Here is a 144,179-nt window from a genome sequence, read left to right on the forward strand (position 1 = left end):
TTTTTTAAAAAAACGCATTATTTTTTACTTTTTGCTATAATAAATATCCCCCAAAAATAGATCTAAAAAAATAATTTTTTACCTCAGTTTAGGCTGATATGCATTCTTCTACATATTTTTGGTAAAAAAATAAATAAAATCGCAATAAGCGTTTATTTGATTCGTTTGCGCAAAATTTATAGCGTCTACAAAAGAGGGGATAGTTTTATGGCATTTTTTTTAATTTTTTTTATTAGTAATGGTGGTGACCTGCGAGTTTTTTCGGGACTGCGACATTATGGCGGACACATCGGACATTTTTTACACTATTTTGGGACCATTGTCATTTATACAGCGATCGATGCATTGATTACTGTGTAAATGGCACTGGCAGTGAAGGGGTTAACCACTAGGGGGCAGTAAAGGGGTTAAGTGTGTCCTAGGGAGTGATGGGCTTTAAAGAGGAAGTAAAACCTGATGAGTTTACTTCCTCTTTCATTCCCTGTAAAGGCAAAGCATAATGGACTACTATGCATCGCATAGTAGTCCATTATGTGTCACTTACTTGACACAAGGAGCCAGCGAAGTCACCGCTGTCCCCTGTAGTTCCGAGCGTCCATCTTCTTGGTGGGTCTCCGTGGGTCTCGCTGCTCCGGCCCTGTGATTCGCCCAAGCAGCGATGACGTCACTCCCGCGCATGCGCACGGGAGCCGTGACTCGCAGCATTGCCGTCATCGACGATGCCCCGCTCAGTGCGCATGCGCGCCGTAGATAGCGGTGCCTGTCTTCGGGCAAATATCTCCTAAACCGTATAGGTTTGGGAGATATTTCTTGGACCTACAGGTAAGCCTTAATCTAGGCTTACCTGTAGGTCAAAGTGGTTTGTAAGGGTTTACAACCACTTTAACACACAGGACAGTGATCACAGCTCTTGATGAGAGAGAGCAGCGATCACTGTCCTGTCACTAGGCAGAACGGCGAAATGCTTTGCTTACAAAAGCATCTTCCCGTTCTTCCTCTCAAGTCCGTGGGACCGACGGTCACGGAGGGCACCATCGGCGCGCACCTTCTTAAAGGGGACGTACCTGTACGCCCTTCTGCCTATCAGCGCCATTCTGACGAAGTACGTCGGCGCACACTGGTCGGCAAGCGGTTAAAGCAGTTATAAACCCCGGGAACAAAACAAAACAAAGGCATAATGAGCTACTAGCGCATTCTAAAAAATACTTACCTTAGAATGGCGGCGCCCGCACACCGCTGAGACGGCTGACATCTTCCCCGGCATTTCTTTCGGATCCGCGGGCATCGATGCTGTGAGTGGCCGGAGCGCGGCTATGATGTCACGCCATTTACGGCACGGGCTCTGAATGTCCGGCACAGTAAGCCGGATCTTCAGTGGGCAAACACTATTGATGTCATTAGTTGCATGCACTCTGAATATCTCCTAAACTGTGCAAGTTTAGGAGATATTCAAAGTACCTTCAGGTAAAAAATAAGACTTTACTACAATTGAACGTGTATCTCAAACCCAGAAACAAAAATTGCAGCTTAGAGGTCCTTAGATGTGGTGGCTAGAACTATAGGCAAAACGTTTTTTTCCCATTTTGGATACAATAAGGGCTCATTTACATTAGCAGTTGAGGGGGCGGGGGGGGCACAGTGGTAGAAGCCAGTGGTGTGCACATGCCACTTGTTGCACCACTGCCAGCCGAGTGCGACTCATTCAGACCAATGGGGCCTCCCTGCAACCGCGCACAGCGTATTTTGTTGGTTGTGTCAGACGTCAGGCATTTAGGAGGTTAAAACAGGCGGTAAGGAGGAGATATATAAAGAAGACAGCAGAGGGCGCCAACTAAGTGCAGTATATAGGAAAACACTTTATTAAAAATCACAAGTAGCATCTCATAAGTTTTATAAGGATGAGAGCATGTATTCCACCCAGTGCGGTTTGCTGTTGAGCATCAGTGTGTCTTCAGGAGCCAGGAAGCAGATGCCTCAGTCAGGAGCTATGTATAATATATATATTATTATATAAAAAAAGCTTCATTATCTCATATATTTTTATATATATAATTTTTTTTTTTTTCTCACTTCAACCTTAAACACTTGGGTTCACGAGCTTCTTTTTTCTCTTCCTTCTTTCCTAACATATATATATATCTGAAATACTTGGGTGTGGGTATTTCCCACATATACAGATGAGGGGTATTACAATAGATTCATGCCCTACAGATACCCACTGATTATATTTTAAAATATATATCCCTAATTCTATATATATATATATATATATATATATATATATATATATATATATATATATATATGTATATATATATGGAATTCCACTACAGGTGCGACCCGCCACACTATCCGGCCTCTAACGTCTGCACTCACTCCTTATGTCTATGGGGGGTGAGGTATCAGTGTGACCTCTCGCAAGCTACGACGTTGGACCCCAATTTTCCCTCCTGGCACTTGACGACATTTTGGAACTAGGGACACCCTAGATGTGTGAAGGGAATTTGAGGCAGTCGTTTTAAGGGGGAACTCCACTGAAATGATTTCTCTCTATCTCGTTGGATGTGCATCATCGGGTAAATCATAATAAAATATTAGGTACTCCTATTAACATTTGATGGATATACTTATTATGTTTTTGTTTTATAACAGACCATTTCTCTGAAGAAGACCTCTTGAGTGGGTTGAAACGCGTTAGAACTATACCTTCACTGTTGTTATAGTTGTACAGTGTCAGTAATAGTCGTGTCTGTTTCTGCACATCCACTGTTATTATTGTATTTTTTATACAGTCTTTATTGATTGCTCTTTTGGAGCCTTTCAACTGTTCGGGTGGAGCTCATGTTTTTACCTATGTGTCATATTGTTATTGTTCTATGGCAATAAATATTAAACATTCTTTTATTATTCTGTCATACATTTATTGTTTTGCTGCCTAAAAAACACTTTTGTGGGGGAAGTTTGTTCTATTTTTTCATATCCGTTTGGGGTGAGCAGCACTCTCCTAGCCCTTCGGGCAATGTGTTCTCTTTTTTAGTGTCAGCAAGTGTAAATGTGCCCCAAAGGGAGGGTTAGTCAGTTTTTTTAATGTCCTATTGGGGAGATTTCCTTTCACTTCCTGTCCCAGGAACCATGGCTATAGGTTTCGGAGCATAACTGCTCCTTTTTGAACGCCTCCTCGGACTTTGTACAACTTTCCCGTGGACTTTTGTACAAAGGGCGTAGTCCACAAGTTTGTATTGCATACACACGGCAGGACTTTTTAGGCAACAAACACGAACGTAGTGACGTTTCAACGTATTGATGACACTTCAAAAGAGGACGTTTAATTACTCCAGCGCCACCATTGGTCAACTTCTGTATTGTAGTCTGATCTTTTGCATTGGTTCTGAGCATGCGTGTTTGTACCTTGTCTGATGGTTTTGCGTACACACGGTCGGACTTTGCTCCATCGGACTTTGCTCCATCGGACTTATGTTGTCAAAAAGTTTGTCCGTTCGCACAGCCAACAAAAGTCCGATGAAAACAGAAAAAGTTTGTCCGATGGAGCGTACACACGGTCGGATGTTGCTCCAAAACAGCTCATTTGCATGTTTGTTGTCAAAAAGTCAGATCGTGTGTACGGGCCTTTAGTCAGTTTTTTTAGTGTCCTATTAGGAAGATTTCCCTTCACTTCCTGTCCCATAGAACGGAAAACACCTGGGAGCCAGAAATCTTGCTGATTGATAGGGGATCAAATACTTATTTCACTCATTAAAATACAAATCAATGTATAACTTTTTTTTAAATGCGTTTTTCTGGATATTTTTGTTGTTATTCTCTCTCTCACTGGTAAAATAAACCGACCACTAAAATTATAGACAGATCATTTGTTTGTCAGTGGGCAAACGTACAAAATCAGCAGGGGATCAAATACTTTTTCCCTCACTGTAGCAAGACTTAATATTAATATTGGACACCCATTACTCCCCATGCAATTGACTTTTATCATTTTGCTCTGATCCCCGATGACCTCCATGAACGAGACTGAGCACACTCCATGTGAAAGGTGGTATAGTTTTATTATGCAGTGGGCGTTTAATCATTAGTTAGCCTTTTACATATGACATACATATTAAAAAGGGAAAAAATAAAAACAAAAAAGAAATTCCACTTTGTGGCAAGTCAGTGCACTTTTGCGTTTTTTTTTTTATAACACCATTTGGGGTTTTTTCCTTTTTTTTTTTGTACTGTGTCATTGAGCGCCTGGTAGTGTCTGTAAAAAAAAGGAAGAGTCTGTCTGCTAAACACATCACATCCTATAGGATAAAAGAGAATAAAAACCATTCTACAAATTATAATAATTAAAATCACATTTACAGATAAAAGAAAGCATGAGGACAATAAATATCATTCTTTAATATATTATATATATTATGTTTTTTTTTTTTTCATGAATTTGCCTCATCTGCTTATAAGAAACAAGTGCAGCTGTAAGGGGTTGTAGGTTGGGGGGGGGGGCTCTTTAGGAGTGCAAAGAAAAGGGAGAGGGGCTATGGAGTGCAGGGAGGTGGCGGGCATGGTGCGGCCTGGTAGTGCAATAGACTGAGGCCTTCTGAAGTTGCATCAAACTGAGCTACAGAGGCGGTTTTAATTAAGACGGGTATCTAAAAACAAACATTTGACAGGTTCTCTTTAAAGGCTTACAAAAAAAAAAACCCAGAGCTGATATTACCGTTATGAGCAGCCACTTTTAGCGGAGTTACCCACAGGCATTCTCCTTCAACTGGAATCACAATTGAGCATCCATGGGACAAAAAAAACAAACAAGAACTGGAATACTGACCTTAGCTGGGGAAAACGCTGCGCTCCCAGCAGTGCTGACCACAGGTCTCTTAAGCAATTAGTCATGTGACCTCTGATCAGAGTTCAGATTTAAGCCAAAATAAGCTCAACCTCCGCTCCAAGATAGACAACTCAGAAAACCCGCTGCTCTAGCTGGAAGGTCTTTGTAAACGTCCAACAATGTACAATATTCAGAGAAGAGCCGGGTACTACGGTAATAGCAAATGGTCATCCTTTTTTAAACATGGTGGATAACAGCCATAAGAAATTCCAATGCGCTTTGGCTGCTTAGGCCTTAAGCTGACGAAACGCGCTGGAATTTCTTATGGCTTTTTTTCCCACCATGTTTAATTAAAGACAACCGTTTGCTGATATTACTGTAGTACCCGGCTCTTTTCTGAAGATTTTACATTGTTGGAGGTTTATAAAGACCTTCCAGCTAGAGCAGCCGGTTTTCTGAGTGGTCTATCTTGGAACAGAGGTTGAGCTTGTTTTGGCTTAAATCTGAATTCTGATCCTCCCTTGTGTTGTGCTGGTTTTTTTTTTCTTTTCTGCAGAAATCAGATTGGCTGATTATGCCCCTCAGCGGAGATCATATGACCAAGTCCATGCAGTAAGGCACCCAGGAAAAGTAGATATTTTAGCTCTTCTACCTTTCCCAGCGAATACAGGGCTGCACTAAAACCCTATTGGAACCCATAGAAATGACTAGTGTGGGGGAGGGGAGGGGGCAAATTTTGGGAACTTGGGTCTACACTGGTGTCTTCATCCACTCCCACCAGTGCTGGATGGACTTTGGATGCTGTGGGATGTTTTGGGAGCACCCCAAACCAATAAGTGATTGCCAATCACCTGCCCCTTACCCGGCACTGAAATGCCCTACAATGCTAAAGACTAATGATAACACCCCCTCTTAAAGCCAACCTTCACACAATATAGGAGAAAAAAGTCCACCCAAAAGTCAATCGGTTAAAAACCCCATTGAAACCCATGGAAATAACTGGTGTGTGTGTGTAGGGGGGGGGGGGGGGGGGGGTTAAGAGCTATGAACTTGGGTCTACACTGGGCTTTCACTCGCTCCCACCAATGCTGGATGGACTTTGAATGCTGTGGAATGTTTTGGGTAGGGGGGCAGAGCTGGAAACTTAGGTGCCTTCACTCATTCCCAAAGTTGGATGGGCTTTTGTTTCTCAGGGATGTTTTGTGTCTACCACCACCCAGAACCAATTTTAGGTGCTCGTCAGTCACCTGTACCCCTACCTGGCACTGAAATGCACTACAATGCTAGGGTGACACCCTTTTGAAGCCAACCTTCACACAATATAGGAGAAAAAAGTCCAAACGAAAGTTAACCCAGTTGGAACCCATAGAAATGACTGGTGGTGGGGGGTAGAGCTAGGAACTTGGGTTTACACTGGTGTCTTCACCCACTCCCACCAATGCTAGATAGGCTTTGAATGCCGTGTGATGTTTTGGGTGTACCTCCACTCAGCACCCGATTTTAGGTGCAACTCAGTCACCTGTAGCCCTACCCAGCACTAAAATGCACAACAATCCTAGAGACTAATGATGACACCCCCTTAATGCCAACCCTTACACACTACAGGAGAAAAAAGTCCATCCAAAACCTCTTTCTAAGTGTTTGATGGAACCCTCCATAGTCATCCAAGACCCTGAGGAAGAGGTCTTCCTCCATCTGCTGCCATGACTGTACCCAGCTGAGCCAGGCCTTTCATGCGAGCTACTATTATCACAGGATGAGAAGTGATATCTTCATTCTGCAAGATGATGCAGTATTTCTGTGCCCTGCACTTCACACAATTTGGTGACAGGCTCAGGCTAGTGTGGAGGTATCATCTAGATGACTACCCTTAGCTGACACCGCCAGCACATCCCTGGCATATTCCGTACATTACATTTTTATCTTGTCATTTTAAAGCTATCCAATGGATCACGCTTAATCAAAACTGCCAGTGTAGCTTAGTCTTGTGTGGTGTGAGGGTATATATCCAATCAGATGGGCCCTCACACTATATAGTCATAGGTATAATGTAAGTTGGCCAATCCATGCATTCCAAGCAAACGTGGGCGTGGCCCCACCTCGCCAAAATCTTTTACGGATTAAAAAGAGGGAAGATCCCATAACTTTCGGAAGCCAGTCCGTAAACCCAGTAGTCATCAAGTGTGACTTCCTTTCTACCTGAGTCAGTGGGAGTAAAGTGAATCACGCGCTTCAAAGGCGCAATTGTTTGCCGTTGGGGGGGGGGGGGGGGTGTACCTGTGGCTTTCAGTAAGGAGAGGAGCGCCCCCTCCAGTCCCCTCTACCCCAGGAACCTGCAAGAGAGCTGGGGCATCCGTATATGTAAACAGGACACTCGTAGTCCGAAATTAGAATCGACAAAAAAAAAAAAAAAACGCACGCGTTGACCGCAATTAAAGCTGGCGGAAGGAACGTGTGTTCAGCTAAGACAAAGACAAAATAATAATAGAAAATAATTAAAAGCACCACGAAAATGATACAAAACGAAGAAATAAAAAGGCTGCCGGGTCTTGTTCTGTTGTCAGTGCATCAAACCCCACCTACAAAGACAGAAAGTCGTAAGTGAGTCGTGACCGATTTGAAGATGAGGTCGGTCTGGTAAAAAAAAAAAAAAAAAAAAAAAAAAAGTTCACCAAGTGCTTAGCGGACACTCACGCTACTGGCGTATCCTCCGCGTGAGGACAGCCATGGTAAAAGCTAAACGACCGACAGAAGCGATGCCGCTAAAAGCTGTAAATCCACAGTCACCGCACACAATGCAGCTTGCAGTTGAGGACTACCTTAGTTACATAGAGTCCTACAAAGTTCCTGAATCACCCTAGAGAAAAAAAAAAAACGATTAGTTGCAAAGTGCTCGACTTGAAGTGAATATAAAGGACGATAGCAGGAGGAATGGCTTTACAAGAAAACACTTAACAAAAAAGAAAACATGGATTATATAACAAGCAAGGGTGGGGGAATAAAATGGCGACTTCAAATGGAATGTTCTGAAATGAGGTGGACCAAAAAAAAACAGAGACAGTGGTTCGTTCATCGGGACAGAGAGAGAACTGTAAAGTGAGGTCCGAACCAGAAAGTTCAGGTTGAGGATTGAGCCGGTTGTCAGCCTGAGTTGTGTGCAGTTGAAAAAACAAGGTATTTGTTAGGTTCTGTGCAAAAAACACCTGTAAGAACGGACGTGCAAGGAGAAGAGAGGTCTCGTGGTCAAGAGAGGAAGGGGGGCGGCTGAGTTTTACCTGAAAAAAAGGCGATCGATAGCAGCAATAAGCAAATGTTAGTGTGTTAACATGATTCAGCAGCCCCGGTGGATGAGAGGTGGAAAGAGGATGAAGGAGGTATTTCAGTCGTTGCTTAGCCCGATTTAGTGTGACGTCACCTGTTTGAGTGTGGAATGGTATGGTCCAAAAAGGTGATGGAAGGTTTCAGAGCGAAGGAGGAGACAGGGCAGTAAAGAAAATGGCCTCTCCCTTGCTCCTATAGGAGTGCTCACAATGTACATGGTGGAATGTAGAAGTGGACCTCAAAAGAATGGCATAGTGGAATGGATCCAGCCAAAGCCAAAAATGGCCTGGACGCTGGGAAGAGATGGAATGACCATTGGATGGTATAGTTCTTCAAGGTGTACCTGTCACCTTTACAGAGCAGAGGCCGTGTTGCGGGCTGGGGGGCTGCACCTTTTTCTTGGGAATGCCACCTACTGGCCTACAAAACGACTTCGCTCTGGTTAGTTGATGGGTCCACTTACACACATACAAACACGAATATATTGTACAAATGAAAAAAAAAAATTCAGAAAAATAAATTAATAAAAGAAGAAATCCTTATCTCAATAAATATGTGATTGACGTCCGTCCCGCCGCTGGGCGGAGTTCGTTCTATCAGTAGAGCGCAGTAAGCGCATAGACAGCGTCCTTCCGATTGCCCAGCGGGATAAAATATGGCTCCTGCTCAGTGAGCAAGTTCAGTGTCTGCGACTGTCTTGGGAAGGGGGGCATGGGGGAGGGGGCAGAGGGACCTCGCTGTCTTCTCTCAGTCTGTAGAGTGAGAGGTCGAGGTCCGGGCCCGAGGGTTCTGGTCAATTCTGCTGCAATATTAAATTCTCCAGTTCATCGGCTGAGCGCAGAAGGAAGGCAGCCGACTCTCGGTACCCGGCGATCAGCTGTCGCACTGCTCCGATCTCGGTGGGGCTGAGCTGGGCGCACGGCATTGCCCGGTTGGAGGAGTTGGAGTGGGTGCTGCCAGAAGCCACAGACTTCATGCTGAGATCAGTTGGACCTGTTTCAAGGGACAGAACAATGTCAAAGCTGGAGCAATTATCAGCTGTAGAAGGATAAAAATAAAATGGTACATAGTGTACAACCTCAGTGGCCACATTATTCAAGTGGAACTAAACCCTCCTATCCTATACAGCAAAGGCAGCTGCCATTTTACCTTCTGTTTGATCTACATTTGCCACGGTGCTGCACATGTGATCAGTTATGACACCAACCATTTGATGGCTTGACAGTTTAACTGAGAACAGAAGCAATTGTGACAGGTATTATCCATGGCATTGCTTGAATGTAACGGTTTTGGAAAATTATTAAACCTATTGGTTTAGTTCCACTTTAAGTACACAAAAATAGTACACATATACCATCAACCCTACAAAAACACCTAATTACCCTCAATATAATAATGTCAACCTGATGATTATTGCATGTGGGTATAACTTACCATTGCAGTGGTTTCCAGTTTGGAGTGAGGTGGGAGGCGCCAGGTTGCCTCCAATGGACCCGTAACCACGATAAGTGTAGTGGAGACTTCCATTCACATAGACGGGATCCTGGGCATAGTTGGTTGCCGGCAGAGTGTAGGTGGATTGTGAGAGGCTGGAAGTCTTCTCTAAGGAAACATTCTCTTCCTGGGGGGGATAGAAGGGCACAATGTGACTAGGCGCCATATTGAGTTGTACAGCCAGTGTTAGGAGGGAAGGAATGAAGAGAGAAGAAGAGAGGAGAGGAGAAAAGAAAAGATGAGAGAAGAGGATAAAACAGAAGAGAGAAGAGGGAAAAGAGAAGACAAAAGAGAAAAGTTAAGAGAAGAGAACAGTGTTGGGAGGGAAGGAATGAAGAGAGAAGAGGAGAGGAGTAGAGAAGAGACGAGACAGTGTTGGGAGGGAAGGAATGAATAAAGAAGAGGAGAGAAGAAAAAAGAGAGGAGAGGAGTGGAGAGAGAAAAGTGAAGAGAAGAGAAAAGTGAAGAGAACAGCCAGTGTTGGGAGGGAAGGAATGAAGAGAGAAGAGGAGAGGAGTAGAGACGAGCAGTGTTGGGAGGGAAGGAAGGAATAAAGAAGAGGGGAGAAGAAAAAAGAGAAGAGAGGAGTGGAGAGAGAAAAGTGAAGAGAAGAGAAAAGTGAAGAGAACAGCCAGTGTTGGGAGGGAAGGAATGAAGAGAGAAGAGGAGAGGAGTAGAGAAGAGAAGAGACGAGCAGTGTTGGGAGGGAAGGAAGGAATAAAGAAGAGGGGAGAAGAAAAAAGAGAAGAGAGGAGTGGAGAGAGAAAAGTGAAGAGAAGAGAAAAGTGAAGAGAACAGCCAGTGTTGCGAGGGAAGGAATGAAGAGAGAAGAGGAGAGGAGTAGAGAAGAGAAGAGACAAGCAGTGCTGGGAGGGAAGGAAGGAATAAAGAAGAGGAGAGAAGAAAAAAGAGAGGAGAGGAGTGGAGAGAGAAAAGTGAAGAGAAGAGAAAAGTGAAGAGAACAGCCAGTGTTTTGCGAGGGAAGGAATGAAGAGAGAAGAGGAGAGGAGTAGAGAAGAGAAGAGACGAGCAGTGTTGGGAGGGAAGGAAGGAATAAAGAAGAGGGGAGAAGAAAAAAGAGAAGAGAGGAGTGGAGAGAGAAAAGTGAAGAGAAGAGAAAAGTGAAGAGAACAGCCAGTGTTGGGAGGGAAGGAATGAAGAGAGAAGAGGAGAGGAGTAGAGAAGAGAAGAGACGAGCAGTGTTGGGAGGGAAGGAAGGAATAAAGAAGAGGGGAGAAGAAAAAAGAGAAGAGAGGAGTGGAGAGAGAAAAGTGAAGAGAAGAGAAAAGTGAAGAGAACAGCCAGTGTTGCGAGGGAAGGAATGAAGAGAGAAGAGGAGAGGAGTAGAGAAGAGAAGAGACAAGCAGTGTTGGGAGGGAAGGAAGGAATAAAGAAGAGGGGAGAAGAAAAAAGAGAAGAGAGGAGTGGAGAGAGAAGAGAAGAGTGAAGAGAAAAGTAAAGAGAGGAGCGGAGAGTGTGATGCTTTAACACAAAGTATAGGCAAACAGCAAGGAGCTTGAACATGAGCCTGGTGTTTATTCAGCAGCATCCACCTTACAACTACCACAGCTCCCCGCCCCCCAGATCACATGACTAAAACTGTTAACTGTTTAATAACATGCATAAGGAACTAGGAATAACAATTGAACTTGAAGTATAACATAAAGCATACACATCATTACATCTTCCCTCTCAAGTATGAAACATTTAATATGAGACAAAGTGCCTCCATAATTTTGGTTTACTAGCCCGACCATAGCGAGAGAAAGTAAGCGCTGGCTCATCATCCGTAGGATTGGTGTCCAGCTGAGAGTCTCTCCCGGCACTTGCTGATAGTTTATGCTTTCCTCGGTATCCTCAGTAGACTCAATATCCGTGTTTAGGAATTCTGTGCCATCATGGGCTCGTTCCTTATTCTCCATTGTCATCCGGTTCCTCTAATGATGTATCCGTGGCAGTGTCTGGACGAAGATGGCACCTGTTTTGTCTCAGTTTCTGTCCTCGCTTGGTCTCTCGATTATCTATGATTTTGGTGAATTGGCTTCTTTGATCATTCGAGCAGGTTCCCGTGTAGTCTCAGTGACTCTGTCGCACAGCTTGTCCAGCAGAGAGTGGACGAAGGGATTTTGTAGATTTATAAAAATACAGTTTTTGCCTTTTTCGTGTTCATGATCCTCTGAGCTGTTACTCCATCCCGTGGAATAGACTGAGGCTGCGATTTCTGTGGTCCTTGGTGTTCTACCCTTTAGCAGCTGTGCAGGTGAGCATAAACCATGGGGGTCTTCAAACTACGGCCCTCCAGTTGTTCAGGAACTACAATTCCCATCATGCCCTAGTCATGTCTGTGAATGTCAGAGTTTTACAATGCCTCATGGGATGTGAAGTTTCACAACAGCTGAAGGGCCGTAGTTTGTGGATCCCTGGCATAAACCTTCAATAGGTGCTGCACGATAGTTTACCAGTCCTGGGTACACATCCTGCATCCCTCCCAACTGTCCCTGACTAGGAGGGACTGTCCCTGATTTGGAGCAATGTCCCTCTGTCCCTCATTCCTCCTCGTTTGTCCCTCATTTTGGTCTGATCTGTATAGATGTATATAAAATGCACTTTTTATCTATCAAAAAGTGTTTCCCAGTGCTAAACCTTTCATCTGATTTCTAAAATGTAAATTCCAAATGCCAATATGAGGGAAATAGTAGTGGTTGAAAAAAAAGCACTTGTGGGTTTAACCAATCCTGTTTTTTTGTACAATTCTCCTTTAAGGGGGCATGGCAAGAGGTGTGTCCTATACCTGCATACTTTTGCTGATAGGTGTCCCTCATTCCCATCTCAAAAAGTTGGGAGGTATGCGATCCTACAAGGATGATTGTGCTTTCGGTATAATGGATTTGGTTATACCAGTGTTTCTCAATTCCAGTCCTCATGGCCCACTAACAGGTCATGTTTTCAGGCTTTCCATTATTTTGCACAGGTGATTTGATCAGTTTCACTGCCTTAGTAATTACCCCAGCTGTTTCATCTGAGGGAAATCCTGAAAACATGACCTGTTAGTGGGCCATGAGGACTGGAATTGAGAAACACTGGGTTATACCAACATACGTCTCTGCTAGACCATTGGCCTGTGTGGGTGATAGGGGCTGGTGGAACTCAGAACACGAGAATTGTGGGCCATTATCAGACACAAGTTCTTCACACACTCCATGTCTTCAAAGTATTGTTTTGAAGGCCCATATCACTGTTGATGCTTTTCAATTTCTCAGCTGCATTAGCTTAAAGTATTTGCTGTAGTACTCTACTACTATCAGGTAATGGTTGTCCTCCAAATGAAAAATATCTGTAGCCAGTCTCTGCCATGCCCGTGAAGGAGCGTTCCACGGTGTAAGAGGTTCTTTAGCATTGTGTCTACAATGTTAAAACATCACATGGTACCAGAAGTCCTTCCCTGGATTTGGTATCAGGGACTGTATCTAAATCTGATAACAGTGGAGGGAGCTGGTAGAGCTTGTGTTTGCAGGACCAGATGCAGACAAATAGACTGATCAGCAGAAAGCAGCTCGCTTTCTGATATGTGTGGGACAAAAAAGGATGTGATGTGTGTAGGGTTGCCACCTGCCCGGGATTCACCCGGACAGTTCAGGTTTGGAATCACGCATCCGGGATTCAGACTGCCTGAAACCTGGACAAATTATTCAAACTGGACTATGGCTTCCCAGCAGGGTTGCAGTTGTCTAAGCTGAGAGTGTCTGTTACACTCTCTTTCATGCTGCCCAAAGCCAGCACTAACACCCCCCGCCCCCCCAAACACACACACAGATGAGAGAGGAGAGAGGGCTTGATCTGCACCTCTTCCTCTGGCCCCTACCCCTCTGTGTCTGCCCACAGTCCAATCCCCAACGCTGTGCCTCAGAAAAGGATAACGAGGGACGGAAATTTGAAGTCCAGCAGCCTCAGATACATCTGGATGAGAGGTGCTGACTGCCAAGGGGTGAGTGAGCTCACCATCCATGCCTGTCTGTGACTGAAGTCTCCCCCTTCTCCCTCCTGCCTCTGAGTGAGTACACTAAGGTAAATCAGGGTACTCAGTGCACCCCTTAAATCAGAGTTCCCCTTTCCACCAGAGGCCACAGTGTTCCCCCTTACATCAGAGTCCTCTTTGTACATCAGAGTTCTCAGTGTTCCTCCATAAATCAGGGTTCCCAGAACATCCCTTATGTCAGAGTCCCCAGAGTTCTCCCTTACACCAGAGTCTGCAGAGTCCCCCCTTACAGTGAAAGGGAACTCTGCGAGTTCAGATGTAAAGGGGAACTCTGTGGACTATGATGCAAAGGGGGACTCTTGTTATTAACTTCATATGATTAGAAATGATATTTATTAGCAAAATAGATGTATAAAAAAAAAATTGCTGTGCACCGCTAAAGTGTTTGGGTTTGAATTGAAGAAAAAGTGGTGACCCTAGATGTGTGCTGAGCCTGACAAGCAAGTGTGGAGATCACTGCAGAGGACAAAAAGAAACCAGAAGTACTGTGTGCAAAGTGTGAAGCATAGTGCAACCCGAGGAGAAACTCCACAGTGCAAAGGAGAGGAAGCAGTGTGGAGGTGAGTCTGTGGATGAATAGGTGACACAGCTGCGCTTGCTTGCCAAAGACTGTGCTCTCTATGATGCTGGAGATATGATAAAAGACCGCATTCTGGTGGGCAGTAAGTTTAAAGAGGAAGTAAACCCTGATGGGTGTTACTTCCTCTTTGTCTCCTTGCAAAGGTAAAGCATAATGGGCTACTATGCATCGCATAGTAGCTCATTATGTGTCACTTACCTGACACAGGAGCCAGCAATGTCACCGCTGTCCCCTGTAGCATGAAGCGTCCATCTTCTTCCGGGTATCGCTGCTCCGGCCACTCACAGGGCCGGAACAGTACTGACGTGACTCCCGCGCATGTGCACGGGAGCCACCACTAACGGCATATCGCCGTTAGCAGCGGCATGCTCAGTGCGCCTGCGCGCCGCTGTCTACGGTGCATGCAGTGTAGACAGCGGTGCCTGTCTTTTTGTAAATATCTCCTAAACCATGTAGGTTTAGGGGATATTTCTTGGACCTACAGGTAAGCCTTAATCTAGGCTTACCTGTAGGTCAAAGTGGTTTGTAAGGGTTTACAACCACTTTAAGGAAGATCAGGGAAAGCTGCTGCAGAAAGAAGACTTAAATCTTGAGAAAGTCATAAGGATTGCCAGAGCATATGACATGTCAAGAAAGGACATGCAGGTACTGGAAGGAACTAGGGTTGCCATCTCATCCCTTTAAACCCGAACACATATTAATTACCGTATATACTCGAGTATAAGCCGAGATTTTCAGCCCCTTTTTTTAGGCTGAAAGTGCCCACCTCGGCTTATACTCGAGTCACCGCCGTCTGCCTACCCGATCAGCGTGTCGTGCAGACAGACGGCGGCCATTCCACTATTCAAAAGCCGCGCCTCCCTGTCTGTGATAGGCGGAACACTCAATTTCCCAGCAGTCAGTGGTCCGCCTATCACGGACATCCGCTCATCCTCATACTACGGACGAGGATGAGAGGATGTCCGTGATAGGCGGACCACTGACTGCTGGGAAATTGAGTGTTCCGCCTATCACAGACGGAGGCGCGGCTTTTGAACAGTGGAATGGCCGCCGTCTGTCACAGACGAGGAGGAGAGGTGCGGCGATCCTGGCATGGCCGCCGTATGTTTTTTGGCACACAGAGGCTGCAGAAGGACACAGAGGCTGCAGAAGGACACAGAGGCTGCAGAAGGACAAAGAGGCTGCAGATTGGCACACGGAGGCATGCACAGGACACAGGTAGGCTGCAATGGACACAGGGATGGTCACAGGGATGGACACAGGGATGGACACAGGGATGGACACAGGGAGGTATACAGCTGCAGATGGGCATTGTTGACCCTCTTTTCCACTCTTTTAAGCTGTAACAGTAGCTGCTGCATGTCTCACCCTCGGCTTATACACGAGTCAATACGTTTTCCCATTTTTTTTGTGGTAAATTAGGGGCCTCGGCTTATATTCGGATCGACCTATACTCGAGTATATACGGTAAACAGGTTTTGAGGCTCTTAATCAGCCACAGAACCTGTGTAATTTATATGTGTTCAGAACCTGTGTAATTAATATGTGTTCAGAACCTGTGTAATTTATATGTGTTCAGAACCTGTGTAATTAATATGTGTTTAGAACCTGTGTAATTTATATGTGTTCAGAACCTGTGTAATTAATATGTGTTCAGAACCTGTGTAATTAATATGTGTTCAGAACCTGTGTAATTAATATGTGTTTGGGTTTAAAGGGATGAGGTGACAACCCTAGCAGGGACAAAGCTCCAGATGAATGCTAAATAAAATCACAGCAGCAGATATGGGCAAGAAAGAACACACCTTTTAAATATTTATATAGGAGAAGCGACTGTCAGCTGCTTTACTGAAAGCCACACAGGGAGATCAGTGCCTGTCCCGCCCCGCACCAATCATCTGTGAGGCTCCCCTCCCCCCCCCTATGCTGAGGACGCAGGTATCGGGTCAAGCATCTGGGCATTTGTACTTGTGCAAATGCTCGGTATCGGCCCCGATACTAGTATCGTGATCGGTGCAACCCTAATTGTAACTGCACTAAAATTACACCCAACTGAGCAGAAACAAATTTCTATGAAATGCAGAGCAGGCAGATTCCACAGAGCTCCCTTGCATGTGCTGTGGGTGGGTCTGCTTCCTGAATCTGTGCCCCTCCCTCTCTCTATGATGTATCACCAATCTGATTCACACGTCTAAGCCAAGCATTGATCATACTGTGAGAAAGCTTTCCGTTTGTGAGAGGCAGAATGAGGCTTGCAGTGGGTGTGGTTGGGAACACCTCTTTTGCTTTACAAACTGATAAGAAACGGTGTTCTCAGATCACTGACAACACACATCTAATGCACAGCTGGACAGTTTTTTTCCAATACTTCCAGGTACAAGGGGTGGTACATTACCTGAGCGGACTGATAAACTTCTAGTCTCATCCTTTTGGCGGCTTTTCTTGATTCGCTCTCGCAGGCTGCCGCCAGAATGTTCTCCGCCATGGCTGAGGTTAGATGAGGCGGAGTCGGCCTGGCCTGGAAACACAAATGGCATTGAGTATAAGAGACAAGTGAGCGATATCACACACAAAACAGACCCCTAATATGAACTATACCTGCCTACAACACATCTCATCAGGAAGATGCACCGCACTTGTGGTTTTAATTTCCACTAGAGACATGTTCTCATAATAATATGGCGTCTGTATGACTGTGGTGGGGGCATTAGATTGTCAGCTCCTTTGAGACATGACCTACCATGATATGGTTTGCAGGACTAGCTAGTGCTCCATATGACATCATGAGCCTGACATTCAAAGAGCACATTCACAATTCCTCCCAATGACACCAACAATGGAGCACTAATTCTCCCACTGACAACAACAATGGGGCACTATTCCTCCCGCTGACCCCAAAAGTGGTGCAATAATTCTCCCACTGACACCAACAATGGTGTCTCTCTCTCCGTCAGAGACTCTTTACCTAGATCGGAGTTGCAGTGTTTCGGACTGACACGATCGCCGCGATGCGCACCCCTGGGGGCGCGCAACATCATATGACGTTTGGTCAGGATATCGCAACCACTTTGCCGACATCATATTGCTATATGGCGGGCAGCAAGTGGTTAAATGTTTTTTAGTAATATGCATATATTTTATGTATGAGAAAGGTGGCTGTCATGACGTTATATTTTTAATTTCTACTTTCCATGTAGTAGAAAAGTTAAAAAATGAATAGATCATGGCCATGATTTGATTATGCTGTGTCTTCCTTTCATTGTTTTGCCTGGCCACAGGGGGGCGTTGTGTGCACTCTGCAGTAGGCTGTCTGGCTCTGGTGCCCTAGTCAATTGCCCCCCCCCCCCAAGAAAATAGTGAACAGGCTGTGCTGATGCCGACCCCCCATCAGCCATTGATGACAGGCTCTGTGAAGGGACACAGGCAGAGCTGCAGCTGCAGGGGAGTTTTACCCCTCTTTCTCCTCCTTGAGTCGAGCAGCTGGGAAACTAACAATAGAGGATTATGGGACATGTAGTCCTGGATACTAGCAGGCCCAGGACGATTCCCTGAGAGTGCCCTGCAGCCCCCAACATGCTGAGCGGGAGGAGGGCAGAGGAGAAGAGGAACCATGAGGCTGTCGTGTGGAGGGAGCCAGAGAGAACATTCCAGTCATGATTTTACTATATATCCCCCAAGGTGAGAACTTAACTCCAGGTGTGGGGGGGGGGGGCAGGGATGCAGGCTTCCATAGAGCTACAGGACTTTATCACTGGCTGCTCCTACCCTGTCCTCCCCTCCACCTGGCTGTTCCCACTCTGTCCTCCCCTCCACCTGGCTGCTCCTACCCTGTCCTCCCCTCCTCCTGGCTACTTCTACCCTGTCCTCCCCTCCACCTGGCTACTTTTTCAAGACACTGTGTATTTATATGTATGTATGTGTGTGTGTGTGTGTGTGTGTGTGTCTCTGTGTGTGTGTGTATATATACAATTGCATTTTATATTTGCCCCCCCCTACTTTTGTTCCTGTCCCCCCCCATGTGTCCCCCTTAAATATGTAAGCTGGAGACGCCACTGTCTCTAACCGTGCCCCTGCATCGCCGCATTTCTGCATCTAAAAGAAGACTGCCATTACTGTGCAGGCCTCACTCTGGGACAATAGGGACACTGTCACTGGCCACTGGCAAGTGAAAATCCGCATCTGATAACAGGCGACGGTGGCAAGTGACACACTCGGGGCTCCCACTGATTCTGCATTATGGTGAGTTGAACTATTTCATTTTATATTACAATGTAATAATAGAAATAATGTGCTTCAATCATCCTGACACCATATTAACCATGGTGCCGTGATGATTGAAGCACCAACACCACCCATTTCCCCTACAAATTGCCTGCAAAACTTTTGGCAGTGCCCCTCCCGAGATTAGACTCTGGATCTGCCCCTGGTTCTGACAGTAGGCAGACTTCCTCTCTGTCAGAATACACTGCAGTCTATAGCTTGCAGTGGTGTTTGAGTGAAGAATATCTGACAGGGCGGATGTACAGAAGTCGATCGGTATACATCTGTACAACCACAGTGCCCATACATGGACTGAAATTAGTCAGGTTCCTGGTGAGCCAAATTTTGATACATGTATGGGCAACTTAAAGTATCAGTAAAGGCAAAAAATTTTTTTTTAACTTGGTTAAGAGTGGAGAGAGATTAGAACCCCTGTCAGTTTTTACTGCTGTATATGTGCCCCGTTAGGGAGATTCATCCTCTCTATTTTACCATTATTATTGAAAGTGAAAGTAAAAGAAAATCACAAAATTTGGGTTGTCCCCAGAAAAGTAATAGAGGGGAAATCTTCCAATGGGGACACTAGTTCTGGTGACCTGGGGGCTTCCATTAATTTGCAGGGATTTCTTCTCATTTCCTCTTTTGGCTATGGGACAGGAAGTGAAGGGAAATCTCACCAGAGGGAAAAAAATAAACTGACCGGGGTTATAATCCTCCCATACTCTAAGCAAAATGAAAAAGAAAAAAGTTTTGCGTATAGTTCTACTTTAACTCCCACCAACAACCAAGCATGAGGTTTACTTTACTCCTACTGGCCCCTAGACCTAACCCTAACCTCTTGCCGCTCATGTAATGCATATGTGCAGGATCGAGGCCAGCTCCCGATCATGTGACCACCATAACAGCCAATCACAGTGGTCATGTGATCGGACAGTTCCCCAAAAAAGACCCTGTTGAAGGAAGTGTTAAAGGAATACCAGGGATGGGTGGGATGGGGTTAAAGTGGTTGTAAAGCCAGTGATCCCAATCTCTGCCAGTCCCTCTATAATAATAAGATATACTACAGTGTGTGTGTTTTTTTTTTTTCATTTGACAGCTAAATACCTTTTTTCACATCGCCAATGTGCGGTCACGTGACCTCCCCCAGCTCTCCTTTACTGATCAAAGTACTACAGTGGGAGGGGTAGAGATTTCCCTCTGATGTCAGCCGGGAGGTCATGTGACTGTACATCGTCAATGTAAAATGTAAAAAAAAAAAAGGTATTTAGCTGTTGAATTTTCCAAAAACACACACACTGTATAGAGAGAGGGGAGACTGCGGGATGATGGAGGCAAGTAAACGGGCCATGGTGTCATGGGTCAGCAGCCATAATTACACAGGCAGGATCAACCAGGTATATTACAACATAGAATTGGGAAAAAATGAAACTGCACAAGCACTATGTGGTTTAACATGCCTTAAAGGAACAGGATCTTTTTTTTTTTTTTTTTTTAGGGTTACAACCTCTTTAAGTTATACCAAAGTTATTGCCAAATAAATAGGCCCATAGTGGAAATGTACATATTGCCCTGGTCTATGGGTGTATACAGGTGCAAGAGATATATATATTTTGCTCTATATCCTGCTCTGTACATTGGCTCAGCATTCACAAAGTCACACAGATTATGGGAGATACAATCACTCGAGTCCATAACAAAGACACACAGAGAATTGTACGCCTGGTAACTCACACAGACCCTGAGAGCATCCGGTCTCACCATCTCCATGCCGTTCTTCTTCATGCGCCGGCAGGACTTCAGGTAGGTGCGGATTCGCTTTCTAGCTCGTTCTTGGAATTCTGGGAACTGGCGGCTGCACGACTCGATGATGGCCTGTATCTTTTCCTTGGGTTGCTTGGAGATGGGGACCATGCGGTCCAGGTTCTCATCCACAAAGAGGCGCACAAACATCTGGTGGTCAGTAGATGGAGAAAATGGCATTTATTAAGACAGCTGACACCAGTGGGCATTCCATTTTTACAGAAGAACATTACCAAGTGCTAGAAGTTTCTATAATGGCCACAGAAATAACACTAATGACATTTTAAAACAATTACAAGCCTTTGTGAAAAATAAGATTTTTGTACTCACAATAAAACCCTTTTCTTGGAGTCTGCTGAGGAAAAAAGGAAGACTTTAACCTTCTGGTTATACTGCCACCTACAGGATGGCAAACATTTTTTAGGCTAGCCCAGGATAGCCACTTCTACTACCGCCCAACCTCAGTACTAAGAACCTGATAATAAACACTGAGAAGGGACCTCTGTCTCTCAATGGACTACAAGAAAAGGTTCAGTTGAGTCTTTGCAGATGACGCCAAGCTATGCAGTGGAATAACGTCCTTACAGGATGTCTACAATTTACAAGCCGACCTCAGTGCTCTGTCTAATTGGACGACTATGTGGCAGATGAGGTTTTATGTTGATAAATGTAAAGTTATGCACTTGGGGGCTAAGAATATACATCATACATACGAGGGGGAGTACAACTGGGGAAATCCATAGTGGAGAAGGATCTGGGGGTTTTGGTAGATCATAAGCCTAATAATAGCATGCAATGCCAAGCTGCGATTTCCAAAGTGAGCAAAGTCCTTTCTTGTATTACGAGAGGTATGGACTCCAGAGAGAGAGAGAGATCATCTGTACAAATCATTAGTAAGACCTCATCTGGAATAGGCAGTTCAGTTTTGGGCAGCAGTTCACAAAAAAGGATATCAGGGAACTGGAGAAAGTGCAGAGAAGGGCAACCAAACTGATAAGGGGCATGGAGGAGCTCAGCTATGAGGAAACATTAGAGGAACTGAATTTATTCACTCTTGAGAAGAGGAGATTAAGGAGGGATATGATCAACATAAGGGGTCCATATAGTGAACTTGGTGTTGAGTTATTCACTTTATGGTCAACACAGAGGACAAAGGGGCACTCTTTACGCCTAGAGGAAAAGAGAGATTTTGGCTCCAAATACGGAAAGGTTTCTTAACAGTAAGAGCTATGAAAATGTGGAATAGACTCCCTCCAGAGGTGGTTCTGGCCAGCTCAGTAGATTGCTTTAAGAGAGGCCTGGATTCTTTCCTTAAGTGTACATAATATAACTGGGTACTGACATTTATAGGTAAAGATGATCCAGGGAAAATCCAACTGTAAGGGGATCAGAAAGGATTTTTTTCACGGTTATATATACATATATATATATTCCCATAGACACCCTCCTAAACCTTGTGGACGGCCTTCCCAGAAGAGTTGAAGCTGTTATAGCTCAAAGGGTGGGCAACTCATTTATTGAACCCTACTGGCTAAGGCTGGGATGCCATTAAAGTTCATGTGCGTGTAAAGGCAGGTGTCCCAATACTTTTGGTAATATAGTGTATGTCTCTTATGAGTCCAAACAACTGTTTAAGAAGGTCAGAGTGAATCAGGCTACCATCTGCTACAAGATGCAGCAGGGCTAATAATGGGGCTAATAATGGGGCTGAGCATTTTTGCGATCACCCAAGTTACAGACGAGAGGCCAAAGGCCAGGGCCAGAAAATCATAGTGTAGGGGCCCCACAGCGATGCAAAAGAAGCACTGGCAAGGTGGGGGCATATAAGTAAGCATCTTTAATATCTACAGAAAAAGTCTCCATGGTGAAGGGATGCAATGACAGATTTGGTATCCTGCAATCCAAGATGGGGAAAAACTCTGCATTTGGGTTTGGGGACAGCAAGCAGGATTCTGAGTTTAACCTCTCGAATAATTTTGCTATGAGAAATGGAGGAATGACAGAAGACTGAAGAAGGCCTGATGGAGATCTGCTAGTCTGTGCGGAGCCACAAGAAGGTTGGAGATGGGAAACCAAGAAGGGTGGAGGGAGCTAAATTCCAGTTTGGAGCCCTGGGACTCCACCTCCCGCAACCAGGAGTCTGAGATACAAGCTGTCCTTGTGAACACAGAGGTCAGTCCAAGTCCTCCCCACTCTGAAAATTGGGGGAGCACCTCCATGCCGAGGAAGACGTGTGTGAGGATTTGGCAGTAATGGAGTGTCAGACCTTGCAGGTGGATAGATAGCCAAGCTTGGAGGGTCCAACCGAGGAAGTTGAGGGACTGGAGAAACAAAGGGGACATCTCTTAACAGCAAGAGAAGAAGGCGGCTCTGTAGTCTGTTCCTTAAACTTCTTCTGCTGATGGACACCAGTAGCATCCTTGCTAGTATCAAGAGCTGGTCCGAAGAGACAGCTAGCTCCTTTCACAAAGTGACATCTACCACTTTAAGGAATGCGGTAAAATACTGCTGAGCGTTTTCCCAATTTTTTTTTGCAATTCACTAAAAAACTAAAATACCGCATGCGCTATTTTATGAAGTGATGCAGTATTTTAGTAGTGAAAGCATGTGATATTTTTTTTTTTTGGAAAATCTGTTTATTGAGTTTTAAACCATTGAACAAAAAACAAACAAAAAACAAACAACAAACATTGGTCACGACTAGAGTGGACTTCGGTATCTACAAAGACATGAGAAGAGGCAAACAGTTACGTGCATCATAACAGTGGGCCAGAGACCTCATAATGGTTCCCGCAGGTGGCATTTGTGGGCAGGATGATGTCAGTGGGCCCAGAGCATCCATCACCAAAATACAATTACATTCACAATGGCATGTTCCTATTTTTGGAGGAAAATATCAGGTTAAGAAGGGTGCAAGTCAGAGGCTGTGGAGGGATCTGCCAGCCATTTGGACCAAACCTTATCATATTTGCGGGGGCAACCCCTATTAGAGTAACAATCCTTGTACAGGGGCAGGCTACTGTTAACTAGTTGTTTCCACAAAGATAGAGGAGGAGGAGTGGGCTTACGCCAGCTAAGGGCTATGGCTTTGCGGGCATAAAAGAGGAGCAGTCCGACCAGAGTGCGGCTAGCCACAGTGGGAACTAGTTCCTCCACCAGGCCCAGTATACATATTGCCATGGAGGGTTGGAGCGATATGGTGGTGACCTGTGAGATGACCTGTAGTATCTCTTTCCAATAGTCAACAATGGGTGGGCAGGTCCAAAAAATGTGGGTGAAATCCCCTGGTATCTCTCCACATCGCCAGCAGCCGGGGGGGGAGGCGGGGTTCATTTTGTGCAGCCTATGCGGGGTGAAATATGCACGGTGGACCATTTTAAATTGTATTAGGCGGTCTCTCAGGGAGACCAGGGATCTAAAAGGGAAGTCCCATACGTCGTCCCAGTCATCATTATCAAAGTCAGGTATGTCGTGTAGCCACTTGTTCCTAAGTTTTTCCAGAGAGGGGAGGGAAGTCAGCACCAAATGAGAGTAGAGGCGAGAGGTGGGCTTTTGTGCGCATCCAGACCTGAGGAGGTCCTCCAGGGTGGATTGGATGATCTGGATCGGGGGGTTGGAGAATTGATGACTGAAGGCGTGGGAAAGTTGAAGGTATCTAAAAAAATAACTCTGAGGAGTGTTGAAGTCGGAGATCAGTTTAGGAAATGGGGCCAGAGATTGATTGGAGATCACCTGGACCACCTTTTTAATGTTGAATTTAGTCCAAGCGTGTGGCTCAGGCAAATTGTAAAAATGCTCTAAGGTGGGGTTTAACCACAGGGGGGCAGCCGGGGAAATTGCATTTTTAGGATACTTCTCAAGTTGAAGTCCCACCCTCCAAGCACGAAGCGTAGTGCGCATGGAGGGGGTCAACTGGTACGGGGCTTTTGGGCCACGAAAAAGTAAAAATTGTAGCGCCTCCAACGACTTCACCACGGCCGCCTCGACCAAGGTGGCGGGGTTTGTCGTATCTGGAGTGAGCCACCAGGCCGCAGTGACTAGTTGGGTGGCCAGGAAATATTTATGTAGGTCAGGACACGCCAGCCCCCCCTGGGAGGTTGGGCGTACCAGTGTGGACCAACTGTATCTGGGGGACTGGGTCCCCCAGACAAAGGAGGCGAAGAGACTATGTAGTCTTGTGAAAAAGGACTTAGGAATCCAATGTGGAGATTGGCGAAGCAAGTAGGTAAATTTGGGCAGGATTTTCATTTTTAACAGATTTATCCGGCCTAGCAGTGATAAGGGTAAGGACTCCCACGCCCTCAGTCGCAGTCGCGTCTCGTGGACTACTGGGGACAGATTGAGGGGCAAGAAGTCCGAAGCCTGCCTCGAGACCACCACCCCAAGGTATTTGAAGCTATCTACCCACTGTAAAGGTATATTGGGGGCGGCGGCGGTGCGTGCAGCGGGATCTATAGGAAACAGAAGTGACTTGGACCAATTAACTCTAAGACCCGTAACAGTGGAGAATGAGTTTAGAATCTGCAACGCCCCTGTGAGTGAGGAGTCTGCATCGTTGAGGAAGAGCAGGAGGTCGTCCGCATACAGGGCAACCCTCTCCTCCAGCCAGCCAACGCGCAGGCCCCTAATGTGTGGGGAGGTGCGTAGAGCCTCCGCCAGGGGTTCCATGGCAATGGCGAAAAGGGCCGGAGAGAGAGGGCAGCCCTGCCGCGTGCCTCTGGAGAGAGGGAAGGGCTGTGACAGACCCCCCCCCAACCTAATGGCCGACGTGGGGTGGCGGTAAAGTGTCTGTAACCACCCAATAAAAAGCAAGGGGAATCCCATTCTGCGGAGAACCTCCCACAGAAAGGGCCACTCCACAGTGTCAAAGGCCTTTTCTATATCTAGGGAGGCCACCACCCGGGAACCCTCGTTGAGGTGTTGAGCATGAATGTTGGTAAATAAACGTCGTAGATTGACATCTGTAGCTCTGTTAGCCATAAAACCAGTTTGGTCAGTCTCTATTACAGATGGCAATAGGGGCTGCAATCTCATAGTGAGCAGTTTGGTAAGAATTTTGAAATCCGTGTTAAGTAGGGCTATAGGCCTATAGGAGGCGCATGATGTTGGGTCCTTAGGGGCTTTGTGAATCAGTATTATGTGTGCATGACTCATGGAGTTGGGGAGAGCGCCATCTGTCAGACAGTGAGAGTAGAGCTGGGCCAGTTTGGGGGCAAGTAGGTCCCCGTGAGTTTTATAGAATTCTATGGGGAGTCCGTCCGGGCCTGGGGATTTACCAGCAGGAAACGACCTGATGACCTTCAGGACCTCCTCCGGGGTAATCGGTCTCACCAAAGTTTCCCTCTCGGTGTCTGAGAGCCAGCCAAGTGCCAGGGGGTCCAGCCAAGGTGCTAGGTCCTGTGGCCTGAAGTCTGAGGGCAGTACTGAGGTGTAGAGGGAGCTATAGTATTGCCGAAATACATCCAATATGTCAGGAAGGGAAGAGACCGAGTCGCCCGAAGGAGACGTTATATTGGGTACCACCGTCAGGGGTAGGTCATGCTGTGCTAACATCGCCAGGAGACGACCGTTCCGGTCCCCCTGTTCAAAAAAACTTTGCTTGTTACGATAGAGATCCAGTCTGGTAAGTTCTGCTAGATGTAGATGTAGTTCCCGTCTTGTCGCGTTAAGGGCGTCAAAGCTAGCGTCAGTGGGGTCAGCCGCATAGGCCTCAGTCTGGGTATTTACCGCGTTCTGTAGCTCAGTTGTGGTGGCGGCTTGTTCCCTACGGATACCAGCTATTGAGGATATATACTGACCTCTAGTGAAAGCCTTGAAGGCATCCCAGGTAATCTGTGGGGAGGAGGAACCTGAATTCAATTCCCAGTAGTCTGTAAGGAGAGGCGGGATAGTGACAGTCAAGTCAGTGTGGGAGAGCCAATGGGTTCCCAGGCGCCAGAGGGCAGAGGACCGGGAGGCAGGGGAGCGGAGAGTAAGGAGGAGAGGACAGTGGTCTGACAACCCACTAGGTAGGTATGTAGCGTCCAGCACGTCTGACATCAGGAGCGGATTGGCAAAAGCTAGGTCAATACGTGAGGATGTTTTGTAGGTGGCGGAAAAGCAGGAGTAGGCCCTGGTCGAGGGGTGTTTCCACCTCCAGACCTCGGCCACCCCCATTGCCTGCGCCCATGAGGACAGGTCCGGGGAGTGTTGTCTAGGGGGGACCGGCCTGTCCAAACCTGGAGCTAGAATGGCATTAAAATCACCCATAAGTAACAACCGGGCGGGGCAGTACGGGGTAACCCGTTCTAGGATAGTATACAGGGTGGATGTGGAGAAGGGAGGGGGAATGTATACATTTACCACAATATATCTCGTGCCCCAAACAGTGAAAACCACTATCACGTATTTGCCCTGGGGGTCGGTGTGAATCTGTTCCACAACGCATGGAAAGGATTTACTGACCAACACCGAGACCCCTCTGGCATAGGTGGAGTAAGAGGCATGGAAGGCTCTCTGGATCCACGGCTTCCTCAGAGCCAGTAGCCTGCTGCCCACAAGGTGCGTCTCCTGGAGCAGAATCATGTGGGGGGAATGTATTTTAAGGTATTTGAACAATACTGCTCTCTTAAATTTGGAATTGAGCCCCCGGACATTCCAGGATAAGATATTAAAAGTTGACATGTCACGTGTGGCCATCAGGTGATTCTATTACGATAATAAGGAGACGTGAATTGTGGTTGGCAGCAGGCGCCAAGAGCCGCGCAGAGCCAGAGAGCCCCCAATAGGAAGAGTCACGACCAAATAATAACCATACAAACAAAAAAACACATACATTAAGCAAAAACAACAATACCCTTGGTGACAGCATAGTGTCAACCCTGCCCTTATCCGACGGTCTCCCTGGGAACGTAGGAGCCATCAGATTGGGCCTATACCCAGAACTAACAATACAACCCTTTAAACTTTTCGTGGCAGCAGTTCAATACTGCGCGCGGGAACTTGCAGAAGTTCCCGGGGGGGGGTCAGCTGGTGCAAGTTGGCAACAACACTCCGAGCTAAGTTCAGTTCATCGGAGTGCCCCCAACTCTTGGTGACCCAAGAAACAGATAAAATTGGGGGGAGGGGGGGGGGTCCGGTGATTGTTCCTCTCACCGGATGGGGAACACCAGGACTCCTGAGCTTATGAACCAACCTGACCGTGGGGGTTCAAAATAAATCACTTGTCAAGGTACTAATGAGGTGACTCCATTATTGACAGGAGTTCGCAGTATGAAACAATAGGTAAAGATGTAGGAGGTTCAAGCATCCGTCATCCGTATGGGAAAAAGGGTATTCAATGCAATGTAGTCAGCCAGTCGTCGGCATCTGCTGGGTTGTCGAAGAATCGGACTGTGCCATCGTGTTGAACTCGCAGGCGGCTAGGGTAAAGCATGCCATATTTTATGTTCCTATCTCTGAGTCGCTTGCGGACGTCGTTAAAGGTTTTCCTCTTCCGCTGCAAATCTGCCGAAAAGTCAGGGAAAAGAAGCACAGAGGCGTTACCATATTTGAGATTGGGATGCTTGCGGGCTTCGGAGAGAATCTTATCCCTGTCTCTGTAATTAAGGAAGCGGACCAAGAAAGGTCTGGGGATGTTTCCTGGAATGGCGCGGCCAGTGGGCACCCGATGGGCTCGTTCAACCACATACGTAGGAGGGACATCTGTAAGGCCCAAGAGGTTTTTAAAGAATTCCTCCGCGAACTCGGCTGGGTGATCCCCCTCCTCTCTCTCAGGCAGTCCCAGGACTCTGACATTGTTGCGCCTGAGCCTGTTCTCCGCGTCATCAGACTTTGCGACAAGAGACTGTACTGTGCGCTGCAGCTCAGCAATGGAGGAGGCGTGAGTGGCAGTAAGGTCTTCGGTGGCGGATATTCTGCTCTCAGTTTCAGTCATTCTTCCTCTTATCTTGTCAAGGTCGTTCCTAATAAGATTGCACTCCTCAGCAAGGTGATCGATGCGGACCAGCAGTGAGGTCTTGCTCTGCTCGATCGCAGCAAGAATCGTGGCCGTACTGTCTTGTGAGGGCGGGGCTGACTCTCCCGCAGTCGGGGCCTCCCCAGGACCCATCTCCAAGTCCGCTAACAGGGACCGGAGTCTTCCAATCAGGATGGGGTCCGCCTGCGGTGGATAGAGCTGCGGCTGTAGGGGCAAAGACTTGACCTCAGCGGCCTTGGAGTCCCTCCTCCCCTTTTTAGAAGCGGGGGACATCTGGTGAGGCTCCGGAGGGGGCCCCAGCAGGGGAGCAGTATGTGCCCAAAGCGCTATCTAGGCAGCAGCAAGGGGTGGCCCAGGGGGTAGCAGATGAATAGTCAGGGAGAGCAGTCCCAGCAGACCACAACCGCCCTCCGTCTCACACCTCAGACACCCAGGGGGAAGAGCAGTAGGAATGGTGGGCAGAGAGTGCGGTGAAGAGAGGCCCAGAGGAGGGGGGCCCAGTCCGACAGGCTGCAGAACCACCCAGCACCCTCCCCAGCCCACACAGACCGTCCCCACCGGGTAGCACACCGCTGCAGAGAGGTGGAAGTAGGATGAAGGCAGTGGGGGCCGCAGGATCCACAGTCTCTGGGTACCTGCACAGGAAAGAGCGGCGGTCGGCAGGCTCCACTAGGCCGCACCAGGCTGCGGCCGCCACGGGCGCTCTCCGCGACCCAGCCGGCCACCGGAGCACACCAAGCCAGCGGTGGAGCAAGTAGGAGGATGGGGGAGTATAGCCAGGGTGGACGGATCCCCCCCGCCGCACAGTCCGGCCGGCTGCGGCGCACCTCCGGGCGCGACCGCTCAGGAAACAGCGGCGGCCAGCAGGCCTCGGTAGGCCGCACTAGGCCGCGGCCGCCGCGATCGCTCCCCGCGGCCCAGATGGACCAAAAAATGTAGCAGGCAATCGGGGGGGGCAGGCCGGAGGATGGGAAGCAGGTCCTTGCATCAGATGTAGCCCCCTACCGCACGGCCAGGCGGGGAGCAGCTCCACTCGACCGGGCCCTGGTGTCCAAGATGGCGGCGACCCTGGAGTATGCAGCGCCGCTTCTCTCTCTCCACCACCACGGAATCGCTCAGTCAGAGGTGGACAGAGCTCCGCGGAGGGCAGGAGAGCACTCTGACAAGGTAGCTGGTCGTGGATTTGCAGACGGATGGATGGATGGCAAAGGATTGAGCCAGGATGCTCGGAGCCCCTCTAAAACACGTCCACTCTCTGTTACATCCGGACACGCCCCCAAAGCATGTGATATTTAACGTCGGTGGTAGCCAGCGTCCTTAACGCACAAGTAACTGTCACGGTTAAGGAGACCACGGGCGCTAAACGAACACGACTCTTCTGCTGTCAGTGGGGTCTGGTATGGATTGGGGGGACATGAGGCTTCCAGCAAACATTACAGCCAATATATACGATGCAGACATTTGCTCTACACATTCAATCAACAAGGAATCAACCTCACCAGTGATTAGATCTCTTTTAAAGGATTTTGACCAGTAAGACTTGGTTTGACAAAGTAAGGCCACGGCCAGAATCGGGTGCCAGGCAGGACTCCATAGTCAGGACAGAGCTTCAGAAATAGCTTATCAGTTGGGTCATTAAAGGTAGATGCTTCCTCCACTGGTATGGTAGTAGAGGTCGGACGATATTTTTAATTAATCGGCATCGGCCGATTGAGCTGATAAAAAGGCCGATTTAGAACTAGAACTACAGCGGGACTTGGAAATGACTTCTGTAATAGAAGTCAGTGCAAGTTGCCTGAGTCTTCATAGAAGGGACTTGTCTCCTCTCTGGGCAGTCTGCCAAGAAAAGAGCAAAAAGATACAATGTTTACACTTGAATGAATGAACTCATCTCAGTGTGTAGAAGTTCTCAGTTTAACCATTTAAAGACTAAATCTTTTCTGACACTTGTTGCTTACAAGTAAAAGTCCTGTATTTTCTGACAGAAAATCACTTAGACCCCCAAAAAATTATATATATATTTTTAGCAGTGATCCTAGGGAATAAAATAGCGGTTGTTGCAACATTTTATGTCACACGGCATTTGCACAGAGTCTTTCAAATTTTTTTGGGGGAAAAAAAATACACTAAATGATTTAAAAAAAAAAAAACGAAAAAAACTAAAACGGTAAAGTTAGCCCATTTTTTTTTTCGTCCAAAAGTTTTGACTACCTGTTTTTATTTTATAGGCTGCTTTCACACTGGAGCGGGGAGGCGTTGATGGTAAAATGCTGCTAGTTTTAGCAGCGCTTTACCATCATTTTAGCGGTACTATTCGGCTGCTAGTGGGGCACATATAACCCAGCTAGCGGCCGAAGAAGAGGTTAAATGCGCCCGTGAAGCACTGCTGCCAAATCGCATTGCATGCGCTTCGGCAGTGGTGCCCATTTATATCAATGGGCAGGAGTGGTGGAGGAGCGTTATACACCACTCCAAATGTGCTGCTTGCGGGACTTTTTTTTTTTTTTTTGAACATCCTGCCAGCGCATCGCCTCAGTGTGAAAGCGCTCTGTCTTTCATACAGACTGCAGGGGAGCCGTTTTGCAGGCACTTTACAGGTGCTATTTTTAGCCCAAAAGCGCCTAAAGAAACGCCCCAGTGGGAAAGGTGTCTGTTAGGTTTTATGAGATGAAGGGGGATAAAAAATAAAATAAAATAAAAAAAATCGGCCTAACATATTGGCCCAAAAAAATGGGCATCATATATCGGCCGCCATGATTTCTAAATATCGGCATCGGCCAGAGAAAAACCCATATCGGTCGACCTCTATATGGTAGTTGCCTTGCTAAGAGAGGACACTGCCAGATCCACAGTGGGAACAGACCACTTCTGTACAGAGTCCTCATAAAACAGATACAAGTCTAGCTCCTCCTCCTGTAGGCGGCAGCATAACCCGAAGGTTTGAGACTTCCTGTGTCCCTCAATTGATGAGAAAGACTTTATTTTCCTTTTACTTGGTATGAGACACTTGTGGTCCTTGTACACCAAAGCGTGATGATATGCTAAACAGATAAGCTCATGGGTCGAATTCCGAACAAATTCTTTTTTATTGAAAATTGCATATATAAATTTCCGCTCAGAATTTCGCACCATTAGAGGGGCCGCAGCAACGCCCGATTTTTCTGCAGCCATCGAATCTGAGTGATCGGGCACGTTGGAAATTTTTTGGAAAAAACGAACAAATTTCTTTAAATTAATGATGGGAGAAGCGTGCGAGAAATTGAATCAAAAAAGAAATGCGCATGAGCTGTGACCTGGAAAGAAAAGACGATTCTCAGCCACGACTTTCTTTTCTGTAGCAACATGAGGTGAAATTGAAGGCTTGGTTGGTCGAATTTTGAAATCAATTGTGGCGCCATTGGATTACAAATGTACGACATTTCTGATTTTCGAAAGAAAAAGTGTTCGGAATTTGATCCATGCATTAGTCTGCTGCTTCTCTCTTCTCTTGCAGCTAAGACAAAGCCAAACTTATGTCCCATAAAATAAAAGAAGTGCCGCAATCCCACGCAGCCAGCCTAGTGTAGACTTGATAACGGCCTCAGCCCACAAGTCTCCGCCAAAGTCGCATCCACTGACATGTTTTGCTCCGTCCACCAGAGCTTAATCATAGGCCCTATGGTGGGCGGAGTAAACATGTCAGGGGGTGTGCCTTTGGTGGAGACCCGTGGGCTGAGGCCCTTTTTCAAGTCTTCACTAGATTGGCTGGATGGGAGTGCGGCGCTTCTTTCATTTCTACATGCATCACTTTGGATGAGCACCTTTGGCAGCCGGCACCTCTCTGGTGACTGCGGGTGTTTGGTTTCCGGCGTTCATGATCTAGCACCGAGCCTATGTCTTGTAACTCACATTAAAAGCTTTCAGACGTTCAGGGTCCAGCCCCTCCGTGTCTGTGATGCGGTCATTATCTTCGTGGTCGTCGTCATCATCGTCATCCACAGCCGCAGCTCTGCCCGCCGATAGGTCCTCTGCACAGCCGCTAACTTCTGTCACTTCTGTCTTAATGGAGTCGTAACTTCCTGAGCTGTACGGAGGGGACTGACAACAATAGAAAGAGAGTGGGATCAGTATACCTTTCCCAATACATGTGGGAACTTCACCCTTCCAATGCTGATAGTATTAGTAAATAGATAGGAAATTATATCATAATTACTTGTTTTAAACTTTTTTTTTTTTATATTTCAGTTACTTCCTGGTTTCCTGCCAAGGCAAATGATTTCATACATTCCAGGAGTCTTCAGGAGGAAAGGAGGGGGGGGGGGCTTTCTCTCCTGCATGCATAATTGATCTAAGGGCAGGAAGTAAATACTACATGAATCATTTGCCCTTATTCAAGATGGCCACTGCCAAAAAATGCTGGGGGGGGCGGGGGGGGGTTGTTTTTCAAAGAGATTTCTCACCAAAATAAAGCATGGAGACATGGGTGGATGGGGGAGTTTGCTTTGAATATTAAAATCACATTAAATTTTGGTGTTGGTTTGTGGTGCTCAGATGCACTGAAGATCCATTTAGGCATAACTCCCAACATTTTGAGATGGGAATGAGGGACACTTACTAGCAAATGTGTGCAGGCATTTTTTTACCACTACTATTCCTTTACATTGGCTTTTAAAATTTACAAATGCAGCAATTTAGAAATCAGATGAAAGGTTTAGCGCTGGGAAACACTTTTTGATAGATAAAAAGTGCATTTTATATACATCTATATAGATCAGACCAAAATGAGGGACAAATGAGGAGGAAAGAGGGACATTCGGGAGCTATGCTTTAGGTAATGAGAAATAATGATGTGTGGAGGAGCAGGTTTTCCTGTATTTTCAGACGGATCAGTGGTGCCATTTTATTGGTAATATACCCAGCCAGGTCCATAAGCCATCAGCAGCTGATCTGCTATAGGGCGGTCAGCAAGTGGCTAGGGAAAACAGATCACTTCCATAGGTATATTATCAATCTCTAGAGGCTAATATACACTATCTCACAAAAGTGAGTACACCCCTCACATTTTTGTAAATATTTTCTTCTATCTTTTCATGTGACAACACTGAAGAAATGACACTTGTCTACAATGTAAAGTAGTGAGTGTACAGCTTGTATAACAGTGTAAATTTGCTGTCCCCTCAGAATAACACAACACACAGCCATTAATGTCAAAAAAGCTGGCAACAAAAGTGAGTACACCCCTAAGTGAAAATGTCCAAATTGGGCCCAAAGTGTCAATATTTTGTGTGGCCACCATTATTTTCCAGCACTGCCTTAACCCTCTTGGGCATGGAGTTCACCAGAGCTTCACAGGTTGGCACTGGAGTCCTCTTCCCCTCCTCCATGACGAGCTGGTGGATGTTAGCGATCTTGCGCTCCTCCACTTTCCATTTGAGGATGTCCGACAGATGCTCAATAGGGTTTAGGTCTGGAGACATGCTTGACCAGTCCTTCACCTTTACCCTCAGCTTCTTTAGCAAGGCAGTGGTCATCTTGGAGGTGTGTTTGGGGTAGTTATCATGTTGGAATACTGCCCTGCGCCCCAGTCTCTGAAGGGAGGGGATCATGCTCTGCTTCAGTATGTCACAGTACATGTTGGCATTCATGGTTCCCTCAATGAACTGTAGCTCCCCAGTGCCAGTTCCGATGTTTTTTGAACTCTCTAAAATCGTGGGAATTTTGACCACAAAACAAAAAGCAGAACGCTGTTAGACACACTTAAGTGCTAGGCATGTTTACCACTTCTGGGTTTATTTATTTCAATGGGCAGAATAAATTAAAATTCTGGGCAATGAAATAAACACCCAAAAACTCCAACAATTGCTAGACCCTGCTAAAAGGCCCCTTCCACATCAGCGGACCCCATCGGGTCTGCCTGTTTGTTTTTCAGAGAAACCCGATTAGACCACCCATTGTTCTGTATGGAGCGGCGGATGTCAGTGGACACACCCGCCGGCATCCAAACCAATCCGCAAAAAAAACCCCAGGAGGACGGGGATATGTTCACCATCCATCCGGCGGATTGGATAGGATGACAGTCGGATGGAAACGGCAGATGACCGACCCATAGAGAACAGTGTGCTGTGTCCGCTTCACTATACCTGTCATCCTCCTGCTCAGCGGGGATCAGAGGAGAGCTGAGCAGGGAGATCCGCTTGGCGGAGTCCACGTCCCCCCACCCCGTATGAAAGGGGCCAAACTCACCTTGAAAGAATGCAACTTAGGTGAGTTTATAATGCTGATTTTCTCCTGTCAGGATAAACAGCATTTACAGGAAACCGGCGTGCATGAGCCCTTAACCACTTAAGGACAGAGCCTCTTTTTAAGATGTGTTGTTTACAAGTTAAAAACTGTTTTTTTTGCTAGAAAAATACCCAGAACCCCCAAACATTATACATTTTTTTTATTTTCGAACACCCTAGAGCAGGGATCTGCAATTAGTGGACCTCCAGCTGTTGCAAAACTACAAGTCCCATCACGCCTCTGCCTCTGGCTGTCATGCTTTTGTCTGTCAGAGTCTTATTATGCCTCATGGGATTTGTAGTTCTGCAACAGCTGGGAGGTCCACTAATTGCATATCCCTGCCCTAGAGAATAAAGGCGGCGGTCGTTGCAATACTTTCTGTCACACCGTATTTGCGCAGCAGTCTTAAAGCACACTTTTTTTGGGAAAAAATACACTTTTTTGAATTAAAAAATAAGACAACAGTAAAGTTAGCCCAATTATTTTTTTTTTATATTGTGAAAGATAATGTTACGCCAAGTAAATTGATACCCAACACGTCACGCTTCAAAATTGCGCCGCTTGTGGAATGGCGACAAACATTTACACTTAAAAATCTCCATGGAGGACGTTAAGAAAAATTCTACAGGTTGCAAGTTTTGAGTTACAGAGGAGGTCTAGGGCTAGAATTATTGGTCTCGCTCTGCCGATCGCGGCGATACCTCATGTGTGTGGTTTGAAAAGCGTTTTCATATGCGGGGGCGCTACTCGCGTATGCGTTCGCTTCTGCACGTGAGGTCGGCGGGACAAGGTATTTATTTTACCTTTTATTTTTACACTGTTCTTTAAAAAAAAAAAAAAAATTGGATCACTTTTATTCCTATTACAAGGGATGTAAACATCCCTTGTAATTGAAAAAAAGCATGACAGGACCTCTTTAATATGAGATCTGGGGGGGCAAAAATACCTCAGATCTCATATTTACACTTAAATGCAATAACAATAAAAATAAAAAATGTTGTAATTTAAAAAATAAAAAAAATAAATGGCCCTTTAAGAGCTATGGGCGGAAGTGACGTTTTGACGACGCTTCCGCCCTGCATTGTTATGGAGAAGGGTGGGGGTCATTGTCTCCATACCAAGCAAGGAGCAACATCCAATCGCTCCGCCGCTGCTGACGGGTCCAGTAAGCGGCAGAGGGTACCGGAGTGAGGCGGGAGGGGGCCCTCTCCTGCTGCCGATAAAAGTGATCTGGTGGCAAATACACCGCAGAGACAACTCTTATCGGAAAGTGAACCGCCAGCCGAAGAAGAGGATACCGGGGTTATAACACTAGCTGCTGCCATAACAACGATATTCCTCTTGAAACCTTAGGACGTATATCGGCTGTCCATAGGTGGTCAAAGTGGTTGTAAACCCCTTCACATACCCAGTGAAGTGATTGGCCCCGGTGATACACAGAGATTAAACAAATCCTCCTGCATAAATTGTACCTGTTTATCTGCAGCCCTCTCTTCTCTATATCTGTTCAAAGTCCAGAATTTATAAAGCTTGTTTGGGAGTTCAGAAAAAAAAGGGGGGCGGGGAGCTGAAGTTACACTCTGCAGAGCTCACTGAGAGCTGATTGGGAGGGAAGGGACACACCCCCCCTACACACAGCACACAGGAACAGAGCTGAGGCTTCCAATCACAGGCTGCGTGCTGGAGATATCTCCCGTCGCCTTTTATCTCTTGGTGTCAGGAAAACCTGCCAGAAGAGATTAATGCAGATAGCAGTTGACAATCTTGAATGACCTGCACAATTGACTCCCATAACTAACCCCCCCCCCCCAAATAAAGACAAGCTGCCTGCCTGTCACATTGACCCTCTACCTTCATTTCCCAAAAACCTGAGCAGTGCATCACTGCACCAGGAAGACAAATAGCAGCTTTAGAAGCAATGGCTTTCTTTGAACTAATCCATAATTTAAAGCCTGCATGAGTGCCCCCATAGAAAGTGGCATCGTATGGGGGGTACTCAGGGGGCTGGTCGGGAGGGGGGGGGAGGAGCACCAGCAGCTGACCCCAGAAAAGGAGGATTGGGGCTGCTCTGCACAAAAACCATTACACAGAGCAGGCAAGTAAGTATAACATGTTTATTTACACAGATGTGTAAATAAAGATGTTCTCTTCAGTTTCTTCCTCCCTAGTGATCCCTCAGACTGTACATTGTAACGCTGAAGCAAGTCAATCCAGCCCATACCTCCTTTTCAATTTTTGATGTCCAGAGTATCCCATGAAGGAGTGTCTCCTAATTCCCCCACAACTAAGGTAACCACTTGACATCCTGTCCATAGTAATATGACGCCTGCAGGAGGGATCTCCCATCCTGGGTGGGTGTCATATGACGTCCTGGGCTTCCCAGCCATCTAGGGGGGCGTGCGCATGCCATGTCGCTCGGGAGCCAGTGCTCATGCCCGGTGGCTGCGATGTCCGCCTGGCACCTGCGATTGACTGATAACAGAGCAGGACCGTGGATCTGTGTGTGTAAACACAAAGAACCACGTCCTATCAGGGGAGAGGAGACCGATCGTGTGTTCCCAGTACAGAGGAATACCGATCGGTCTCCTCCCCTTGTGAGTCCCCTCCCCCTTCAGTTAGAATCACTCCCTAGGCAACACATTTAACCCCTTTATCGCCCCTTAGTGTTAACCCCTTCCCTGCCAGTGACATTTATACAGTAATCAGTGCATTTTTATAGCAAACAAATGGTCCCAAAATAGTGTCAAAAGTGTCCGCCACAAAAAAAAAATCGCAGATCGCCACCATTACTAGTAAAAAAATAAAAACGCCATAAAACTATTCCCCTATTTTGTAGGCGCTATAACTTTTGCGCAAACCAATCAATATACGCTTATTGCGATTTTTTTTTTACCAAAAATATGTAGAAGAATGCGATACGGCCTACACTGAGGAAAAAAAAAATTGGGATATTTATTATAGCAAAAAGTAAAAAATATTGTGTTTTTTTCAAACTTGTTGCTTTTTCTTTTTTTGTTTATAGCTAACAAAATAAAAAACGCAGAGGTGATCAAATACCACCAAAAGACAGCTCAATATATGCTTATTGCGATTTTTTTTTTTTTACCAAAAATATCTAGAAGAATACACATCGGCCTAAACTGAGGGAAATTATTTTTAAAAACAAAATTGGGATATTTATTATAGCAAAAAGTAAAAAATATGGTGTTTTTTTCCAAACTTGTCGCTCTTTTTTGTTTATAGCGCAAAAAATAAAAAGCGCAGAGTCGATCAAATAACACCAAAAGAAAACTCTATTTGTGGGGAAAAAAAAAGATAAAAATGTCATTTGGGTACAGCGTTGCATAACCGCGCAATTGTCATTCAAAATGCGACAGCGCTGAAAACTGAAAAATCGGCCTGGGCAGGAAGGGGGTGAAAATGCCCGGTATTGAAGGGGTTGAAGGGCACCTACCTCAGAGGTGGCTTTCAGGGCGTATTTGCCGCGGCTTCGCAGGGCCTCGGCGTCGGACGGATACAGCGGGACCCCCGGGGAAGGCCGGACTTTGTCACTGAGGTTGATGGGCAGCTCTTCGGACGTGGCGCTCAGTTCCAGGGCAGGGGCGGCGGGGTTCCCATTCATGTCCGGTAGCGTGCAGTTGAGGGCGGAGCTTGTGGGGGCGGTGGACGGATTGGCTACAGAAAAGGGGTTCCCGTTGCAGCTCTCCGAGGAAGACTCATCTGAAAGGGACAAAGCCAGACAATTAACAATGGTTCAGATCCACAGATACAGATTTCCCTTTGAAGGGACCCATTCATACCCGGGCTTATACACTGAGCTGGGAGGTCAGAGGTCACCTACAGTAGAAGTTATGCACACTCAGGAGCTTGGAGGCAGCAATCAATCAAACTATGTAATGTGACTATGTTATGTCTGTCTACATAACCCATTTCCTTTGCATCCAATCAGGCAGCTGCTTGTACACTAACCCGCGTTCCTTTTCCCCTTTATGGTGCTGCATTACGCTCTATGCTCCCGCCACTGACCACATTTACTGTTTGCCCTGCAGCTCACAGGAGCCTTCCGAGGAGAAGCAGGAAAAGCTGCAAGTCTGTCATCACGGGGTCCCTGTGCTTCTCTGTGCAATGCAGGCCAATCACGGCTGGTGGGAGGGGCCAGCTGGAGGGTGCTGCACATAGCTTCCTGAATACATCACAGCATAGGGACAGTCAGAGCTAGATGATGTTGGGCGTCCTCCATACCGGAAATGAGGCTGGCTCTATCTGAATGGTTGGCTTGCAGTAGCTTTTCATGCACAATATGAGAAGCTCACAGTGTGCAAAGAAATCAGTTTAAGCCAGGGGGTGTCCATTTCATCACGGGGTGCATCTGCATTATGTTTCCTATCAAAGGGCCGGTTGTATCTGTAGGGCTAGATGTCCAGAGAACCCCCCCCACCCCACCCTTCCTTACATCAGATGTCCAGAGCACCCTACCCCCCCACCCCACCTTCCTTACATCAGATGTCCAGAGCACCCCCCCCCCACCCCACTTTCCTTACATCAGATGTCCAGAGCACCCCCCACCCCACCTTCCTTACATCAGATGTCCAGAGTACCCCACCCCACCTTCCTTACATCAGATGTCCAGAGTACCCCACCCCACCTTCCTTACATCAGATGTCCAGAGTACCCCACCCCACCTTCCTTACATCAGATGCCCAGAGCACCCTACCCCCCCACCCCACCCTTCCTTACATCAGATGTCCAGAGCACCCTACCCCCCCACCCCCCCTTCCTTACATCAGATGTCCAGAGCACCCCCCCACCCCACTTTCCTTACATCAGATGTCCAGAGCGCCCCCCACCCCACCTTCCTTACATCAGATGTCCAGAGTACCCCACCCCACCTTCCTTACATCAGATGTCCAGAGCACCCCCCACCCCACCTTCCTTACATCAGATGTCCAGAGCACACCCCCACTCCACCTTCCTTACATCAGATGTCCAGAGCACACCCCCACTCCACCTTCCTTACATCAGGTGTCCTGAGCACCCCCCCTTCCTTACAACAGAAGTCAAGAGCATTCCTCACACTCCCTTACATCACAGTCCATCCCCCTTACCTTGTGCTGCTGCTAGGATGGAGCTAGGAAGCAGGAAGTGCAGGGTCTGCAGGAGGATCATAGGAGGGTTGGAGTCAGTTAAGGGGAGGGGGAGAAGAAAGGGGCTGCACAAAGAGGCACACAATCTGTAGGAAGAGTTCTATCCTCCTCACTGCTGAGACGGGGCAGAGACAAAGGGGTGCTGCGGCTGCACAGTGAGGCACAGGATCTTTAAGATGAGTTCTGTACTCACTGGTGAGACAAGGGCGGAGACAAAGGGTGCTGCGGCTGCAGGGAGAGGCACAGGATCTGTAAGAGGGGGTTCTGTCCTCATCACTGCTGAGACGAGGGCAGAGACAAAGGGGAGCTGCGGCTGCACAGAGAGGCACAGGATCTGTAAGAGGAGTTCTGTCCTCCTCACAGCTAAGACAGGGGCCGAGACAAAGGGGTGATGTGGCTGCACAGAGAGGCACAGGGTCTGTAAGAGGAGTTCTGTCCTCCTCACAGCTAAGACAGGGGCAGAGACAAAGGGGTGATGTGGCTGCACAGGGAGGCACAGGATATGTAAGAGGAGATATATCCTCCTCACTGCTGAGATGGGGGCAGAGACAAAGGGGTGCTGCATCTGCACAGACAGGCACAGGATCTGTAGAAGTTCTGTCCTCTCTGCTGCTGACTGCTGAGACGGGGATGGGGGGGGGGGGGGGGGGTCAGAGACTAGCCTCTCTGTGGCTGCACGGAGAAACATAGGATCTGGTAGAGGAGTTCTGTATTCTCTGCTGCCAACTTCTGAGACAAGGTGGGGGCAGGGACGAATGCGGAGTCTGCAGTTGCAGGAGAGGTGCAAAGGCCACATGAAATGGCCTGGGGGGCTGGATTCGGCCCGCGGGCCTTGTGTTTGACACATGTGGTGTAAACTATTTGAGCACATGAGAGGAGACGGTACAACTGTGCAAGGCTTCACTCGTCTATGGTTCCCGTAACCAGGAGCTCCGATGTCTGTTAGGCATTCTCAGGAGCTGGGAGACAGCGCGGCAGGAAATCCTTTGCTGCAAAAATAATTTAAAAACAGAATATTCAGAGTTCGGCACTAACCCAGCCAAGACAGGTTCCCTTTAAGTAGTCATTGCACCCACCGCTTCTCTGCAGAGGCTGCTGTGAGCTGCAGTGAGCGTGGCTGCCGGTTACATTTTATTTCCACTAATGCAAATTCCATGTGCCAGAAGAGTCAGCCAAGTCTGGAAAGAACTCAATGTCAATGCGGAAATGAAGCTCATGGGAAGGAGAGTGGAAGGTCCTCATAACGGGGCGGCTCACCAAAAGTCTCCAAACCATAGAAGAGACCGCTTTACCATTGTAGCCTGAAATATCAGTTTTGGGGGACTGACTCTTTAAGCCGATGACGATGGAAGACGCAGTAACGAGTTCTTTTGGGTAATGAGATCGATCTGCAGATGGAGGGACCTGATCTGCCCGGAGACGGGAGTTCTCATCAGATTAGGGCTGCCTCCTTTACAGCAAAGCCTCATTCCTCTTCCGAGGGAATTTAGCTAATTCTGGAATGGAAGGACAGCGGATTATTTCCTAGAGCCGGAGAGCGTCCGAGAACCAAGGAGAAAGAAGGAAGGAAAACAAGGGGGAGGGGAAATCCTGGAGAATACGCAACAAAAAAATGCCATCTAACACCTCGGTGTGCCATCTGTGCTCGCTGGAGACTCCAACTAAAGGGCCGCTGACTGTATGGTCCAAGCCGCATAGGTCAGACGTGTGTCTAGAAAACAGTCATGGCCCAATATGGAATGTCAGGGGATGGCCAGAAGAGAAGATACAGTATCTCACAAAAGTAAGTACACCCCTCACATTGTTGTTAATATTTTCTTATATCTTTTCATGTGACAACACTGAAGAAATGACACTTGTCTACAATGTAAAGTAGTGAGTGTACAGCTTGTATAACAGTGTAAATTTGCTGTCCCCTCCAAATAACTCAACACACAGCCATTAATGTCTAAACCGCTGGCAACAAAAGTGAGTACACCCCTAAGTGAAAATGTCCAAACTGGGCCCAAAGTGTCAATATTTTGTGTGGCCACCATTATTTTCCGGCACTGCCTTAACCCTCTTGGGCATGGAGTTCACCAGAACTTCACAGGTTGGCACTGGAGTCCTCTTCATATAACATCAAGGAGCTGGTGGATGTTAGAGAATTTGCACTACTCCACCTCCCATTTGAAGATGCCCCACAGATGGTCAATAGGGTTTAGGTCTGGAGACATGCCTGGCCAGTCCATCACTTTTACCCTCTGCTTCTTTAGCAAGGCAGTGGTCATCTTGGAGGTGTGTTTGGGGTGGTTATCATGTTGGAATACTGCCCTGTGGTCCAGTCTCCGAAGGGAGGGGATCATGCTCTGCTTCAGTATGTCACAGTACATGTTGGCATTCATGGTTCCCTCAATGTTCTGTAGCTCCCCAGTGCCGGCAGCACTCATGCAGCACCAGACCATGACACCCCCACCACCATGCTTGACTGTAGGCAAGACACACTTGTCTTTGTACTCCTCACCTGGTTGCCGCCACACACGCTTGTCACCATCTGAACCACATAAGTTTATCTTGGTCTCATCGGACCACAGGACATGATTCCAGTAATCCATGTCCTTAGTCTGCTTGTCGTCAGCAAACTGTTTGCAGGCTTTCTTGTGCATCATCTTTAGAAGAGGCTTCCTTCTGAGATGACAGCCATGCAGACGAATGAGATGCAGCGTGCGGCGTATGGTCTGAGCACTGACAGGCTGATCCCCCACCCCTTCAACCTCTGCAGTGATGCATCTATTTCCCAAAGACAACCTCTGGATATGACGTGGAGCACATGCACTCAACTTCTTTGGCCCACCATGGCGAGGCCTGTTCTGAGTAGAACCTGTCCTGTTAAACCGCTGTATGGTCTTGGCCACCATGCTGCAGCTCAGTTTCAGGGTCTTGGCAATCTTCTTATAGCCTAGGACATCTTTATGTAGAGCAACAATTCTTTTTTTTCAGATCCTCAGAGAGTTCTTTGCCATGAGGTGCCATGTTGAACTTCCAGTGACCAGTATGAGAGAGTGAGAGCGATAACACCAAATTTTACACACCTGCTCCCCATTCACACCTGAGACCTTGTAACACTAACGAGTCACATGACACCGGGGAAGGAAAATGGCTAATTGGGCCCAATTTGGACATTTTCACTTAGAGGTGTACTCACTACTGTTGCCAGCAGTTTAGACATTAATGGCTGTGTGTTGAGTTATTTTGAGGGGACAGCAAATTCCCACTGTTATACAAGCTGTACACTCACTACTTTACATTGTAGCAAAGTGTCATTTCTTCAGTGTTGTCACATGAAAATATATAATAAAATATTTACAAAAATGTGAGGGGTGTACTCACTTTTGTGAGATACTGTATATAAAAAAGAGGTGGTAAGGGAGGACCAATATTCTCCAGAACAAACCCGAGAGCAAGGAAACCATATTTCCGGGAGGTTAGCAATGGTAGCTCTTTGATTCTATCATGATGGGTTTCTTTCAAAACAAGGGTATCAAATTCCATTTCATCGTGGGCCACATCAGCTGTATGGCTGGATTCAAAAGGGCCAGTTGCATCTGGGGTGTGCTGTGTACAGAGTGCAGGGGTCAGGGGTGCTCTATGTACAGAGTGCAGAGTTCAGGGGTGTGCTGTGTACAGAGTGCAGGGTTAATTAGTGCGTTATGTACAGAGTTCAAGGGCGTGCTATGTACAGAGTATAGGAGTTCAGGGGTGTGCTATGTACAGAGTGCAAGGTTCAGGGGTGTGCTTTGTACAGAGTGCAGAAATCAGGAGTGCATTGCGTACAGAGTGCTGAGTTCAGGTATGCACTACATACAGAGTGAAGGGTTCAGGAGTGCATTATGTACAGAGTTAAGTGGAGTGCTGCGTACAGCGTGCAATCCACACTATTCCCTGTGTAGGTGACTTTGCCTTGTCTTACAGGGAGATCATTCTCTCTGTCAGACCCTGGAGATCTGCCTACTTTTTGTTTTAAAAAAACAAACATATCATACTTACGTCAACTGTGCAGCTCGTTTTGCACAGAGTGGCCTCGAACCTAACCTTCTAGGGTCCCTTGGTGGCTCTTTCGGCTCCTCCCCACATCAGATAACCCCTCTTCCGAGGGGGTTGCCTTGCGGGCACACTCCTGAGTCCAGCATTCGCCGTCCACAGCCGCTGAATGTATCACTTGGCCCCGCCCAAAAGGTCATTGGTTTTGATTGACAGCAGAAGGAGCCAATGGCTGCACTGCTATCAATCTATCCAATCAAGAACTGAGAACCCCTGGCAGAGGGACAACGCGTCCCCTCCGGGTCAAGTTCCAGGGCTCAGGTAAGTAAAATGGGGGGACTGGGGGGCCGCTCACTGCCAGGTGTATTTTCGCCTTAATGCCACCCCCTGACACTACTAGGTGGGCCACTCATTTATTACTGGCCTGTCACAAACTTAATATTACTTCGTCTTCTGTTGATGGATATGATTTGTTATCAGAGGATCCGTCACTAAGTCAGTTATTATCTGTTGCCACTTCTAGTTTATTAGATAGTTAATTGTTTAGCTTTCGCAATGCAGTAAAGTGATTCCAGGTTGTGCTCTGTCTTTAGGGACCAAAGACTTTCAAGTGGGGGGGAACGTAGCAATATAAACTAAAAACGTAACGCACCATAGCTTCTGACATTTCTGGGTGTAGCCTGTCCCTTTAGTGACCAATGTATCCAATGACATCATATTGGTGTGCCAAATACAAGGATTGTGGGAGGATAAGTTCACCCATCAGATAATTGACGATTGTGGGCAGGACTACATATCCCAGGGATCCTTGCTGCCATCTGACGATTGCTGGGAGTAGCTACAAAAACAGCCAAAGCCTGCGCAAACTCTCTCTTCCTCCTGGGCCTGACACAAAGAAGGACCTCTCTGTGCAGCAGAGAGAGGGAGATTGCGGCATACCACGCAGAGCCTTCCTTCCAACCCTTAGCCCGAGGGGCCTAGCTCTGTTGTTGCTGTCGAACATCCTTTCCAGCACCACTCTAGTCTCCTGTCTGCCAGTGTGAGTTGCAATATTCACGTCAGAAGATCAAGGCAGCGGATGCGCTGCATGGCTGTCGATACACGAGTTCCTGTTTGGAAGACATCGGAGAGATCTGGTCGTTGGTGAGAGAGCACATTGCTCGATCTTTAATCATCCTTTGCTACCACTACATTGAGACACTTTGCGCAGACATCTTTATCCCAGGAACACTGTGCTCAGACAGTTTTCTTCACTCCAAGGAGTCTACTGTTCCCAATACACCTAAACGGATTACAATTAACGAGCTCCGACTAGCCGGCGAAGAACATCAGATCTGCTACGGGGACTTTATTGCCATTACTTACAGAAAGGCCTCTAGATTACTCTTGCCAGGCCTCTTGCTGGCCAGGTTCCATCTTCTATAGTGTGGTCATATAAGCAATTAACTGAAAATCCACTAGGGGATAACTTTATATCTATAAGGAAGAAGTGTACATATATGTATATAGTATTGTTGTTGCTGAAATATGGTCTTGTGTATTTCTGGGGAATTCTTTTGCAGAGTTAGCGCTGTGCCGGAAACTCAGCAGATTAATTACCTCCTATTTGAAACAATTTTCCCTTTTATTGGTTCAAGTAAAGTTTCTTAGAACCTAAATACAATGAGTTGTTTGATTATTGCTAAACAGTGATACAAGGATGACTGAACCCAGAGTGTCAGGTGAGACGGAAGGTTCAACAGGTCATGACCACGTAGATGAGCAGGTAATTCTCAGCAGTCCTCTAGGGGACCGTGATAAAGACATATCTATTTAAAGTTTCTGCATTTGCGAACTGGACCACCTCCTTTTTGTGTGTTTAAGAGGGCTAGAAGTGAGGCAGCCCGACCTGGAGTGTATTTCTTATTATCCAAACTCTTCTCAGTTTTGAATGGAATGAGGAAGGTTCAGAACATCTAGCACAGGGATATGCAATTAGCCGACCTCCAGCTGTTGCAGAACTACAAGTCCCATGAGGCATAGCAATACTCTGACAGCCACAAGCATGACACCCAGAGGCAGAAGCATGATGGGACTTGTAGTTTTGCAACAGCTGGAGGTCACTGATTGCCTATCCCTGCCCTAGCATCTACAGAGCCTTGTAAAAGTATTCATACCCCTTGAAATGTTCCACATTTTGTCATGTTACAACCAAAAACATGAATGTATTCAATTTGGATTTTTTGTGACCAACACAAAGTGGCACATAATTGTGAAGTGGAAGGAAAATGATAAATGGTTTACAACATTTCTTACAAACAAATATGTGAAAAAAGTGTCATGTATTTATATTCAGCTCCCCGGAATCAATACTTTGTAGAACCACCTTTCTCTGCAATTACAGCTGAAAGTCTTTTTGGGGATGTCTCTACCAGCTTTGCACATCTAGAGAGGGACATTTTTGCCAATTTTTCTTTGCAAAATATCTCAAGCTCTGTCAGATTGGATGGAGAGCGTCTGTGAACAGCAATTTTCAAGTCTTGCCACAGATTCTCAATTGGATTTAGGTCTGGACTTTGACTGGGCCATTCTAACACATGAATATGCTTTGATCTAAACCATTCCATTGTAGCTCTGGCTGTATGTTTAAGGACGCTGACTTTGTCACATACATGAAATACACATAAATCCCCCGGGATCCAGTCTTCAGGGTTGAGCAAGGAATGAATAAAAACACAAATCTGATAAATTCATTTAACTGTTGTCATTTTCTCTCTGATAACGGTCACAGCCTGACTTGTAGTAAGAAAAGATATTTAATTTCCTGATGATGACGCCCCATGTACCAAAATTCCCCACCATACTAGACAGCCGAGACGCCATACTACTCCCTATACACAAGAGATTCCATACTACTCCCTATACACAAGAGATGCCATACTACTCCCTATACACAAGAGATTCCATACTACTCCCTATACACAAGAGATGCCATACTACTCCCTATACAGCAGAGACGCCATACTACTCCCTATACACAAGAGACACCATATTACTCCCTATGCACCAGAGATGCCATACTACTCCCTATACACAAGAGATGCCATACTACTCCCTATACACCAGAGATGCCATACTACTCCCTATACAGCAGACACGCCATACTACTCCCTATACACAAGAGATTCCATACTACTCCCTATACACAAGAGATTCCATACTACTCCCTATACACAAGAGATTCCATACTACTCCCTATACACAAGAGATGCCATACTACTCCCTATACAGCAGAGACGCCATACTACTCCCTATACACAAGAGACACCATATTACTCCCTATGCACCAGAGATGCCATACTACTCCCTATACACAAGAGATGCCATACTACTCCCTATACACCAGAGATGCCATACTACTCCCTATACAGCAGACACGCCATACTACTCCCTATACAGCAGACACCATACTACTCCCTATACAGCAGACACGCCATACTACTCCCTATACAGCAGACACCATACTACTCCCTATACAGCAGACACGCCATACTACTCCCTATACAGCAGACACGCCATACTACTCCCTATACAGCAGACACGCCATACTACTCCCTATACACAAGAGATGCCATACTACTCCCTATACAGCAGACACGCCATACTACTCCCTATACAGCAGACACCATACTACTCCCTATACAGCAGACACGCCATACTACTCCCTATACAGCAGACACCATACTACTCCCTATACAGCAGACACGCCATACTACTCCCTATACAGCAGACACGCCATACTACTCCCTATACACAAGAGATGCCATACTACTCCCTATACAGCAGACACGCCATACTACTCCCTATACAGCAGACACGCCATACTACTCCCTATACAGCAGACACGCCATACTACTCCCTATACAGCACGCCATACTACTCCCTATACAGCACGCCATACTACTCCCTATACAGCAGACACGCCATACTACTCCCGATACAGCAGACACGCCATACTACTCCCTATACAGCAGACACGCCATACTACTCCCTATCCACCAGAGATGCCATACTACTCCCTATACACCAGAGATGCCATACTACTCCCTATACACCAGAGATGCCATACTACTCCCTATACACCAGAGATGCCATATTACTCCCTATACACCAGAGACACCACACTACTCCCTACACAGCAGAGACACCATACTACTCCCTATACAGCAGAGACGCCATACTACTCCCTATACAGCAGACACGCCATACTACTCCCTATACACCAGAGACACCATACTACTCCCTATAGACCAGAGACACCACACTACTCCCTATAAACCAGAGACGCCATACTACTCCCTATACACCAGAGACACCATACTACTCCCTATACAGCAGAGACACCATGCTACTCCCTATACACCAGAGACACCATACTACTCCCTATACACCATACTACTCCCTATACACCAGAGACACCATACTACTCCCTATACAGCAGAGACACACACTACTCCCTATACACCAGAGACACCATACTACTCCCTATACACCAGAGACACCACACTACTCCCTATACAGCAGAGACACCATACTACTCCCTATACACCAGAGACGCCATACTACTCCCTATACACCAGAGATGCCATACTACTCCCTATACAACAGAGATGCCATACTACTCCCTATACACCAGAGATGCCATATTACTCCCTATACACCAGAGACACCACACTACTCCCTACACAGCAGAGACACCATACTACTCCCTATACAGCAGAGACGCCATACTACTCCCTATACAGCAGACACGCCATACTACTCCCTATACACCAGAGACACCATACTACTCCCTATAGACCAGAGACACCACACTACTCCCTATAAACCAGAGACGCCATACTACTCCCTATACACCAGAGACACCATACTACTCCCTATACAGCAGAGACACCATGCTACTCCCTATACACCAGAGACACCATACTACTCCCTATACACCAGAGACACCATACTACTCCCTATACACCAGAGACACCATACTACTCCCTATACAGCAGAGGCACACACTACTCCCTATACACCAGAGACACCATACTACTCCCTATACACCAGAGACACCACACTACTCCCTATACACCAGAGACGCCATACTACTCCCTATACACCAGAGACGCCATACTACTCCCTATACACCAGAGACGCCATACTACTCTCTATACCGCAGAGACGCCATACTACTCCCTATACAGCAGAGACGCCATACTACTCCCTATACAGCAAAGACGCCATACTACTCCCTATACAGCAGAGATGCCATACTACTCCCTATACCGCAGAGACGCCATACTACTCCCTATACAGCAGAGACGCCATACTACTCTCTATACCGCAGAGACGCCATACTACTCCCTATACAGCAAAGACGCCATACTACTCCCTATACAGCAAAGACGCCATACTACTCCCTATACAGCAAAGACGCCATACTACTCCCTATACAGCAGAGACGCCATACTACTTCCTATACAGCAGAGATGCCATACTACTCCCTATACACCAGAGACGCCATACTACTCCCTATACAGCAGAGACGTCATACTACTCCCTATACAGCAGAGACGCCATACTACTCCCTATACACCAGAGACGCCATACTACTCCCTATACACCAGAGACGCCATACTACTCCCTATACAGCAGAGACGTCATACTACTCCCTATACAGCAGAGACGCCATACTACTCCCTATACACCAGAGACGCCATACTACTCCCTATACACCAGAGACGCCATACTACTCCCTACACAGCAGAGACGCCATACTACTCCCTATACAGCAGAGACACCATACTACTCCCTATACAACAAAGACGCCATACTACTCCCTATACAGCAAAGACGCCATACTACTCCCTATACACCAGAGACGCCATACTATTCCCTATACAGCAGAGACGCCATACTACTCCCTATACACCAGAGACGCCATACTACTCCCTATACACCAGAGACATCATACTACTCCCTATACACCAGAGACGCCATACTACTCCCTATACAGCAGACGCCATACTACTCCCTATACAGCAGAGACGCAACACTACTCCCTATACAGCAGAGACGCCACACTACTCCCTATACACCAGAGACGCCACACTACTCCCTATACACCAGAGCCGCCACACTACTCCCTATACAGCAGAGACGCCACACTACTCCCTATACACCAGAGACGCCACACTACTCCCTATACACCAGAGCCGCCACACTACTCCCTATACACCAGAGACGCCACACTACTCCCTATACACCAGAGACGCCACACTACTCCCTATACACCAGAGACTCCATACTACTCCCTATACAGCAGAGACACCATACTGCTCCCTATACAGCAGACACACCATACTACTCCCTATACACCAGAGACACCATATTACTCCCTATACAGCAGAGGACGTGATCCGTGTACAGAGCAATATGAGTATATCTATGTATATATACGTGTATATATATTATTATTATACATATTATAATAAAGATACAGATATAGGCCACTATGAGTAAGTGGGTCGGTGTGAGTGTGTGTGTACATGTATGTGTCCCAGTGTGTGTATCAGTATGTGTGGGCTGCAGATCTGCACCGAATGGGGTTGCCAGTGGCAGGAGACGTTCCCCTCCCCCATTTCCTTCTTTCACAGAATCTCAGTTGATCTTACAAGGATTAGGCTGTATTATCCTTGCCAGTCACACACTGTACACATCCCCCCAGCCCGACCCTCGCTCCGCCGGGTGACACCCAACTGACAATGTCACTGTACTGTACTGGAGGCTGGGCACAAGATGATCAGCACACTCTATTCTGTATACAATGACTTCTACTGCACGCCACTGCCTCATCCCCCACTACACTGCACCCCACTGCCTCATCCCCTACTACACTGCCCCCCACTGCCTCATCCCCCACTACACTGCACCCCACTGCCTCATCCCCCACTACACTGCACCCCACTGCCTCATCCCCCACTACACTGCACCCCACTGCCTCATCCCCTACTACACTGCACCCCACTGCCTCATCCCCCACTACATTGTATCCCACTGCCTAATCCCCCACTACACTGCACCCCACTGCCTCATCCCCCACTACACTCCACTGCCTAATCCCCCACTATACTGCACCCTACTGCCTCATCCTCTACTACACTGCACCCCACCGACTCATCCCCCACTACACTGCACCCCACACTACAATGCACCCCACCGACTCATCCCCCACTACACTGCACCCCACACTACAATGCACCCCACCGACTAATCCCCCACTACACTGGACCCCACTGACTCATCCTCCACTACACTGGACCCCACTGACTCATCCCCCACTACACTGTACCCCACTGCCTCATCCCCCACCACGCTGCACCCCGCTGCCTCATCCCCCACTACACGGCACCCCGCTGCCTCATCCCCCATTACACTGCACCCGCTGCCTCTTCCTCCACTACACTGCACCCCGCTGCCTCATCCCCCACTACACTGCACCCCGCTGCCTCATCCCCCACTACACTGCACCCCACTGCCTCATCCCCCACTACACTGCACCCCACTACCTCATCCCCCACTACACTGCACCCCACTGCCTCATCCCCCACTACACTGCACCCCACTGTCTCATCCCCCACTACACTGCACCCCACTGCCTAATCCCCCAGTACACTGAACCCCACTGTCTCATCCACCACTGTGTCATCCCCCACTACACTGCACCCCCCTGCCTCACCCCACGGTCTCATCCTCCACTACACTGCACCCCACTACCTCATCCCCCACTACACTGCACCCCACTGTCTCATTCTCCACTAAACTGCACCCCACTGTCTCATCCCCCACTACATTGCACCCTACTGCCTCATTCCTGACTACACTGCACCCCAATGAACAACCATAACACTGCAAACCACTGCCTCATTCTCCACTACACTGCACCCCACTGCCTCACCCCCCACTACACTAAACCCCACTGTCTCATCCCCCAGTACACTGCACCCCACTGTCTCATCCTCCACTACATGCACCCCATTACCTTATCCCCCAACACACAGCGCCCCCCTGCCTCACCCCCCACTACACTGCACCCCACGGTCTCATCCTCCACTACACTGCACCCCACTACCTCATCCCCCACTACACTGCACCCCACTACCTCATCCCCCAGTACACTGCACCCCACTGTCTCATTCTCCACTACACTGCACCCCACTGTCTCATCCCCCACTACACTGCATCCTACTGCCTCATTCCTGACTACACTGCACCCCAATGAACAACCATAACACTGCACCCCACTGCCTCATCTCCCACTACACTGGACCCCACTGCCTCATCCCCCACTACACTGCACCCCACTGCCTCATCCCCCACTACACTGCACCTCACTGCTTTATCCCCACTAAACTGCACCCCACTGTTCAACCACAACACTATGCCCCACTGCTACATCTCCCACTACACTGCACCCCACTGCCTCATTCCCCACTACACTGCACCCCGTTGCCTCATCCCCCACTACACTGCACCCTGCTGCCTCATCCCCCTCTACACTGCACCCTGCTGCCTCATTCCCCACTACACTGCACGCCGCTGCCTCATCCCCCACTACACTGTACCCCACTGCCTCACCCCCCACTACTCTGCACCCCACTGCCTCATCCCCCACTACACTGCACCCCACTGCCTCATCCCCCACTACACTGCATTATAGATCACATCCCCGCTCATCTCCCACCACATTGCATTATAAATCATATTCCTGCTCATCTCCCACCACATTGCAGCCTATCCCCTGACACTCTGTCCTCTCCACTCCAGCTCAGTAGTAACACAAGATGGCCTCTGCCCGCACTCCCTGGAAGTGCTCTCTGCCCTAAAAATCTGTTTAGTCTATTTACCTTTTACAATGCGGTTCATCCAGGTGTAACACACCCCTCTGAAACCCTGACCTGCTCCTCCTGCACATTCCTCCGTGTAACCCTTCCCTCCCCAACCCCCGGAGCTAACTCACCGTCCTCACCAGGGCCCGGCAAATTCTGGGGGCTCCTCATCTTCTCCTCCTCGCTGGGGCACCCCGACTTATCTGCCCATGTGGGGTCATTCATATCCGACTCGTCCGCTCTCACCGAGATCTCATCCTGAAAGACACAAAAAACAATGTTGTGAGTCCAGAGGATGGACAGACAAGCTAACCCTGCAGGCATCTCTCCATCACCCGTGTCCCTGACAGGTCAGAGCAGGCTCTACCTGGAGGCCATGAGAAGTGAGAGACGCAGAGCATGCGGCGAGGCCGGCAGCCGTCCCCAGACACAGGCACTCCTCAGACTTTGGCCACCTCTCCTGCAGGCAATAAAAATTGAATACGGAAGTTGGGTGCAGGCTGGAGGCATCCCAGAGTCCTCTGCCCTGATCACAACAAACGCACACAAAGAGCACAACGCAGACTACCAGTGCAGAGGAAAAGGGGCTGGGGCAACCAATCAGCTGTCAGCAATCACCTTCCTGGAGGCAGGTTAAAACATGATGGTCCAATCACAATCAGTTCCAAAAACTGAAACTAACAATTTGTGTTCCCTGGAAGAACCACTGACAATCAGATAGGTCTGACTGCTTCCAAATCCGGCATTGCATCCCTCCAATCCAAAGAAAACACCCAACCGCTTTATTATGGGCCGACCATCATTCCCTCCTTTATTTTATAACTTTATAGAAAATGTAATTCATTTTGGATCACATTTGCAACATTTTTATTTAAACTTGTAAACAAAAAGCGCTAGGAAAAGGCAGGGTCAGGTGGGCGGCTTGCGTATTTGTTCGCTTCTGAACACGAGCGCGGAGGGATGTGGCACTTTATAAATATATAAATAAATAAATAAAAATGTATTTTTTACCACTTCCTTGTGCCTGCTGTAGTTTTCTGTAGTGGGTGGAGCCTGCTTGGCTCCTCCCACAGATCTGCTCTCTCCTTGTGCAGGGTGACCGGTCTTGTCTCCACCCCCTACTGTCATTTTCTACTAGTACCCTGTAGTGGGCGGAGCCTGATGGCCTCACCCACAGCTCTGATCTTTCTTCTTGTGCATGGTTTTGTCTCCAGCCCTACTGTAGTTTTCTGTAGTGGGTGGAGCCTGCTGGCCCCTCCCACAGCTCTACTCTCTCCTTGTGAAGGGTGGCTGGTCTGTCTCCACCCCCTACAGTAGTTTTCTGTAGTGGGTGGAGCCTGCTGGCCCCTCCCACATATCTGCTCTCTCCTTGTGAAGGGTGACTGGTCTTGTCTCCACCCCCTACTGTAGTTTTCTACTAGTAGCCTGTAGTAGGTGGAGCCTGCTGACTCCTCCTACAGCTCTGCTGTCTCCTTGTGCAGGGTGACTGGTCTTGTCTCCACCCCCTACAGTAGTTTTCTGTAGTGGGTGGAGCCTGCTGGCCCCTCCCACATATCTGCTCTCTCCTTGTGCAGGGTGACCGGTCTTGTCTCTACCCCCTTACTGTACTTTTCTGCAATGGGTGGAGCCTTCTGGCCCCTCCCACAGCTCTGTTCGTTCTCCTTGTGCAGGGTCTTGTCTCCACCCCTCCTATAGTTTTCTATTGTGGTTGAGACCTGCTATGCCCCTCCCACAGCTCTCTCCTTGTGCAGGATGACTGGTCTGTCTCCACCCCCTACTGTAGATTTCTGTAGTGGGCGGAGCCTGCTGGCTCCTCCCACAGCTCTGCTCTTTCCTTGTGCAAGGTGACTGCTCTTGTCTCCACCCCCTACTGTAGTTTTCTACTAGTAGCCTGTAGTGGGTGGAGCCTGCTGACTCCTCCTACAGCTCTGCTGTCTCCTTGTGCAGGGTGACTGGTCTTGTCTCCACCCCCCTACTGTGGTTTTCTGTAGTGGGTGGAGCCTGCTGGCCCCTCCCATAGCTCTGTACTTTCTCCTTGTGCAGGGTCACTGGTCTTGTCTCCGCCCCCCTCCTGTAGTTTTATGCAGGCAGCCAGTAGTGGGTGGGGCTGGCCGGGCCCCTCCCACAGCTCTGCTCTCTGCACAGGCTATGTACAGCACAGTGATGAGGTCACTGCTACTTTTATATGGTAATATCTGGGTTTGCAAATGGATTTCTATCTTTTGTGGCTATGTGAGATTTTATTTATTGAAAGTTTCCATTCCCGGAGCTGCGCTTTTGTTGAGGCTGATGTGAGATGTGGCGGTTTCCACCTCCTAGAAATATTGTATTCCTCATCCAGTATGAAGGGTTAGGAAGGGGCAATGAGGGATTTCCGGGACAATACATTCCAATCCTTCCCCAGAGAACAGCGATGTACAAATATCTGCAGGGAATTCTTAAAGTGCATATCCCTAAAGAATTGAAAACCGTCTGCATGTAGAAAGCGCGGTTCACTATTCGGGGGTCCCGCCCACAATGTGTCCCAACAAAGCAGGAGGACTAGAGAGGTGTAAAGGGTTTAAAGGTCGCCCATTGTCACTGCAACTATGTATTAAAGGGGCGGGGACCACGTCTAAATAAGGACGGAGGGGGAGGGGGCGGGGACGTAGGCGCCGTCTAGCTGTCTAAAGGTACAGCCGCACCTTTTAGTAAAAACACCAGAAGACAAAAACAAACAGCCACCGGTGTGAAATCCTTAAGCCCTGGGTCACGCTAGTTCGGCTTTGAAAATCAGGCTGCTTCACTGCGATTTGGATCGGTGAGTTTATTGCGGCGTGCGATGGAAAGAATCGCTCCTGTGCGCCTTTCTGGCACAGCGTTCAAAACGCACTGCCCTTGCGATCTGCCGCCGGTGCCCATGCTTTGTTAACGATACCCCTAAACGCATGTCACAAACGCAGTTCGTTTGCGGGCAACCAGATCACATTCACCATTGCGATTTGGGGGGGGTCGCTTTTTAAAAAAAAGTCGCACTCATTTCTCGGTTCAATTTCAGCCCAATCAAATGAATGAGCTGCAAAATGGCACCACGTGGGGATGCAGAATCGCACAGGAACGCATGCCGAGTTTTTTTTTTTACCACTCAAAAATGTTGTCACCAGAACAGGAAAAAAGAGGAACTTCCCCAATGGGGACACCTGCAGTAGTTATTATTAATTTGGAACCACTAATCAATATGAGGATAGGAGTTGCCTATCTACAAAATATCTATTTAAATTCCGAGCATGCGTGGCACTTTGTGCGTCGGACTTGTGTACACACGATCGGAATTTCCGACACCAAGTTTGAGAACGGACACCTGTTGCAGTGACCGCTAAGAAGGGATTTTCTCTCCCCCAGTCCTCTAAGCCAGGGGTCTCCAAACTTTCTATACAAAGGGCCGCTTTCATGTCCTTCAGATTTTATGGGGGCCAGACTGTGACCAGAGGGAGTAAACAATGCCCCATAATTGGTTTTAATGGAAGGAATAGTGCCCTATTGATATCAGTGGGAGGAATCGTGCCCCATTCTTGGTGTCAGTGAGAGGAATAGTGCCCCAAGGGCCAGATAGAGGCAAGCAAAGGGCCACATCCGGCCCCAGGGCCGCAGTTTGGAGATCATTGCTCTAAGCCATTACAATTTGGCTACACCCATTTTTGTTCTGCTTTCAACACATCAACTTCAGGGACAATGTGTTCACTTACTGCTAGGGGTGCAACGGATCAAAAAACTCACGGATCGGATCTTTCCTCGGATCAGAGTCACGGATCGGATCATTTTTCGGATCAGCCAATAATAATTGAATTTGCAAAACCCTGTGAAAATTCCACCACCATATAGTCTCCACTGTAATATATATCTCCCCACTGTAATATATATCTCCCCACTGTAATATTGGCTGAGCATGGCTGGGTACGGCTGGGTATCGCCGAGTACTGCAGAGTATTGCAGATTATTGGCAGGGTATTGCAGCGTATTGGCAGGGTATTGCAGAGTATTGGCAGGGTATGGCTGGGTATGGAAGAGTATTGGCAGAGTATGGCAGAGTATTGGCAGAGTATTGGCAGGGTATTGCAGAGTATTGGCAGAGTATTGGCAGGGTATTGCAGAGTATTGGCAGGGTATTGCAGGGTATGGCAGAATATTGACAGGGTATTGCAGAGTATTGGCAGGGTATTGGCGATTATTGGCGAGTATTGGCAGGGTATCGCAGAGTATTGGCAGAGTATCGCAGAGTATGGCAGGGTATGGCAGGGTATTGGCAGGGTATTGCAGAGTATTGCAGAGTATAGAGGGATGGCTGTGACTGTACTTGTCACAGAGCAGCGCTGTGGGCTCTACAGATGCAGCCCACAGCACTGCTGCCATCCAATCTCTCCCCTCCACTGTACAGATCAGTACACAGATGGGAGATAGGAAGCGGCGTCATCATGACGCCGATTTGTTTACAAGTGATTGCTCCATCATTTGACGGAGCGATCACATTGTAAACGCCGAGGGGTGTACCGAGACCATTCCTAAAGCCGAGACTGCGGAGCGCTCCGCGGAGCGCGGCGTGCCCCGTTCGGATCACGGATCGGTGACGATCCGTTGCACCCCTACTTACTGCCTAATATATCCCACCCACTTTCAGCTGCCATTGTAATGGGATAATCAATGTTATTCGCTTTACCTATCAGTGGTCATAATGTTATGGCTGATATATATATATATATATATACACACACACACACACACACACACACACACACACACACACACACACACATATAGTATATTCACACATAAAAAGAAAAAGTAAACAAATAAGACTCCCATTAACACAAAACCATAATAAATACATAAACACAAGACGTATAAAACAATCATGGAAATATATTTCCAATACGCTGATCAGCGGGCGAAGCCAATCCAAAGGACGACACCCGGGTCCTAATTAATAACTAATTAACAACATTTACAAGTGGAGGCCGATTGGTGATGTTCAGGAAAAATTGGCATGACAACATGAGACCTGATCAATTTACTGCCAATTAATTTGTCTCTTCAGTACTTCAGCAAAGATGATTGTTACCATTCTATAGCGAGCACTGCAATCAGAGAACGTTTTGATGGCGCACCCGTCCCTCCGATCACGCCGCGCACAGCTGGAAAATTCAATTATACCCATCTCATTTGCAGATAATAGTATCGAATTGTATGCAGATAATACACACACTGACTTAAGCCCCGTACACACGATCGGAAATTCCGCCAGCAAAAGTCCGATGTGAGGTTTTGGACGGAAATTGCGACCGTGTGTATGCTCCATCGGACTTGAGAGCAGGTTCTCTATTTTTCCGAAATTTCCGATCGTCTGTAGCAATTCTGACGCGCAAAATTCATGCTCGGAAACAATTCAACGCATTCTCAGAAGCATTGAACTTCATTTTCTCGGCTCGTCGTAGTGTTGTACATCACCGCGTTCTTGAGCGGAGGTGGAGCAGAATCCCGTCGGAAAAACCATCCAAGATTTTTCCAACGAAAACTCTGATCGTGTGTACGGGGCATGGGGCATTTCACAAACCAAAGCCAAGGCAGTCACTTCCAAAGCCCAAACTAGTAGACAATAAACTACAGATTCCATTTGATTGGTCCTTATGGATAGCACCTCCACCCCAATCAAATGGAATCTGTAGTTTATTGTCTACTAGTTTATATATATAAAGTAGATATCTAATATAATAGGCACAAACAAATCAAAAAATAATAACAATTAAAAAAGGTTATTATTGTTATTATAAATAAAAAAATATATAAAAGAACATAATAAATAAATGCTAGTAAGAATAAATATTAATAATATAAATTAAATATATTAAAACTGCAAAGTGAATAATAACACAAATATAACAAAAACTATACAAATTGTTATTATTATTATAACTAAAAATATAATACATTAATATATAAAATATTAAATAAATGCTAGTAATAATAATATAAAATAAATATATTAAAAATGCAAAATAAATAAATAATATAACAACAATACAAATGGTGATCATTGATATTATAAATAAAAATATAATAAGCTAATATATAATATAATAAATACTAATAATAAATGATTACTATTATTAATAGATAATAAATAAAAATATAAAATAAATATAATTAAATAAATAACATTATAAGCAAATATATAAGCAAAGTCCAAAATTGCAGCACTCCAAATATCTTTTGAATCCATCAAATAATCATCATGTAAAATATCGGAAATCACAGAGAGTGTTCCAGGATCCAGAAAGCTTTCAGACCGAACGTCCTTCCTCAAGCGAGGAACACTGCATAGTAAATTTACAAAGTAACCAATACATTCTAGATACATCTGAATACACAGAAACCACATACAAAGGCATGGAAGCAAACCAATCCCAAATGTATATTTGTAGAAAAACAAATCTATAAAAATGTATAATGAAAAAAAAAAGAAAGAGAGAGCGAGCAAGATACAGAGTCCAAGAGAGCAAGAGAGACAGCGAGACACAGAGTGCATGAGAGAGAGAGAGAGCAAGATACAGAGTGCGAGAGATCGAGAACGAACGAGCAAGCGTGAAAGAAAGAATGAGCGAGCAAGATACAGAGTCCAAGAGAGCGAGCAAGATACAGAGTACGAGAGATCGAGAGAGAGAGCGAACGAGCAAGCGTGAGAGAAAGAATGAGCGAGCATGGGAGACAAAACGCAAGAGTGAGCTTGCGAGAGTGCGTGAGAGAGCGAGCAAGAAAGAGCAAGCGAGAGAGAGCGCAAAAGAGAGAGCGAGCAAGATACAGAGTGCAAGAGAGCGAGAGAGAGAGAGACACACAGAGTGCCTGAGAGAGAGAGCGAGCAAGATACAGAGTGCGAGAGAGAGACACACAGAGTGCCTGAGAGAGAGAGCGAGCAAGATACAGAGTGCGAGAGATCGAGAGCAAGACACAGAGTGCGTGAGAGAGAGCACGTGCGTGCGAGAGAGAATGAGCACGAGAGAGAGAATGAGCGAGCACAGGAGACAAAATGCAAGAGTGAGCTTGTGAGAGTGCGTGAGAGAGAGCGAGCAAGATAGAGAGCGTGGAAGAACGAAAGAGAGCACAAGAGAGAGTGTAAGAGAGATAGCGAGCAAGATACAGAGTGCGAGAGAGAGACACACACAATGCCTGAGAGAGAGACACACAGAGTGCCTGAGAGAGAAAATGAGCAAGATACAGAGTGCGAGAGAGTGAGAGAGAGCGAGACACAGAGTGCGTGAGAGAGAGCACGTGAGTGCAGGAGAGAACGAGCGAGTGCGAGAGAGAATGAGCGAGCGCGGGAGAAAAAACGCAAGAGCGAGCCTGTGAGAGAGAGTGCGTGAGTGAGCGAGAAAGAGAGCGGAAGAGCGAGCAAGAGAGCACAAGAGAAAGAGCGGAAGAGAAAGAGCTTGCGCAAGAGGTTGAGAGAGCGAGCGATAGAGAGTGTGAATTAGAAAGCGAGCGAGCGAGAGCGACACGTACCCACTGTACTAGGTTCTCCTATCTAGCATTGTGTAGGGGCCCCTTTTACCTGTACGGTATTGATTCACATACATAGGACATTTGGAGGTTCCCTCAGAATTCAGGTCCATAATGACTCAGAAGCACCAACAGTCCCTGGCCCTGCATTATGCTGACCCCGCATTGGACCCACGAGCCCCTCTATATCTCCTCAATCAAAACGTGATCTACTGTATGAGAATCGGGGGACAATGCAACCATTGACGTACAATGAACTCACATCATGCTCAGGGAACCAGATTGAGATTTTGCATGTTGCCCATCATGGCTCCTCACTCTGCTGGGCACAGCCACAGCAACCTGGACAGACTAGGACCAAGAAGGAGGGGGTGCAGAATATTTGACATTTAAACAAAGCTCAGGTGGTATGTAGGGACCGGTGATCAAGACAACTAAGATTATGCAGCAAAAAAACATTCTTAACCCCCCCCCACACACATCTTCTCAATGACCAGCCTAAAATGGACTCATCCTGTGTACCCCAAATTCTGACCCAACCATCTACACGGCACAACTCAAACCCAAACTCATGAGACCAGAAAATGTTTTTCGGTCAGATTTGGTAACCCAAGGACTCCTGTAGCCCCATTTGCCCTCTGCTGATGCACCCCGTGCTCTTCAAGGGTCGATGTGTTGTGCATTCGGAGGGGCCCTTCAGGGCAGCATTGCTGTAAAGAGAGACCACCGGAGCAGCTTTGGGCTTCAGCCATTCTCTGGGACTTCTTCACACGAACCTCCTCCACTCACGAAACTACAACTAGCTGGATGACTTCCGCTTTTCACACCATTGTCTGTAAACCATAAAGCCATAGAACGGGGCCTAACACATTCGCTTTGAATCTAGGAGCCAGCTAAAATAAGTTAGGAGCCATTTTTTTTTTTTAAAACTAACAAAGCTTTATTTTCAATGACAAAACCCCTTCTCTTACGTAGCCCCTAGAGAATAAAATAGTGGGAGTTCCAATTTTTAATGTCACACGATATTACCGCAAAAGTAAAAAACACAGTAAAGTTAATTATAGGGGGGCACATAAACCCAATAAATTACCCAATTTTTTGATAAAATATAAAGTCAGCGGTTGCACCGATGAAATAGATACCCAACATGTCAAACCTTAAAGCGGAGGTCCACCCTAAAGTGGACCTTCCGCTTATTGGAATCCTTTCCCTCTCCGGCGCCACAATTGGCACCTTTCAGGGGGGAGGGGGGTGCAGTTACCTGGATAATCCAGGTAACTGCACCCACTTTCGGGATAGCTCTCTGCGGAAAGGGGCGTAGATCTACGCCCCTTTCCGAAAGTCCCCCGCTGCCTGCTGGGAAACACACAGATCCCAGAGGCAGCGGGTCCATCCTTATTGCGCAGCGCGATTCGTGCATGCGCAGTAGGGAATCGGGAAATGAAGCCGAAAGGCTCCACTTCCTGATTCCCATACCCAAGATGGCGGCGGCAGCACCCGAGTGACGATCGAGAGATCGGCTTCGGGTGCCGACATCGCGGGTGCGCTGGGTGGGTAAGTGTCCTTATTTTAAAAGTCAGCAGCTGCTGTATTTGTAGCTGCTGGCTTTAAAAAAAAAAAAAAACGGCGGACTCCCGCTTTAAATTTGCGTGCACCGGTGAGATGGCGACAACCTTCAGTACCCTATATTTTCCATTGGTGATGCTTTAAAAGCCCTCTATAGGTCATAATTTTAGCATTACAAAGGAGGTCTGGTGCTATAATTATTACTCTCATCAGCATGTGTGGTGATATGGAACATACGCGCGTCCGCTCCCCTCCCTCCCGCCATGGGGGGGGAATGAATGGGGTGTGTGGAAGATTTTGGGCGGCAACACATCTGCACAAGATCTTCCATCCAACAAGTAGACTGCTCGGCATCCAGAACTACACGTCCCGGGTGTTGGGCGATAGGAATTGTGAATCCTTGCGCCTGTTGCCAACAGCAAATGGGCTGAAAAAAAAAAGTCCAGGCGTCAGGACACAATTTCTAGTAGCCATGGCGACCTGGAGCCTAGGGATTTGTTGAGCCCTACCGTTGACTATGAAAATCCCAGGAGGACAGCAAGTCCTGAGATCTTATATCCACGTCTTTCACCAACAATCATCCCATGGTCATAGCCTCGAAGATTAGACATCCTCCCCCTTCTAATGTTCCATCATGTATTCAACCACAGCCATATGATTTGCTGTCTATCTAGGTCAGGGGTCTCCAAACTGCAGCCCAGGGGCCAGATGAGGCCCTTTGCTTGAATTTATCTGACCCTAGGGGTAATATTTCATCCTCTGACACCAACAAAGGGGTGCAATTTCTCCGAATGAAACCAATGATGGGCCAAAGTTCCTCCCAGTGACACCTACGATGGAGAATAATTATTTTCACCCAATGACCCCAACAATGGAGCGTAGTTCCTTCTAATGACACCAACGATGGGGCGTAGTTCCTTCTAATGACACCAACGATGGGGCGTAGTTCCTTCTAATGACACCAAAGATGGGGCGTAGTTCCTTCTAATGACATCAACAATGGGTCTTAGTTCCTTCTAATGACACCAACGATGGGGTGTAGTTCCTTATAATGACATCAACAATGGGGCATAGTTCCTCCTAATGACACCAAGGATGGGGCGTAGTTCCTTCCAATGATACCAAGGATGGGGTGTAGTTTCTTCCAATGACACCAACGATGGGGTGTAGTTCCTTCCAATGACACCAACGATGGGGCGTAGTTCCTCCTAATGACACCAACGATGGGGCGTAGTTCTTTATAATAACACCAACGATGGGGCGTAGTTCCTTCTAATGACACCAAAGATGGGGCGTAGTTCCTCCTAATGACACCAACGATGGGGCGTAGTTCCTTCTAATGACACCAACGATGGGGTGTAGTTCCTTCTCATGACACCAACATTAGTCTAAGTCAGGTGCACCTCCTTGGTGCACCTGACTGCCAATGGCTGAGAGAGCTGACCGGTGTGTCCTGGTTGAGGGGGTAGCCCCCCTGTCAGAACACAATAGCTCAGCGGGGGAGATCACCGTACTAACATTGGATCATTAGTATAGTTTGGGCTCCTAGGGACTTTTCCCCTAAGTTGGTGCGTATGTATTCACCCCCTTTGTTATGAATCTATGATAACCAAATGGAAAGAACATGGCACAACAGCAAACCTGCCAAGAGATGGCCACACACCAAAACTCACGGACCGGGCAAGGAGGGCATTAATCAGAGAGGCAGCACAGAGACCTAAGGTTCCCCAGCAAAGACTGGAGTATCTGTACATAGGATGACAATAAGCCGTACACTCCATAGAGTTGGGCTTTATGGCAGAGTGACCAGAAGAAAGACATTACTTTCAGCAAAAAACAAAATGTCACGTTTTGAGTTTGTGAAAAGGCATGTGGGAGACTCCCAAAATGGAAGGTGCTCTGGTCTGATGAGACTAAAACTGAACTTTTTGGCCATCAAAGAAAACACTATGTCTGGCACAAACCCAACACATCACATCACCCAAAGAACACCATCCTCACTGTGAAACATGGTGGTGGCAGCATCATGCTGTGGGGATGTTTTTCAGCAGTCGGGACTGGGAAACTGATCAGAGTTGAGGAAAAGATGGATGGTGATAAATACAGGGATATTCTTGAGCAAAACCTGTACCACTCTGTGTGTGATTTGATGATAGGACGGAGGTTCACCTTCCAGCAGGACAATGACCCCAAACACACTGCTAAAGCAACTCTTGAGTGGTTTAAGGGGAAACATGTAAATGTGTTGGAATGGCCTAGTCAAAGCCCAGACCTCAATCTAATAGAAAATCTGTGGTCAGACTTAAAGATTTCTGTTCACAAGCGCAAAACATCCAACTTGAAGGAGTTGGAGCAGTTTTGCAAGAAGGAATGGGGAAAAATCCCAGTGATAAGATGTGGCAACTCAGAGACTTATCCAAATCGACTTGGGGCTGTGATAGCCGCAAAAGGACGGTGGCTCTACAAAGTATTGACTTTAGGGGGGTGAATAGTTATGCACATTGACTTTTTCTGTTATTTTGTCCTATTTGTTGTTTGCTTCACAATAAAAAAAAAAACATATTCAAAGTTGTGGGCGTGTTCTGTAAATTAAATGATGCAAATCCTCAAACAATCCCTGTTAATTCCAGGTTGTGAGGCAACAAAACACAGAAAATGCCAAGGGGGGTGAATACTTTTGCACGCCACTGTAAGTGACTTTGAACGTGGTCTGGTTGTTGGTGCCAGACGGGCTGGTCTGAGTATTTAAAAAACTGCTGATCTCCTGGGATTTTCACACACAACCATCTCTCGAGTTTACAGAGAATGGTCTGAAAAAGAGAAAATATCCAGCGAGCGGCGGTTGTGTGGAGGAAAATGCCATCGATTGGCGATACATTGTGGCTTTGATCGACTCACTGCTGGGTCACGCTGATGCGATGTAATGCAGAGAATCCTGTCAGTCTCCCACACCGCATTGCAATTGCGCGGCGTCCAATGCGATCTTCTGCGGGTGTCAACGTTAGGTTAACGTCCCCACGAAACAGCTCGCAAAATACAGTGCGACTGCTAGAATCACACCACGCAGACATCGCATGTCATGTGCACAGGAAAGCAGTGCGATTCCTGTGCAGCTCACATGCGATGCCTTGCGACGCTGAGCCTGGGAGTTGTGAGTTGCGGAACACGGCATGTGATTCGCACAGGAATCGCACCGCATTCCTGTGCACATCACATGCGGTCATGATTTTAGAAGGGTTTCATCCAGAAGGTGGGGAAAATTCCTAGCCCATTTGGTAAGGCCAGCCGATGGAGAAGTGTGACCCAGGAGAAGACGTTATATAGAGTAGAAATCTCTTTCCTACTCAGGATAGGATATCCTAAATAAGTGGCTTCAAGTCCATCCACAGCACATATACCTCTTTACTTTGACGTTAAATGCCGTTATTCTGGCAGCAGCTAGCTGCCATAAACCCGTTTGATTTTGTAGTTTTTTTACTGTGGGCAATTCTGCGCCTAATAAAGGTGGTCTCAGTGGCGGATTTGCATCGGGATCACTTTTAAAGGCAGTAGGAAAAGTGATTCTGTGTGGTCTCAGCGGCGGATTCACCACAAGATCACTTTTAAAGGCAGTAGGAAAGGTGCCCCCCCCCCCCTGGAGCCGATGTGTCGGGTGCCCGGGGGCAAGATAGCCCACACTCAGCTCTATGCTCTTGGAGGACCAGAGCAATGTCCGGCGTCATTTCTGCCTTTCAGGCCTTAAAACAAGGGATGTTTATATTCCTTGAAATAGAAATAAAAGTGATAAAAATAAATAAATTAAAAAGGCACAGTGTATAAAAAATAAAAATAAATTTAAGTGCCCCGTCTCGCCGAGTTCGCACACAGAAGTGACCTCATACGTAAGTCGCACTCACATATGTAAACAGTGTTCAAATCGCACATGTGAGGTATCGCCGCAATTTTTCTAATGAGCTCAATAATTCTAGCACTAGACCTCCTCTGTAACTCTAAACAGGTAACCTGTAAAAAAATAAATGAAATTAAAGTGTCGCCTATGGAGGTTTTTAACCACTTTCAGACCGGACCATTTTGCTGGTAAATGACCAGAGGTCTTTTTACAATTTGGCACTGCGCTGTTTTAACTGGTAATTGCGCGGTCATGCAATGTTGTACCCAAACAAAATTTGCGTCCTTTTCTTCCCACAAATAGAGCTTTCTTTTGATGGTATTTGATTGCCTCTGCGATTTTTATTTTTTGCAATATAAACGTAAAAAGACCGCAAATTTTGAAAAAAAATGATATTTTCTACTTTTTGTTATTAAAAAATCCAATAAACTAAATTTTAGTCATACATTTAGGCCAAAATGTATTCAGCCACATGTCTTTGGTAAAAAAAGTCAATAATTGTATATTTATTGGTTTGCGCAAAAGTTGTCACATCTACAAACTAAGGTACGTTTTCTGGAATTTACACAGCTTTTAGTTTACGACTGCCTATCTCATTTCTTGAGGTGCTAAAATGGCAGGGCAGTACAAAACCCCCCCAAATGACCCCATTTTGGAAAGTAGACCCCCTAAGGAAATTGATAAGTGGCATGTTGAGCCCATTGAATATTTTATTTTTTTGCCTCAAGCGAATAATGACAAAAAAAAAATTTTTTTTTTTTTTTACACAAAGTTGTCACTAAATGATATATTGCTCACACATGCTATGGGCGTATGTGAAATGACACCCCAAAATAAATTCTGCTGCTTCTCCTGAGTACGGGGATACCACATATGTGGGACTTTTTGGGAGCCTAGCCGCGTACGGGGCCCCGAAAACCAAGCACCGCCTTCAGGCTTTCTAAGGGCGTTACAGTTTTGAAGGCCATAAAATGCCAAGATGGCACAAACCCCCCCCCCAAATGACCCCATTTTGGAAAGTAGACACCCCTAAATTTAGGGGTACACTAGTGAGACTAGGTAATAAATGGTGGGTGCCCTGAAACTATAAAAAAATAACTAACCAACCAGCGTCACCTGTAACAGTTATATGGTGATCACTGGTGAAAGGGTTAACTGGGGGGCAATCAGGGGGCTTTATGCGGTAGTATATGGGGGTCCCTGGCGCTATAAAAAGGTGCGGCGAACCTAAATACCTACCTGCCTAACTAGCGTCACCTGTGGATCAGAAAAACGATCGCTTATTAGGCTGGGTTCACACTGGAGCGATGCGGGAACGCCACGAATCCGCGGCGGGTTCCCGCATCGCATGCCTCCCGGCGGCAGTTCTCACTGCCCTATGCGAACTGCTGGGAGTGTCAGTGAAATGTTACTGACACCCCCAGATCAGTTCGCATATCGCAGTGCGATCTGCAAACTCGGATCGCATGGTGTGAACACCCATGCGATCCGATTCTGCTCCGGGCCAAAAAAAGGGTCCCGTGCGAATTTGCGGCGGGTGCGAAGCGAATTCAGCCATACTATCTGTATGGCTGAACTCGAATCGCACAGAGATCGGATGTGATTTGCACTGCAGTGCGGTGCGAATCACATCCGTTCTCATAAACCGCTGCAATGTGAACCCAGCCTTAGTGACACTGGCGACGGGGGGTGATCACGGGGTTAAACCTTTATTGGGGGGGTTAGGGGGGTACATTAGAACTAAAGGGGGCTAACCCTAACTGCCCTAACAGTTATTACAGTCACAAATGACACCAATGCAAAAAAATAAAATAAAAATAAATGACATTGGTGTCACTGTGACTGGGGGGCAGGGGTAATTGGGGGGGTGATCGGGGGGGTGTGAGTGTGCCTGGCATGTTCTACTGTGAAGTGTCGTGTTGGTGCAACTCACCGATGCTCTCTCCTCGGTGTCGGAACGAAAAATACCGACACGGAGGAGAGAATACATCACTTCCTCTCCTGTGTTTACATTACAGGAGAGGAAGTGATGTCACGAAGGATTTCTATTCGTCGGGAGCGATCGCGAGGGGGTGGCCATGAATGAATGGCCGCCCCCTCATCCCGGATCGCTCCCGAACGAATACCGACCGCCGCAGGCACCGGGCGGGGGCCCGATCGGGCCCCCGACCCGCGGGAAGGCAAGGACGTACATGTAAGCCCTTATGCCTGCCCGTGCCATTCTGTCGACGTACATCGTCGTGCGCCGGTCGGGAAGTGGTTAAAGAGGAACTGCAGTCTGCTCACATAATTTGTAATAAAAACATCTTTGCCATTCTGAATCCCTCCAACCACTTTGCATATTATTTTATATATACTGTGATTCTGTACTTGCCTAAAATGCTGCAGAAATCTCCCTCCACTGAGTCTGGCTGCAGCCATTTTAACTGTGGGCAGCTGAAGCTGCTGCCTGTTCACTTCCTGGATTTACACAGAGGCATGCCTCCAGCTCTGCAGCTCTCATTGGCCCTCTTATGGCTCATCCCCTCCTCCCTTCCTAGCAAACTCTCAGGATAGTGAGAGAGAGAGAGCTGTGCATGATGTCATAAGCCTAGGCTAATGAACAGACAAGAAACAGGAAGTGGGCTGTATAAGGGATTTACTGGCAGAAAAAAAATGTTTTACTATTCAAAGCAACATCAACAACAAAAGCAGAAGATCTAATAGATGGAAAGATGAAAAAATGACTGAAGGTCCGCTTTAAGTGCTGTCTACTGTAGTCTGTCACCATTCCATGAGTGTGCGCAGTTTTAAAGCGGGACATGTTAGGTATCTATTTACTCAACGTAATATCATCTTTTACATTATCTAAAAAAAATTGGGCTAACTACTGTTTTGTTTTTTATGCAAATACCATGTGACATAAAATATTGCAACTACTGCCATTATATTCTCTAGGGTCCCTGTTATAAAAAAAAAAAAATATATATATATATACACATAAAATATATAAACGGTATCTATATCTAGAGATATATCCATATAGAGGGATATATCTATATAGAGAGATATATATATTTTAACAGGGACCCTAGAGAATAAAATGGTGATCGTTGCAATATTTTATGTCACATGTTATTTGCACAGCGGTCTTCCAAATGCAATTTTTTTTTTTGAAAAACACTTTTTTGAAATATTATATATATATATATATATATATATATATATATATATATATATATATATATATAGATATAGAAATAGATATAGATATAGATATAGAAATATAAATAGATATAGATATAGAAATAGATATAGAAATATAAATAGATATAGATATAGAAATAGATATAGATATAGATTATAGATTATAGATATAGAAACAGATATAGATATAATGTATGCGGGTTCTAAGTCATTTTCTAGCAAAAAATACAAATTTAAACTTGTAAGCAAAAAGTTCCAGAGAAGGCCTGGTCTTAAACTGGTCTAAACAAACAAGAAGACAAAGAACGGATCGCAGAAAGTCGCAGAGGGGAATTTCCTCCTCTACAACATGAGATGTGATCACTACGAATGTAAAGTGTTCTCCGGCATCAGCTTGTTTATAATCTGGGCTTTTTCTATGTGCCCAGCTGCGACTTTCACCAAACCCATGGAGGGGGAATTCCCCAAGAACCTGCTTCACACTGATGCGACATGGGATCCGGCTTGTGAAAGTCACATGACGTGTCACATTCAATGTGCCCCTATGAGGGCCGCCTTAACTGACCCGACACAAATCTTTACAAAACTTTATCCATATCCATACACACATACACTGTATATAGTGCCAATGGAGACATAAAATAATGACTGCAAATACAACAAGAGCGTAACACACAACCAATACAGATTCTAGCGCTGTACAATGCTGGGAGTAGTAGTAATGGGGACTGAAAGATATAGAAGATCATTACACACCGACTGGGTACCAGAGTGATAGAACATAATCATACATATAAGAGTATAGAGGAGGAACTATAGGGATATACATATATAATTATAGTACTGTATATAGCCCCGATACCCAACACATGGCCCGCCGAGCACCAGGCAGGCAGCGGGGTGCCGGGCACCGCAACATGCGCTGTATTCCAAAACCCGTCACTGAAAGGAAGACTGTGCGATGGGCGGAGTTATCTCCAGCATTGGTGTCAGAGGACACAATAATAACCCCCAACATTGGTGTCAGTAGTATCAGTTATTATTGCATCCACTGACACCAATGCTGGGGGTTATTACATCCACTGATAACAATGCTGGGGGTTATTACATCCACTGACACCAATGCTGGGGGTTTTTACATCCACTGATAACAATGCTGGGGGTTATTACATCCACTGACACCAATGCTGGGGGTTATTACATCCACTGATAACAATGCTGGGGGTTATTACATCCACTAATAACAACGCTGGGGGTTATTACATCCACTGATAACAATGCTGGGGGTTATTACATCCACTGACACCAATGCTGGGAGTTATTACATCCACTGATAACAATTCTGGGGGTTATTACATCCACTGATAACAATGCTGGGGGTTATTACATCCACTGACACCAATGCTGGGGGTTATTACATCCACTGACACCAATGCTGGGGGTTATTACATCCACTGATAACAATGCTGGGGGTTATTACATCCACTGATAACAATGCTGGGGGTTATTACATCCACTGATAACAATGCTGGGGGTTATTACATCCACTGACACCAATGCTGGGAGTTATTACATCCACTGATAACAATTCTGGGGGTTATTACATCCACTGATAACAATGCTGGGGGTTATTACATCCACTGACACCAATGCCGGGGGTTATTACATCCACTGATAACAATGCTGGGGGTTATTACATCCACTGATAACAATGCTGGGGGTTATTACATCCACTGACACCAATGCTGGGGGTTATTACATCCACTGATAACAATGCTGGGGGTTATTACATCCACTAATAACAACGCTGGGGGTTATTACATCCACTGATAACAACGCTGGGGGTTATTACATCCACTGACACCAATGCTGGGAGTTATTACATCCACTGATAACAATTCTGGGGGTTATTACATCCACTGATAACAATGCTGGGGGTTATTACATCCACTGACACCAATGCTGGGGGTTATTACATCCACTGACACCAATGCTGGGGGTTATTACATCCACTGATAACAATGCTGGGGGTTATTACATCCACTGATAACAATGCTGGGGGTTATTACATCCACTGATAACAATGCTGGGAGTTATTACATCCACTGATAACAATTCTGGGGGTTATTACATCCACTGATAACAATGCTGGGGGTTATTACATCCACTGATAACAATGCTGGGGGTTATTATATCCACTGACACCAATGCTGGGGGTTATTACATCCACTGATAACAATGCTGGGGGTTATTACATCCACTGATAACAATGCTGGGGGTTATTACATCCACTGATAACAATGCTGGGGGTTATTATATCCACTGACACCAATGCTGGGGGTTATTACATCCACTGATAACAATGCTGGGGGTTATTACATCCACTGATAACAATGCTGGGGGTTATTACATCCACTGATAATAATGCTGGGGGTTATTATATCCACTGACACCAATGCTGGGGGTTATTACATCCACTGATAACAATGCTGGGGGTTATTACATCCACTGACACCAGTGCTGGGGGTTATTACATCCACTGATAACAATGCTGGGGGTTATTACATCCACTGATAACAATGCTGGGGGTCATTACATCCACTGACACCAATGTTGGGGGTTATTACATCCACTGATAACAATGCTGGGGGTTATTACATCCACTGATAACAATGCTGGGGGTTATTACATCCACTGATAACAATGCTGGGGGTTATTACATCCACTGATAACAATGCTGGGGGTTATTACATCCACTGACACCAATGTTGGGGGTTATTACATCCACTGATAACAATGCTGGGGGTTATTACATCCACTGATAACAATGCTGGGGGTTATTACATCCACTGACACCAATGCTGGGGGTTATTACATCCACTGATAACAATGCTGGGGGTTATTACATCCACTGACACCAATGCTGGGGGTTATTACATCCACTGATAACAATGCTGGGGGTTATTACATCCACTGATAACAATGCTGGGGGTTATTACATCCACTGACACCAATGCTGGGGGTTATTACATCCACTGATAACAATGCTGGGGGTTATTACATCCACTGACACCAATGCTGGGGGTTATTACATCCACTGATAACAATGCTGGGGGTTATTACATCCACTGATAACAATGCTGGGGGTTATTACATCCACTGACACCAATGCTGGGGGTTATTACATCCACTGATAACAATGCTGGGGGTTATTACATCCACTGACACCAATGCTGGGGGTTATTACATCCACTGATAACAATGCTGGGGGTTATTACATCCACTGATAACAATGCTGGGGGTTATTACATCCACTGATAACAATGCTGGGGGTTATTACATCCACTGATAACAATGCTGGGGGTTATTACATCCACTGACACCAATGCTGGGGGTTATTACATCCACTGATAACAATGCTGGGGGTTATTACATCCACTGACACCAATGCTGGGGGTTATTACATCCACTGATAACAATGTGGGGGTTATTACATCCACTGGCACCAGTATATGTATACAGCCAAGGCATTTTATATATATATATATATATATATATATATATATATACTAGTAGTGTATATGGGGGATACATATAATAACAGGGGTATATAATAGGGGCGGGATGGAGATGACAGGAAGGAGGGAGGGGAGAGATGGAGATGACAGGAAGGAGGGAGGGGAGAGATGGAGATGACAGAAGGGGGGAGGGATGGAGATGACAGGAGGGGGGAGGGATGGATGGAGATGACAGGGGGAGGGATGGAGATGACAGGAGGGGGAGGGGAGGGATGGAGATGACAGGGGGAGGGATGGAGATGACAGGGGGAGGGGAGGGATGGAGATGACGGAGGAGGGGAGGGATGGAGATGACGGGAGGGGGAGGGGAGAGATGGAGATGACAGGAGGGGGAGGGATGGAGATGACAGGAGGGGGAGGGATGGAGATGACGGAGGGAGGGGAGGGATGGAGATGACGGAGGGAGGGGAGGGATGGAGATGACGGAGGGAGGGGAGGGATGGAGATGACGGAGGGAGGGGAGGGATGGAGATGACGGAGGGAGGGGAGGGATGGAGATGACAGGAGGGGGAGGGATGGAGAGGACAGGAGGGGGAGAGATGGAGAGGACAGGGGGAGGGGAGGGATGGAGATGACAGGGGGAGGAGGGATGGAGATGACAGAGGAGGGGAGGGATGGAGATGACAGGGGAGGGGAGGGATGGAGATGACAGGGGGAGGGGAGGGATGGAGATGACGGAGGGAGGGGAGGGATGGAGATGACAGGAGGGGGAGAGATGGAGAGGACAGGAGGGGGAGGGACGGAGATGACAGGGGGAGGGGAGGGATGGAGATGACAGGGGGAGGAGGGATGGAGATGACAGGGGAGGGGAGGGATGGAGATGACAGGGGGAGGGGAGGGATGGAGATGACAGGGGGAGGGGAGGGATGGAGATGACAGGGGGAGGGGAGGGATGGAGATGACAGGGGGAGGGGAGGGATGGAGATGACAGGGGGAGGGGAGGGATGGAGATGACAGGGGGAGGGGAGGGATGGAGATGACAGGGGGAGGGGAGGGATGGAGATGACAGGGGGAGGGATGGAGATGACAGGGGGAGGGATGGAGATGACAGGGGGAGGGATGGAGATGACAGGGGGAGGGGAGGGATGGAGATGACAGGGGGAGGGGAGGGATGGAGATGACAGGGGGAGGGATGGAGATGACAGGAGGGGGAGGGGAGGGATGGAGATGACAGGGGGAGGGGAGGGATGGAGATGACAGGGGGGAGGGGAGGGATGGAGATGACAGGGGGGGAGGGGAGGGATGGAGATGACAGGGGGGGAGGGGAGGGATGGAGATGACAGGGGGGGAGGGGAGGGATGGAGATGACAGGGGGGGAGGGGAGGGATGGAGATGAGGAGTCTGTCAGCCATTGTATCGGGCGGCCTGTATGTATATAAGGGACCCTCCTACAGCCTGGGGCCCCGGCATTGCTCCCTCCCCCACCACATCCCCCCTTCTTTTACACACCGAACCCCCCTCCCCCCATCCCGCTCCCACCTCAGCCCGGATCCGGGTGTTCGGGCGCCGTGTGACAGCTGCGGCTGGGCAGGGACTGCGTGACGTCACCGGCCTCCCCGGCCACCGTACCGGGGAGGAGGAGGGGCGGGGACAGACGACACACTGACCTCTACAGGCTGCCTATGAGTACTGCACCCTCCATACATTGTGTGCAGAACACCCCATACCCTATACATTGTGTGCAGTACATTCTATTCCCTATACATTGTATACAGTACATCCCATACCCTATACATTGAGTGCAGTACATCGCATACCCTATACATTGTATACAGTACATCCCATACCCTATACATTGTATACAGTACATCCTATCCTATATTTTGAACACCACATCATGTACATATAGATTGTATACAATACATGCTGTGTATAGTACCCCCTATCCTCTGTACAGTGTATATAATACATCCCATACATTGTATATACACAGGACATCCTACACAATATGTATTTCAAGCAGTACACCTTCACCTTGAGCATACAGCATCCTACCCACATTATATAGGGACATACTAATAGGAATGACAGAATGGAATGGGATATAGTACACTCTCAGTGCTTTATATAGAACATATTGGATATACTGCTCCCATCACTGTATATAGTGCACCCTGCATATACTACACTCCAAGCACTATGTACTACACCCTTTGTATATTGCACTTTCATTTCTACATATATTACACCCTGAATACAATGTACCCTGCCCCCTATACATACCCCACTCTACCTCATTATAACTTACCCCATATACACACTGCCCCCCCCCCCTTATAATGCACCCTTTATACACTGCATGCTCTCCCTTATATACAGTACATACTGCATCCTATCATTTAAAGTGCTTGCATTGTCTGCCTAGTCATTTTTACCTACAGGTAAGCCTATAATAAGGCCTATAATATATACACGGTTTAGGAGATATTCCCCTTTCATGCAGCCGATGACGTCATGCGCTCTGAAGGTCCGGTGGCTCGTGGCGGACCTTGCCGGAACGAAGGAATGTGACGTCATTGCAGCTCCAGCCAGTCACAGCGCCGGAGCCCGCAAACCCAGAAGAAACGCAGAGCGAACATGTCAGCTCCCTCCGGGGACGAGCTGCGGGAGCCTCGTTCTAAAGTAAGTATTTCATAATGTGTTCTTGCCTGCATACTTTTGCTAACAGGTGTTCATCATTCCCATCTCAAAAAGTTGGAAGATATGAAAATGTAGGAGAATATGACACAGAATTTACATTAAAGAGGAAGTAAACCCTGGTGGGTTTAACTTCCTCTGTTTCCCTGCAAAAATAAAGCATAATGCATAGTAGCCCAATATGTGTCCCTTACCTGACACCGAAGCCTGTGATGTCACCGCTGTCCCATCTTCCACGAAGCGTTCATCTTCCTTCCAGGTATCACGGCTCAATCTCCTTCAGAAACGGCGAGGCTGTTTCTAAAGGAGTTTTAAGTGCGCCTGTGCCATTGACTACGGCGCATGCGCCATAGACATCAGTGCTCGTCTAATTTCTAAATATCTCTGAGGTTTGGGAGATATTTTGAGCACCTACAGGTAAGCCTTGATCTAGGCCTGTGATGGCGAACCTTGGCACTCCAGATGTTTTGGAACTACATTTCCCATGATGCTCCGCTACACTGCAGAGTGCATGAGCATCATGGGAAATGTAGTTCCAAAACATCTGGGGTGCCAAGGCTCGCCATCACTGATCTAGGCTTACCTGTAGGTAAAAGTGGTTGTAACGGGTTTACAACCACTTTAAGGGTTAATGCAAAGTTCCAGATTATCGTTTCTGAGTCAAGAAAGCTGTTTTTTGGCTTTCTCTGGAGTATGTAAAACTGGATCAGGGCCTGGAGTTTGAAGGTTCCTTCAACCCTGTGTTTGGACTTTACTGCTTGACTCCAGCCTGTGTGAATATATAGGTGTGCAGGGTTGTTATATACTCAAGCCTGAGGATAGCTCAGGGCTCCCAGTTTGGAAGCAGCTCCCATACTGCAGACAGGAGGTCTCACCCAGGGGTTCCAGACTATCCTTTCTGAGTGGAGAAAGCTATTTTTTTATTTTCTCCAGTTTCTATAGTCCTGGATCGGGGCCTGAAGCTTAAAGTGTCTTGGGTGGGACGGAAGCTTCAATGCTGTGTCCAGATTTTACTGGATACTGGCAGCCTGTGTGAGTACACAGGTGTGCAGGGTGGTTATATACTCAAGCCTGAGGATAGCTCAGGGCTCCCAGTTTGGAGGCACCAGATGTCAGAGGAGCCCCAGCCAGGAGTTAGGGGACAAAAGGTCTCAACCTAGGGATCAGAAGAGCCCCAGCCAGGGGACAAAAGGTCTCAACCTAGGGATCAGAAGAGCCCCAGCCAGGAGTCAGGGGACAAAAGGTCTCAACCTAGGGATCAGAAGAGCCCCAGCCAGGAGTCAGGGGACAAAAGGTCTTAACCTAGGGATCAGAAGAGCCCCAGCCAGGAGTCAGGGGACAAAAGGTCTTAACCTAGGGATCAGAAGAGCCCCAGCCAGGAGTCGGGGAAGAGAAGATCTCAACCTAGGGATCAGAAGAGCCCCAGCCAGGAGTCGGGGGAGAGAAGGTCTCACCTAGGGGTCAGAGGAGCCCCAGCCAGGAGTCAGGGGAGAGAAGGTCTCAATCTAGGGGGCAGAGGAGCCCCAGCCAGGAGTCGGGGACAGAAGATCTCAATCTAGAGGTCAGAGGATCCCCAACCAGAAGTCGGGCTACAGAAGGTCTCAACCTAGGGGTCAGAGGAGTCCCAACCAGAAGTCAGGGGACATAAGGTCTCAACCTAGGAGTCAGAGAGCCCCAGCCAAGAGCCGGGGGACAGAAGGTCTCAACCTAGAGTTCAGGAGAATACCCAACCAGACGACAGGCTACAGAAGGTCTCATCCTAGGGGTCAGAGGAGCGCCAGAAAGGAGTTGGGGGACAGAAAGTCTCAACCTAGGGGTCAGAGGAGTCACAGCAAAGCCAGGGGACAGGTATAGCTCCAAAATGTCCCTGATTACGAGGGACTGTCCCTGATTTGGAGCAATGTCCTCTGTCCCGCTTTCCCCCTCATTGTCCCTCATTTTGGTCTGATCTATATAATTGTATATAAAATGCACTTTATTTTTCAAAAAGTTTCCCAGTGCTAAACCTTTCATCCAATTTTTACATTTCTGCATTTGTAAATTTTAAAAGGCAATATAAATGAATAGTAGTGGTAAAAAAAAGCCCTTGTGTAATTTAATGAACCTTCTTTTTTTTTTTTGGTTAATTCTCCTTTTAAGTAGGTGTGGCAGGAGGTGTGTCTTCTGCCTACATATGTTTGCTGGTAGGTGTCCCTCATTCCCATCTCAAAATGTTGGGAGGCATGGACAGGATGTCTCATTCCAGGATCCAGGTGGGCTCCTATTGGGGTGTCAGGAGAACCCCTATCCAGAGGCCAAGAGTGGCCCGTGCAGCAGGGCACTCCAACTAAAGGCTAAGGCTGGATTCACACCAATGCAGTTTTAGTGCTTTTTGCATTTTGCAGATTTGCACTACAGTCCATCTAACATGGTTTCCTATGGAACAAGTTCTGTAGTGCAAATCTGCAACAATGCAAAAAGCACTAAAACTGCATAGGTGTGAATCCAGCCTAAGAGAGCCAAGTGAACCAGGAGAGCTGGGCAACACAGTCCGTGGGACTGGTAAGAAGAACAATGGTGCTGCTAACAAGGGAGCTCGGCATTTTCAGTTGACTATTCGTGTTGATGTGGAAGAACCCCTGCATGGGAAACCAATGTTCTGTAAACTTTCCGTTTTGTTCAATAAAAGTGGGCTGCCAGGCCCTAAAATACAGTTTGGACTGGCACAACGCATTGTAACAAAGCACCTACCTGATGAGTGTAATCGCAGCTAAAGCACACACGGCCGACTGAGTTTACCAAGTTCTGACAAATGTAATTTGCTACAGTAACCATTATTTGCAGCAACCAATGAAACCTTCCAGTCACAACAACCTCATCTATCATCTGGAATTGCTCTTTATTTGCAGTGGAGTGATGGGTACAAATGACTTACATAAGACAGTCTTCCACTCACAATAACACAGCAGGTTATTGTATTGCATGTGCGCAGATGCACTGAAGGGCTCTGAATGAATGAATGAATGAAATACTTGTATAGCGCACAATGCGAACTGAATCGCCTCTAGGCGCTGTGGCGAGCTTTGATCATCTGCTAAAAGAGGAAGGTCTTGAGTTTTTTCCTAAAAGCCATGTGATTTTCTTCCAGGCGGATGTTGATTGGTAGAGCATTCCATAGCCGAGGCCCTTGGACAGCGAATCTCCGATCACCCTTGGATTTATACCGGGCTTTGGGCACGAGGAGGAGGTTTTTGTTGGCTGATGGAAGACTGCGGTTTGGTGTGTAATGATTTATTTTCTCCATTAGGTATTGCGGAGCTTCTCTATGCACGCATTTGTGGGTGAGGCAAAGGGTCTTGAACGTGATCCGATTTTTTACGGTTAGCCAATGTAAGCTCCTCAGTGAAGGAGAAATGGATTCCCAGGGTTTTTTTCCTGTTATCAGCCTTGCCGCCGTGTTTTGGATCAGTTGTAATCGCGCAAGTTGATATTGTGGTAATCCTATGTAAAGCGAGTTTGCGTAGTCCAGTCGTGAATTAATGATTGTTCCAACTACCACTGCTTTGTCATTCTTTGGGATAAAAGGGATGAGTCTGCGAAGCATGCGCAGCAGATGGTGAGATCGACTGACTACAGATCCTATTTGCGCATCCATTGACATTTGTGCGTCTAAAATAACCCCGAGACTCTTCGCTTTGGTCTTTGGGGAGATAGTCTGCCCAAAGACGGTTGGTGGAGACCAGGAGGTTTTGGTTGCGGGCTTATGATTTGGGTGTAAGATAAGAAGCTCTGTCTTTGATTGGTTCAGCTGGAGGGAGTTGGTGGTCATCCAGTCCTCTATTGATTTGAGGCAGTTTTCAAGTTGTTGTTGGTGATCTTTTTTTCCATTGATCCGGAAATAAAGTTGCGTGTCGTCAGCGTAAGAGTGGAAGCAGAGATCTGAGCATCTGATGATTTGAAGGAGTGGGCGAATGTAAATGTTGAAGAGAACGGGTGACAACGGAGAGCCTTGAGGGACTCCGCAGGTGACTGCCCGAGTTTCGGAGAGGAAGTTTCCTAGTTTCACTGTCTGTGACCGATTTCCTAGGAAGGACGTGAACCATTGGAGATCTATGTCTTGGACTCCGGCTACTTCTGTGAGGCGGACGAGTAGAGTATTGTGATCTACTGTATCAAACGCTGCACTTAGGTCTAGCAGTACGAGGAGACACGGCTCTCCGTCATCTGCTGCTTCGAGGGCGTCATCGACCTTTGGCACCTGGCAGAGACCCGTGGCATATCTGTGAACACACGTGGTTTTCCACACATGTGCAGACAACCTAAAATCCAGGGACTGTATGTGTAGTGTCTTTGTGCATGTGCCGAGGTGCCGCAGGTCTCTGCAGGCACCTCTGCACACAGTAATCCAGCAGTACTTTGTAGTGATTCAAGGCTCTGCCAGTGGCCCAGTTCACACAGGTGCGACATACGCTCCGACTTTGGGACACACGCATGACGTGTGTAAATCAATGGTTCCCTATGAGAGCCTTCTTAACTGGTCCGACTTTGAAAAAGGCTCCCGTTTTACTTTGGTCCAACTTGGGCAAGATTTCAGCCCACTGATTTGAACGTAAGTCACATCCAAGTCGGATCATCTTAACTGATCCAACTTGTGGCATGCGACTTGTGCTCCGAGGATCTTGAAGGGGAACCCTTTGGTCTGGTATGGATTTTAAGGGGAACTCCACGGCAAAATAAAAATAAATAAATGCGGAGAGGGGTTCCCCCCCAAAATCAATACCAGACCCTTATCCGAGAACGGTAATGTCACCTGGAGACCCTGCCCCCTTGTGACGTCACCACCCAGGGCATGATGGGGCGGTGACGTCACATTTACTGGGGTCTCCGGATGACCATGTCCCAAGGCTATATAAGAAATGGCACACACCGGAGCCAAATACAACAGCGGGAGCTGGCGTCCGGAGCAGAACTGGAGGAAAAACCAGAGGTAGAACACATCAGCGGAGGGAGAAAAATAAGAGGAAGAAGACACGTTGGAGCTACGGGGGACATGCTTCATTTTTTATAAAGGACTTTGACAAAAACCTGTGTACTTTTATTTATTTTTTACTCTTTTTTTTGGGTGGTACAATGTACCCCATACTCATTCAGATGGGGTTAAAGGGGGATTCTGATAAGATCCCTGCCCACAGACCCCCACACATCCACTGGCCAGAGTTGTTGGGAAGATGCCCTTGTCCCTATGAACATGGGGACAGGGTGCTTTGGGGTGGAGGGCACAGAGACCCCCCCCCCCACATTGAGGGCATGGCCTGGTATGGTCCACTCGCTGATCTCCCTACTTTCCTGACCTGCCGGGCTACGTGCTTGGATAGGGGTCTGGTATGGATTTTAGGGGAGGCCCCATGCCATTTTTTGTTTTTTTAGCATTTTCCCCTCAAGATTCATACCAGACTTAAAGGGCCTGATGTGGTCAGATCAAAGTCAGATCCCATTCATTGAAGTCACACGGAAGTCTGACATGACGTCATAGGGCAAAGTCTAATCGGAAGTCGTCCGACTTCCATGTCGGAGCAGTGTGAACCTGGCCTAAAACCTAGAAGCCGATTGGTTACTATGCACTTGTGCACCAAATTTAGTAAATCTTCCCCACTGTTCCTTCTATTTGTATATGTGGATAATGGCACTGTAAATATTTTTATTAAAAAAAAAAAAAAAAAAATCGAAATACCTTTTTCCTAATTGATATCCAGCTGTCACATGACCCAGCTCTCTCCCAGCCTGTCTGCAGGGAAACATAAGCAGGAGGATCTTCTAGTCCTCTGCTGCTGGTCACATGTTGAAAAACAAAACAGCCTTTGTAATACAGAGTAAAAATGAATCATTTATATCAATAAACTGTTTTAAATTGTCATACAAATATAGATTTGAAATCAAATCTTCATTATATTTTTGGCAATAACATAGTGTGGGCAGATTTCTGACAGTCACATGCCTCCATCAATCTACATGCAATATCCTGCCCCCATTGTGTTTAGCTGGTTAGTGGACACCACTGTGTATACGCCCACATGTACGACTCTATAGTCACAAGGGCTGCTCAGATGTGATAGGGAGGAAATGCTCAGCATAAAAAAATAAAATAAAAAAAAATGCTGAAAACTGAGCATGTGTAGAGCTGACAACACGGTTGTGCAAAATCCCTAGCTGCATTGGGGACATGGACATAAGGGGGAGATAGAGAGCAGCAGGATCAACCAGGCTTTTTTGCAGAATACAGAAAACGAATCCCATAGTGACCGAGTGACTATGAACAGGATGTAATACACCATTTATTGGGATTTTTTTAATGATGTGACACTTTAACTGGAGTTTGGTGTTCAGTTGTCCAGCTCTAGGCGCAATAACCTTACCAAGCGTTAAACCTCACTTTGCTGCAAAAGCACCCCCCCCCCCGCCATGCAGTCTTATTTAGACTTTACTTCCAAAGCAGCCCCCCGTCATGCAAGCTTTATTCTACATCTGGAAAAACAGGGTCTATTAAAGTTTAAATTTCATACAACAAAGAAAAGGAACATAAAAAAAAAAAAAAAGGTTAGGAACAAGACCGTGCAAGAAAAATAAAGAAGCAGCCTTTAATCTACTTGTTACAGAAGCAATTAAGACAGACTTCAAACTCAACCTTGAAATGCTGTAATGTTCTGTACATTGTAACTCTGTGGCAGAGATCCACGCAATGAAGGACTGGCCTTGGTCCGTGTAATCTATGTGTGTATATATAAAACTTATCTGGCACTATTCGTTTACAAGTTTAAATCAGTATTTTTTTGCTAGAAAATTACTTGGAACCCCCTAAATACCTGTATTTTTTTTTTTTTTTAGCAGAGACCTTAGGGAATAAAATGGAGATCGTTTTTATTTTATATATATATATATATACACATATATATTTTTTTTTTTTTTTTTAATGTCATACTGTATTTGCGCAGTGGTTTCTCAAACTCAATTTTTTGGGAAAAAAAAATATAAAAATAAACACACTTTAACGAATAAACAACAAACAAAACAAAAAAACCCCACAATATATAATATCCCAATAGTTTTGGTAAAATATGAAAGACAAGAAAGATGGGAGACAATTTTTTTACAGAGGAGGTCTAGCACTAAAATTATTGCTCTCGCTCCAACATTCACTGGGATAGCTCACACTTACATATACGTTTACAAATGCGTGCATGACTTAAGTATGCATTCGCTTCTGCGTACGAATACAAAGGGATGGAGGCACTTTATTTTTTATTTTTACACTGTACCTTTTTTTATCACATTTACTCCTATTACAAGGAATGTAAACATCCCTTGTAATAGAAATTAGGATGACAGGTCCTTGCAAAGACGGCAAATCTCTTTTTTTTTTTTTTTACTTTAAAGGCAAGAGATCAAAATATTTTTTTTGACCTTTTGCTTTAAAAAAAAATAGAAAATATATATAAAATATTAAAAAAATTGTTTACTTCCACCCTAGACCGGAAGTGACAATATGACGTTGTTCCAGATCTCTGAGGCCATAGAGGTGATCAAAGATAATCTGGTCTCTGGCAGCCTCTATGACGGATCGTTTCCTGGGCATGCAAGTGAAAACTGTAAGCCAGATAAACACCGGCAAGTGGCGGGAGGAGGGGCGTCCCTTCCCGCCACTTCAGAATGCGATCCAGCAGCTAAGAAACTGCTGTATCTGCTTTCATGAGAAAGTCAGTTGCCAGCTGAAAAATAAATAAATAAAAGCACGGTTATGGCCGATAGCTTCAACCATAACAATGGTAAACCACTTAGAAAACTACAACGCAAATACTGTACACTATATTTTCAAAAGTATTGGGACACCTGCCTTTACATGAATGAATTTAAGGGCATCCCAGTCTTAAGTCCCATACACACTATTAGATTTTCTTCAGATTTACCAAAACAATGTAGTGCAAGGCCCTGCCTGATTGCATACAAATTGAAACACTTAAGGATTGACCTCATATTATATGGTTTTGGTAAATCTGAAGACAAAAACCTGCAGAAAATCTAATAGAGTTGAATTGAATTGAGTTGGCCCACCCTTTGCAGCTATAACAGCTTCAACTCTTCTGGGAAGGCCGTCCACAAGGTTTAGGAGTGTGCCTATGGGAATGTTTGACCATTCTTCCAGAAGCGCATTTGTGAGTTCAGGCACTGATGTTGGACAAGGCGGCCTGGCTCGCAGTTTCCACTCAAATTCACCCCAAAAGTGTTCTTACGGGTTGAGGTCAGGACTCTATGCAGGCCAGTCAGTCAAGTTCCTTCACCCCAAACTCGCTCATCCACGTCTTTATGGACCTTTGCTTTGTGCACTGGTGTGCAGTCATGTTGGAACAGGAAGGGGCCGTCCCCAAACTGTTCCCACAAAGTTGGAAGCATGAAATAGTCCAATATGCCTTGGTATGCTGACGCCTTAAGGAGTTCCCTTCACTGGAACTAAGGGGCCAAGCCCAACCCCTGAAAAACGACCCCACACCATAATCCCCCTCCACCAAATGATTTGGACCAGTACACAAAGCAAGCTCCATAAAGAGAGGGATAAGCGAGTTTGGGGTGGAGGAACTCAACTGGCCTGCACAGAGTCCTGACCTCAACACCTTTGGGATGAATTGGAGGTCTTTGCATGGGCAAGCTGACAGTATCCCTTTAAAGTGGTAGTAAACCACTGCGTTTTTCTAGTATGCATGCATATGCCCGGGAGCCATCATTCATTGCACAGGACTCTGAAGAAATGGCCCAGATGACCGCTGACATTACTGGCTGCATGTAAAGTAAATATCTCCTAAACAGTGCACATTTAGGAGATATTTACAATACCTATAGCTAAGCCTTATTATAGGCTTGCCTATAGGTAAAAGCCAGAGATGGGAGTTTACTTCCACTTTAACTTTTATTGATTTCCATGTCATCCTAAAACCTCATGGCATTGCAGAAAACATTATATAGTAGACATAAGTTGTGTATAAAGTTTTATTTCTGGTGTAATTGTTTCAGAGAAAGTGGATCAGAAGAAGATCCTACACAATGGTTCATAGAAAATGAAGCAAAGAAAACAGTAGAGGTTGTATGCACAGCAACCGGATTCCAGGTTTCACTTTTGGAATGAAATGATTGAACGACTGAAGAAATGAAGGAACGCTAGAATCCGATTGGTTTGCAATGGGAAGCTGCAGCTCTGTCTCCTGCGTTCCACAAGACAGCCCCACACAGTGTTATCTGCACCGATTTCTCTGCAGAGCACCAGGTGAATGTCTGCCGCTGGCGGAGTCTTTATAGAAGATCGCTTCTGCGGCGCACCCCCCCCCCCCCCCATCACGTGAAACAGTCCAGACTACTCTTGGCTCGCTCCATCTCATGCAGAAAACTGTAGAACTGCGGCAGGGTCAGCTCTGGGGAGAAAAGAAGAGCTGTTAAAGTGGAACTCTAAACAAAATTAAATAAAAATAAAAATTACAAGATATCTACATTACCAGTAGTACTAAAGCGTTACTAAACCCACAACAGTAAAATCAGTCTGTATAATGCAGTAAAGCGTGTTTGTTTTTTTTGTTTCATTTATGTTTATTGAAAAAGAACATGAACCAGAGCCTGGCAAATATAATACACAATACATAATGAGAGACATGAACTGCAATTTTCAGTTAACAAGGTATAGGGCACCACATCTCTACTAACTCTACCTTAGTCAGGGCCGTCTTTAATATTGATTGGACCCTGGGCAAAACATTTCTTGCCCCCCCATGCAATTTCCCTCTCCACCTGCTCTGAGACATACAATAAATAGCAGCTAGACTTAAAATCAGTTTACTGTATCAGATCAGGCAGCAATTGCGATTGGTTGCCAGTGGTTACAGCATATCATTACTGCTGAATGACTGGTTGCTAGAGGTTAGTGCACATATTGCAGTTCACTGATTAGTTGCTAGAGGTTACAGCAAATGATTTCTGCTTGTTAATTGGTTTCTAGAGATTACTGTACAGTAATACTGCGCACCGATTGGTTGCTAGAGGTTACAGCACATCATCTCCTCACTGCAGGGGAGCATGTAGACATATGAATGCCACCTTTATTTGCATATTAATGCCCCCAGCCACAGCTATTTTCTTAGTAATATGAATGCCGGTTATTTACATGTAAACATAGGGTGTGCAGGTGAGTCATCTGTACACAATAGGGCAGAGCTGGGCTGCATTAATACCAGCACTTTACACTGAGATATCGGGACACAGCACTGGACTAAAACTTCAAGGGACAAGGGAATTTAAACTAGGATAGTTGGCAAGTATGAGGCAGCTGCTTTGGGCCCCACAACAATGACAGGGTCCAGGGCAGCTGCCCCTTTTGCCCTGCCTTAAAGACGGCCCTGACCTTAGGCTCCGATCCTAAAAACGGATAACTAAGAATCCGAGCAGAAAGGCTATTCACCCACATAAAATTTGGACAAAAACTGTATAATTGCAGAGTCTCTCGCTAAAACAATTAGCTTTTATCAAACCAAGCTGAAAGAAAGCAAGTGGGGGATTGAAAGAGAAGAAAGGGGGAGGATGGGTGTCTGCCTCGTTCCATTCCCAGCCGGAGAGAAGACATTTATGCTAGTACCCTATCTCAACCATTTTGCGACATAATGTCCGTAAATACAGATGTACATTTGAAGGCTAACCAGCAGGGCCAAATCTTTTTCCCCAGATACGACTTATTCCGGAGGGGGTAAGTGAGATCTTCCAAATGATATATGTGCGATCCACCTCCAACAACCAGTGCCGCAAAGAGGGTACAGTAGTTTGTTTCCAACTACGCGGGATAAGTGCTTTTGCAGCATTGAGCAAGTGTGCAATCAGAGATTTTTTGTATGATCCCGCTGGTGAGCTTGTACAATGAAAAAGAATGACCCATGGGTGATTGGGTATCTCAAAATTTAGAATTTCTTTCACCCAGTGTAGAATAGTTAACCAGTAGGGGCGAATGAGCGGGCAATACCACCAAATATGAGCTAGTGTGTGGCTTGTTCCCCACATCCTCTCCAACAGAGAGGTGACGTTTGTGGAAATAACTTATGTAGGACTGCTGGGGTATAATGCCATCTCGTCAACAGTTTGTAGTTTACTTCTGCTGCTTTAGAGGCCGTAGATGACATATGGGCCATAGATAAAATAGTAGATTTTTGTGCCTCCGACAACTCACTATGAAGGTCCTTTTCCCAATTGGTCAAAAAAGAGGGGTGACCATTGATCAACAGCAGCTGTAGAGCATGGTACAAAAAAGGATATTGGTCTCTCCACCGACTGGTCCTCTGAGAAGGCCGATTCGATCGGTGTTAATTCGGCTGATGAACCTAGCGGTTTCGGGAGAGAGTGAACAAAAGCAGCTAGTTGACCATAAGTCCACTGATCCATGGGTGTTGCCCGTGAGATAGGCAGAAGTTGAACCAGAGGCACAATTCTTGTCTGGTTGGTAACGTGATGTAAAAGGGGTATGGTGCCCAGGTTCCAGGTATGAATTCTAGGATCTATGTTTCCCAGAGGGAAATAGTTATGGCCAGTCAATGGCATAATGGGGGAGTTATATAGCCAGTTGTGTTTCTTGCAGATAGAATCCCAGATCAACAGGGTTGAATGTGTGAGAGGGGAGGAGGAGGTGGATGCCAGCGACCTATGTTTCTTTGGAATCCAGATTTGAGTAAAAAGGTCCGTACCCCTGTGCGACAGTTCGACTTTAACCCACAATTTAGAATCTTTGTGGTATTTCCAGTCCGATATCCTATTTAAAACGGTAGCTAAAAAGTAAAGTTTAATGTTAGGTAAAGCCAAGCCCCCCAACCGTTTGGGTCTGGTCAGAAGGGCTCGGGACAATCTAGGACGTTTTCTGTTCCAAACATATCTTCCTGTCAGTGAGTCTATTAACGTGAAAAAGTGTCAGGTCACCTTGAGGCGAGGTGACAGATGCACACCGTAGGGATCAGGAGTGCACCGCAAGGTTGTGGACCCTACAGCTGACTGCTGTGGACGGGAGACAGATCCCACTGGGGTTAGAGCGTAAGATTCCCTGGGGCGCGGAGTCTAAGAGCCAGCAGGTGTTCACCAGCGCCTCTAGTGGCGAGGATGGACTTGGCTGCAACTGGCTCCAGGTCGCGACCCCCAGCTCACACCCACAGTAGGCAACAGGAGCATAGGGATAGTGAGGGACAAAGCCAAGGTCGGGGCCACAAGCAGACAGGAATAGTCAGGGACACGCCAAAAGGTCAGGATCACAGGCAAACAGGGATAGTCAAGGACACGCCAAAGTCAGTAACGGAACAACAGAAGAGCACACGGCAGGTAACAGGAAGCTAAACACACAAAGGAATACACAATGGATGATCAGCAGGGCTGGCCTGCAGTGCACGGGTTAATATAGAGTTCTCTGATAGGAGCTAGGGTGGAGTCATGCCAGAGGATGGATTACAAAAGCAGTCAGGTGAGGGTCGGCTGGTCTCTAGCCAGTTGCCGACCGCCGCACGCCGATGTACGTCGGCAGAATGGCACGGGCAGGCATAAGGACATACATGTACGTCCCTTGCCTCCCGCGGGTCGGGGGCCCGATCGGGCCCCCGCCCGGTGCCTGCGGTGGTCGGTATTCGTTCGGGAGCGATCCCGGACGAGGGGACGGCCATTCATTCATGACATCACTTCCTCTCCTGTAATGTAAACACAGGAGAGGAAGTGATGTATTCTCTCCTCCGTGTCGGTAGTTTTCGTTCCGACACGGAGGAGAGCGGATCGGTGAGTTGCACCAACACTCTACACACACAGTAGAACATGCCAGGCACACTCACACCCCCCCTTTACCCCCCGATCACCCCCCCAATTACCCCTGCCCCCCAGTCACAGTGACACCAATGTCATTTTTTTTTTTTTGCATTGGTGTCATTTGTGACTGTAATAACTGTTAGGGCAGTTAGGGTTAGCCCCCTTTAGTTCTAATGTACCCCCCTAACCCCCCCAATAAAGGTTTAACCCCGTGATCACCCCCCGTCGCCAGTGTCACTAAGGCTGGGTTCGGTTTATGAGAACGAATGTGATTCGCACCGCACTGCAGTGCAAATCACATCCGATCTCTGTGCGATTCGAGTTCAGCCATTCGCCGCACCCGCCGCAAATTCGCACAGGACCCTTTTTTTGGCCCGCAGCAGAATCGGATCGCATGGGTGTTCACACCATGCGATCCGAGTTTGCAGATCGCACTGCGATATGCAAACTGATCTGGGGGTGTCAGTAACATTTCACTGACACTCCCAGCAGTTCGCATAGGGCAGTGTGAACTGCCGCCGGGAGGCATGCGATGCGGGAACCCGCCGCGGATTTGCGGCGTTTCCGCATCGCTCCAGTGTGAACCCAGCCTAATAAGCGATCATTTTTCTGATCGCCGTATTAGTGTCACAGGTGACGCTAGTTAGGCAGGTAGGTATTTAGGTTCGCCGCAGCTTTTTATAGCGCCAGGGACACCCATATACTACCGCATAAAGCCCCCTGATTGCCCCCTAGTTAACCCTTTCACCAGTGATCACCATATAACTGTTACAGGTGACGCTGGTTGGTTAGTTATTTTTTTATAGTTTCAGGGCACCCGCCATTTATTACCTAATAAAGGTTTAACCCCCTGATTACCGGGCGGGTGTCATTTGTGACTAATAACTGTTAGGGCAGTTAGGGTTAGCCCCCTTTAGTTTTAAGGTACCCCCCTAACCCCCCCAATAAAGGTTTAACCCCGTGATCACCCCCCGTCGCCAGTGTCACTAAGGCTGGGTTCACATTGCAGCGGTTTATGAGAACGGATGTGATTCGCACCGCACTGCAGTGCAAATCACATCCGATCTCTGTGCGATTCGAGTTCAGCTATACAGATAGTATGGCTGAATTCGTGTCGCACCCGCCGCAAACTCGCACGGGACCCTTTTTTTGGTCCGCAGCAGAATCGGATCGCATGGGTGTTCACACCATGCGATCCAAGTTTGCAGATCGCACTGCGATATGCGAACTGATCTGGGGGTGTCATTAACATTTCACTGACACTCCCAGCAGTTCGCATAGGGCAGTGTGAACTGCCGCCGGGAGGCATGCGATGCGGGAACCCGCCGCGCATTCGTGGCGTTCCCGCATCGCTCCAGTGTGAACCCAGCCTAATAAGCGATCATTTTTCTGATCGCTGTATTAGTGTCACAGGTGACGCTAGTTAGGCAGGTAGGTATTTAGGTTCGCCGCAGCTTTTTATAGCGCCAGGGACCCCCATATACTACCGCATAAAGCCCCGATTGCCCCCTAGTTAACCCTTTCACCAGTGATCACCATATAACTGTTACAGGTGACGCTGGTTGGTTAGTTATTTTTTTATAGTTTCAGGGCACCCGCCATTTATTACCTAGTCTCACTAGTGTACCCCTAAATTTAGGGGTGTCTACTTTCCAAAATGGGGTCATTTGGGGGGGGGTTTGTGCCATCTTGGCATTTTATGGCCTTCAAAACTGTAACGCCCTTAGAAAGCCTGAAGGCGGTGCTTGGTTTTCGGGGCCCCGTACGCGGCTAGGCTCCCAAAAAGTCCCACATATGTGGTATCCCCGTACTCAGGAGAAGCAGCAGAATTTATTTTGGGGTGTCATTTCACATATGCCCATGGCATGCGTGAGCAATATATCATTTAGTGACAACTTTGTGGAAAAAAAAAAAAAAAAAAAAGTTTGTAATTTTCCCGCAACTTGAGGCAAAATATAAAATATTCCATGGACTCAACATGCCTCTCAGCAAATAGCTTGGGGTGTCTACTTTCTAAAATGGGGTCATTTGTGGGGGTTTTGTGCCATCTTGGCATTTTATGGCCTTCAAAACTGTAATAGGTAGTGAGAAGTGAACTCAAAAATTTACGCCCTTAGAAAGCCTGAAGGCGGTGCTTGGTTTTCGGGGCCCCGTACGCGGCTAGGCTCCCAAAAAGTCCCACATATGTGGTATCCCCGTACTCAGGAGAAGCAGCAGAATTTATTTTGGGGTGTCATTTCACATACGCCCATAGCATGTGTGAGCAATATATCATTTAGTGACAACTTTGTGAAAAAAAAAAAAAAAATTTTTTTTTGTCATTATTCAATCGCTTGAGGCAAAAAAATAAAATATTCAATGGGCTCAACATGCCTCTTATCAATTTCCTTAGGGGGTCTACTTTCCAAAATGGGGTCATTTGGGGGGGGTTTTGTACTGCCCTGCCATTTTAGCACCTCAAGAAATGAGATAGGCAGTCGTAAACTAAAAGCTGCGTAAATTCCAGAAAACGTACCTTAGTTTGTAGATGTGACAACTTTTGCGCAAACCAATAAATATACAATTATTGACTTTTTTTTTACCAAAGACATGTGGCTGAATACATTTTGGCCTAAATGTATGACTAAAATTGAGTTTATTGGATTTTTCTAATAACAAAAAGTAGAAAATATCATTTTTTTTCAAAATTTGCGGTCTTTTTACGTTTATATCGCAAAAAATAAAAATCGCAGAGGCAATCAAATACCATCAAAAGAAAGCTCTATTTGTGGGAAGAAAAGGACGCAAATTTTGTTTGGGTACAACATTGCATGACCGCGCAATTACCAGTTAAAGCAGCGCAGTGCCAAAGTGTAAAAAGACCTCTGGTCATTTACCAGCAAAATGGTCCGGTCTGAAAGTGGCTAGAGATGAACACATGGACACAGGTAAGCAGACAAACTATTGCATAACCATGACAAAAAGCCAGCAGGAATACCAACTGGAAGCATCTGGAGCAAAAACAGTAGCCTGGGCAGAATATTCATCTTTACCACACTAATCTTCCCCAACCAAGAATGTGCAGCTTGGGACCATCTTTGTAAATCCACTCTAATTGCATTAAGAAGGGGTAAGTAATTAGCACGGAAGAGAGTCGTACCTTTAGATGTGAGATATATGCCTAAATATTTAATTTTGTGTTTTTGCCAGCTAAACGGGAAGGAGTCTTAAAGGAGGGCTACAGTCCTACTGGGGATAGAGATGTTTAGGATTTCTGATTTGGACATATTAATTTTAAAATTGGATATGGTACCGAATTTTGAGAAGGCAGACATCAAATTGGGAAGAGAAATCAGGGGTTGTTGTATGTAAAACAGGATGTCATCTGCGTAGGCCGCATATTTATGTTCTAGGTCACCAACTGTAATACCATGGATGTCTGGGTTGTGTCTGATTGTCGAGAGGAAGGGTTCCAGGGATAGAGCGAAAAGTATCGGTGAAAGGGGACATCCTTGACGCGTGCCATTATAGAGTGTAATTGGGTCGCTTAAGGAGCGATTTATGCGGATTTGAGCTGTGGGGGAGTGATATAGGGCGGAGATGTGAGAGGAGAAGAAACGGGCTGATTCCCAAGTGAGATAGGGTTGCCATAAGATACTCCCAGTCCACCCTGTCAAACGCTTTTTCCGCGTCCGTAGAGAGTAGCAGGGTGGGCTGGGAGGACCCCCCTCACGAAGGCCATCGGGGACAGGGTACGTAGGGCATTATCGTGTGCTTCCCTTCCTGGTATAAACCCTGTCTGATCTCTGAAGACCCAACGTGGGAGTAGGGGTAAAAGTCTGTTTGCGATGACTTTGGCATACAATTTAGCGTCTATATTCAGGAGAGAGATAGGGCGGTAACTCCCGCACGAACTAGGGTCCTTCCCCGGCTTAGGAATCACCAAAATGTGTGCGTGTAAAGTTTCTGGTCGGAAAGTCCCCCCCCCCCCCACTGAATTCGCATTAGCGTAAGAGGCGAGGTAGCAAGGCATCAGCAAAGGTCTTATAATAAAGGGCTGTAAAGCCGTCAGGTCCAGGGGCCTTGCCACCCGCCACGGCCTTCAGCGCTAAGCGAAACTCCTCGACAGAGAACTCTCTGTCCAACGAGGCGAGGGCCTCCGAGTTCAGTTTGGGTAGGTTGGCCTGCTGTAGATAATCTCGGATCAGGGCCTTCTTAGTCTCCGAGTCTGTCACAGATTGAGGGATGTGGTATAGGCGTTGATAAAACGCATGAAACTCTTTGGCTATGTCTGTGGTCTCGTATGTGAGAGAGTCAGAAGATGTCTTAATTTTGTCTATGAAAGCCTTGTTTTTTTTCCTGTTGTAGGGAACGTGCCAGGAGCCTACCCGGTTTATTTCCCCATTCATGGAACCGTTGTGACACCCTACGGGCACCTTGTTTCCACTGCTTATGAAAAAGAGCTTTCAGCTCCTCTCGTCTTACTGTTAATGTATGCATCGTTGCTTGCGCCTGACTGGCCTTGTGTTGTGACTCGAGGGCACTAATTTCTCGTAACAGCTTAGATTGTAACTGTGTGAATTCTTTTTTTCGTCTGGCTCCCAATTCCATGAATTTACCTCTCATATGGGCCTTATGGGCCTCCCAGAGATCACCTGGCGATATATCCGGGTGGGTATTGTCTATAAAATATTGATTTAATTCCTCCCTCATGTGTAGCCTGTCTCCCTCCTCTCTAATAAGGTTCTCATTCAGTTTCCAATTGGTCAGTTTTTGGGGCATCGAAGAGATATTAACCACTTCCCGACCAGCGCACGACGATGTACGTCGACAGAATGGCACGGGCAGGCATATTGGCGTACAGGTACGTCCAATATTCAATGCCGCCCTGCCATCGGGAGCGCGGCGCCGGCGGCGCGCTCCCACGCTGGTCGGGACCCCCACGAGTCCGGTCGCGGGACCCGCGGACTCGATCGCCGCGGGCATCCCCGCGATCATCTCACGGAGCGGCCGAATGGAGGAAATGCTGTGTAAACAAAATTTCTCCATTCTGCCTAGCAACTAGTGACGCTGATCTCTGCTCCATGTGATTGGAGCAGAGATCAGTGTTCACTAAATAAAAGCCCAACCCCCCCACAGTTAGTAACACACCCCTAGGAACACTTAACCCCTACACTGCCACCCACTGGTTAACCCTTTCACTGCCAGTGTCATTTACACAGGAATCACTGTATTTATATAGCAGTGATTACTGTATAAATGACAATGGTCCCAAAAATGTGTCAAAAATGTCCGTTGGGTCCCCCACAATGTCGCAGTCACAATAAAAATCGCTGATCGCCGCCATTACTAGTAAAAAAAAAAAAAAAATTAATAAAAATGCTATAAAACTATCCCTATTTTGTAAACGCTATAACTTTTGCGCAAACCAATCAATAATCGCTTATTGCGATTTTTTTAACCAAAAATATGTAGAAGAATACGTATCGGCCTAAACTGAGGGAAAAAAAATGTTTTTTTTTATATATTTGTGGGGGATATTTATTATAACAAAAAGTAAAAAATAATGCGTTTTTTTCAAAATTGTCGCTCTATTTTTGTTTATAGCGCAAAAAATAAAAACCACAGAGGTGATCAAATACCACCAAAAGAAAGCTCTATTTGTGGGAAAAAAAGGACGTCAATTTTGTTTGGGAGCCACATCGCACGACCGCGCAATTGTCAGTTAAAGCGACGCAGTGCCGAATCGCAAAAAGTGGTCTGGTCTTTGACCAGCAAAATGGTCCGGTCTGCAAGTGGTTAAGGGTAAGCAAAATGGGGGCGTGATCCGAGATGGGTGATGTAGCAATTTCGGACTTCTTCAATAGGGATAGATGGTGATGGTCTATGAAGAAAAAAATCAATCCTAGAATAGGATTGATGGGTGCCAGAGTAGTAGGTGTAGTCTCTTGCCCACGGATGCATCACCCTCCATACGTCCATTAACTGTGCGTCAAATAAACGCTTACGGATATACGCAAGTCGCTTCTGTGGAACAGAGGACTTCCCCAGGGACGTGTCAAGACCCAGTTCCAGTGGGATATTAAAATCTCCAGCAAGGATTACGCATCCGCGGGCAAAATCTCTCAATTTCCCAAGAGTTGCTTGCTAGGTTCAGGACATATAAGGTTGCTAACGTGCATTGCAGTCCACCCAGGCTACCCCTAAGGAACAGAAAACGTCCGTGAGGATCACTCAACATTTCTACCAAGTTAAAAGGGGTTCCCCTGTGGAGCCCAATGGCCACACCTTTCGCTTTATGTACATCTGATAGACTATAATACCAGGTTGGGTATTGCGGAGAAAATAAATTCACAGAGGTGGTGTGAGTAAGATGGGTCTCCTGTAGGAAGACAATGTCCCCCCGCAGGCGACCCAGTTCGCGATACAAGTTGTGCCGCTTACCCGGCGCGTGAAGACCCCTCACATTCAATGATATTAAGTCCACAGTGGCCATGGGGATCTGCCAGATATGCAACACAGACCATTCTGGGTCAAAGGCAGCATGTGCACGCAACTGTCTGCAGTGCAGTAAAGGGCAGGAGACCCGCCCGACGCCCCCCCAAAAGGGAGAGTGAGGGGAGCTAGCCAGCAAAGAACTGTAGCCAACCAGGGCAAAAACCACAGGCCGCAGCCCCGGAAATTACAAGGAACATATTATCACATAAAAAGATAGCACGAAGTGTATGTAACCAATGAACTGAGAACATCATCCAACAATATTCAAAACGATAGAACCATATACCAGGGGTCATGGGATATTAGCTCTGAGGGGTATCCCCCCCGTGAACTGTCACTGAGGACCTGACCGTTGGCATAGAGCAGTTCCGATCTGCTGAGATTGGCCCCCCAGTAGGCATTATAGGGAACTTGATGCAAAAATAAAAAGCAAAAAATAAAAAAGAAGACCAGGAAAGTAGAAATAGCGGACTGGGAAGATAGACATGAGAATGCAGTCCGACACGCCATCTATGCTTGCATAGTAGGTGGGCTTGTGGATGAGACGCGGTGCTTGCGGTTCACCTTCTACCAGGTCATTTCAGGGTTGTTTGGTAGAGGTGGAATGCGTTCTTGACAGCCGGATAGTTCCGGCGGAGAGATGTTGGCGTCCATGCAGAATTTTTTCAGGTCCTCTGGAAACCGAAGAACCTCCGTCTTCCCGTCTCTGTGCGCAATCAGGGCAGCAGGGAAACCCCAACGGTAATTAATGGAGGCTGAGCGCAGTTTTTCAGTTAGGGGTCGCAGAGCCCTGCGACGCTCCAAAGTCTCCCAGGCCAGATCAGGGAAGAAGGTGAGCGATGCCCCATCGAAGTCCAAAATAGGAGCCGCTTTGATTTTTTTTCATGATGCGTTCCTTCTCCTCGAAGTAGTGCACCCTGCAGATCACATCACGTGGGGTTTCTACTGTGAGGTTGCGTGGGCTGAGAGCCCTGTGTACTCGATCAATTTTTAAGGGGTGATCCGCCGCCATACCCAAAAGTCCATTAAAGATGCCCCTTACCGTTGGGAGGAGGTCTTCATCTCCAGTCGCCTCCGGGGGCCCCCCGGATACGGATGTTGTTCCTTCTGTTGCGGTTTTCTTGGTCCTCGATCTTATAGAGGGCGGTCCTGTGCACGATGGCGAGTGAGCGGGTGGTCGCTTGCAGTGACCTAATTGCGGTCGCATGTCTGTCCAGCCTCTGCTCTGTCTCTTCCACCCGGTCCAGCACCTGAGCGAGGTCCGATCAGACCGCGGATACTTCCTTTTTAATAGATTTCTCGAGCCCCAGTAGCATTGAAGCCAGTCCCGTCTTGGTGGAGAGTCCACTCACCAGGGCCGCCACTTCCGAGCGTCTGGATCCACTCCCTTCTCACTCAGAGCCCGTCGATGAGGCCGGGGATTGCGATCTGCGCTCAGGCCTGTGGCGGGGGTGGAGCTTGTGTTCACGCCCGTATTATGTGGAGAGCGGCCTAGTCCATCCATGTCTCCCACATCCTTGGGATCGGCCAGGAATCTCTTAATAGAGTCCTCGGGTGCGCCTTTCTTCGGCGGGGACTTGCCGGTTCTCCTGCCCATCTCCTCCGGGGGGTTGGAAGTGCTCATGCAGCAAATGAGTGCTATTTTAGCAGGATCCGCACTGCAGCTCAGAGAAGATGCGTCCTTACGGCTGCATGCCGAAACCACGACCCCCGTAAAGCGTGCTTGTTATACTCACTGTGGAACCTAAGGGGTTAATGCTCGGCATTGTGTAAAAATACTGTTTGATCCTGTCTTCTCTGATCCTCTCCTTCTTTCACGGTCTCCAAAAAATAAACTGATCTTAAAGCCAGGGGACGGGCTGCACATGCTCAGTTTGGTGTGTATTGCTAGAGAGGTTTTTTTTTTTTTCTTTCCTTAGGAGAGTGCATGTGATCAGCACAGGGCCAATCAGCACTGTCCAGACAGAGGGTCAGGAGAGAAAAACTCCTCCTGCAAGCTTTAACCAGACCCTGATAGAAGGCACAAGACTGCTATATAATGCTGATGAGAAAAAAAGATATTTATCTGTTTACATCAGGGGTCAAGTCCTGTGGGAAAAAAAAAAAAAAAAAAAAAAAAGGGATGGGAACTCACCTCAACTGCCCCCTTCTCACGCCCCCCCCCCCCCCCCCCCAGTAATGTCCACCTGTGCTCCCTTGACACTCTGCGCTCCCCACAGTAATGTCCTCCTCTGCCCCGTCACATCAGTGTCCTCCTCTCTGCTGTGGCGAGGCGCCTCTACTGACACTCACATCAGTGTACTGCTACTGTCCTGATTTCTGCTGTGGTGAAGGCAAGACAGAGGGGTTTATTTACTAAAGCTAGAGAGGGCAAAATTAGTCCCAATTCTGCGGAGAAACCAATCAGCTCCTAACCTCAGATTGTTTAATTAAGCTTCAGAAATAAAACCTGGAAGCGGTTTTCTCTGCATAATTGGGACCAATTTTGCCCTCTCTAGCTTTAGTAAATAAACCCCAGAGTGTTACTGCCTTCCATTCAAAAATGGCGCCATTACACCACTGTGCTTACACCCGCCCAGCCAACAATGGGCGATCATGTACAAGCTTTGCAGGCTTCAGAATGGCGCATACGTGGTTGCGAAGTCAGCCCGCAGCCATTTTTTTTTTATTTACAGGCGCCGCTGCCCGTAACGGACATTACGGTTGGCAACACTCAGTCAGTGTGCAGCGCTTACTATTGTGAGCTGTGTAGTGCCACAAAGATCCCATACTTCAAAGGCCAGTCCTGCAGGATGCAGCTGCTAAAAACGGGAATTGCGTTCCTTCTGTAGAAAAAGTACAGGAACGCCGTTCCCATGCATTCCCGCAGGACTCGAGCCCTGGTTTACATTTCCTAAAATAGATTGCATTTCCATGTCCATGTTATGTGTACTGTGGGAGACCAGATATAGTGAATGCAGGCTCCGGGGTTTAGTAACACTTTTGTATCCCCTCCTGTAACAGATTGATTACCGGATGATTCTGACAATAGATCTGTCTTTTTCCACTTCCTTTAACTGAGTGACAACGCTGTTCATTTCCCACTGAAACATAGGCAGCATTGTCAGTCTGTGGACCATGGCACATGCTCCAGCTCAAGCTGACTATTGTAAGCTCCCCTGACCCCATCAACAGTCAGCCACTTAGGCCTAGGTTCACAGTAATGCAGTGTGGGATTGTCAGCGATTCCAGTGAGTTTCCCGCACCCCATCACAACTGTTGTGGGTGTCAATATTAACAACATCCCAAAAACAGTTGGGTGTGAACACCCATGCAATCAGATTCAAGTGCAGCAAAAAAAAAAAGTGTGTGCAATGTTTTTTGTGCAGGTTGCTTTAAGCCATACTGAATGAATGGGCTTAAATCACACTGCAAAGCATCGCATACGTTTTGAACAGGAATGTGGCGAGACTCCTGTCCGAATCACTGTGGTTCCCCGCACAGCATCAGTGTTGAACACCCACCCCCCCCCCCCCCCCAAACTACACATTGCAGCTGTGATGCCCCGTGCTGCCGGTGTAACGATCCGTACAATGCAATGCACAGCCCAGGAGCGAGTATCCGTCATAATGAATACTGTTACTGATATTAAAGTGGAGCTCTGCCCAAAAGGGGAAGCTCTGCTCGTCTGCCTCCCCCCACATCCCCCTTTGGGGGCCAGGTACCTGCTCCCACTTCCGGGTGATCTCGCCATGGTAAAATCACCCAGAGGTTCGGCCCCCCCTCCTCCTTCCCCCGCTGCAAGGCCATTTACAAGGCGCATTACATTGCGTGCATGCGCAGTAGGGAACCGGCTGTGAAACCGCAAGCCTTCAATGGCAGTTCCTCTTACAGGCAATGGCAGCAGCAGCACCCGAGAGCCAATGGAAACATCGGCTGGGGTGCCGACATCGCTGAATTCCAGGACAGGTAAGTGTCCTGATATTAAAAGTCAGTAGCTACAGTATTTCTAGCTGCTGACTTAATTTTTTCAGAAGAAGCCTGGAGCTCCTCTTTAACTCCATGCAGTTAACAGAATTCAATAGCTTTTCACCAAAGTGAGCCCTTAAATACGAACGGTCACCTTGTCCCTAGAGGGTAAGGTGAGAGAGAGTCTTTGCAAAGGGCATTCCAACCCCCTTTAACACACCTTGGCTGCGCACCCTCACCTTTCATTTCACTATCATTGCCAGGGACACTACTAAACTTCCAGCAAAAACATGCTCTGGTGACCTCCTATACCAGTGATGGCAAACCTTGGCACCCCAGATGTTTTGGAACTACATTTTCCATGATGCTCAACCACACTGTAGAGTACCTGAGCATCATGGGAAATGTAGTTCCAAAACATCTTGGGTACCGATGGTCGCCATCACTGGCCTATACCGATTCTAACATTGTAGCTTGCGAAGCTTTGCAAGCGCAAACAGTGGCTAGTGAGTGCAACGCTCAGACTCCTGACTCCTAACAAGAGCGGGCCCTTTAAAAGTTCATTATATTGTGGGCTCTCTTGTCATAGCTGTCACTGTGATAAGGAGCCCACCCCATGGAGTAAACATTGACCAGGAGCTCTTGGTCACAGCACGGGGGGGGGGGGGGAGGTACACGAGTGAGCATGCTGCTCCCAGCACAGAACAGCTGGCTGTATGCCGCGTGAGTGGCAGCTCAGCATTAAGCCCACCACTATGCCACATGTATGTGTATGGCCGTCAGTAAGGCGCAATTGTACTACTGAAAGTTTTTTTTTGTATTTTACTTTCTTCGATTAGTGCAAAAAAAAAAAAAAATACACTTGATGTTCCTGCCAGAAATTCCTGCGAGGGGATATCTTCCTTTGTTTTCAGTTACATCGGAACTCTCTGTAAACTACAGAATCCCTCCGGGAGAAGATAAGAGAGGGGGGGCGTCTGTGTAGACCTTCCCTAGGGTGACAACACTGATTCTCTACACCAGGGGTTGACAAATTTGCTTGGAATCTAGGAGCCAGCTAAAAAAGTTAGGAGCCAGGTCTGTGACGGCGATCTGGACCTGTCCCTGGCCTGACATGGAGACGAGTGAGGGGAAGATAGCGCCCCCAGCCCCCCACCTGTCTCCAAGTCATTGCCCATAGCTCTTAGAGGGACATTTTTAAATTGCATTTTAGTTAGTTTAGGTCTCTCTGACCCCAGATCTCATATATAAAAGAGGACCTGTCATGCTTTTTTCTATTACAAGGGATTTTTACATTCCTTGTAATAGGAATAAAAGTGACACACATTTTTTTTTTTTTTAAAAGAACAGTGAAAAAAATAAAAATAAAAGTTAAAATAAGAAAAAAAAATTGTTTTAAATGCGCCCTGTCCCGCCAAGCTTGCATGCAGAAGCGAACGCATATATGAAAGCGGTGTTCAAACCACACATGTGAGGTATCGCTGCGATCGGTAGAGTAAGAGCAATAATTCTAGCCCCAGACCTCCTCTGTAACTCAAAACATGCAACCTGAAGAATTTTTTTAAACGTCGCCTATGGAGATTTTAAAGGGTAAAAGTTTGTCGCCATTCTATGAGCGGGCGCAATTTTGAAGCGTGACATGTTGGGTATCGATTTACTCGGCGTAACATTATCTTTCACAATATAAAAAAAAAAAAAATTGGGCTAACTTTACTGTTGTCTTTTTTTTTTTTTATTAAATAAAATTTTTTTCCACAAAAAAAGTGCGCTTGTAAGTCCGCTGTGCAAATATGGTGTGACAGACAGTATTGCAACGACCACCATTTTACTCTCTAGGGTGTTAGAATAAATAATAAAAAAAAAAATATATATATATTTTTGTTTAGGGGTTCTAAGTAAAGGGATGGAGAAAGACTGGCCCATTAGCATTGTTGGTTGTAATTCCAACGGCCACCACAAGAGGGCGCCAGATTCCAGAAGGAACCATAGGATCACAGAAGGCCTCAAAGCCGGGGGCTCAATTACCGGCCGCCTGCGGCGCGGCCCGACGCGATCGCGCGGGGGGGGGGGGGGTCCACGGAGACGGGATACCCCCAGCTATGCTGCCCCAGGCGCAAGGTAGCTGATTCTAGTCGCCAATGCGACCTGGCGACCGGGTTTTGTCGAGCCCTGCTCTACAGATACACTACAGTGAGCGTTGTCATCCTGGGACAGAAAACAAATGCAGCCCCCACATCTAAGGACTGGTAAGCTGCAATATATTACATTTTTCTTCTTCGGTTTAGATAAATTTTTAATGCACAAATTCAGATTTCTTGCAGAAAACGTAGATGGACTACAAATGGACTCACCTACATACACGGGCTCCAACTGGCTGCCTTTTCTAATAACCATCTTCAACTAAGAGGAAATACAAAACAGGTAATTCAAGTGATTGTAAACCTTACTTTTTTATTTTAATTCTTAACCACTTGCTTACTGGGCACTTAAACCCCCCTCCTGCCCAGACCAATTTGTGTCAAGTGTCAGTTTGTCGCCATTCCACATTTTGAAGTGTGACATGATGGGTATGAATTTACTCAGCGTAACATTATCTTTAATAATAAAAAAAAAAAAAAAAAAGTTACATTTACGGTTTTCTTATTTTTTAATCAAAAAAAAAAAAGTGTATTTTTTCATAAAAAAAAAAAAAAAAAAAAAAAAAAAAAAGATTGCATTTGTAAGACCGCTGCGCAAATACGGTGTGACAAATTATTGCAATGATCGCCATTTTATTCTCTAGGGGGGTCTGAAAAAAATAAATAAATAAAAAAAATATATATATAATATATATATATATATATATATATATTTGGGGGGACTCAAGTAATTTTTCTAGCAAAAAAATACGAAAAATCTGATTGTAAACAAGTTTGTAAAATAGGCCTGGTCCTTAAGTGGTTAATGCATTCAATTTAAAAAACCTTCAGCCTTTACAACCATTTCAAAGTTAAAAAAAAAAAAAAAAAAACATATCGAAATCAAGCCCAATCAATGGCCATAATAAATGTAATCTGTTCTACTGCGCCACAAACATTGCCCCATTCACGATTGGTTGGTATAAGACGAACATTACGGTGATGACTAAATGCAGGGTACAGTTTTTGGGGAGAGGGTAAGAAGTCAGTGGATAGCGAGACACTTACCTGCAGAAAAATGCTCCCAGATTTTTCCAGCTCACTACTGGCTGCTGTAACTACAAGAGATAATATAGAGGGTTAGAGGTACGAAACATAAAGAAGAAACAAAAAAACAAAACAAAATGTACCTGGATTACAAACATGGAGATTAACTAAAACTGAAGAGTGCAAAATCTGGTACAGCTGTGCACGGTAGCCAATCAGCTATCAGATTTTATTATCAAAGCTTAATTGAACAAGATGAAGTTAGATTTGGCTACCATGCAGAGCTGCACCAGGTTCTGAGTGCTCCAGTTTTAGTAAATCTCCTGACACTTTCAGCGCCAATGTTAACCCTTTCCTTGCCAGTGTCATTTATACCAGTGACCATGCATATTTTTTTTTTAGCGCTAATCACTGTATTGGTGTCACTGGTCGCCATAAAGCAGGGATATGCAATTAGCGGACCTCCAGCTGTTGCAGAACTACAAGTCCCATGAGGCATTGCAAGATTCTGACAGCCACAAGCATGACAGGACTTGGACTTTTGCAACAGCTGAAGGTCTGCCAATTGCAGATCCCTGCCATAAAGTGTCACTTAGTGTCCAATTTGTCTGCCACAATGTCACAGTCCCACTAAAACACGATGATCGTCGCCATTACTAGTATAATTTTTTTTTTTTTTTTTTAAAAAGCCATAAATCTATTCCATAGTTTGTAGACGCAATAATTTTTGCGCAAACCAATCAAATCAACCAATGGGATCTTCTTTTAGCCAAAAATATGTAGCAGAATACCTAAACATTTTTTATTGGGCACGCTTTATTAGTGGATAGTAAAAAAAAATTTTTTTTTGGGGTTTATAGTGCAAAAAATATAAACCGTAGAGGTGATCAAATGCCACCAAAAGAAAGCTCTATTTGTGGGGGGGGGAGACAAATTTTGTTTGGGTACAGCGTCGCACAACCACTCGATTGTCAGTTAAAGTAATGCAGTGCTGTATCACAAACAAAATGCTCTGGTCATTAAGAGGGGTAAAACCTTCAGGGGCTGAAGTGGTTAATGAAGCTCTGTATTTCATAGTATATCATTAGCCACAGATAAGGAAGGTCCCGGGGGCCACATATTAGAACAAGACCCGCTGTGCATGAACAAGTGGCAGTCTCAGCCTGGACCCCCCCGCCAGGCCACGCACCATACACATTTTCACTCCGCCCACTGGAGCTTACTCATGGGGACATCATTAGGCATAGTTTTCAATGCAAGTAGTAAAAAGTACCTGAATGTGACCTGGTATCAGCCTTTAGTGATCCCTGTATAGGAGGACACAGTCTGGAGAAGGGAGAAGCAGCACAGGGCACCAATCAGTTGTGCTGCAGTGCCTATGTGCCAACAAGGGACATGCCGATAGGAGGATAAAGCAGAGTGTCAGAGAGATGAGCTCATCAGTCTGCTGCTGCTCCTTTCACGGTCTAGTCAAATGGCTGCAAAAAGAATTTCGATCAGTCTATGGCCGGCCTTAAACTCGATGATGCTGGACCGCCCTCCAGCAAGGAATTGAGGTGGGCCTTATCTGACGTGCGGCAAATTCTAATGCACATTGTGAGAAGCTCACAGTGTGCAGTGAAATCAGAGGAAGCCATTTCAGTCCAGAAGAGGAGCCGGTACAACCGTGCAAGACCAGAGGTCAGATTTGAAGTGGTTGTATACCCTTACATATAGGCAGAGACGTGACTGGCCTCAGGCGACGCACAGATGGAACAAATCCTCCTGCACAAGTTGTACCCGTTTATCTGCAGTCTTCTCTTCTCTGAGAAAGGTAATCCATAAAGATGATCTGCACAGCCAAATTTTGCTTTAAATATCTTGCTAAATATCTTTTATTCCGATAACCACGGTGTGCCAACTGCAGGTACAGTCAGTTAGTTGACTGTATCTGCATTTTCACACTGTGCTTTTCGTAATAAAAAGCAAGATATTTAGAGCAACATTTGGCTGTGCAGATCAGATCATCTTTATGGATCACCTTTCTCAGGTGAGCCACTGTGAATCAAGCACCCGTGAGCTCTACTAACCAAGCATCGTATGGGTAGTAGCACAGGACTATTTGTTTGCATTAGTAGTCTTCTCTACAGATGTTCAAAGTCCAGAATTTATAAAGCTTACCTGAGCTTTCAGAGACCAGGGGGCACAGAGCTGAAATTACACACACTGCAGCACTCAGGGAAGAGAGTTCTCAGAGGTGATTGGAGGGAAGGGACACCCCCCCCCCCCCCCTCACACAGCAACAGAGCTGAGGCTGTCAATCACAGGCTGTTTGCTGGATCTGCCTCCCTTGTCACCTTTTTCTCTCTTGGTGTCAGGAAAACTTGTCAGAAGTGATGAGAACAGAGGAAGGAGGCAGCAGATAGAAAATGAAGCTTAGTGCTCTGGATTGAGACACACCATAGAGCAGTGATGGAGAACCTTGGCACCCCAGATGTTTTGGAACTACATTTCCCATGGTGCTCATGCACTCTGCAGTGTAGTGGAGCATCATGGGAAATGTAGTTCCAAAACATCTGTGGTGCCAAGGTTCACCATCACTGCTATAGAGTGTTATACTTTGTTCCTATTTCATGTCTGAGGTTTACACCCACTTTAAGTAAGAATTCTAAGCAATCGTGTCCACAAAACTCACCTCCAAACTTCCACTCCATGTCCACCAATTGGTTAATACTGAGAGTTCGACCAACTGCCAGCCGTGACAGTGCTGCTGCGTCACGACTCCACTGCAATCAGAGGGATACAAAGCAGGTTAGGTCACAGCATGCACCCAGCACAACAGAGAGATCCATACCATTGTAATGACATGCATTAGGTTTTGCCCTCTACACTTAACTAAATGTTAAAACCCGACTTCCACTAAGACTTTTTTTTTTTCGGAAGGTGCAAGAATGCGTTATTGTCTGCGTCCCCGCTGGGGAGATTCACCCTCAATTGGTGTCCTTACAATCACTATGACAGATGATGCCGCTTCAGCTGGACTCCAGGCTACCCAATACCAGCCGCCATTGGACGGGGACATCGTCCGCTTCCCTGAGAAACATCACCACATCAGACACGTGTGCGCAAAATCCTCAACGTCATCAATAAGCTTTGTGTCACCAGACCTCCAATGCCCCCTTCATTCTGTGACCTCTATCTATGATTAAGCCCCTGATGGGGGGTGAAATGCACCCCCCTCCCGCCACGCTCCGGTCATCACCACCACTTGGCGGAGCCGTTGGTAGTGGCGGACACGTTCCGATGCTTTCCCCTCAGTAGCAAGGAGCCGAGTGAGGGAAGGATGGCCCCCGCTCGACTCTATAACATTGGATGACGGAAGTGACGTCAAAACGTCACTTCCACCCAATAGTCTTATGCAGGCCATACATGGTCGAATTTCGAACGAATTTTCTTTTCAAAATCAGAAAATTCATTTTTTTTGTGATCCGATGGCGCCACCATTGATTTTCGAAATTCGGCCGACCAAGCCTTCAATTTCACCTCATGTTGCTACAGAAAAGAATTTTCGTGGCCGGGAATCTTCTTTTCTCTCTGTAAATTTTCTTTTCTTATTACATTTCTCGCACGATTCTCCCATCATTGATTAGAAAATCGTTTGTTTTTCAAATTTGATTTCCACACGAAAATCGGCTGTTGCTACAGCCCACTAATGGGGCAAAATTCATCCGAAAATTCTAAGATACGATTTCCGAAAGAAAATTCTTTCGAAATTTGAACCGTGTATGGCCAGCATTAGAGGGGAAATTAAAAAAAAAATAAAAGTTTTTTTTTTTTTTTTTTTTATTGCATTTAAGTGTAAATGTGAGATCTGATGTGTTTTTGACCCCAGATCTCACATTAAAGAGGTCCTGTCACGCTTATTTTTCTATTACAAGGGATGTTTACATTCCCTAAAGAGGAAGTAAACCCTCTGGAAAAAATAAAATTAAAATAAACACCCCGCAAGACAAAGGCATAATGAGCCATTATGCATAGCATACTAGCTCATTATAAATTACTTACCTGAGATCGAAGCCACCGAAGCGGTCCTCGTTCCCCTCCTCCTTCGCCATATCTCGCAGAGTGACTTGCGCGCGCATTTGCGCGTGGGAGCCGCCACTAATGGCACAATCGCCGTTAGAAACGGCACGCTCAGTGCGCCTGCACGCTGTCATCTAAGGCGCATGCGCTGTAGACATTGGTGCCTGTCTTTTGTAAATATTTCTTGCACCTACAGGTAAGCCTTAATCTAGGCTTACCTGTTGGTAAAAAAGTGTCTGGGTTTACAACCACTTTAAAATAGGAATAAAAGTGACGGAAACATTTATTTAAATTTTTTATAGAACAGCGTAAAAAAAAAATATATATCTATATAAATAAAATATGAGAGCGAGATATAGAGAGAGAGAGCGAGATATAGAGAGCGATAGATTATATACATACATACACACATATATATATACACACACACACACACACACACACACACACACACTACCGTTCAAAAGTTTGGGGTCACATTGAAATGTCCTTATTTTTGAAGGAAAAGCACTGTACTTTTCAATGAAGCTAACTTTAAACTAGTCCTAACTTTAAACAAATATACTCTTTACATTGCTAATGTGGTAAATGACTATTCTAACTGCAAATGTCTAGTTTTTGGTGCAATATCTACATAGGTGTATAGAGGCCCATTTCCAGCAACTATCACTCCAGTGTTCTAATGGTACAATGTGTTTGCTCATTGGCTCAGAAGGCTAATTGATGATTAGCAAACCCTTGTGCAATCATGTTCACACATCTAAAAACAGTCTAGCTCCTTCCAGAAGCTACAAAACTGACCTTCCTGTGAGCAGATTGAGTTTCTGGAGCACCACATTTGTGGGGTCAATTAAACGCTCAAAATGGCCAGAAAAAGAGAACTTTCATCTGAAACTCGACAGTCTATTCTTGTTCTTAGAAATGAAGGCTATTCCATGCGAGAAATTGCAAAGAAATTGAAGATTTCCTACAACGGTGTGTACTACTCCCTTCAGAGGACAGCACAAACAGGCTCTAACCAGAGTAGAAAAAGAAGTGGGAGGCCGCGTTGCACAACTAAGCAAGAAGATAAGCACATTAGAGTCTCTAGTTTGAGAAACAGACGCCTCACAGGTCCCCAACTGGCATCTTCATTAAATAGTACCCGCAAAACACCAGTGTCAACATCTACAGTGAAGAGGCGGCTGCAGGATTTTGGGCTTCAGGGCAGAGTGGCAAAGAAAAAGCCATATCTGAGACTGGCCAATAAAAGAAAAAGATTAAGATGGGCAAAAGAACACAGACATTGGACAGAGGAAGACTGGAAAAAAGTGTTGTGGACGGATGAATCCAAGTTTGAGGTGTTTGGATCACAAAGAAGAACGTTTGTGAGACGCAGAACAAATGAAAAGATGCTGGAAGAATGCCTGACGCCATCTGTTAAGCATGGTGGAGGTAATGTGATGGTCTGGGGTTGCTTTGGTGCTGGTAAGGTGGGAGCTTTGTACAGGGTAAAAGGGATTCTGAATAAGGAAGGCTATCACTCCATTTTGCAACGCCATGCCATACCCAGGGGACAGCGCTTGATTGGAGCCAATTTCATCCTACAACAGGACAATGACCCTAAACACACCTCCAAATTGTGCAAGAACTATTTACAGCAGAAGCAGGCAGCTGGTATTCTATCGGTAATGGAGTGGCCAGCACAGTCACCAGATCTGAACCCCATTGAGCTGTTGTGGGAGCAGCTTGACCGTATGGTACGCCAGAAGTGCCCATCCAACCAATCCAACTTGTGGGAGCTGCTTCTAGAAGCGTGGGGTGAAATTTCTCCAGCTTACCTCAATAAATTAACAGCTAGAATGCCAAAGGTGTGCAATGCTGTAATTGCTGCAAAAGGAGGATTCTTTGACGAAAGCAAAGTTTGATGTAAAAACAATGTTATTTCAAATACAAATCATTATTTCTAACCTTGTCAATGTCTTGACTCTATTTTCTATTCATTTCACAACGTATGGTGGTGAATAAGTGTGACTTTTCATGGAAAACACAAAATTGTTTGGGTGACCCCAAACGATAGAGATAGAGATAGAGATAGAGATAGAGATAGAGATATTTTATTTACTTAGAGGCCCTATAGAATTAGTGGGTGTTGCATCACACAATATATAACCCAATTTCTTTGGTAAAATATAAAAGATGTTACGCCAAGTAAATAGATACCAAACATGTCACGGGCGTGCAAAGCGTCAAATGGCATACATTTTGTCCATAGGCGACGTTTTAAAAGCCTTTACAGGTTACCACTTTAGATTTACACAGAAGGTCTGGTGTGGATCCCTTTCAGATGTAGCGAGACGTGTCATGCGCACATTTCTCAGGCTTACCCTTTTAACAGGATCGCTCAAGAAACGCTAGCCATAGAGGGTACCAGAGACACATTGTCCCCGATCGCCTCTATGGACTTGGAGGACTGGAGCAACGTCATGATGTCACTTCCGGTCCAAGGCAGAAGTGAACAATTTTTTTCAGCTTTTTTTTTTTTTTTTTTTTTTAAAGATAAAAGGAGAGATTTGGGGTACTGGTCTCTCCATAGAGAGGACCTATCATCCCATATTTCTATTATAAGGGATGTTTACCTTCCTTGGAATAGAAACCAAAGCGATTAGAAAAAAAAAAAAAAGAAAAAAAAAAAGGAAATACAGTGTAAGATAATAAAATAAAAGACAAAAAGAAAAATAAAGCACCCCCATCCCACTGTACTCGCACATAGAAGAGAATGCATACATAAGTTGTGCATGCATATGTTAAATGGTGTTCGCACCACACATGTGAGGTATCACTGTGAACTTTAGACTGAGAGTAATAATTCCAGCACTAGACCTCCTCTGTAACTCTGAACAGGTAACCTGTAAAAATGTTTAAAGCATCGCCTACGGAAAATTTTAAATATTGTAGTTTGTCAGCATTTCACAAGCGTGCACAATTTTGACCACTTCAATACAGGGCATTTCCCCACCCATACCCGCCCCCCCGCCAAGGCTGCACTGATAATAAATCAGCAGAGAGCAGCTAATCGGCTCTTCTCTACTCTGTCAGTGCAAGTGGAGGAAAAGATGATAAACGGCACTTCCTGGTTTATGCTGTGATTGAACACAGCTGATCACATGGTAAAGAGCCTACATCAGAGGCTCTTCACCAAGATCGGAGATGCGGCGTGTCAGACTGACACTCTAACGATGGGCGCGCAATCGCGGCTTATGCTGCTGGATGTCATATGACGCCCAGTCAGGATAATGAAACCAATTTCCGGCTGTCATTCTACTATATGGCGGGCGGGAAGTGGTCAAAGCATGACATGCCAAGTATGTATTTACTCTGAGTTGCATCATCTTTCATATTTTATCAAAAATAAGTGGGCTGTATATTGTGTTAACCATGGCCCTATTACGCTCCCTGTTGCAGTGGAGCGGATCACCACTGGAGGGTCAATCCCTGTTGGATACACAAGGGCCAGAATCACTTACCTCCTCTGCAAAATAAGCAGCTTTCTCCTCATCGAGCCCTGTGTATAGAGAACAGACATCAGCACACAACACCGGGAATAACATCTATACCATGTTCAGGAGACCATCTTCTCACCTAGGGCTATGAGATCTGCTCTCAGCTCTTCGGATTTTAGGTTTCTTTTCAGAGCAGCTAGATCAGAGGGGAACACAAACAGTAATCAGCGGATGTTATTTTTTATTTATTTTTTTTACACGCAGCCATTTATTTATTAATTTATTTTTTCAAGTTGGAAAAATGTAAAATTCCTGTCAAGCTTTTATTAGTGCCTTTCCAATTCAAGCGCCTGCATCATCCTGTTTTCAGCCCCAAAACGCGTTGGCCATTTCAAAATAAAAATCTTTTAAAAGTCTGTACAAGCTGGTGTGGCGCTGCTCCCATCCTTTCAAAAAAATGTGAAGTTTTTAATTTCTTTGTTTCTATTTTTAACCACCTCAATAATGGGCCAAGTCTGACACTTCTCACATACATGTAAGAAAATTAGAACCACCCCCTAATATATATATATTATATATATACACACACACACACACACACACACAATTTTTTTTTTAAACCAAGGCCCTAGATATTTACTCTTCAGGACAGGGGTCTCAAACTGGCGGCCCTCCAGCTGTTGCAAAACTACAAGTCCCATGATGTATTGCAAGGCTGACCGTTACAAACACGACTCCCTCAGGCAGAGGCATGATGGAACTTGTAGTTTTGCAACAGCTGGAGGACCGCCAGTTTTAGACCCCTGCCCTAAAGAGTAAAAATTATGGGTATTGCAATTTTTTTTTTTATGTCACAGGGTATTTGCGCAGTGGTTTTTCAAATGCATTTTTTTTTGTTAAATATACGTTAATAAATTCAAGTGAACAAAACACAACATAATACCACTTTTTCAGTAAGACATAAAAGATAATGTTACACTGAGTAAATAGATAACCGACATGTCACGCTTTAAATTTACACACGCTCATGGAATGGTGACAAACTACGGCACTTTAAATTATCTATAGGTGACTATAAAAGCCTTTGCAAATTACCAGTTTAGAGTTACAGGTCTGGTGCTAGCATTATTGCTCTTGCTCTGGTGTTCACAGTGATACCTTACATGCTATCATCGTTTACATATGTGTGCGGGACCAACGTGTGTGTGTGTGTGTTCGCCACTGCGCATGAGCACAGGGTGACGGAGGCGCTTTAAATATTTATATTTTTTTTAAAGATTTTTTTTATTCACTTTTATTGCTGTCAAAAGGAATGTAAACATCCCTTTGCAATAGCAATGACAGGTATGCTTTATGAAGAGATGAGGGGGGGGGGGTCTATTAGACTCCTCCACTCTCCTTTGGCCTCCAATGCAGCCGATCAGACACAGATCGGTCTGATCAGCTGCTTCACTGGTCGCTAAGCCGCCAGTAAACAAAGAGCCGGTGTCTTGTTGTCCCCCTTTGGATAGTGTCCGCCCTGTACTGCGCTTGCGCAGTACGGAAGACAAAGGAGACGCTGAAAGTGTCCGAAGATGAACAGCTGATCGTCAGCTCTACCCGGTGCCTGCGCACTACATTCTGCCTTGAGTCCAGGTTCAAGCCCCACCATCCAAGAGGACAAAAAATTAGAATATAAATATGCCGAGGCCATGCCCGAAGTGTGACGAGCGAAGGGGCCCTCTTACAAAGTGCTAACAACAGCGGGAGCATCTGAAAAAATGTACTATTAAGTGCGCAGGCGCCGTGTAGAGTTGATAATCAGCTGTCCAGCTTTGGAGACTTTGTCCTCCGTATTGAGCAAGCGCTGCGCCTGTGCAGTATAGGGCGGACTCTATCCGATGGGGGGACCTTTCTGGTCAGAACACCGGGACCGGAAGTGACAAAATAGTGATCGCTTCCAGGTTCTGATGTCACACAGTGAGAGGAACAGCTCACTAAAAGGCCGGAGCTGGATGCCGCCAGCCACATCGTCACTGGGCTTCCCGATTGCTCAGGAGGTGGTGGGAGGGGGGCCCCTTCTGCCACCTGTAAATGTATTCCAACCGCTCGGAGCACTTTTACCTGAAAGAGAATCACCGGCCCTAAAAATTTATACCGGGATCATGGTTGTAGCCTCAACCATGATCCCGGTATAACCTCTTCCCTACCGTGATGTATACACACATCATGGCTGGTAGGGAAGCGGTTAGTCTGTGACACCATTGAGGCGAATTTCCCCACTTCCTGTGAGTGTGACACCAGTTTAATAAATGGAGAGGCAGTTTTCGCTGCACAGAAAAGGCACAGAGACCGTCAGAAGTTATAACCCTCCCACCCTGCTAAAAAGGTGTTTTTGCATATTATTATTTTATATTATTATTATATTATTTTGTATATTATTTTTTAGGACAAACGAGGATTTCTTTTGGTGACGGTTTTGCAAAAAATTATTTTATTTTTGATGCAATCCATAGACAAGAAAAAAAAGGAGGCGATATCCAGTCAACATTCCTTGTACTACTTGAGCCTCACCGTTTAGTACAAGAAGGACGCTCCTCACTATGTTCCTCAGGGGCCCCAGGCTGATCCCGTTGTCTCTGGCGAAGTCTTCCAACTGCGACGTGAACTGGTCAACCTGCATCAGAACAGATCAGATGAAAATGTGTCCAGGAGACTCAAAGTCAGCAAAGTAAACGTTGGAATACAACAGCTATGTAGACAGCGTGTGGGCCCAGATCTAAATCCACCAACCGTCTCCCTGCTGAATGTATGTTATATTATAGAGAATGTAACAGGAGTGGCCAGACAACCCTGACTTTTTATAGGTCCTTTTGATGCCCAACCAGTGAGATCTCCCTTCTATAAATGATAGAAAAAAAAAAAACATTGAACATGGGGTCGAAGCTTCTCCACCAGTAAGAAGCACAGATTCCTGCTGGTGGAGAAGTTAATTGGCTGTCTGAATTAGGCCTTATGATATGACTTCTGTGTTGGCACAGAAGACCAACCTGTCACATGGACCAAAAATGAACTATTTCAATACCCATTAGACAAACATGGTCCACTGTTTTCACCACCAGTAATCATGTGCCCGCCCACTGTTTTCACCACCAGTAATCATGTGCCCGCCCACTGTTTTCACCACCAGTAATCGTGTGCCCGCCCACCGTTTTCACCACCAGTAATCGTGTGCCCGCCCACCGTTTTCACCACCAGTAATCGTGCGCCCGCCCACCGTTTTCACCACCAGTAATCGTGCGCCCGCCCACCTTTTTCACCACCAGTAATCGTGCGCCCGCCCACCGTTTTCACCACCAGTAATCGTGTGCCCGCCCACCTTTTTCACCACCAGTAATCGTGCGCCCGCCCACAGTTTTCACCACCAGTAATCATGTGCCCGCCCACCGTTTTCACCACCAGTAATCGTGTGCCCGCCCACCGTTTTCACCACCAGTAATCGTGTGCCCGCCCACCTTTTTCACCACCAGTAATCGTGTGCCCGCCCACCTTTTTCACCACCAGTAATCGTGCGCCCGCCCACCGTTTTCACCACCAGTAATCGTGTGCCCGCCCACCGTTTTCACCACCAGTAATCGTGTGCCCGCCCACTGTTTTCACCACCAGTAATCATGTGCCCGCCCACTGTTTTCACCACCAGTAATCTTGCCATGCATCCATTGTTGGATTCCATGTAGACAGTGGCAAACACTAAGCTACAACAATGGATTCCTCAGTGAAGAATACCTCATTGAGAAAATATACAGCATTTTGGCCACTAGATGGATCTGATGATAATAGAAATTATTACTACAGCACCACAAACGCATGCATGGTGCATGTTAGGTTTGAGGCAGATGGTCGGGGCAGTAAAATTATGGCTAAGCTCCCCCCACCCACATGCGTGAATGGGGCCCTTAGGGTTTCCAACCACCATTTGCTCCCAAGAGAATAGATTCCTCTGCACACAGACTACTTCCTCATCTTTATTTTTCTATCCCAGACAATGTTGAGGTCTGTTAGAAATTACCTCCTTCTGCTCCTTCATAAAGGAAAAGATGACTTTGCAGAGTCGGCACACTTGCTGCGGAAGAGAAGACAAGTGAGGTCAGCGTTGGAAATGTATACATTGTATCCTCCCATTTCCTGACATAATCCCATTATTTCCCCATTACTGACCTCCAGCACAACGTATAATGAGCTCAGGGAAATCTCTGGCTCCAATCTATCATCACTAGAAATATGGCGAGCTTTACAAGAAGCCATTATACCAAACTGCCACAAAATGTCCAACATCTAAACCAATCACACAGGGGTTTATTTAAAAAAAAAAATGCTATTTGTATTTCTATTCAATCAGTGCAATGGTGGTGGGGGGGGGGGATCAAATGTTATTAGGCTATTTTTCTCTCCCGCTTGAATGTTATTCATGCATGAAACGAATAGGGCTGGGGGAAAAAAAAAAAAACGCACTATTGCCACTAGATGGCTCTGACGAAACATATTTATTTACTATGATCATCAGCGCCATCTGGTGGCCATAAAGCAGTATCTCCCCGATCCACTGTATTCCGTATAAAAATAACATTCAACTTGGAGAGAAAATAGCAAAAAACATTCAATTTTGACAAAGCTTGCACTCAATGCAGTACAGTGTACATGCAATTTTAAAGGTTTAAAACTCTGCAAATGTATAAAGTGCAACTACAATCAAAAATTTTTTGTTTTGGAGAAGGCTTAGAACACCCCGTCAGATTTAATCATTGCCCGTGTCCCTGTTGGAGAGATTCACCCTGGTCCCCAATATAAGAAATCCCAAATTTTGGGGTGTCACCAGAACAGGACTAGAGGGATAATCTTCCAATGGGGACGCTAGTTCTGGTGACAACCAGGGATTCCTTCACTTGGGAAGGTTTTCTCTCACTTCCTGTCTTGGCTTTGGGAAAGGAAGTGAAGGGAAATCTCTCCAATGGGACAGATGGGGGGGGGGGGGGGGGGGGGGGGAGGGGAGAAAAAAAAAAAAAAGTCTGGCAGGTGGTATAAACCTCCCTTACTCTAGTTACAATGAAAACAATTCTCCTTGCACTTCCCCGGTAGCCTCCTAGGATCACGTGCCTGCAGCCTACAGGGATACCCATATTATACAACCCAGGAGGCCGCAGGGTGTGTCACTGTGCATGCGTTGTGACATTCATAGGAGGGTGGCTCTCCTTCTGGTATGTGCAGCTGCCCCCCTGAGGATGTACTGTGGGGCATGCACCTGTGCCAACCTTATCTGTGATGTCATCAGTGGAGGCGGCTGTCTCTCTGGTACTTATATACAAGTACCCCTGATGATGAAATGCTACATCTTAATCTGTGATGTCATCAGGGGAGGCAGCTGTCTCTTTACGGTATTTACAGCCAATACCCCTGATGATGACATGCTACATCTTTATCTGTGATGTCATCAGGGAAGGCGGCTGTCTCTCTGGTACTTATATACAGTATCCCCGATGATGTGCTCCATCTTAATCTGTGATGTCATCAGAGGAGGCAGCTGTCTCTTTCTGGTACTTACTGCCAGTACCCCTGATGATGATGTTCTCCATCTTAATCTGTGACGTCATCATCTTTTTGCAGCCAACCTCCTGATGACATGGCAGTGCGGGACCCAGTGGATCCTTACAGAACACCACTGGAAGTTTTTTGTAGGTTACCAAGCGGAAAGTTAAGGGTGGAGGAGGGGGGGTGTAACTGGGGGGGGGCTGGGTGGAATCAAGTTCCATTATATAGATTTCTACAAGACATTTTTTTACCCCCCTACCTTGTGAAGCCAGATATACTCACCTAAGTCCATTGCTGGGTGTAAGGGAACCGCTAATTCAGTGGTGTCTGAAATCTCCTACCAGCCGCCCCGTGATGCTGTCAGTCATATTCTGGATCCTGAGAGAACCCAATCTCAAAACATCCAATAGGAAGTTTCCATGTTATGCAGGCGCTGATGTGGACACCATTAACTGAGATAACATAAAGAGGAGGGCCGGCTTTAAAAAGATAAATTTAAAAGTCAGCAGCTGCAAACACTGTAGCTGCTGACTTTTAATAAGCAGACTTATCTGTCCAGGGCGCCCGCGATGTCGGACGCCCGAGGCTGACCCGTCCCTTGGCTCTCGGGTCTCGGCGCCGCCATTTCAACTAAGGGAAACAGGCAGTGGAGCCTTGCAGCTTCACTGCCCATTTCCTATCTCGCATGCGCAAGTCGCGCAGCGCTTTGTGAATGGGGCTCGCTGTGTTCTGGGACACACAATTCCCAGAAAACAGCACCCCATTACCCAGAAAACGCCGCACGGAGGAGAGAAGACAGAACATCACCGCGGAGGAGGGAGAGGCAGATTAGGAGGATATGCCTAGCAACAGGCATTTCTGGTAAGTTTAAAAAAAAAACTTTTTTTTCTGATTTTTTGCTAATTTTTAATGTACTTTTGTTTTTCAGGGTGGCCCTGCACTATAAGTACCCCTCTGGATCCTGAGAGAACCCCACCTCTGAACATCCAATCAGAAGTGCCCATTTCATGCAGGCACTGATGTGGACACCATTCCCTGAGATAACATAAGTACCCCTCTGGATCCTGAGAGAACCCCACCTCTGAACATCCAATCAGAAGTGTCCATTTCATGCAGGCACTGAAGTGGACACCATTCCCTGTGATAACATAAGTACCCCTCTGGATCCTGAGAGAACCCACCTCCGAACATCCAATCAGAAGCGTCCATTTAATGCAGGCACTGAAGTGGACACCATTCCCTGTGATAACATAAGTACCCCTCTGGATCCTGAGAAAACCCCACCTCCGAACATCAAATCAGAAGTGTCCATTTCATGCAGGCACTGAAGAGGACACCCGAAGGAGGACCCAAAACAGGAAGTAAACAAAACAGGAGAAGATGGAGGTCTGCGGTGTCATGCGACAACATATTAGAAAAAGTTAACTAAAGAAAAAGAAAACGTTTTTTTTTTTTTTTTTTTTTTTTTTTTTTTTTATTTAGTGGGATTGGCACTGACATTATTCGCCACTTCTAGGTATGTCAGATTATGTGCCAACCCCCCTCCGACGCTATGGTACCTCCCGACCATCCCATGCCACTGCTGTGTTCTCCACTGGAATGAACCACAGCAGCAGGGGAAAGGGGGGGGAGTGCACACGCGAATGTGTCATTCTGATTGTCGACCCCCTCTGGATACTGTGGTACCTCCCGACCGCCCTATGTAACTGCTGTATCCTGTAATGGAAAAAACTACAACGGCAGCTGAAGGGGGTGGGGGGACTCGCTGATGACTGTCATTCAACATTCACCTTCCATGAACCGCCCGCTCAGTCTCCTCACCTCCCCGGACAGCTGCCTCATGTTCTGCATATCGGCGGACACGGAATCCGGCAGCGGAGCGGGAGAGCAGCGAAGAGCCATGACAGGCGCCTGATCAGCTGACCCGTCACATGACTCCTTCCACCAGAGCGCGCTCCTCCCTACCGCGGGAGACATTTTCCCGGAGCCCGCTGCGTTCTGCCTGACTTAATCCGGCCACAGGTATATTAAAAAAAAAAAAAACACAACCGGACCGTCTCACTTCAGTTTATATTCCTTCTCATAGGGTGTAGGCATGTCAGGAATGTTATTTTATCAGTATTATCCAGACCTCTGGGGTCGGGTCTGTGAGGAGAGGCGTGCTGTGATTGGTCAGAACAGAGCTCGGTGGATATCCTCGCCGCTCCATTGGCTCCTGTGCCCGTCACTCTGCAGTGCGGTGGGCGGTACTATCAGGCAGAGAGATTTAAAGGGGCAGTACACCGGGTTTACAATTATATGTCCTGTTTTATCACATGACATTAAAAGACACCCTGCCACCAATTATTAAATAATACAGAAAAATCAAGTATTTTAAATGCAGAGCTGCAGTGTTTTTTCTTTCCTTAAGGTCTCATTCACCCTGCTCTCTTCTGGCCCATTGTTTCCTATGTTTCCCTCACACACCACAACACTGCACTTCAAATAAACTTTCTAGAAAAGAGTCATTTCCCAGTAAAGCCCCATCTCCCTTCCTTCAGTCTTCTGTTCTGGTAGTGTCTAATTATTGTCTGTGCTGGCCCAGCTCCTCCACCCCTGCTCTTCTAATAGTGTCCAATTATTGTCTGTGCTGGCCCAGCTCCTCCACCCCTGCTCCTCTAATAGTGTCTAATTATTGTCTGTGCTGGCCCAGCTCCTCCACCCCTGCTCCTCTAATAGTGTCTAATTATTGTCTGTGCTGGCCCAGCTCCTCCACCCCTGCTCTTCTAATAGTGTCCAATTATTGTCTGTGCTGGCCCAGCTCCTCCACCCCTGCTCCTCTAATAGTGTCTAATTATTGTCTGTGCTGGCCCAGCTCCTCCACCCCTGCTCCTCTAATAGTGTCTAATTATTGTCTGTGCTGGCCCAGCTCCTCCACCCCTGCCCCTCTAATAGTGTCTAATTATTGTCTGTGCTGGCCCAGCTCTTCCACCCCTGCTCCTCTAATAGTGTCTAATTATTGTCTGTGCTGGCCCAGCTCCTCCACCCCTGCTCCTCTAATAGTGTCTAATTATTGTCTGTGCTGGCCCAGCTCCTCCACACCTGCTCCTCTAATGCCACGTACACACGAGCGGAATGTCCGACAGAAAAAGTCAGATGGGACGGGAGCTTTTCATTGTATATTCCGATTGTGTGTATGCCCCATCGTATTTTTTTAATGAAAATTCTGACGGGCCCATGAAATAGAACATGTTTTAAATCTTTCCGACGGAACCAATTTCTATCGGGAAAAAATGCTTGTTTGTATGCTGTTCCGATGGACCAAAATCAACGCATGTTTTGAAGCAAGTACAAGACGGAAGCTATTGGCTCCTGGCTATTGAACTTCCTTTTTCTAGTCCAGTCGTACGTGTTGTACGTCACCGCGTTCTTAACGATCGGACTTTGGTGTGATCGCGTGTAGGCAAGACAGGTATGTTAATCTGCCTGCACGTGCCCTTCTGCCTTCATGAAAAAAAAATAATAATTAGCAAAATTTTATCACAGAAACAAAGAAAAATGCGTTTTTTTTTTCAAAATTTTCGGTCTTTTTTAATTTATAGCGCAAAAAATAAAAAACCCAGAGGTGATCAAATACCACCAAAAGAAAGCTCCATTTGTATGAAAAAAAGGACAAAAAATTAATTTGGGTACAGTGTTGTATGACTGAGTTATTGTCATTCAAAGTGTGAGAGCACCGAAATCTGAAAATTGGTCTGGGCAGGAAGGGGGTTTAAGTGCCCGGTAGGCAAGTGGTTAATAGAATACTAATTTAAATAATATTAATAATAAATAATGCATACATGTAATTAAAAGAATGACAACATTAATTTTATGCATAACAATATCATTATCAATAACGATATTAATAATACTATAGATATATATAATAATAATAATAATTCAAATGATAAATAATAACTCTAACCACAATTATAATGAAAGGAAATAATAACAAATAAAGGAGGGCGGGGTCACGTGGTCGCTGGGCGGGGTCCCGAGCTCGGGCAGACAACGTGTTTCCTAGCAACAAACCCGAGGTGTGAAGGAGTCATGAATTGACGTAATGACGTATAGCACGCTCTCCTTCAGGTGCGTGACGTCAGCACGGTAAGGCTGGCTTGAGCGAGGCGGAGAAGGTAAGGGGCGGAGCGGGTGAGGAGCGGTAATGGGGAGGGAGGTGGGAGCGGGTGACCGGGGCTGTGTGTAATGGAGGACAGCTGTCACTGGGAACCTGTCACCTCTCCCGCCTATTGCTTCATTCCTCATAGCCGGTGTCTTGTAAAATACAGTCCCCCATCAGAAGCTGTCCCCTGCGTACTGCGCATGCGCAGTACACAGGAACACAGATTCCGAAAATTGCCGAGGACGAACGGCGCCTGCGCCGTGAGTCCAGGTTCTATCCCCACTATCCAAGTGGACATAGAGTTAGAATAAAAAAGAGCCGAGCGGAGCGAGGCCGAGCCCGAAGCGTGGCGAGCGAAGCTCGCCCGCGAGGGGCCCTCTAAAATTCTTAACCCTATGTCCGCTTGGATAGTGGGGCTACCGCCTCCACTCACGGCGCAGGCGCCGTTCAACTTCGGACTTTTTCCGAAGCTTCGGCTGCTCCGTACTGCGCATGCGCAGTACGGAGCGGACAGCAAATGATGGCCGGACTGTATTAGGCAGAACACCGGTATGAGAAGAGACACCCAGCCTGTATTGATTGTCAGCCCCTCCCCCTGTGCCCATCAGTTGTCAGCCCCTCCCCACCTGTGCCCATAAATTGTCAGTCGACCCCGTGCTTATCAATTATCAGTCCACCCCCGTGCCTATCAATTGTCAGCCCCTGTACCATCAATTGTCAGTCCACCCCCCGTGCCCATCAATTGTCATCCCCGTACCATCAATTGTCAGCCTACCCCGTGCCCATTAGTTGTCAGCCGCCTGTGCCCAACAGTTGTCAGCCCACCACCCCCGTGTCCATCAGTTCTCAGCCCCCGTGCCCATCAATTGTCCACCCCCCGTGCCCATTAGTTGTCAGCCCCCACCCCCTGTGCCCATCAGTTGTCAGCCCCCACCCCCTGTGCCCATCAATTGTCAGTCGACCCCGTGCCAATCAATTATCAATCCACCCCCGTGCTCATCAATTGTCAGTCCACCCCCCGTGCCCATCAATTGTCAGTCCACCCCTCTGTGCCCATCAATTATCAATCCACCCCGTGCCAATCAATTGTCAGTCCACCCCCTGTGCCAATCAATTGTCAGCCCCCCGTGCCCATTAGCTGTCAGCCCCCCCGCCTGTGCCCATCAATTGTCAGCCCAGCACCCCCTGTGCCCATCAGTTGTCAGCCCCCCGTGCCCATCAGTTGTCAGCCCCCCCCCTATGCCTATTGTCAGTCCACCCCCTGTGCCCATAAATTGTCAGCCCCCCCACCCATCATTTGTCATTCCAACCCCGTTCCATCCAATTGTCAGCCCCCCCCCCCCATGCCCATCGTTTATCAGCCCACATCCCCCTGTGCCCATCAGTTGCCACCTGTCTTCCATGCCCATCAATTATTACCCAACACCCCAGTGCTCATCAGTTGTCACGCCACACCACCCTTCTGTGCTCATGACTTGTCACGCTACACCCCCCATTCCCAACAGTTGTCAGCCCACACCCCCCTATTTGCATCAGTTGTCAGCCCACACCCCCCTATTCGCATCAGTTGTCAGCCCACACCCCCCATTCGCATCAGTTGTCAGCCCACACCCCCCATTCGCATCAGTTGTCAGCCCACACCCCCCATTCGTATCAGTTGTCAGCCCACACCCCCATTCGCATCAGTTGTCAGCCCACACCCCCCATTCGCATCAGTTGTCAGCCCACACCCCCCATTCGCATCAGTTGTCAGCCCACACCCCCCATTCGCATCAGTTGTCAGCCAACACTCCATTCGCATCAGTTGTCAGCCCACACCCCCCATTCCCATTAGTTGTCAGCCCACACCCCCATTCGCATTAGTTGTCAGCCCACACCCCCATTCGCATTAGTTGTCAGCCCACACCCCCCATTCGCATTAGTTATCAGCCCACACCCCCCATTCGCATTAGTTGTCAGCCCACACCCCCCATTCGCATCAGTTGTCAGCCCACACCCCCCATTCGCATTAGTTGTCAGCCCACACCCCCCATTCGCATCAGTTGTCAGCCCACACCTCCCATTCGCATCAGTTGTCAGCCCACACCTCCCATTCGCATCAGTTGTCAGCCCACACCCCCCATTCCCATCAGTTGTCAGCCCACACCCCCCATTCCCATCAGTTGTCAGCCCACACCCCCCATTCCCATCAGTTGTCAGCCCACACCCCCCATTCCCATCAGTTGTCAGCCCACACCCCCCATTCCCATCAGTTGTCAGCCCACACCCCCCATTCCCATCAGTTGTCAGCCCACACCCCCCATTCCCATCAGTTGTCAGCCCACACCCCCCATTCCCATCAGTTGTCAGCCCACACCTCCCATTCCCATCAGTTGTCACATTTCCTCCGTGCCCATCAGTTGTCACTGTTTTTACAAGTAAAAAGGCGCAATGCTAAGATACCTCCATATATACCTCCATATAATGTCCCTAAAAGGGCAGGGATAAATAAATAAATATATTGATGAGTCTGCCAGGGCTGCCACCGAAAAAGACCAGAAGCGGGTTCCAGTAAGCTAGGAGAAAGACAAGCCTCTGAGTATATATTAAAAAAAAAATACATTTATTAAGAAAACAACATCCATTCACATGGGAAACTGTGGAGTTGAGTTCAGATACAATTCTGGGCTGAAGAGAAGGGGGAGGACTACAAGTCACAGCGAGTCCATGTGTTACTGGCACCACATTGGATCCAATGAGGATGGGGTGGGATGGGTGAGCACAGCAGATTCTCCTTCAGCTATCCAGATGACACATTAAGATTGGATGGGGTCAGTAAAGAGACCGTCAAGCCAGATGTGGGTTCTGGGAGTGGTTGTATGGGGGGGTCAGGCGCCAGAGCCTGTCGCTGGCCATGCACAAGGCTTGTTGTCACCCTACACCCCAGTGCCCATCAGTTGACATGCCACACCCCCCATTCCCACCAGTTGTCAACCCACACCTCCATGGCCATCGGTTGTCAGCCCACACCCCCCATTCCAATCAGTTGTCACTTTTCCTCCATGCCAATAAATTGTCACCCTACACCCCAGTGCACATCAGTTGTCAAGCCACTCTCCCCAACCCCCTCCGTACCCATCAGTTGTAAGCCCACCCCCTGCGCCCATCGGTTGTCAGCCCACACGTCCCTGTGCCCATCAGTTGTCATCCCACACCTCCCATTGCCATCCGTTGTCCGCCCACACCCCCCGCTCCCATCAGTTTCACCTTTCATCCATGCTCATCAGTTGTCATCCCACAGTCCTCTGTGCCCTTCAATTGTCACCATAAACCCCTGTGCCCATCAGTTGTCAGCCCCCCCGTGCCAGTTGTCACTCCCTGTCCATCATTTGTCAGCCCACCCCCCCGTCCATCAGTTGTCAGTCCACGCCCCCCTGTTCCCATCAGTTGTCAGCCCACATCCCCTCCCTGCACCTGTCACCTGCCTCCTATAAATTGTAAGTTCACACCGCCTGTGAGCTTACAGACCCCTTTCACCCTGGGGCGGATTTCAGGCGTTTTTAGCGCTAGAAATTGCCTCAGCAAAGTGCCTGAAAACCGCCTCCCGTTCATTCCAGTGTGTCTTTTTACCGGGGCGGTTCCGAAAAAGCAGTATTTGCAGTATACAGCGCTCCCAAAACTTCCTGCCCATTGGAATGAATGGGCAGCGCTTTCAAAGCTCCTGAAAAGAGATTTTGAAAGCACCCCAAAACTTGAGTTTTTAACTTTGTTTTGGGGTTAAATGCGCCCCTCTAATGGCTGAAAAGCGGCGCAAAAGTGCAGCTAAAATGAGCGTGGCTTTAGTGCTTACGGCCAGTGCTTAGAGTGTGAAAACACTCTTATGCCTGTCATCGGCCCCCTCATGCTGTACTGTGCAAACATTTTAGGCAGGTGTGAAGAAATGCTGTAAAGTAGCAATGCTTTCAAAATATTTTAATAATGAACTTTTTATCAATTTACAAAATGGAATGTGAGCGATCAGAAGAAAAAAATCGATTCCAATCAATATTTGGTGTGAATCCCCCCCCCCCCCCCCTTTGTCTTCAATCAAGCATCAGTTATTACACTTGCACAAAGTTAGGGGTTTTGTATGATTAGATTTAGGTGTATAATTAACCAATAAGACCAAGCTGGCGCTAATGATCATCAATTTCATATGTAGTTTGAAACACAGTCATTAACAGAAATAGCTGTGTAGGAGGCTTACAACTGGATGAGGAACAGCCAAACTCTGCTGAAGCTGGCCATACAACATACAATTTTCTTATTCAATTTCCTTTAGATTTACCTTCAACTGTGTGGTACAAGGGCCTGTCTGATTGCACACAAATTGAAAGTGTTTAGATTTGATCTCATATTATATGGTTTTGGTAAATCTAAAGGAAATCTATAGAAGAAAATTGTATAATGTATGGACAGCATTAGGTTGTGGAAGAAAGGCTCAGGTCACAGGTCATACACCATGCCAAGACTAAGCACAGCAATAAGACACAAGGTACCTATACTGCATCAGCAATGTCTCTCCTAGGCAAAGATTTCAAAGCAGACCGCAGTTTCAAGATGTGCCAATACCGAGGACTGTAGACGCAGTGGTCGGGTAACGTTGAGGAGCATAGAAGCAGTGGTCGGGTAACGTTGAGGAGCATAGATGCAGTGGTCGGGTAACGTTGAAGAGCGTAGACGCAGTGGTTGGGTAATGTTGAGCGTAGACGCAGTGGTTGGGTAATGTTGAGGAGCGTAGACGCAGTGGTTGGGTAATGTTGAGGAGCGTAGACGCAGTGGTTGGGTAATGTTGAGGAGCGTAGACGCAGTGGTTGGGTAATGTTGAGGAGCGTAGACGCAGTGGTTGGGTAATGTTGAGGAGCGTAGACGCAGTGGTTGGGTAATGTTGAGGAGCATAGACGCAGTGGTTGGGTAATGTTGAAGAGCATAGACGCAGTGGTCGGGTAACGTTGAAGACTGTAGATGCAGTAGTCGGGTAACGTTGAGGACTGTAGACGCAGTGGTCGGGTAACGTTGAGGATCTTAGACGCAGTGGTCGGGTAATGTTGAGCGTAGACGCAGTGGTCGGGTAACGTTGAGGATCTTAGACGCAGTGATCGGGTAACGTTGAGGACTGTAGACGCAGTGGTCGGGTAACGTTGAGGACTGTAGATGCAGTGGTCGGGTAACGTTGAGGACTGTAGACGCAGTGGTCGGGTAACTTTGAGGACTGTAGACGCAGTGGTCTGGTAACGTTGAGGACTGTAGACGCAGTGGTCGGGTAAAGTTGAGGACTGTAGACGCAGTGGTCGGGTAACGCTGAGGACTGTAGACGCAGTGGTCGGGTAACGCTGAGGACTGTAGACGCAGTGGTCGGGTAACGCTGAGGACTGTAGACGCAGTGGTCGGGTAAAGTTGAGGACTGTAGACGCAGTGGTCGGGTAACGCTGAGGACTGTAGACGCAGTGGTCGGGTAACGCTGAGGACTGTAGACGCAGTGATCGGGTAACGCTGAGGACTGTAGACGCAGTGGTCGGGTAACGCTGAGGACTGTAGACGCAGTGGTCGGGTAACGCTGAGGACTGTAGACGCAGTGGTCGGGTAACGCTGAGGACTGTAGACGCAGTGGTCGGGTAACGCTGAGGACTGTAGACGCAGTGGTCGGGTAACGCTGAGGACTGTAGACGCAGTGGTCGGGTAACGCTGAGGACTGTAGACGCAGTGGTCGGGTAACGCTGAGGACTGTAGACGCAGTGGTCGGGTAACGCTGAGGACTGTAGACGCAGTGGTCGGGTAACGTTGAGGACTGTAGACGCAGTGGTCGGGTAACGTTGAGGACTGTAGACGCAGTGGTCGGGTAACGTTGAGGACTGTAGACGCAGTGGTCGGGTAACGTTGAGGACTGTAGACGCAGTGGTCGGGTAACGTTGAGGACTGTAGACGCAGTGGTCGGGTAACGTTGAGGACTGTAGACGCAGTGGTCGGGTAACGTTGAGGACTGTAGACGCAGTGGTCGGGTAACGTTGAGGACTGTAGACGCAGTGGTCGGGTAACGTTGAGGACTGTAGACGCAGTGGTCGGGTAACGTTGAGGACTGTAGACGCAGTGGTCGGGTAACGTTGAGGAACGTGGGTGCAGTGGTCTCGTAACCTTGAGCGTTGACGCAGTGGTCTGGTAACCTTGAGGGTAGAGGCAGTGGTCGGGTAACATTGAGGAGCATAGATTGGGTGGTCGGGTAAAGTTGAACATAGATGCAGCGGTCAGGTAATGTTGAGCGTAGATGTAGTGGTGAGGTAACGTTGAGGAGCGTAGACACAGTGGTCTGGTAATACGCAGTGGTGAGGTAACGCTGAGGAGCGTAGACGCCGTGGTCGGGTAACGCTGAGGAACGTAGATGCAGAGGAGCGTAGACGCAGTGGTTGGGTAATATGCAGTGGTGGGGTAATGCTGAGCAGCGTAGACGCAGTGGTTGGGTAATGCTGAGGAGCGTAGATGCAGAGGAGCGTAGACGCAGTGGTCGGCCAAGGAATCTTAATGCAGCAGATGAAAGACACATCATGCCTACTTCCCTTCTGCATTGGAAGATGTCCAGCAGAGCCATCAGCACAGAACTGGCAGAAACCAGTGGGACCCAGGTACACCCATCCACTGTCCAGAGAAGTCTTGCCAGAAGTGGTCTTCATGGAAGAAAAAGCCACCATACCTCCGACATGGAGACAAGGCTAAGCCACTCAACTATGCAGGAACACAGGAACTGGGGTGCAGAAAAAATGGCAGCAGGTGCTCTGTACCAATGAGTCAAAATGTGATATATTTGACTGTAGCAGGAGGCAGTTTGTTGGCGAAGAGCTGGAGAGCAGTATAATGAGTGTCTGCAGCATACTGTGAAGCATGGTGGATGTTCCCTGCAAGTTTGCGGCTGCATTTCTGCAAACGAAGTTGGTGATTTGGTCAGGATCAGTGGTGTCCTCAATGCTGAGAAATACAGGCAGATACTTCTCCATCATGCTGTCATGGTTATGCAGTGATCTTCCTGTGTTTGCTTACCTCCCCTCATGTGTTCAGACTAAGAGGCCAGCCACTTCCACCTGATGGTTTTTATAACCTCTCCTCTAAGCATGGCTCCACCCCAGGCCCTATCAGGAACCCTATATTAACCCGTGCACTGCAAGCCATCGGTGCTGATCAACCATTGTGTGTTTGGCTTCATGTTTGCTGTGTGCTCTACGTTTGACTCTGTTACCGACCTTGGCGTGTTCTCTATGATTCCTGTCTGCTTGCGACCTTGACCATTTGCATGTCTCCGACCATCCCTGTCTGCCTGTGACCCTGACCCTTTGGCGTGTACTCTGTTGTTCCTGTCTGCTAGTTGCCCTGACCTCTGCCATATCCCCTTACTATCCTTGTCATTCCAGCCTGCTGCTTCCTTCTCCTGTAGTCTACTGTGAGCTGTGAGACCCTAGGGGTTGCGACCTGGAGCCAGACTGCAGCGAAGTCCATCCTCAACACTGGAGGCTCTGGCGAGCACCCACTGGCTCTTAGACTCCACGCCCTGGGGAACCTATGCTCCAGCTCCCATTGGGATCTGTGTTAGTGATCCTGTAGACCTGTGTCCTGAATCTCCCTGGGTTCAATCCGCAGCAGTCAGTCCTAAGGTCCACTACCTAGCGGTGCACTTCCATCTCCTACGGAGTGCATCTGTCACCTGGTCTCAGGTGACCTGACACATGCCTTACCATCAAGGAGGCGTGTGATTGACCCCAAGTTTATTCTACATCAGGGGTCTCAAACTGGCGGCCCTCCAGCTGTTGCAGAACTACAAGTCCCATCATGCCTCTGCCTGTGGGTGTCATGCTTGTAACTGTCAGCCTTGCAATGCCTCATGGGACTTGTAGTTTCACAACAGCTGGAGGGCCACCAGTTTGAGACCCCTGTTCTACATCATTAAGTAGTATCTTCAGTGTAAAGAAAAATAAGGAATCCTGGAAGTGATGGTTTGGCCCCCACAAAGCCCTGATCTCACCATCATGGAGTCTGTCTGGGATGACATGAAGAGACAGAAGGATTGGAGACAGCCGACGTCCAAGGTGTACATAGAACAACCTACCTGCCGAGGTCTTTCAAAAACCGTGGGCAAGTATACCTAGAAGAACTGATGTTGGTTTAAAGGCAAAGGGTGGTCACACTAAGGCTCCGTTCACATCTTGCCCGCCATTTCGAATAGTGGACAGAATCGCGGCAATTCGGAATGCCAAGATGTGAACTGAGGATAAATATTGATTTGATTTGAATTCCTCTTCTCTTCATTTTATTTTCCATTTTGTTAATTGATACAAAATAAACGAACACTTCTATTTCTGAAAGCGTTCTTCATTTACAGGATTAGCATCACACCTGCCTAAAACTTTTGAACCATAGTGTACATTATCCACCTTATATACCTGCCATAGGTCACGTCCTATACCCTCCCTGTAATAGTATACCTGTCATATGTCGCCTCATACTACCACCAATACCATACCTGTCACCACATATACCCACCCTATTCAATAATTTAGCAACAGGTCATCTGTCACCTTTATAGCCAGTCTGTATAGAAATGTACCTGTCATCTGTGATGCAAATGCCCCCCTCCCCCCCATATATATAGCCAGTCTGTATAGAAATGTACCTGTCATCTGTGATGCAAATGCCCCCCTCCCCCTCCCCCTCCCCCCCATATATATACCCAGTCTGTATGATAACATCTGCCATTTTTCACCCTATATACCCACCCTGTAAAATATACTCTGATCAACTGTCGCCTCATATACCCACCCTTTGTAATTTCTCTCACCTGTATAAAATATTTGTCAACTGTCCCCTATATCCCCAGTCTGTATAATATATCTGTCAATCTGCACCTCTTTTACCCGCCTTGTATAAAAACGTCTCATTTGTCACTCTGCACCCCTCTACCTATTAGGTATAGAACTATATCCATCATCTGTCACTTTGCATTCCTTTTTACCTGACCTCTTATCAAATGTGTCCATTGTACAGATGTGCTCAAAAGTTTGCATACCCTGGCAGAAATCTTGACATTTTGGCATTGATATTAAAAATATGACTGATCACGCCCAAAAAAAACTCTTTTATTTAAGGATCAGATGAAACGATTTATTATCACATAGGCTCATTTTTTAAATCCATAGTGATAACAGAAATCTCCCAAATGGCCCTGATGAAATGTTTCCCTTCCCCCCGCAATGTTTGGCCTTGGTAGAGACACACACAGGTTACTATGGCAATTAAAGGTAAATTTCCCATATCTGTGGCTTTTTAAATTGCAATTAGTGTCTGTGTATAAATAGTTGATGAGTTTGTTAGCTCTCACGTGGATGCACAGAGCAGGCTAGATAACTAAGCCGTGGGGAGCAGAAAAGAACTGTCAAAAGACCTGTGTAAAAAGGTAGTGGAACTTTATAAAGACGGAAAAGGATATAAAAAGATATCCAAAGCCTTGAATGTGTCAGTCAGTACTGTTTAATCACTTATTAAAGTGATTGTAAAGGTACATGGTTTTTCTTACCATCATTCATTATGTGCACAAAGGTTAAAAAAACATCTTTGTGCAGCAGCCCCCCCTCGGTCCAGCGATGTCCATGAGAACCTTGGCTCTCTGGGGACTCGCACTCCTGATTGGCAATGTCTCCCACCAGTGAGCCAATAAGGGGACGGAGGGGGCAGGACCAAGCCAACGCTCCATGAGTGAATGGACACACTGTACCGCGGCTCAGGGGCACGTCTGCTTGGGTGCCCCTATAGCAAGCTGCTTGCTTTGGGGGCACCTGGCGGTAGAGAGGGGGGGCAAGAGTGCTGGTGTGGGACCTGAAAAGAGGAGGATCTGGACTGCTCTATGCAAAACCATCACACAGAGAAGGTAAGTAGGACATGTTTGGTAAAAAAAACAAGGGTTTAGTAACACTTTTTAAGAAGTGGAAAATTCAGGGATCTCTTGATACCAAGCCAAGGTCAGGTAGACCAGGAAAGTTTTCAGCCACAACTGCCGCAGGAATTGTTCGGGATACAAAGAAAAACCCACAGGTAACCTCAGGAGAAATACAGGCTGCTCTGGAAAAAGACTGTGTGACTGTTTTCAAAGAGCACAATATGATGATACTTGAACAAAAATGAGCTGCATGGTCGAGTTGCCAGAAAGAAGCCGTTACTGTGCCAATGCCACAAAAAAGCCAGACAACACCTTGACATGGCACACTAATCTGGAGTGATAAGGCCAAAATAGAGCATTATGGTCACAACCATACGCGCTATGTTTGGAGAGGGGTCAGCAAGGCCTATATCGACAAGAATATCATCCCCACTGTGAAGCATGGTGGTGGCTCACTGATATTTTGACTAAACTAGACTACAATTTAATTATTTGGCCTCAACACCAAAAACCATGTGTCTGGTGAAAATCCAATACAGCTAACTATCTAAATTAACACCATTCCTACACTAAAGCATGGAGGTTGTAATATGCTGTTATGGGGGTGGTAATGTCCTGCTATGGGGGTGGTAATGTCCTGTTATCGGGATGGTAATGTCCTGGTATGAGGGTGGTAATATGCTGTTATGGGGGTGTTTCTCTGTGGCAGGGACTGGAGCACTTGTCAGGATAGAAGGAAAAATGCAAGGGGCAAAATTCCATCAAATTGAGGAAAATCTGCTGCCATCTACCAGAAAGTTGTCAATGGGAAGAAGGTTTACCTTCCAACATGACAATGACCCAAAGCACATAACAATAATGAGCACACAGTGGTTGGAGGAGAAGGTGGTGAATGTCCTTGCATGGCCCAGACTTAAACCCCATTGAAAATCTGTGGAATGACTTAATGACCTCAGTCCACGAACGGTCACCATCTATTTATTGTAACTGAGCTTGAGCAGTTCTGAAAAGAAGAGCGGGCAAATATTGCAAAGTCTAGATGTACAAAGTTAGTAGAGACAAATCCCAACAGAATAAAGGCTCAAATTAAAGCAAAAGGTGGTCCAACAAAATGCTGATATAAGGCGGGGGATCCTTTTCCCAACTCGGTGATTCTGTTTTTTTTAAATATTTATCTTATTTTTTCTGACACAGTGTTGTATCTTTCACTTGGATGTCATAAGTTGCACTGAGTAAATACAGCTGGATAAAACAAACTCCATGTCTGTCTTAATTTCTGGCTGCAAAGCAACAAAATGTGATTATTTTAAAGGGGGGGGGTTGATTCTTTTTTGCTCTATACCCATTGTATATATTACAAATTCTCCAAGGGGATGCAAACTTTTGAGCACAACTGTACCTGTCATCTGTAGGCAGACTATAGAGATGTATGCCCATTGTGCTTGTCATCTGTCAGTCATCACCTTGTATAGAAGTAGGTTCATTGTGCCTGTTATGTTGTGCTTGTGACTTGTTCCCATGTGGCCCTTAATGGGTGTCATCTGTCACTTTACACTCCTTTTACCCAGCATTTATATATATAAATCTGTCCCGTGTGGCTGTCATCTGTCACTCTGTATTCTGTCTACCAAGCATACATAAATGTATTTACATTATTATTATTGTCTGTCAGCCTATGGGCCCCTGTGCTCATGACCTGGACCCCTGTGGGTCCTTTGAAGCTATCATCTGTCACTCTGCAACCATCTACCCAGTGTGTCCATTTTGCTTATCATTCTTCACCACTTATACCCAGTATTCTTCATAGAAATATGCTCATTATTCCTGTCCTTGTTCCTGTCCTTGTCAGCCCATCCCCTGAGACCCTTTATGGCTGTCAGTTGTCACTTTGCGCTCCTTTAACCCATTGTATATAGAAATATTTCATAGTTTTTTTTTTGTAATTTCTGTCCATTTTTCTCTCTGCCTGTGGCCTGTACCACTAATACCCTTTATGCCTTTCATCTGTCACTCTGCATCCCTTATACGCAGTCTACATAACATTGTGGCTGTCATCTGTCATTCTGCACCCTAAATAGCCAATATATAAAGAATTTGGTTATTGTGCTTGTCATGTGACACTCTGCTCCCTTTATACCCAGTCTTCATAGAAATGTGTTCTTTATTAATTTAACCTTAGCCTATTCCGCCTGTGAACACTTGTGGATGTCATCTGTTTCTCTGCTCCTCTTAAACCCAGTATGCGCCATATTATCAAAAGTATTGGGACACCTGCCTTTACACACGCATGAACTTTAATGGCGTCTTAGTCCGTAGGGTTCAATATTGAGTTGGCCCACCCTTTGCAGCTGTAAAAACTTCAACTCTTCTGAGCAGGCCGTCCACAAGGTTTAGGAGTGTGTCTATGGGAATTACTGACCATTCTTCCAGAAACGCATTTGTGCGGTCAGGCACTTGATTGGTTTGCACAGAATCCTAACCTCAACCTAATAGAACACCTTTGGGATGAATTAGAGCGGAGACTACGAGCCAAGCCTTCTAGTCCAACATCGTGCCTGACCTCACAAATGCGCTTCTGGAAGAATGATCAAACATTCCCATAGACACACTCCTAAACCTTGTGGACAGCCCTCCCAGAAGAGTTGAAGCTGTTATAGTTGCAAAGGGTGGACCAACTCAACATTGAACCCTACGGACTAAGACCGGGATGCCATTAAAGTTGATGTGCATGTAAAGGCAGGTGTCTCAATACTTTTGGTAATATAGTGTATGTAGAAATGTGCCCGCTGGGCATTCAATCGGCCATGCTACACCCCGGTCCCTTTACTTCTGTTATGTTATTGGCCCATGCCACCTGCACCAATGACCTGTGCCCCCTGAGACCAGTGTCCTTTATCATACTGCACCTCTTGCATATATGTGTGTGTGTGTGTGTATAATATATATATATATATATATATATATATATATATATATTGTCAGGATCAGAGGGGTAAACAGGTTATTGGCAGCCTGCTGGGTCACCGCCTTCTGTAAACCTGCTTTCTTTATACAATTATGGGACACAGAGCAGCCATAATAACTAACTATTATACGCCACCTATAGATGAATATACACTGGAAAACCAAAAAGACAGGAAGTCATCCCCTATATAACCCCTCCTACACAGGAAGTACCTCAGTTTTTTCGCCAGTGTCTTGTAAGGTGATAGTCATGGTTGGAGAAGCTCTCCATGAGCTAGCTAAGAGAATGGTCCTGGAACAGATCCTGTGTCAGAAACCATGAATCAGACCGAGAAAGAAGTACAATTAAATCACAGTTGTTTATTAAATAAAAAGGTAAATTATAAAAAGCGTAGTCAAAGCATAGCCAGAGTCCAGTAACCGGATAGAGTAGTCAGCCAGGCCAGAGTTCAATAACCAGATTGGGTAATCAGCCAGGCCAGAAGTCAGGGATCCAAGTAGAGCAACAGCAAGCAGTATAAGGAGCCAGAAGGGATGTCAGCAAGCCAGTCTTTAAACAGAACCGCAGGAGATGGTTTCTTGTGATGTGACCAAGGCGAAGGCAGAGGTGAAGTGAGCTGGACAGTTTTAAGTAGGCAGGTCAGACAAGCATGATCAGAAACAGCTGGTAACTGTGGAGAGAGATGAGAGCTGGCAGTTAGTCGACAGCTGAGCAGCCAGCCCAGAGAAGGAAGGGCTAAGCCAACTCTGACATCCTGAAGGATTTAAAGGGCTATATAATTGGATCCATCCAGACAGTGATACACTAAAATGGATGGTACCCAAACCTCGTTTACACAAGATTACAAGGTATTGCCTGCAAAGGGACCCTTTGGGCGCTGGACCCTGGGATCCTGACCCTTGGTAAAAAAAAAAAGATACCAATGGAGTTCCTGCAGGGTGCTTCACAGGTCCAAGGGAGTGGCCCCATATTCAGGGGGACCCGGTCCTTGAAGGTCCAAGGGACAGAGACCCGCTGTGATGGGGGAAGATTGGAAAAACTCTTTTTTTGCACTTATTAAAACAGAAAAATGTATTTGCAGTCTCTTACTTTTTTTATAGGACCAGGTGTCGTATTTTTTTTTTTTTAGCAGGTCCCAGATGACTGCGCGGCCAGTCACAGCGCTGCTCGTGCATGCGCAGTGGGTGCCCGGCTTTGAAGCCACAACCGGGCACCATCAATTAAAATGCTGGTGCCGCCTAATGGAGGGGGAGATGAGCGGGGCTTCGATCCCCCACATCGCTGGACCCTGGGACAGGCAAGTGTCCGATTATTAAAAGTCAGCAGCTGCAGTATTTGTAGCTGCTGACTTTAAAACACTTTTATAGTGGGAACACCGCTTTAAGGATTCCAGGTGTTCCGGTTGGCCATGCTGTCCGTACATATGCGCAGGATTCTTTGGTTAAAAAGCTGCTCTGCGGAATTACCCCCAAAAGATTATTAGCTGGTTTCCCCTTTCACGCGGCGCAGCTATTTGGAGAAGACCTGGATAAGTATATCCAGAAGGTTTCAGGGGTTAAGAGTGCACTTCTACCAGTTAAGAAGAGGAGCAGACGACCTTCCTTTAAGGTGTCTAGTGCTTCAGTACCCAGTACTTCTAATTTCAGGCAGTATCGACAGCCTATGGGGCAGAAAAAGCCCTGGGCCCAGAGACCCCCTAAAGTCAGTCCCAAGCCCTCCTTGTGAAGGGACGCCCCCACTCACACGGGTGAGGGGGAGGCTATTAGAGCTCTCAGACGCCTGGGAAGAAGTGATCCGAGACAGGTGGGTTGTTTTTACCATGTCTCAGGGGTACAAAACATAATTCCGGGCTTCCCCCTCTCGGTTCTTAAGGTCCGACATCCCCATAAACCCGGTAAAAAATAGTTTTCTTCTTCAGGCAATAGATCAGCTAAGGTCACAAGGAGTGATTTCAGAGGTTCCAGTCAACGAAAAATTCAAGGGTTTTTACTCAAATCTTTTCATAATCCCAAAGCCAAATGGAGATGTAAGGTCTATTCTGGACCTCAATGCACTGAAACAGTTTCTAGTCATTCGTTCTTTCCCAATGGAATCAATTCGTTCATTCGTAGCCTCCTTGCACAGAGAGGAATTCTTGGCATCCATAGACATCAAGGATGCGTATCTACACGTGCCAATCTACAGGTCCCAACAAAGGTTTCTGCGATTCGCAGTGGGCGACCAACATTTTCCGTTTGTGGCGATACCCTTCGGGTTAACCATGACAGCTCGGTATTCACAAAGTTATTGGATCCGGTATTGGCAGTTCTAAGATCTCAGGGAATATCAGCAGGATACCTGGACGATCTACTATTGAAAGATCAAACGGTTCCAGACCTGAGGCGGAATGCAGCCCGGGCGGTTCAATTCTTGGAGCGACTGGGTTGGGTTCTGAACTGGTCAAAATCGGCCTGCAGCAGGTTCAGCGCCTAGAGTATCTGGGGCTAATACTAGACACGCTCAAGGCAAATGTATTTTTGCCACCAGAAAAGGTCAGAGTCATAAAAAACCTTCTTCAGGTCATAAAAGGGAAAAGATATCCCTCCATTCGCCCGTGTAGGAGGCTACTGGGGAAAATTTATATCTTCATTTGAAGCAGTCCCTTATGCACAGTTCCACTCCAGACCACGTCAGAACAACATTCTTTCTGTCTGGAGCAAGACTGTCCAGACTCTGGACACATGTCTCTTCGGCTGAAGGTGCGTCAGAGTCTCAGTTGGTGGATGTTAACCAATCTGGCAATTCTGGAATCTGGTAAAGAGAAAGTCCTTTTTGTCTGTGGTCTGGGGGTGGTGACGACAGATGCCAGTTTCTGGATGGGGGGCAGTCATAGAGGAGGCCACTGTCCAGGGAGGGTGGTCCTGGAGGAAGAGGAGCTTGACCATCAACATTTTGGAAATTCGGGCAGCTCGCTTGGCTCTGGACTTCCAGACTACAGGGGTGTCCTGTGAGGGTCCAGTCGGACATGGCATTCATCAATCACCATGGAGGCTCCAGGAGTCAGACAGCCCAGAAGGAAGTGGATCACATGCTGACCTGGGCAGAAAGATTTGTTCCATCCCTATTGGTAATGTTTATCCCAGGAGTGGAGAAATGGCAGGTGGACTTTAAGTCGCCAGAAAATGTTTCCAGGGGAGTGGCCCCTAAATCCCGTGATCTTTGCATCGATCTGTCGCCAATGCAGGTTCCGGATGTAGACCTGCTGGCATCCAGGTTCAACAGGAAACTAGACAGTTTTGTGTCCAGAACTAAGGCTACTACGCAGGATCCAGGAAGAGAGAGAGTCTGTGATCCTAGTAGCCCCAGCCTGGCCCAGAAAGACTTGGTACGCACAGATTGTAAGACTGGTGGTGGGAAACCCTGCTTTACAGTCTATAAATTTAATGGTTTGGCTATTGAAACCAGGATCTTAAAGGACCGGGGCATTTCTGGGCCAGTATTGTCGACCATTTTGAATGTTAGAAAGCCAGTCTCTAGGAGTATCTACTATAGAGTCTGTAAATCCTACATCGCCTGGTGTGAGGCCAGGAGGTGGCACCCCCGAAGATATGTCATCGGGAGAGTTTTGGCTTTTCTGCAAAAAGGGGCAGATATGAATCTGGCCTTAAGTACAATTTAAGGGTCAAATTTCGGCATTAGCAATCTTTTTTTCAGAGGCCTATTGCTTCTAACTCCTTAGTACGAACAGGGGATGATTTGTGTGCTTCCACTGGTCAGGCTACCTCTGTGCCCATGGTATTTAAATTTAGTCCTGGGGGTTTTACAGAGGCAGCCTTTTGAGCCTATCCAGCAGATTCCTCTGGTCCTCTTGACAAGAAAATTTTGTTTTCTTGGTGGCAGTGACGTCGGCAAAGAGGGTGTCGGAGTTGGCGGCTCTGTCTTGTAAAAAACCTTATTTGATCTTGTACCAGGATAGGGCGGCTTTGCTGCCACAACCAGAATTTTTGCCCAAGGTATTGTCCAGTTTTCATCTAAATCAGGATATCATTCTACCTTCCCTTTTTCCGAATCCACAGTCTGCAGAGGAGAAATTGTTTCATTTTCTTGATATAGTACGGGCTATCAGGATCTATATGAGAATGCCGGCTCAGATGTGGAAGACTGATGTTCTGTTTGTATTGCCAGAAGGTCCCAAGATGGGACAGGCGGCATGTAAGTCAACTATTTCTCAATGGATCTGCTAGGTGATTGTTCAGGCGTATGGATTAAGGGGTAAGGCCCCGCCTTTTCCAGTAAGGGCACACTCTACCAGAAGAGAGTGCTTCGTGGGCAGTTCAACATCAAGCATCTATGGCTCAGATTTGCAAGACTGCTTACTTGGTTTTCGGTGTATACATTCACTAGGTTTTATCAAGTGAATGTTAGGACTCAGAAGGATGTTGCATTTGGACGCAGTGTACTGCAGGCAGCAATATAGATCTTGTTGTTCTAATGGTATTTCTTTGGTCATAATGGGTTCCCTCCCCTTAAAAGCATTGCTTGGGGACATCCCAGTTAGTTTATTATGGCTGCTCTGTGTCTCGCGATGTACGTTAAAGATTTTTTTACAGCTTATCTGTAAAATCCTTTTCTTGGAGTACATCACGGGACACGGAGATCCCTCCCCTCTTGTCTGGGAAGTGTATTGCTTGCTAAAAAAAACTAGGTACTTCCTGTGTAGGAGGGGTTATATAGAAGAGGACTTCCTGTCTTTTTGGTTTGCCAGTGTCTATTAACCTACAGACCCCACCTGTTATTATGGCTGCTCTGTGTCATGTGATGTATTTTAAGAAAAGGATTTTACAGGTAAGCTGTAGAAAAAATCCTAATATTAGTTCAACCAGTAGGCGATTTGTCTCTTCTTGTGGAGCGAGTACCTATGCATTAGCCACAGGGTTTAATCAGTTCCTCCATTGCTTTTATAAGTTGCATGGCCTTAACCCAGGACACGGGACTGGCCTGCACCCCTCACACTGCCCGCATTCTCCACCAAACAGGCTATTATCAGACAGTTCAGTAAACTTAAAGTCTGCTTTGTCAGCAAACAGAAAATAACAGGCTTTGTCTTCAGATTCAGCTCAAGCAAGACATATATAAAGCTTCCCGGCAGTACAATACACAGTCCAATATGCATAAATCCCAGCATGTTCAGTTACATCACACACAGTATTCAATGTCCCACTAACAGGCAATCTCACCAAGCAAGTACATCTCAAACAATTGAATCTCGGATCTCCTCTCTGCCTTGAGGAAAACTGCCATCAACCACGCTCTGTGATCAGCTGCCTAATAAACAGGCCTGAAGGGGAAGTACCTGCCCTCTACAATTAAAGTGGTTCTAAAGCCTTAAAAATTTTTTACCTTAAAGTGGGGTACCCCCTAAAAAAAAAAAAAAATTTTTTAAGTCAGCAGCTACAAATACTGCCGCTGCTGACTTTTAATAATCGGACACTTACCTGTCCCAGGGTCCAGCGATGCGGGGGAACGAACCCTCCCCTCGTTCCCCGCTCCGCTCGCGGCGCCGTCATGTGTACTGTGGGCACCGGCTGTGGCTTCACAGCCGGGCACCCACTGTGCATGCGCGAGCGGCGCAGGGCGCCGTGATACGCTGTACAGTCACCTGGGACACGTGACAGGTCCCAGGTGACTGTGCGGTGCGAGGGGAAGTGATGCCACCAGCCCGGGCAAGGAAGAAGGCAGACTACGAGGGACCCCCTAGCAACAGGTATTTAGAGGTGAGTAAAAAAAATTTTTTCCAATTTTTTTTTTTTTTTAAAGAATTTTAAACGACTTTATTTTTTGGTGGCAACACCACTTTAATACATTCCTTGCATTAATCACTTGCCGCCAAAGCACGTACCTGTATGTCATTTGACTTCCAGAGTCATGCCTGCAGCTATTCCGCCTCTCACCTGGGCTCTTCCGCCCACTGGGAGACCCCAGCCACCAGTTGGCGAGTCCGCCGGCTGGCCAGAAACCGAAGAAAGCCAGAGCCCCCCCTTTCCCCAGTCGGCTGGGCTCTTCCGCCCCACTGGGAGACCCGAGCCACTAGCCGGAGACCTGAAGAAAGCTGGAATTGACTTTGATCTGGTCTCAGATGTAGTAACCCAGAAGCAATGTCATGACAGGGCAACACATGCGTAGGTCCCGAACGTACGCAGATTGTCCTAGATGTGATGTATCAACATGAACGTCAGATCATGGGCAGTAATTCTAGTACAACACCTCCTCTGTACATCTAAAGTGATAACCTGTAAAGGCTTTTAAAGTGTCGCCTATGGATAGTAAAATTTCCACTGTTTGTCGTCGTTGTGCAGGTGTGTGCAATTTTAAAGAGTGACATGTTTCGTATCTATTTACTCGGCGTGACATCATCTTTAATATTTTACAAGAAAATAGGGCTATTTATTGTGTTTTTGGGGGTTTTTTGCATTAAAATTTTGAAAAGTGTATTTCCCCCCAAAAACATATAAAATTGGAAAACCCACTAATGCCCTAGGGCCTCTGCTTAAAAATAAAAATAAAAAAAATAATGTTTGGTTGTTCTAACTCATGTTTTAGCAAAAATTCCAGTGCTTGTAATCAAAGCCGGGGGTGGGGGGGTTGGGGTTTCTAGGTCCCACTACCTGTGTCAATGGATGAAGCACGCACAAGTGGGAACTGGACAGGGAGGAGGGACCAGGAGCGCTGGCGGAGGACCCGAGAAGAGGAGGTTCGGGCCCCTCCGTACAATTCCATTGCACAGAGCAGGTAAGTATAGAGATGTTTATTATGTAAAAAAATAGAAATCTTCCTTTATAATCACGTTATGACTCTCCACATACACCCCTTCCTCTTTCCATTGTCCATAGAGCTGGGAAAGGGCATCCATATTCCGATGCATGCTCCTAGGTCTATACACTACTTTCCTAATCTGAGTGTCCGGATCTTCTTCGACTTTGACTGTCAAAGCTTCTTTCATTCCAGGGTTTGATCAGATTCACATGATAGGTCTGGTAGGGTTTTCTCTTTGTGGACTGGTAGACCTTTCTTGCATTTTCCATGATCTCAAAGGGTCCATGCCATTTTGCAAGAAACTTGCTCTCCCCGGTAGGCCCTAACACGAGCACCCGATTCTGAAGTTTAAACTCTCTGACCTTAGCAGACCAGTTGTATTCTCGACTCTGGACCCTTATGTGTGGTCTACTAAAATGTTCAGTCACTTCATCATTTTCTTTGGTTAATCTGTACAATAAATCATGATTTACAGCAAATTGGAGGAATCGCATATCTGTCCCAGGTTACTGTGGCTCGCCATTTAGAACTGTGGCCTGTTCCCCAATGGGGATAAACGTGGGGTCCTTAATTTTAGCACTAAGAAGATCTTCCTAGGAGACCTGGAGATCTGTCTCAAAGTCTGGCTCAGAGAAAGGAGTCTCCGTTTCCAATCCTGCAAACACCTTCAGGAGATCCCGTCAGTTTATACAGGTTCACATACCTCCTGATACAAATCGTCATTATTCACAAACTGTAACGTTGTATTAACTACTTCATCTGAGGGTTCCTCCTTTTTAGGGGAGGCCGCTTTTGTTCATACAAGTTCCAAAATATGGGGCAGTCTCGCCCAATTAGCAAGTCATGAGGCAATCCTGGGAATATCCCAACTTTAAATGTAGAAGTTCTTGCTAATGTAAACAGGGATACATGGGTCACTGGATCGTCTTTGACATCACCATGCACAGAGACAACCCTTACTTGTTTTCCTGGTATCGTCTTTCCCTGAAACCTGTCCAATCAAAGCAGAATGACCCCATTCCCTGAGTTAGGGAGTGCTACAATCTTTTGCTGATTGACCTGCACCACACGCTCATGTGGATTTACACTTTTTGCAGTGGATACTGCATAAGCATACATAGAGCGCCGACACCCCATGTCACATTCCATCGGCTCCTCCCGCTTTGGAAACTGGTAAGACACATGACCCAGTTGGTTGCAGGACTAACAGTAAATCTTACAGGGTGTTCTCCCAACCTGCCAGCTCTTAGGAGGGTTTGCCGCTGGGGTACTCCTGGTGGGAGTGTTATGCACCCGAGCAGACACCATGCGGTCAACAGATGCCATCTTGGGGCTGGAACGCACCTCCTTGATCCTTGATCTCATACAGGGACTGGGACCATGCAGAAACCGGTCCAATGTAACTCCTGTGGGGTGCTCTTGGTGGAAGTGTTATGCACCCAAGCAGACGCCATGTGGTCACCTTGAAGCTGGAACGCACTTCCTTGGTCCGGCCCAGCTCTCGGGTTGCAGAAAGGCCCTCACACAAGCTTTCTTCACAGCTGTATAGTTCATCCGCAGAAACCATCTCATCCAGGGACTGGGACCATGCAGAAACCGGTCCAGTGTGACTCGGTTCACAATCTGAGTGGGTGTCTTTTTCCTCAGGTTTTAGACATTCTTGAAGTAGGTGCATTAGGCGATACAGCTGCACACGGGCTGGGTTAGTCCTGCCACAGCGCCAGCATGAACCCAATTCACCCTCAGCAGCAACAGTCATCCCCATATTGGCTAGTATGTCTGCCTTTAGCCGTTTATAGTCCCGTGCTGACTCTGGGGCCATGTCACAGTATGCTTGTTGGGTATCTGCAGTCAGGAAAGGGGCCAGCCAATCACCCAATCTTCCTCAGGCAGTCCTTCTCTTGTTACTCAGAAAGCGCCAAATAAGCTTCAATGTTATCTGTGGCTATCATCTTTTGTAGAGACTACTGTACAGCCTTTCATGGGTCAACCTTCACAACAGAGCCACCTCTCATTTTTTCAGCCTGCTTGGTCACCGCCAGTTCAACTAGTAGGTTATTTGTTTCTTCTTGAGCAACGAGTGCCTGTGCATTAGCCACTGCTAATTGTTTAATCAGTTCCTCCATTGCATTTGCAGATCATTTTATAGCCTGCGAGGCTTTAAGCCAGGAAATGGAACTTGCCTGCACCGCTCACACTGCCCGCATTCTCCACCAATTGTCAGGTTTAGAGGGTTAAATGGGCTAATGTCAAACAGTTCAGTAAACTTCCACTTTGTTGGTAAACAAACAGAAAATAACAGGCTTTGTCTTCAGATTCAACTCAAGCAACACAGATACAGATTCCCACCAGTACAATACACAGTCCAATATGCATAAATGCCAGCTTGTTCAGCCACATCACACACAGTATTCAATGCCCCACTAACATGCAATCTCACCAAGCAGATACATCTCAGACAATTGAGTCTCAGGCAGCATCCATATTTCCTCTCAGAGAGCGAAACTACCATTAACCACCCTCTCTGATTAGCTGCCTAATAAACAGGCCTGAAGGGGGTGGGGTGTACCTGCCCTCTACAATTAACCCCTCTAAAAGGAGAATTACAGCCAAAGTTAGTTTGTCTCTACTTCTCCTGTGAATTGCAAAGTGACCTGTGACTTGTTTTGGGTGACCTGTTTTCAGCTGTCGGCTGACGTCACAGAGACGGTTCAGGCTCAGGCAAGATCTTGACAATGAAGTCGGGATCCGCCAACATGCCTGGACCGACACCCAGGTCAGCCTCTCAGAACCAAGCAATTGGTGGGCCCTGAGAACCAAGCAATTTGTCGGGTTTGATTGCTCGGTTCTCAGTGTTAGAGCCAGCGGGGGACAGATACAGCATTGGACCGATGCTACATCCATCTAGGTAAGTATGAATCTGCAAAAAAAAAGACCATACTTCTCGTTTTAAACCTGCCCCAGGCTGACTCTCCAAAATATGTACACTCACCGGCTACTTTATTAGGTACACTTTGCTAGTACCGAGTTGGACCCCATTTTGCCTTGATTCTTCCTGGTGTAGATTCAACAAGGTGATGGAAACATTCCTCAAAGATTTTGATCCATAGTGACATGATAGCATCATGCATTTGCTGCAGAATTGTCAGCTGCAGATTCATGTCCATGATACGAATCCCCCGTTCCACCACATTCCAATGGTGCTCTATTGGATGAGATGTGGTGAGTGTGGAGGCCATTGGAGTACAGGGACCTCATTGTCCAGTGGTGAGATGATTGGAGCTTTGTGACATGGTGCATTATCCTGCTGGAAGGAGCCATCAGAAGATGGGGACACTGTAGTCATAAAGGGATGGACATAGTCAGCAACAATACTCAGGTAGGCCGTGGCATTTTACCACTTCAATACAAGACACTTGTACACCTTTCCTGCCCAGACCAATTTTCAGCTTTCGGCGCTCTCACACTTTGCCAATTACTCAGTCATCCAACACTGTACCCAAACATTTTTTTTTTCATTTTTTTCCACACAAATATAGCTTTCTTTTGGTTGTATTTAATCACCACTGGGTTTTTTTTTTGTTTTTTTTGTGACATCCGTGAAAAAAGAGCGGAAATTTTGAAAAGAACAAACACTTTTTTTTTAGATTCTATGATAAAATTTTGCAAATAAGTAATTTTTGTTCATAAATTTGGGCCAAAATTTATACTGCTACATATCTTTGGTAAAAGTAACCAAAACAAGTATGTATTATTTGGCCTTTGTGAAAGTTATAGAGTCTACAAGCTATGGTGCAAATTATTGAAAATTGATCACACCTGATGCACTGACGGCCTAATTTCTTGAGGCCCTAAAATGTCAGGAAAGTACAAACACCCCCCAAATAACAATTTTTTTTGGAAAGTAGACAGTCCAAGGTATTTAGTAATAGTGAGTTTTTTGAAGTTGTCATTTTTTCCCACAAAAAAATTAAGAAATTATTTAAGAAATAATTTTTTTTTTTTACACAAAATTGTAATAATAGCAAGTTATTTCTCACACACAGCATATGCATACCTACAATTACACCCCAAAATACATTCAGCTACTCCTCCCGAGTATGGCGATATCACATGTGTGGGACTTTTTCACAGCCTGGCCACATAGAGAGTTCCAACATGCAGGAAGCACTGTCAGGCATTCTAGGAGCATAAATTGTACATAACATTTCCTAAGGACCTATCACACTTTTGAAGGCCCTGAAGCACCAGGATAATGGAATTTCCCATAAAATGACCCCATTTTAGAAAGTAAATACCCCAAGGTATATTTTATGAGGCATAATTAGTCTTTTGAACGGTTCATTTTTTTCCACAAGTCTTTGGAAAACGTGGAAAGAAAATGAAAACATTTTTTTTTTTTTTTTACAGAAAGTGGTCAATTTATAAGATATTTCTAACACACAGCATGTATATAGCAAAAATGACACCCCAAAATACATTCTGCTACTTGTCCCAAGTATGGCGATACCACATGTGAGACTTTTACACAGCCTAGCCACGTAGAGAGGCCCAACATTGAAGTAGTACCTTCAGGCGTTCTACAAGCATAAATTACCCATATAATTTCATACCTTCCTATCACACTTTTGAAGGCCCTGGAGGACCAGGACAGTGGAATTGCCCACAAAATGACTCCATTTTGGAAAGCAAAGACCCCAACATATATTCTATGAGGCATGGGCTACAGAAAGCTACTCGGGTACTCTAGTGGGCTGGTGACAGGTACTCGGGTACTCTAGTGGGCTGGTGACAGGTACTCGGGTACTCTAGTGGGCTGGTGACAGGTACTCGGGTATTCTGGGCTGGTGACAGGTACTCGGGTACTCTGATGGGCAGGTGACAGGTATTCGGGTACTCTGATGGGCTGGCAACAGGTACTCGGCTAATCTGATGGGCTGGTGTGAGGTACTTGTGTACTCTGATGGGCTGGTAACAGGTACTTGGGTACTTCGATGGGCTGGTGGCAGGTACTCTGGTACTCTGATGGGCTGGTGAGAGGTACTCAAGTACTCTGATGGGCTGGTGGCAGGTACTCTGGTACTCTGGGCTGGTGGCAGGTACTCTGGTACTCTGGGCTGGTGGCAGGTACTCAGGTACTCTGATGGGCTGGTGGCAGGTACTCAGGTACTCCGATGGGCTGGTGGCAGGTACTCGGGTACTCAGATGGGCTGGTGACAGGTACTCGGGTACTCTGCTGGGCCGGGAACCCACAGGAGCAGCGAGAAGCAAAGAACGTCATATGACGCCCGCTTGGGGGACAGAGTGTTCCCGCGGACATCATTTGACAATGGCCCAGTATGGAAGTGGCTAAACAATGCTCAATTGGTACTTAGGGGCCCAAAGTGTGCCAAGAAAATACCCCCCCACACACTATTACACCACCACCACCAGCCTGAACCATTGATACAAGGCAGGATGGATCCATGCTTTCATGTTGTTTACGCCAAATTCTGACCCTACCATCTGAATGTTGCAGCTGAAATTGAGACTCATCAAACCAGGCAACATTTTTCCAACCATCTATTGTCCAATTTTGGTGAGCCTGTGCAAATTGTACCTCCCTTTTTTTTCTGTTCTTAGCTGACAGGAGTGCCACCCGGTGTGGTCTTCTGCTGCTGTAGCCCACCTGCATCAAGGTTTGATGTATTGTCCATTCAGAGATGGTATTCTGCATACCTTGGTTGTGACGAGTGGTTATTTCAGTTACTGTTGCCTTTCTATCATCTGGAGCTAGTCTGTCCATTCTCCTCTGACCTCTGACAACAAGGCATTTTCCTCCA

The 144,179-nt window shown here is 46.6% G+C and overlaps 3 protein-coding genes across 4 annotated transcripts in view; 1 reads left to right on the forward strand and 2 right to left on the reverse strand.

Annotated features, from left to right (window-relative positions):
* Window positions 1-5,973: 5,973 nt before the first annotated feature.
* NOL4L (nucleolar protein 4 like) lies at window positions 5,974-73,922 on the reverse strand. Of its 2 annotated transcripts, none has more exons than XM_077460503.1 (8): window positions 73,839-73,922; window positions 52,745-52,871; window positions 37,989-38,254; window positions 32,162-32,350; window positions 20,275-20,466; window positions 16,652-16,774; window positions 9,581-9,767; window positions 5,974-9,139 (listed from the first exon to the last, which is right to left on the reverse strand). In XM_077460503.1, the coding sequence occupies exons 2-8, from the start codon at window positions 52,836-52,838 to the stop codon at window positions 8,940-8,942; spliced, it is 1,251 nt and encodes a 416-aa protein (XP_077316629.1). In that variant the 5' UTR covers window positions 52,839-52,871; window positions 73,839-73,922; the 3' UTR covers window positions 5,974-8,939. The 2 variants fall into 2 exon arrangements, with proteins under 2 accessions (XP_077316629.1, XP_077316628.1); XM_077460502.1 differs by lacking the exon at window positions 73,839-73,922 and adding an exon at window positions 52,927-53,039 and having other exon boundaries at window positions 20,248-20,466.
* A 10,075-nt stretch (window positions 73,923-83,997) lies between these two features.
* COMMD7 (COMM domain containing 7) lies at window positions 83,998-116,506 on the reverse strand. The gene is made up of 9 exons (XM_077460508.1): window positions 116,347-116,506; window positions 113,009-113,062; window positions 111,514-111,616; window positions 109,100-109,156; window positions 108,985-109,022; window positions 104,091-104,181; window positions 101,438-101,487; window positions 100,604-100,652; window positions 83,998-84,430 (listed from the first exon to the last, which is right to left on the reverse strand). The coding sequence occupies exons 1-9, from the start codon at window positions 116,500-116,502 to the stop codon at window positions 84,354-84,356; spliced, it is 675 nt and encodes a 224-aa protein (XP_077316634.1). The 5' UTR covers window positions 116,503-116,506; the 3' UTR covers window positions 83,998-84,353.
* Window positions 116,507-118,661: 2,155 nt separating this feature from the next.
* The window catches only part of MAPRE1 (microtubule associated protein RP/EB family member 1), an 83,797-nt gene continuing 58,279 nt past the window's right edge, over window positions 118,662-144,179 (forward strand). Inside the window, exon 1 of the mRNA XM_077460507.1 lies at window positions 118,662-118,682. The gene's annotated coding sequence lies outside the window, so the exon portion shown is untranslated. The remainder of the gene's footprint in view (window positions 118,683-144,179) is intronic.

Source organism: Lithobates pipiens, unplaced genomic scaffold, assembly GCF_037356315.1.
Source record: "Lithobates pipiens isolate NorthernLeopardFrog02 unplaced genomic scaffold, aLitPip1_a1.2 Scaffold_28, whole genome shotgun sequence".
Taxonomy (NCBI): domain Eukaryota; kingdom Metazoa; phylum Chordata; class Amphibia; order Anura; family Ranidae; genus Lithobates; species Lithobates pipiens.

Coding starts and splice junctions, on each gene's coding strand:
- COMMD7 (XM_077460508.1), bottom strand. CDS start 116,502: ATGTCTCCCGCGGTAGGGAGGAGCGCGCTCTGGTGGAAGGAGTCATGT. Junction 101,488..104,090: donor CATGGAGTGGAAGTTTGGAG/GTGAGTTTTGTG, acceptor TATCTCTTGTAG/TTACAGCAGCCAGTAGTGAG. Junction 84,431..100,603: donor GTTGGAGCCCGTGTATGTAG/GTGAGTCCATTT, acceptor TTTTCTCCCCAG/AGCTGACCCTGCCGCAGTTC.
- NOL4L (XM_077460502.1), bottom strand. CDS start 52,838: ATGAATGACCCCACATGGGCAGATAAGTCGGGGTGCCCCAGCGAGGAG. Junction 9,768..16,651: donor AAGTTTATCAGTCCGCTCAG/GTAATGTACCAC, acceptor TATCCCCCCCAG/GAAGAGAATGTTTCCTTAGA. Junction 9,140..9,580: donor AACTGGAAACCACTGCAATG/GTAAGTTATACC, acceptor CCCTTGAAACAG/GTCCAACTGATCTCAGCATG.